Source organism: Daphnia pulicaria, chromosome 1 (genome assembly GCF_021234035.1).
Source record: "Daphnia pulicaria isolate SC F1-1A chromosome 1, SC_F0-13Bv2, whole genome shotgun sequence".
NCBI lineage: Eukaryota > Metazoa > Arthropoda > Branchiopoda > Diplostraca > Daphniidae > Daphnia > Daphnia pulicaria.
Window position 1 is genome coordinate 28,561,981 of NC_060913.1, and position 143,152 is coordinate 28,705,132.

At 39.1% G+C, this 143,152-nt stretch overlaps 9 protein-coding genes and 3 long non-coding RNA genes across 16 annotated transcripts; 7 read left to right on the forward strand and 5 right to left on the reverse strand.

The window, feature by feature from the left end:
• Positions 1 to 9,385: 9,385 nt before the first annotated feature.
• Positions 9,386 to 14,754, reverse strand: LOC124321212. Its single transcript, XR_006914188.1, has 3 exons — positions 14,583 to 14,754; positions 11,874 to 12,366; positions 9,386 to 9,472 (listed from the first exon to the last, which is right to left on the reverse strand). It is a non-coding gene; the product is annotated as an uncharacterized LOC124321212 (long non-coding RNA).
• A 9,970-nt stretch (positions 14,755 to 24,724) lies between these two features.
• Positions 24,725 to 25,942, reverse strand: LOC124329854. Its single transcript, XR_006916830.1, has 5 exons — positions 25,887 to 25,942; positions 25,635 to 25,824; positions 25,447 to 25,562; positions 25,269 to 25,375; positions 24,725 to 25,202 (listed from the first exon to the last, which is right to left on the reverse strand). It is a non-coding gene; the product is annotated as an uncharacterized LOC124329854 (long non-coding RNA).
• Positions 25,943 to 32,705: 6,763 nt separating this feature from the next.
• On the reverse strand, positions 32,706 to 33,516 carry LOC124338219. Its single transcript, XR_006917696.1, has 3 exons — positions 33,250 to 33,516; positions 32,938 to 33,190; positions 32,706 to 32,862 (listed from the first exon to the last, which is right to left on the reverse strand). It is a non-coding gene; the product is annotated as an uncharacterized LOC124338219 (long non-coding RNA).
• An 18,402-nt stretch (positions 33,517 to 51,918) lies between these two features.
• On the forward strand, positions 51,919 to 62,321 carry LOC124320186 (coronin-7-like). The gene is made up of 24 exons (XM_046782868.1): positions 51,919 to 52,035; positions 56,864 to 56,879; positions 57,105 to 57,277; positions 57,335 to 57,483; positions 57,563 to 57,752; positions 57,848 to 58,059; positions 58,163 to 58,245; positions 58,354 to 58,473; positions 58,552 to 58,687; positions 58,806 to 58,952; positions 59,056 to 59,181; positions 59,246 to 59,452; positions 59,526 to 59,706; positions 59,784 to 59,897; positions 59,968 to 60,138; positions 60,204 to 60,451; positions 60,521 to 60,711; positions 60,780 to 60,918; positions 60,978 to 61,067; positions 61,139 to 61,255; positions 61,320 to 61,455; positions 61,553 to 61,707; positions 61,860 to 61,943; positions 62,008 to 62,321. Exons 3-24 carry the CDS (start codon positions 57,118 to 57,120, stop codon positions 62,014 to 62,016), a joined length of 3,165 nt encoding a protein of 1,054 aa, XP_046638824.1. The 5' UTR covers positions 51,919 to 52,035; positions 56,864 to 56,879; positions 57,105 to 57,117; the 3' UTR covers positions 62,017 to 62,321.
• LOC124320187 lies at positions 52,908 to 56,854 on the reverse strand. The gene is made up of 6 exons (XM_046782869.1): positions 56,666 to 56,854; positions 56,475 to 56,599; positions 56,236 to 56,411; positions 56,026 to 56,154; positions 53,850 to 54,012; positions 52,908 to 53,769 (listed from the first exon to the last, which is right to left on the reverse strand). Exons 3-6 carry the CDS (start codon positions 56,241 to 56,243, stop codon positions 53,488 to 53,490), a joined length of 582 nt encoding a protein of 193 aa, XP_046638825.1. The 5' UTR covers positions 56,244 to 56,411; positions 56,475 to 56,599; positions 56,666 to 56,854; the 3' UTR covers positions 52,908 to 53,487.
• Positions 62,322 to 62,487: 166 nt separating the features above from the next.
• Positions 62,488 to 64,506, reverse strand: LOC124320188 (ubiquitin-fold modifier 1). 2 transcript variants are annotated; one of them, XM_046782871.1, is made up of 5 exons: positions 64,400 to 64,506; positions 64,275 to 64,337; positions 62,771 to 62,901; positions 62,566 to 62,639; positions 62,488 to 62,531 (listed from the first exon to the last, which is right to left on the reverse strand). In XM_046782871.1, the coding sequence occupies exons 1-4, from the start codon at positions 64,402 to 64,404 to the stop codon at positions 62,569 to 62,571; spliced, it is 270 nt and encodes an 89-aa protein (XP_046638827.1). In that variant the 5' UTR covers positions 64,405 to 64,506; the 3' UTR covers positions 62,488 to 62,531; positions 62,566 to 62,568. The 2 variants fall into 2 exon arrangements, with proteins under 2 accessions (XP_046638827.1, XP_046638826.1); XM_046782870.1 differs by having other exon boundaries at positions 62,488 to 62,639.
• An 8,934-nt stretch (positions 64,507 to 73,440) lies between these two features.
• Positions 73,441 to 84,695, forward strand: LOC124320637 (LIM/homeobox protein lim-4-like). Its single transcript, XM_046783486.1, has 4 exons — positions 73,441 to 73,650; positions 82,134 to 82,612; positions 82,678 to 82,803; positions 83,716 to 84,695. The coding sequence occupies exons 2-4, from the start codon at positions 82,164 to 82,166 to the stop codon at positions 84,317 to 84,319; spliced, it is 1,179 nt and encodes a 392-aa protein (XP_046639442.1). The 5' UTR covers positions 73,441 to 73,650; positions 82,134 to 82,163; the 3' UTR covers positions 84,320 to 84,695.
• A 1,430-nt stretch (positions 84,696 to 86,125) lies between these two features.
• Positions 86,126 to 91,943, forward strand: LOC124320638 (LIM/homeobox protein Lhx3-like). Its single transcript, XM_046783487.1, has 6 exons — positions 86,126 to 86,483; positions 90,156 to 90,479; positions 90,542 to 90,666; positions 90,740 to 90,865; positions 90,944 to 91,097; positions 91,208 to 91,943. The coding sequence occupies exons 2-6, from the start codon at positions 90,216 to 90,218 to the stop codon at positions 91,505 to 91,507; spliced, it is 969 nt and encodes a 322-aa protein (XP_046639443.1). The 5' UTR covers positions 86,126 to 86,483; positions 90,156 to 90,215; the 3' UTR covers positions 91,508 to 91,943.
• Positions 91,944 to 92,095: 152 nt separating this feature from the next.
• Positions 92,096 to 94,991, forward strand: LOC124320635 (peptidyl-prolyl cis-trans isomerase FKBP4-like). 2 transcript variants are annotated; one of them, XM_046783484.1, is made up of 8 exons: positions 92,096 to 92,252; positions 92,411 to 92,706; positions 92,775 to 92,917; positions 92,979 to 93,099; positions 93,168 to 93,566; positions 93,637 to 93,806; positions 93,871 to 94,059; positions 94,574 to 94,991. In XM_046783484.1, exons 2-8 carry the CDS (start codon positions 92,430 to 92,432, stop codon positions 94,724 to 94,726), a joined length of 1,452 nt encoding a protein of 483 aa, XP_046639440.1. In that variant the 5' UTR covers positions 92,096 to 92,252; positions 92,411 to 92,429; the 3' UTR covers positions 94,727 to 94,991. The 2 variants fall into 2 exon arrangements, with proteins under 2 accessions (XP_046639440.1, XP_046639441.1); XM_046783485.1 differs by having other exon boundaries at positions 92,125 to 92,252; positions 92,334 to 92,706.
• Positions 94,992 to 131,430: 36,439 nt separating this feature from the next.
• On the forward strand, positions 131,431 to 133,836 carry LOC124328071 (L-threonine 3-dehydrogenase, mitochondrial-like). The gene is made up of 9 exons (XM_046786931.1): positions 131,431 to 131,676; positions 131,770 to 131,883; positions 131,951 to 132,100; positions 132,236 to 132,384; positions 132,482 to 132,596; positions 132,674 to 132,779; positions 132,852 to 132,959; positions 133,102 to 133,154; positions 133,242 to 133,836. Exons 1-9 carry the CDS (start codon positions 131,544 to 131,546, stop codon positions 133,367 to 133,369), a joined length of 1,056 nt encoding a protein of 351 aa, XP_046642887.1. The 5' UTR covers positions 131,431 to 131,543; the 3' UTR covers positions 133,370 to 133,836.
• Positions 133,837 to 134,092: 256 nt separating this feature from the next.
• LOC124320809 (putative inorganic phosphate cotransporter) lies at positions 134,093 to 137,278 on the forward strand. 2 transcript variants are annotated; one of them, XM_046783705.1, is made up of 13 exons: positions 134,093 to 134,231; positions 134,588 to 134,753; positions 134,865 to 134,934; positions 135,031 to 135,245; positions 135,330 to 135,569; positions 135,640 to 135,727; positions 135,807 to 136,033; positions 136,098 to 136,247; positions 136,325 to 136,457; positions 136,555 to 136,628; positions 136,688 to 136,735; positions 136,804 to 136,923; positions 137,005 to 137,278. In XM_046783705.1, exons 2-13 carry the CDS (start codon positions 134,601 to 134,603, stop codon positions 137,209 to 137,211), a joined length of 1,725 nt encoding a protein of 574 aa, XP_046639661.1. In that variant the 5' UTR covers positions 134,093 to 134,231; positions 134,588 to 134,600; the 3' UTR covers positions 137,212 to 137,278. The 2 variants fall into 2 exon arrangements, with proteins under 2 accessions (XP_046639661.1, XP_046639660.1); XM_046783704.1 differs by having other exon boundaries at positions 134,136 to 134,223.
• A 217-nt stretch (positions 137,279 to 137,495) lies between these two features.
• Positions 137,496 to 141,201, forward strand: LOC124326700. 2 transcript variants are annotated; one of them, XM_046785593.1, is made up of 7 exons: positions 137,496 to 137,549; positions 137,628 to 137,736; positions 137,801 to 138,033; positions 138,203 to 138,642; positions 138,705 to 138,993; positions 139,052 to 140,244; positions 140,307 to 141,201. In XM_046785593.1, exons 2-7 carry the CDS (start codon positions 137,660 to 137,662, stop codon positions 140,952 to 140,954), a joined length of 2,880 nt encoding a protein of 959 aa, XP_046641549.1. In that variant the 5' UTR covers positions 137,496 to 137,549; positions 137,628 to 137,659; the 3' UTR covers positions 140,955 to 141,201. The 2 variants fall into 2 exon arrangements, with proteins under 2 accessions (XP_046641549.1, XP_046641548.1); XM_046785592.1 differs by having other exon boundaries at positions 137,506 to 137,736.
• Positions 141,202 to 143,152: the final 1,951 nt, after the last annotated feature.

The window sequence follows — 143,152 nt, forward strand, 5'->3', positions numbered from 1 at the left end:
CGACCCCATCGGAACGTCAACGGATTTGGACCTTTAGCACTACCCATTAATTTTTCTTGGTTTGTTTCTGTTTGTTAAATGTGTTTTCGCCAACTTTTCCGTTAATTTTAGGTTAGTTTAAACTACTCCAACTTTCGTCTTTTTGTCTCCTGTTCCTTTTTACTCCTCCACTTTTTGTCACCTTTCCTTGTAGCCAGTAGTAAAAAAAAAAAAAAAAAAAAAAAAAATTGTTTTAATGTAATAAAAAAAATAGATTCATCTTGTCTGCACCTTTTTTTTAAGTTGGCTACCGCCCTAATTTCTCTCTTGCGATCTTCTTCGACTATCTACTATAAATATTGTTTTAAAATTTTTTCTTTCTTCACTTCGCTACCACCTATTTTATCCTGTTCATCATGGCCGGACGTGGTCGACTTCTTCTTGGACAGAACTTCGTCCAGGACAAAGTGGAACTCAATACGCCACCAGTAGTTGGCCGAGTAATTGAATGGCCTCTTCCTAGGACCGAATACCGAAGTTATCCGTCTGATGACTTACAAACTTCACCGTCTCCATCGAACGATCCGGAGCCGGAACCAGCGACATCGACTTCGTCCACTTCTCCTGACGACCAGAAAACACGGGGCGTTTAGCGGCCGTCTACAGCGCGCTTTTCTAAAGTTAAATACAACCGTGTTGTATTTTCGCCTCTCCACTATTCATCAGACGACGACGGTGAACCTTCCCCGGTTCCGATTTCGAAAAATAGGACCCGACATGTCATGGCAGTGGTCCCCTCCGTAAGACCGCGGGCTCCACGACCCGTTTCCACCGCCGTCCAGACGCCGGAGCAACAGCCTGCCGCACCTGCCGGCTCAGCAGCTCCCCAGACTAACACTCGCCCGACGCCCGAGAACAATCCGCCCCTTGCGCTGGACCAACTGAATTTACTCAAACAATTCATAATCGACCAGGAGGAACTGAAACAGCGGTATTTTTCCGCTGTTCGCAGCCTCAACCGTCGATATGGAGACGATCGTTGATTGCGAACTTATAATTTGAAAAAAAAAGAGGGAGATAAAACATAACAATAATCACCAGTAGCATTGACCATTTGCCTTTATGCAGATTTTTGCCATTTCTTATCTGTTTAGTGATTTTTGCCATTCTTATCTGTTTAGTTATTTTTGCCATTCTTATCTGTTTAGTGATTTTTGCCATTCTTGCCTGTTTAGTGATTCTTATATTTAGCAATGTTGTGCTTTTAATCTTACATGTAGTGATGTTGTGCTTTGCCAATGTTTAAAGATCACACCCCTTCCCAGTTTGGAACATCTCCAAGCGGGGGAGGAGTGTAATGTTAATTCACAGCATATGGCAAAGCCATTGACAAGTTCTCACACTTGTTGATGCGTTTACCATACGCATCTTCTTAATTACTTTAACAGGCATGGCTACCATCATACAAGCCATCGCCCGTCACCCCGTATATAAACCGAGCATTCGATCCATTTGAGGTCTCGCTTGTACGGTGCCTCGCTTGTACGGTGCCTCGCTTGTACGGTGTCTCGCTTGTACGGTCACTCGCTTGTGCTTGTAATCGTGTTACAGTTGTCTTGGTTGTTCCTGACTCTCAATACACCTTTAGCCGCGCCTCTCGTGTTTGACTCCTTTGACCCATCATCACAGATCAATCAAAGACGTTTACGGGGACATACCCTTGACAATTGCCATTAAGTACAACAACGAAAGAGCAGTGGACATGTTGTGGCATAGTGTTTACTTTGATGCATCAACAAAAGACAATCAACAGAATACGCTGATTCACATGGCCTGCCGCCACGAAAACATATCACTTTTAGAGATAATTTCCTCTCGCACAACAGACTTCAACGCGAGAAATATGTATGACGAAACACCTCTTCACATCGCATGCTCTGTCAACAATCTAACGGCAATAAAAATGCTAAAAGAAAAGTACGTGGACAGAAACGTCATAGATGTGAGAGGACAAACGCCGTTAATCATAACGGCAAGTTTTAATTACGCGGAAGCAGCAAATGAACTGTTCGACGACACAAACACGCCAGTCGAACCGATTTTTTTAAATGATGACATCAATTCAACTGATGTAATCATCGTAAATGGCGAACCTGTCAACATAAAAACCTGTATTCTTCTGGACGCCGCAGACGAAAAGGGAAACACGGCCTTGCACTACTGTTCCTTTTTTGGAAATAAAGAACTGGCAAGTTTTCTCATCCATAAAGGCGCAAGAATAACGGTACTGAACAACGAACAAGACTCCCCAGTGACCCTTCTAGCTAAACTGCCATCTGGATATAATTGCCCCATATACACAGAAGTATATGAACCCCAGCAGGAGATGCCGTGGAATGCACAAGAATTGGAAACTCAGCAATTATTTCCAGATGAAGGACAAGGTGACCTAGAAACTGACCTAATGTTTCTTTAAGATCAAATATCAAATGGTCAAAAGAATAAAAATAATGAAAATAAAAGTGAGTAAAAGAAAAAAAAAAGTAAAGTAAAGTTCAGTCTTGCGTCAACCCTCTTCTTTACAAAAACCAAAAATGTACGGTCGAGGACGCGGACACCAATTGTTAAACAGTGCAACAAATGGCGAAGTAAACAATTCATTAAGAAATGAAGGAGCAACAACAAGTGAAACAACCAGTGAAATTGTGACAATTCCATCAATGACTTGGCGACGTGAGCTCTCGCCAGCACGGCCTGTTTCAGAGGACGTGCAACGCCTCACGGGAATGAGTTTCCGACGAATGGAGGAAGCGATGGAAGAGCAAAGGAATGCTCGTCGCCATCAAAGGAATATCCCGGACACTCCAAGAAGCCCGTCTCCCGTGTCCATGGAAGAACAGGAGAATTACGTGAAGCCACCAAGAATCATTCCGATGGCCCCCGGAAGTCCCCCTCTGCCTGACCATCACGGACGTCATTTGCCTCCATCATACGATTCATTGTACGGACCGCCTACAACACGCCGCCTGCCCGACTTTCTGCAAGAGCATCAGCAGGTGCAACGCGAGTTGATGGAGTTAAACGAAAAATTCTTGGAGACGCAAGCGCGGTTGATGGTAGTATACCAACAAGACCGCCAGCGCATCCTCCGGCGTTTTTATTAAGATACTATGCTAATAATAATCAACTTTTTGTAGTCAAATGATAGGAAGCTGTAGACAATTTTGAAAAACAAAATTTTAGATACCGCCGGGCCGACGGTAAAAATATTCTTTATATTTTGTATTTTGCATTTTATATTTGGTATTAGTTATCAAATCCAATCTAAATTTGTATGAATAAAAATGTATACTACTAATCCATACCTGCATTCCCGTGCCTTTGTTCATAACCTCTGTTGATTAGACACGGGGGCGTGTCTTTTCAAAGGAAGAAGGTATGTAATGCGCAGCCGAGACTGACCAGAAGAGTGCATATCGTTTACTATATGTATCGTCTGTAACCCCGCCCCCTTCATGTGCTTCTTCTATTAATAGCCATAATCGTTTCTCACACCCGCTTGAATAACCCCATATGAATCATGATCGTTTTGTCCCGCCATTTTGGAATTACACCATTCCAATATGGCCGCGCGGGAAGAACTATATAAACTCCCGTCGCACCCTCCAACAGTTAGACTAGTCCTCTCCCTCCTCAACTGCTTGTGGCTCCAGTTGTAAGTCGATCTCTATTATACTCCGCTTGTATTCTGTGCAGTGTTAAAACAATAAACTTAGTTCGGCCTAATAATCCGAGTCATTCTTCGAAGTAAGCGCGCCTTTTTCAAGCCCCTGAAAAGCGCCTTACAGCTGCATCGATCATTGATGCACACGTCGCTGCATGCCTTGCTCACCACCCAAAAACTGGGATTGCCCGCCATCAGATCTGGAAGAAGAACAAGCGAGCCCGCACGTCGCGGATACAGATTTCGATTGGAGTACTATCGGCAGACCCTCAACAGCAGCAGCCGGTAAAAAAAAAAATATATTTCTTAACCCCCCCTTCCTCCCCCCCATAGCTTATATCGGCCAAATTTCGCGTCACGTTTTTTATTATATGTGTGTATGTGCAATCCACATGAAGCATATGTGTTTACAATGTCGCGTTTTTTCCATCTCTCTTTTCTTCCTTTCCCTTTTCCTCCCCTGCGCCTTTCATCTCAACGCCCTTCCCCCTCACACCTCTCCTTTTACCCCTCTTTGAAAATCCCTAACTTTCCGAGTTAGTTCTCCAGTAGAAAAAAATACAAAAATGAAATAAAATCAGGCATTTTTCTTTAATGGCAATCTCTTAAAATTAAACTGAATAATAAAATAAATAACCGAAAAGAAAATAGAGTAAAAAAGTAACAATGGGAAAAAATGGAAATAATAGAATAAGAAATAAATAAAAATAACAGAATGGGATTCTCCAACAGCTGGAAAATGGGAAATCCCCAAAACATGGAATTCCTCTTTCCTATAAAAAAATACAGGCCAGTTACCGATTTCCGTGCCCCTCCAAACACCGTGCCCTCAGGAACTTGTCGCCACCCACCTTAAATGACCTCTTCTTTTTTCTTCCAGCCCTCTTCTATCCCAGTATTCATTTAAAAGCCATTCAATTTTCTTTTCTCTCGCTCCACGTTCTAAACCCAAGTTAAGATTTTTTCTCCACACGACGGATAATAATTTAATTTTCTTTCTCCCAAATATCAAGCAAATTGGAGTGCCCTGGAATGACATAAATTTGAATATACAGATACATAATAGCACAAAAATCAACGTTCGCTTCCTTATCTTTCCTTTCTTGAGTAAACCAAGTTTAAGTGCTGATTACAACTCCGTTCAACATTTAGAAAATTCAATAAACTTGATTTACGTTTGATAAACTTTTTGAAACGAGTTTGAAGTTTGCTTGAACCTAAAATTTTAATAGCAAAAATTTTAGGGGAAAGCAAGTAGTCCTGGTTTCAGAATATAAGTTTACTAAACACTAAAAAATCAAATCACTCAACTTCAAATCGATACAATCTAAACATGTCTAAACAGAAGTATCGAGGAAATTATAAACAATGAAATGCGTACTATCTGATGTCAACGAAAGCTCAACACGAAATGCCCCAAAAGAAAAATCTTAGATGTTTTAAGAACTGCAAGAAAGGGGCGTTTCAACTCAGCAGAAACGAATGAAATGTAGGCCTAGAATTGTCGAGTTGCTATTGGTAGGAGAATTATCGTATAAATGCTTTGTGGGCGGGGAATGGTCCTATGCCTACCCGCTGTGCTGAAAATTTTGGCCTTTAATGGCCAACATATACTCGTGAATGTCGTGATGTACCCGAACAAAAAAAAAACAGATGCTGGCAGCATGATGGCGTACATATAAAGAAAATATAATAAAATGCTTTATGCTTTATGCTGACACGTAGGGGAATAGTCTGAACCGCTCATTCGTAAAAAGCATAAAAACTATTTTTTAAATATGTTTGTGTTTATGTTTGCTAATAAAGTCAGATGTTTGACAACTATTATTGCACGTTATAGTATAGTAGCCCTCTGAATTGAAATGAATGATAAAAATCGCTACGTTATAATTCTTGTTGATACGCGAGTCGCGCGTGAGCATTTTCTCCTTATATAGACACGCGGCATGCTGTTATAATTCTCACTTCTAAAGAGTTGCAGTCGCTGTCGTTTTTTAGAGCAGAACATTTTCGTTGCGTAAATGTCGGAAATCGAAAATGGGCTCTTTTTCAAAATACGAAAACAATGAGCGAAAATCAATGAAACTGTTGGTGCACAGGTGCGCGCGTTTATATCGTCTTTTTTTTTAATGTTCTTTCAATTGCCTCGGTATCTGGGCTTTCCTCTTTTATAAATATATATATATGTGAAAGAATGTTTTTTTGTTCCATATTAGTCTATACTCTTTCCCCATGACACCTCACAAGAAACTGTATAATATAAAAGAGCTTTCCAGCACGTCAATAGAAATAGAAAGGCCAGTGTGTGAATACCAATCCACAGCCTTATTTGTTGTTTTCGGTTGGCGATATTTATACTATAGAAGTTAAAAAAGTTGTGCGCAAGTGTTTTCTTTCCTGGGGTTTTACCTCTTGGGACAGCAGCAAAAAAAATCTTTAAAAAAACTCTACATGAATTAAATTCCCATAAGTGCAAAACTCCCTGCTGCAGAATATACCCGCCCTTTGACATTTACCTATAGGCCTACACTCTAAAAACATGTGCAACGTTCTGTCTTTAGTATATCAAGTTCCCAGCAGGGGCAAACGAACTGAGGAAACCAGAATCTTGCATGGGCTGAGCGAGAGGAAAGAAAAATGCAAAGCGTTTTCTGGAGCGAAAAGGAAATAATTTCATTCATCATTTCATGAAACGTTAATTATAGCCACCAATATCTCAAACAATGTCATCGGCTTGTTAGCTCAGTTGGTTAGAGCGCCGTGCTAATAACGCGGAGGTCATGAGTTCGATCCTCTTACGAGCCAAACATTTTGCGATTATTATTATAAAGAAAACGTTTTACTATCTTAAATATTTCCCCCTAGGTAAACGTTATAGTTTTCGTATATTTACGACATTCAATAATTTGGTTCCTATAGTTAATATATAAGATAGAAAAGCAAGCTTATCAGCTCGCCGCGAAGGGATAGTCGTAAGCCAGTTGAAAACTGTCTTAAATGACAAATTCAGGGCCTTTTGTTAAGTCGGACATATTCAAAATTCACAATTTTCTTCACAGACTTTTTGGTCTTAAAACGGGATTTTTTCGTCACAGTTCAATATCCTTGCAAGTCATTTACGTTTAGTTTGCTCAATTCATATTTTCCTATTTTAACAAATAAAGTTCAATAATAAAATTTTTAAATAACCATCTTTTAGTTTAAAAACTGCAAAACTTAAATACAAATCTGGTTATTGCGTCATGGTTGGGTCATCAAAGATTGCGCAATCACGGCGATGCTATGGACATTCGGTGGGGATTTATTTGGGCGGCATATATTCGTAATATTATTTTACTCATGTTTAACCATACATTACGAATATATTTCAATAAAAAATATTCGACGAAAACACGTTTAGTAAATCGCAAGCTTACACATGTAGTGGAAACTGAAATTTAAACCTAAGGTGAAAAAGTTATAGTCGCCACCGCCAGATGTCACTAGTCGTTAAACAATTATTTTAACAGTTTTTCATTAATTACGGGAGAACTAATTAAGTAAATACAATTATTTTTGTTCTGGTCGCGCCGCATATTTTTTGTGTAATTTTTAAGACCAAAAAGTCTGAAATCTGTCGTGAAACACCCGAGTTATGGAGCGGGACATACATACATACATACATACATACAAAGTGACATGGCTTTTTTTTTTCTGCGTATGCGATTAAGATAGAAAAGCAAGCTTATCAGCTCGCCGCGAAGGGATAGTCGTAAGCCAGTTGAAAACTGTCTTAAATGACAAATTCAGGACCTATGATTAAGTCGGACTTATTCACAATTCACACTTTCCTTCACAGACTTTCTGGTCTTAAAACGGGATTTTTCCGTCACAGTTCAATATCCTTGCAAGTTATTTAAGTTTAGTTTGCTCAACTCATATTTTCCTATTTTTACAAATAAAGTTCAATAATTGAATTTAAAAATAACCATCTTTTAGTTTAAAAACTGCAAAACTTAAATACAAATCTGGTTATTGCGTCATGGTTGGGTCATCAAAGATTGCGCCATCACGGCGATGCTATGGTCATCTGGTGGGGATTTATTTGGGCGGCATCTATTCGTAATATTATTTTACTCATATGTTTAACCATACATTACGAATATATTTCAATAAAAAATATTCGACGAAAAGGATTAATTTTAAACTTAACACGTTTAGTAAATGACAAGCTTACACATGTAGTGCAAACTGAAATTTAAACCTAAGGTGAAAATTTGTAGTCGCAACCGCCAGATGTCACTAGTCGTTTTGCAATTATTTTAGCAGTTTTTCATTAATTACGGGAAAACTAATTAAGTAAATGAAATTATTTTTGTTCTGGTCGCAACGCATATTTTTTGTGTAATTTTTAAGACCAAAAAGTCTGAAATCTGTCGTGAAACACCCGAGTTATGGAGCGGGACATACATACATACATACAAAGTGACATGGTTTTTATTTTTCTGCGTATGCGATTATTAGCTTCGCCCTTCGGGCTCGCAATAATTCCTAGTACTGTATTAAATCGTTATTTCAATGGTTAAAATTGTGCAATGGTCTAAAATCTAAATATATGTATAGCTATATTATTTGCAATGCAACCGATTTGAATTTCCTGTTATTCCAAGTGCTGTTCATATGTGACTTGTTAGCTTCCGAATAAGTAAAAACACAAGGCATAAATGCAACATTTTATTGATCCAACGTATGCTCGCGCATGCTGCTTCAATTTGAACTGCAAATTTCAGATGTTTTGTTTTATTTTATTGGGGACAGAAAATGGTAGGCTATAAGAAATCTCAAGGATAAAGGCATAATATTTAATATTTATCTACAATATTTAACACGGTGCTTCGACCATCTGTATAATTAACGGCAATATAGTATAACTATTTTTGGCATAAATATAACACATTTTCTGCTGTATGATGATGATGGTGCCGTTATCGTCTATCAACGTTGATATAAAATTTTTCACGATTGACGGAGATCGCTGCTTCAATTTCCTCTTTCTTTTTTAAGTTTTTGGGGTGGACAACCGAGTAGGTTATAATGCCTCAAATATTGTATAAGCTGGCACGATTTAACTATTTTCATCTTGCTTCGGGTATATAGGCCTATAGCGCGCTGGAACAGCATCCAATGGTGTTTCTCTTTGCCATCAGTTGGCTGGCATATCTATAGAGGTTAAATACATGCCTGCGCGCATCACATTGCAAGACAGTAAGACTTTAAAAAAAAGGGGGGGGGGGAGAATTCAAATATTTTTACCACATCAATAGGCTATCTTCAATAATTCAAGCGTAATACATAATTTGATGAAAAATTGCTCACGTACTCACGACTGAGAGAATGACTGGAAATAGACGAACGGTGGGAACCAGCATGCATGCTGCGGAAACTTTGTTCAAGACAGCCCTTTTTTAAAAAAATTCAATGAAATATAGCCCATAGTTTTCTGCCAGCATCTGGTTTTTAACTTCAAAAATTGGAAGCATCTGGTTTTAACTTCAAAAATTGGAAGTTAAAACCAGATGCTAGTTTAAAACCAGATGCTAGGTTTCAGGTTAACCTAAAGTAAAAATAATAAAAAAAACAATGTTATTTGAGAATCTCGGAAACGGCTGTTGCTGGATGGTCACCGAACTAGTAGGCCTAATAATTTTAAATAGTATAGAATAGGCTTTCTCGGAGGAGGCAGCGCACCAGCAGCAGCATAAGTCATTGTGGGCAGCAACGCGACGATCCCTTTTGTCGTATACAGCAATTACAGCGAATTACAGCATCGACAAGGGAATAAATAAAACGCCACCAGTTGTACAATGCAAAATATAATAACTAATCTAATAATTGAGAAAAGAAAACTAATTTGAAAGCACGACTTACCGGGCCAACATGGCCATCAACCATCTAAGCTTCATAGTCCAACATCATCAGACTATTATATATTGTCGTCGAACGAATAATTTAAAAGGCTATAATATATAAGTAATGTCTTTTTGGCTGTGTATATCGCCACCAATTATTCGAGCCGGCTGTCCTTTATTCTTGCTGCTGTTGTTACCGATTTAATAGCCATCGTTGGCAAAAATTGAATTGAATTCATTTTAAAACTCTTTCTGCGTGACTTCACTGCCCGATAACGAATGCATGGACTTCTTTGAAAAAATACGGAATCAAATTTTAAAGGGTAGCGCAGTTTTAACTTTGTAGCCTATATATACTCTCCTTTCCCTATAGATATAACCTCCTGTTTGAAAATAAGTCGATGAGACAGGCAATGTGAAGTTCAACTCGGGGCGACTCGGGGTTTCAGTTTTTAGAGGGTGGGAGCTGCTGTAGGCTATATAGGCTAGATGTGACATGGACCCTATTAGGCTACATTTTTAAAACAACCTTGCCGAAAAAAAAGTTTCCCATATACTACATGGAATGTTTTACTTGGATATTTTATCGCGTAAGAAGTAAGAAAATGAATCCGTGATGTCCGCTTTTGGCGCTTTCCAATCGCAGATCATTGTTTTAACAATGACTTGCTCGTAGGCTATACGTTACAAGTGCGCTGTAGGCAATACGTCGCCCCGCGGTCGCTCCCACCCTCCTGGGGCGTGACAAGGAAAAAGACTATAGGACATGCGACAAAACCGCATAGATAACAGTTTAATGTTTCGCGTAAAGAGTAAACCACGAGTAAAAAGAGAAATGATTAATGAGCGTGAATCTGTGTTGCGCAAATCAAATTTCAAATTTGACGTTGTAGAGCAGCGGGATAGGACAAAATGTTTCAACGCAGTTGAAAGATTGCTGAAATATCAGCCACGATAATCTCGTCGAAAGTTCCATAACCTGTCGTGTTAATCTATGAAGAATGATTCTTCTAGGTCAATGGGGAAATGACGAGTTGATCAATCAGTCAACATGATTGAAGTCTGCGTCTCCAAACGTTACGACTTTGGCAGACCATACACTACCGATCCCCTTATACAAATAACAGAAATAATAATATTCATCCGAAAGCTCTTTTTGTCCCGTCATGCTATATCCCGTCGTGCTATATAAGGAATTATTCACTGTGGTTTTCGTCATATGCAGGCATAATCGATATAGAAGCTCCTCAGAGAAGCAATATCATCATGTTTCGTGATGTTTTCCCAGCAGCATTCGTGCTACGACCTCAATTTGTTTTCGTTTTCACATACACCACGGCTGGTTTACATCATCATGCTATAACTTTCACGATATGCTATAAGCGTGCTTCTTTTGTTTCCTGAAAACAAAACCTTTTCGTTGCTTCCCGCGGATATTTTCACAATCGCATTAAAATCGACACGCCGGCAGCGCTTGTCTTTGGCTAATTTGATGGGGGCATTTACTGTCTTAATTAAGGTAGCCTATGATTCTTCTAAGTCAATGGGGAAATGACGAGCTGATCCAACAGTTAATATAATTGAAGTCTGCGTCACCAAACGTTACGACTTTGGCAGACCATACAGCACTAGGCCTATACCGATCCCCTTGTAAATAACAGGAAATAAAAATCATCCACAGCTCTTTGTATGACGTGAAAAAAGGCAAGCTTTAAATAAGGTATTATATAGGCCTACTAGTCTTCGTCACAAGCATGTGCTGTCATCAATAGAAGCTCCTCAGAGCATAATATCATCATGCTTCGTGTGTTCCCAGCAGCAGCATTCGTGCTATGACCTCCATTAGTTTTTTTGTTCCCAGTATACACCACGGCTGGTTTTCATCATGCTATAACTTTCACGATGCTATAGCGTGCTTCTTTTTGTCTACATTTCTCCTGAAAACATACCTTTTTCGTTGCTTCCCAATCCGCATTAAAATCGACACGCCGGAAGCGCTTGTCTTTGGCTAATTTTGATGTGGGCATGGGGGGCATTTACTGTCTTAGCTGTCGGATAGATATCTACTTTCTCTTCTGATTTTTCTGATAGAAATGGCAATTTCACATTTGGAAAATAATAACGTTATCGTGATGTGAAATTCGACTGTAAAGCATATAGGCCTACACTAAGTGGCAAGTGCCCACCGTTTAGGTTATAATTGCAAAAGATTGTCACTGTTTAGAAAATCTGTCAGGCTGGAAGCGAGCTCAGTTCAATAAACTTCATCTATTAAATTATACCTATTGTTAACCAGCAGCTGCTGATGGAGCTGCTGGCTCGAAAGATGAGATGTAGGACTCAGAATAACCCGGTGCGGAGTAAGCTGGGGCATCGAATGAAGGAGCTTTATATCCAGCATCAGCATGGATGGTTGTATTCCCAGTATATAGTGCTCACCATATCGAAAGTATATAGGCGTCATTCCACTTGACCTGATTTACTCAAATAGGCTACGGATATTTATTACTGCGGGAAATGGAATTGAATAATAGATGACATATGACCTTGATGCGTAAACGGCTATCCTTGGACTGCTCGAACTATTAGTCGCGGTATGTGTTGAGCATTTCCACGCGTGGAAATCCCGATTGTATCCGAATTCGTATTCGTATTATTGGCTGGGGACATTGGCGTACTGGAAGTAGGCTAACCGTCGTACTTCTTCTCGTAAGCAGCAGGTGGCGCATATTCTCCTTCCGCAATAGGCCTAACAACGGAACGGCTACAACGACACTAAAAAACCAAAATCTAAATTTTCATTTGGTTTTCAGAATAAATAATCAGCGAAAAATTCAGCTCAATTAAACCTATAAAAAAATTAGTTAAGCTCAAAACAAAAGAAGTCTTCGTGTTGGAGGATGCAAAATTGCGAATAGGCCTATCATCCTCAAAAGCGGGGCCATATTATATATAAGGCTATATCTCCGAGCCTTTCAGCAGACAACCCAGCACATTATTCGGTCATGTATATACAATAATTGTATATTCTTTTGCCGTTTCCCTTTTGCTGTTTTTGTATTTGGTTTTGAGGCCAAAACTGCTTTTACATGTAATAAAGGACCACAACCGTGAGCTTAAGTTATTAATAGCAATGCTCATATTAGGCTATTTAATTTTGGTGGATTGGATTGAATGACGGGACTATATAGGCTACATATCTTGCAATTATATTAGTTATTAGGCTAATAAAAGAAGGACGTACAGTAACAAATTCCTCGGTCTTATTGGCTTCGAAAGGAATATAGAAATTTTCAACACAAGATTGGCCCCTCCAGTTCCCCCACGGAAAGAAAATTCGGACAAAGATCTTGTATTGCTTGCAAGATAAAAAATTAATATAATAAATAACAAATCATGTATAACGCAAAATACTTTCTGCTGTTGGCATAAAATAATTGAACGTTGTAAATACAATATTTGAATTTGAGGCAACAGCGATACATCATCGCTACCGTTCAAGAATTATTCAGTGGAACCTGCTGGGGCGAATGCTGCGATGTAAGAATTACGTTTCCGCGAAGAGATGGCGGGAGCATGGTACGATCGAGCCTACTGCTACTCAACAAACGAGACGAAACACAGGAATATTGACGGACCTCGCTAATGAAAGTTGTTCCAATCAGCCGGATGGTGATCCAACTTCGGACTCCAGCTTATAGCAGGTAGGCCTAGGCCTAATTAATAAGTTATAGGCTACTGGACTCATCTAATATAATATATATGCAGTATTATTCCGACTCTGATGACATACAAAGGAAGCATGAACTGTGATTATATACTTAGCGCTAATCTATGCAAGGGTCAACGACTTAAATCTAAACAAAATAATTGTATATTATTTAAAGAAATTTTGTTTGTGTTTGTTGTGTTGGCCTATTGGCTGTAGCCTATAGCCTAGGCTACAGCCAATTTGTCACTTCCGCGCAAGTATAATAATGGAATGATTCATTTGATTGCTTGCTTTTTTATTTAATGCCATGATTGCTTCATGGGTCATTAGGGCCTATTACGTCATCATTAGTGTGAATCGGACAACCTGTAACGCGCGGGGTGCACCGGTGGCGTTGATCGCGTTGATCAAATCAACAAAAAAGCGATTTAATAGTTATAACGTTGAATACGATTCCCAGTTTCCCACCATCGATAATCAGGATTTTTATTGAAATGACGCATTAAATTATTCGCGTACGTGCATTTAATTCGTATTGTAATAAAAATTGTTAACAAGGGCAATAGCCTATACAGATCGAAGCCTGCCGATTGTTATAGGCCTAATACCCATCATATGCTGCCAATTTAATGGGTTATCGTTTTGAATTAATAAATAACGGAATATTTCTATCTTCCGTGACGAGAGGGCAGAGCCATTCTGCGCCGCGGTCAGCATAAATAACACGGGGTTAGCAACAATTTACAATCCTCGTCTTGTTTAAGATAGCTGCCAAATTTTTATGTTATTTTTATACAAACAAAACAAAACAAAATTTAAATGAATTTAATTATTTATGTATCTTCTTTTTCGGTTATAAGAAACACGGTGAATTTGTCGCTACGACCTTAATTTGCCCAGATGCCGATCCTCGGTGCGTGCAGTAATGGGATAATTTTATTTAATGGCGCTAATTAAATGTGCTGATGCTTTTGCAGTCTTAAAAATAATAGACCCAAAGCTAAAAATAAGCACAATTATTATGCAAGCGTCAATGTAGGAAGCTAATAAATTGTGTATGAAATGTGTGATTAAAAGTATACATGCGTTATTATTCTTCGAGGGGCCGAAGCATGCAGTGGCAATATATGGCGAATAGGCCTATTGTTAATATTATAACCAAATCAATTCACGCAGCAATAGGCTACATATTAATTTGTATAATTAATCTATTAATTTTGACTGCCAATATTTTGATATGGAATGTTGCTGACGATCAGATAACAAAGGAGTCGCTTACCTCAACTATTTGGCAACAAATTAACATCACAATGCAGGAAAAAAAAATCGCTGGCTGATGGCCGGAAAAAAAAACAGCCAAAACACACGCTTGATGAATTAATATTTCTTCAATTGAGAGAGACGATCGAGCACAATATCCTGACTATGTCTCCTGGATTCAAAGTGCGAAACCAAACTATGTAGGCCGGAGAATCCCAAGGTTTCGTAAGAAAGAGTAGCCCTTAATATACCAGCTTATACAAAAAAGTAGAGGGCTCTAGAGGCTAAAAAAATTCGAGATTTTCCTGAGAGCCTATTGAGGGAAGGCCTACTTAGAAGTCGACCTTGTGATGGACATTGAATGTAATACAGTAATAGCTACAAAGCTGCTACAAAATATGGCAGGGATAAAGGTGACTTTTTTCTAAGAAAACAACTTTTCCCAAAGGAGAACCAATGATTTCCTGGAACAAAATCGTTTTCTTTTTTGTAGATACAAAATAGACACACCATATTAGTCAGCATATACCATCTGTTGGGCTATTATATAAGGTGCTCTCTTGGCTATTTTGCCTTTAGTCGCTTGGTGCACACTGCAACGCAAACATCAGTTCCACATAAATTTTGCACCGAGAAATTCTTTGTTTAATTATTCGACGATAGGCTATCAACAATTAATCTTGCTGTAACGTTTTTACAAAACAATTTCAATACAAGATTTAATCAGTTCGTCTTAAATTTGACGGACTAATTAAATTTTGTTTTGTGCTGAGATTGTTCTGTCAAACGTTTGACTGGTTGGCAGATAATGTTTCATTCGAAATCTGCGACGATTGCTATTAGCAATCACCTTCATTATCATTCAAATAGAATAGCTTGGGAGGGAAAAAATAAGTATTTTTATTCAACACGATTTTTTCGCGCGTCTCACGGAACATTAAAGGAACCGTAGAAATAAACATGAATTAATAAACAGAAAACTATAGTTTTGCTTTTCACTCTTAAAAAGATTTCCGGGTAGCGGCGGGTGATCTGTTGGAGTTTGCGGAAACTCTACGTTCTTTCAGCTGATGATTGTGGGATCGTGTGGTCTACAATGTCTGTCACGCCACATGGCTGTGTATAATTCAATATCATATAGCGTCGTCTATATCTTGTCTTGTCGTCTTGGATTTAAGATTTATTGCGAATTGTTTTTTCGATAGGCCTGAACACAAAAGAGAACGTTCAATTACCCTGCATCTCCACCAACTGTCACGGTTGGTTTGTGAAGAATAGAAGTTTAGCAATAGTTACATTTAGACACCGCGGGGCACGCAAGCATGCAAGAAAGTTTTGTTATAAACTTTTAATTTTTTTTTTCAAAAAAGCGGCTCTGACGACAAAGCGATGGCAAAGAAAGCTTTTTTATTAGCTTTCAATTTTTATTTTTCAAATACGCCTAACACTTTAATGGACTATCGTTCCAAAACAAAGAAAAGAAAAACAAGCTTATTTTTACAAATTAGCGATCCTCTTCGACACTGGGAAGGACAGGCAAACTGAACTGAACTCAGAACTTAAACTAAAATATTGCCGGTTCACTCACATCTCCACTCGGAGCGTGAGTGGAGTGACCAGAATCCAATCCTCTCAAGGTCTCCACCAAAAGGTTTCTGGGTTAACTTCCACAGAAGCCCGCGACACAAGAACGGACCAGAAGCACTGGCCTTGCCACTCGCTCACGAAGGGGAGAGAGATCACCATGGATCTGAGCTCTTCCGAGCTGATATACTAAGGGACCAAGCCTTTTTTCGGTTAATGCTTAGAACCAGACCAGACGGGGTGGATTCTCTGTAATACGCCGATTACAAGGGGAAGGGGAAGAGAATACCACTTAATTCTACAGACTATTTGTATTATACTTGGCACGGAAGTACAAGCGTGTTGACAAGGGGAGCAACGGCGTAAGAGAGCGAGAGGCACAAGTACACGTGGTTTATATATTGGGGGGAAGTGTAGGAAGATGAGCCGCTCTGCAGCCGGCGTGTAAGTCGCTTCGGGACGGCGTGACTAGCCGGAACGGGATGGAGTGGGCAGTCGGGACAGGTTGGCGCGGCAAGTCGTTCCGAGTCTGCAAGTGCTGACTGCGTTGAGGTTCTCCCGCGTGAAGTCGGGGGTGTAAGGTGGGGTTCCTTACGGAGATAATGATGAAGAAGATGTAGCGTGATAGAGCAACTTGTATTATACGTGTGAGTCCCAAGGGAGTACAACAGAGAGAGCGAGACATATTCAAGCGTGCAGGTTATATAGGGAAACGAATGAGGTTATAGAATGAGATGATCCCGCTGGATCGTGTTCTTGGTGGAGCTGGACCGGCAGGCTGGTGGAGCTGGACCAGCGGGCTGGTGGAACTGCAGCGTCGGCATGTTGATGTGACGTCACGGGGTGTGACGTGCTGTCGGTGTTGACGTCACGGCTGTGACGAAGACGGTGGGTGGTGGCCATCGCTGAAGGGGCGGGGCCAATAGGCTCCTTGGGGCAAGTCGGCTCTGCAGGGTGTGTTGCCTCTGAGGGGCAAGTTGGCTCGCGGGGCTAGTTGGCTCCGTTGGGCATTACATAGCCGCGTTCTTTGAAGGCGACTCCCGGAGTCGACTTAGAGCAAAATGGACGTTTCAAATATATGACTTCAAATAATTCCTGAAGGAAAGCAAATCCAACAGGTACAAAAATAAAAATCGGCTGTTTGGGAATAGAAAGTAGATTGACAAACGTGGCGCATTATAATAGTTTCGGGAAAAATTGAAACAACCTGAAGATGGTGTGGGGGAAGCATAAAAGAAACGAACATGGGGAAATTAAGAAAGTAAAAGAAAGTAAGAAATCTAAGGATGGCAACTATAAAAGAGGGTGGTGCCTGATAGCGAAGATGTTTTCCCTCCCCCTCTTTTTTAAAATTCACGGACCCCCGTGCATTGGGATTGCACATGTCCGTTCAGGCCGCACTTTGGACATGTCGGGCCGGCTATTGACCGTGTGGGCGGGCGGTATGGGTGGACTACCATAGTTTGTGGCCATGATATGGTCCACTCATCGAATGTTAATTTGAAGTCCACTATTTTCAAATAATTCACCCCAAGCATCATGCTGGTTTTAATGTTGGTGACCAATGCTTGGCATGTGTTGTTTCCGGCCGGTATGGTCACCATTCCATATACCGGGAATGTTGTATTGGTAATGTGGTCCCGATAGTACTGGGTATCTACCTGTGCTATCACCGCTTCGTTATTGGATGCCCAGGCTTGGGAGACGAGTGAAATGGGCAGGCCGGTTGCTAACACCAGCCTTTGGGTTGGTGACCTTTTTTCGTTTGGAGTGTCGAAGAGCGGATTCATCTGTTCGTCGCCCCCCAAGAAAAGTGTGCCGTGCAGTGCAATTATGGTATCCATCCCCAGGACTAATGCCCGGTTGGCAGTTACAGAGAATAAGAGTAGACAAGTGCGAAGATGAAGAGCCGATGTATTACAGGTCTGGTCGATCGGGCGGGAGTACAGAGAGAAAGATACACAGTGACAACTACAGATTATATAGGGAGTTGATCGAGGTCAAAAGTGATCCCGCTGGATCATCTTCGTGGTTGAGCTGGACCAGCGCCTTGGTTGAGCTGGACCAGCGGGCCGGTTGAGCTGGGCCGGTATTCTGATCTGACCCCCGAGTCAGCGTGCAGCGTCGGCGTTTCCGGTGGATGGCATTCCAGTGTGAGTCACGGGAGGTGACATGGGCTGCCGGTGTTGACGTCACGGCTATGACGTAGGCGGAGGTGGTGGCCATCTGTAATAACCGGTTGGCAGTTACAGAGAATAAAGCAGACAAGTGCAAAGATGAAGAGCCGATGTATTACAGGTCTGGTCGATCGGGCGGGAGTACAGAGAGAGAGAGACATTGTGACAACTACAGATTATATAGGGAGTTGATCGAGGCCAAAAGTGATCCCGCTGGATCATCTTCGTGGTTGAGCTGGACCAGCGCCTTGGTTGAGCTGGACCAGCGGGCCGGTTGAGCTGGGCCGGTATTCTGAGCTGACCGCCGAGTCAGCGTGCAGCGTCGGCGTTTCCGGTGGATGGCATTCCAGTGTGAGTCACGGGCGGTGACATGGGTTGCCGGTGTTGACGTCACGGCTGTGACGTAGGCGGAGGTGGTGGCCATCGCTGGAGGGGCGGGGCTAGTAGGCACCGCGGGGCAAGTCGGCTCCGCGGGGCATTACATAGCCGCCTTCTTTGAAGGCGACTCCCGGAGTCGGCTTAATTTGTAGGCATAAGAAGCAATACAAAGATTAAAGAAAACATAACATTTGAAGAGAAATGGGACGAGGAGGAGGGAAGAGAGAGAAAAAAAATAGGAAACGAGTGAAGAGAAACAAGATGAGAAGGAATATATGGGAAATATCGGCTAGGGCTGTTTGGAAAATATAAAGGGAATTGTCAAACGTGGCACATTATACATTTTCGGGGAAAATGGGAACAACCTGAATAAGGTGTAAGGGGGATCATAAAAATAAACGAACATTGGGGAATTAAGAAACTAAAAGAAAGTAGGAAATCTAGGGGTGGCACTATAAGGGGGGTTGGTGCCTGGTGGTGACGATGTTTTCCCTCCCCTTCCTTTTTTTAAAATTCACGGGCCCCCGTGCATTTGGATTGTACGTGGCCGTTTAGGCCGCACTTTGGGCACGTCGGGCCGGCTATTGAACGAGCGGGAGGGCGGTACGGGCGGACTATTTCCGTTTGTGGCCAGGAGATGGTTGATTCTGGGAATTGGACGTCTGTTCGTTCGAAATAATTGATTCCGAGCACTAGGCTCGTCCCGATATCGGCGATGAACGCCAGGAACGTAGGGTCGTCGTCGGCCTGTACGTCTACCATCCCATAAAGTTGCAGCGTAGTATTTGTTAAGGGGTCGTAAAAATTTTCCTGGTCGACTGGCGTCGCAACTGCTTCCTCTTCGGCTGCCCATTCGCGGGATACGAATGAAGAGCGAAGGCCGGTCGCCAGTACCGGTCTCGGATCTAGGTCGCTAGGCTCTGTGGTCCCGAACAGTGGATTATTTTGCTCGTTACCTTTAACTAGCAGGGCTCCATGTAACGCCAGAATCGTATCCATTCCTGCAAGGAGGGGGAAGCCTATCTCCTCGTCTTTAACTACATATGCCACGACCGTCTCCGATCGGTTGCTGCAGCTAATGTTGATCCGCGTTTCCCATAGGATTGGGAAATCACGTGACGTCACCGGGTCTACGAACGACGTGTCCGGACCGGACACTGCGCGGAGGACACATCCCAGGGCCGTGGCGATGGTTTGACGGACCAAAGTGATGGCCAAATTGGTGATAAAGTAAGCACGGATGTGCCTACCGTTTGCCAGTAATGTTTTGGCCACTTTTGAGTCCATTTCTGAGTGTTTGTTTGAAAAGTTGATGTTGGAGAATTGATAAATCAACACACACACACAAGGAAAAAAACGATGCCGTCGGGGGAAAGCGCGTGAGCACTGGGGCACTGTGGCACTGAACTTGTCACTCAAGTCGCCGACGGGAACGTTTGTCACTTACAAATCTTAATTTTCGCACTGGATTTGTCAAAAATCCTTGGCTTACTGAGGGTTGGAGGAAGGTGTGAAGAAGAGCACAGATGAGAGAGAGCGAGGGAGAGAAAAAACATGTAGATAGACACAAACTTAAACTATTTGGAGGGCAAAGAGATAGGAAGGCGAGAGAAAAAAATGAAAAGGTAAAAAAATGATTCAGAGTTGCAATTCTGGGAGGCAATACGATTTGCACAAAGCAAGTTCAGGAATGTCTTCCGCGAACTTTGGTTTTTAAAATACTTTGGGGTAAGTTGGGAATATGGCCTTGCGCCAGGTGTTGAGTCTTTAGAGACTGGGATCCCCCCCCCTTTGTTATTAAAAAAAAATGAAAAATAATAAAAACAAATGCCCCGTGCGTGTGAGCACTGACCTTTCCCTTTTTCCCGTCATCAAGCTCATTGCTACTTGAGTTTGTTTGTTATTTTTTCTTTTCCGTTGCTACGCTTCATCGCAGCCTTAACTGGAATTCCAATTTTTTGGTTGGTGCGAGTGTTTGCAGTGAAACCTCTGGTCAAGAGGACGAAGCTTGGCTGAATTGCAATCTTTTCGCGGAAATATCTATTTGCGCGTCGAATAAAGGTCGATAGAGTTCGTCCCGTAATTCCCCACTTTATTTTCTCCTTTCGTCGATGACTTGACAAACTTTCTGTAATGGCCAACAACTCGTGCCCAAAAAAAAAATTAATTTTAAACCCACCTCATCTGGGACCAGATGAGAAAAAAAAAACGTTTCAGAAAAAAATGGATCGTTTCCTTTTGCTATTGCCGTGATGGTGGAGACTCAACGATTACCATTTTACCCACCCCTGTTCTTCTGCCTTTTTGTTTTACCTTCAACCACAGCTATGGTGGTTGGATTTCCGTTTCGTATGTTGAAAAGGGGTCGCAATCCCAAGATTTTTCGCGAAGGAAAAAAAAATTAGAAAAACTCATGAATATCGGCTTGTTCTGTGTTTTTGATATTTTTTTCTCTTTTTCTTTCCTACAATGAATCGCTGCAGTGACCCTGTACCCAAGCAATTCAAGGTGCGAGCACCCGCTGGTCACACTTTCCAAGAGTCCCTAAACTGCCAGCGCCTTTCGTTGTTGGTGGAGCCGGTTGACCGATACACACAGTCTATCTATCCCACTGACGTTCGCTGACAGCCAATCTAGGTGAATGCCTAGGGAGGCAATAATTATCCCTTTTCATTTGCGAAATATCCCAATAATTTCACTTTATTCGTCCTGTCTCTGGCTTATGATACCATCCTGGCCGCTGTAATTGTTGACAGCGCCAGCCTAGCATCACAATGGGCAGAAACAGTACGCGAAGAAAAAGAAACTCTCGTTTTTCGTCATCTTCATTTCCCTCTTACTTATTTTGAAGAGTTTCCCCACCCCATAATACCCCACAAAAAAAATAACCGAGACGTGAGCCAACCATTGGATCGCGAATTTTGTTGTTTACGTTTTTCCATCCATTAATTCCATGACCAACTGGATCTAACACGGGATACTGACGTAACTCCCGTAAAAAAAATAGTAGGGGAAGGTTGTCTCATCCCCTTTTCCTTTTAACAAGCAATCCACCACTCAAGTGCACCAAATCCATGGACCCCCCTTATTTTTCCCATTCCGCTATGGGACCTAAAAATCTGAAATAATTCAGGGATATCCGATGTTTTACTCCGGATTCACCTGTTTTTGCAGAATTGAAATATTCCCTGCCGTTCGGGAGATATTTAATGTTAAGGTTTGACTTTTTTCAAATTTTAACAATTTTGGGGGGTCTTTGGCATCGCTTTTTGGGTAAATGCTAACCTTAAAAAACAAACAAATTCAAGCAAAAGTTTGCTCGGCCATCCCTTAACACCAGTCCAAAAGGAATTTACATTTCGGATTAGATTGGCCGAGTTATTCCCAATCTAGTAAAGTGTAATTTTGACCAGTTTCCCACCCAGACTAGTCGCCATTTTTTATGACTCTCCCTCGCGTTCCTAGCGGATGACAGACGAAGCATACGAGTTCTCTACACCTCGGGCTTCATATTGGTGGTCACTAGACTATATGAAAAGGCCTACAGTATGTCCTCCGGTCTAAAGTGAAGGCCAGGAAAGCGTAGCTTCGTCGGTCATCCGCTAGGAACGCGAGGGAGAGTCATAAAAAATGGCGACTAGTCTGGGTTGGAAACTGGTCAAAATTACACTTTACTAGATTGGGAATAACTCGGCCAATCTAATCCGAAATGTAAATTCCTTTTGGACTGGTGTTAAGGGATGGCCGAGCAAACTTTTGGTTGAATTTGTTTGTTTTTTAAGGTTAGCATTTACCCAAAAAGCGATGCCAAAGACCCCCCAAAATTGTTAAAATTTGAAAAAAGTCAAACCTTAACATTAAATATCTCCCGAACGGCAGGGAATATTTCAATTCTGCAAAAACAGGTGAATCCGGAGTAAACAATCGGATATCCCTGAATTATTTCAGATTTTTAGGTCCCATAGCGGAATGGGAAAAATAAGGGGGGTCCATGGATTTGGTGCACTTGAGTGGTGGATTGCTTGTTAATAATTCACATTTTTAACCCCCCCCCCACCCCTTTTTTTTAAATAGTGCGGCAAGGGCACATAGTTTTTCCTTCCCTTTCTGGCAACCCGTTGATTAACTCCCGGCATGCCTTCTTTACCGTTAACTTATTTTTTACTTTTTACTGGATGAATATCCTACTTCAATCCGTCTTGTTAATTTGCTATTGACGGGGGGTCTATCGACAACAGGATAACATGTACCAGACGTATTCTTAGGGTATACTTAATACATCCTCCAAGGGAAATAAAATGGTTGGGGTGGACTGGAGATATTTCAACTTTTATTTGCTACTGTGGGCAACTTTCCCTCCCGAAGCGTCCCTTACCCCATTTTTTTTCTTACCTCATGTCAACTCATGGAATTAAATCCGTAATTAACCTCTTTCCCTTGGATTTTTAGTGATACGTTTCTCCCGTAATAAACACACTCTAAATGCTGCAATTTTTTTTTTATGTTACGTCTCCCTATACCCAAAAAAATAAAATTCACAAAAACAAATTCGTACTGGGTACTTGATTTGGTAACAAATTGTGACGAACGGACTTTTCGTAATGAGAGAGAAGAGGGAGGAGAACAAAAAACATATAACTTCACAAATTTGTCGTGATTTAATCCGTCTGTCTGAACGACCATACTAAGGTCGGTGGGGCGTGTCTCTATTTCGGTTTTTCGTCATGATACTAGAAAAGCATTCTGGCGATTTTAACGTAAATGTGAATTACGTGTGAAAAATATAAAAGAAGGCATAAACATTGTCATGTCGTGTTTATTTTGCTATTTTTTATTGCTTTTACCCGTTTCGACAAACACCGATTCGCCTCTAACAAAAAAAAATTTTTTTTAGGCGGGAAATATAGAGAGAGCTTGTTTACTGTCAGCATTTTTGTTACTTCCCTTTGTATACCTTTTTAGTTCGTCCAGGACTAACATCGATTCGCCGCTTAATAGATGTGCGGTTGTGTGCTTTTTCCAACAGATTTTTTTTTTTTTTTTTTTAATGCTGGGGCAGGTCAATTCCCCCTTGTTTCCTGTCAGTAGCATTTCCGTATCTTTTCCGTGTTGCACTAAAAACATATTTTAGAAATCCCTCATTTTTTTTTCATTCTCTCCCTTGGGACTTTTTTTTTTCTTATCGCTATTCCGGCTAAAATGCGGGATCTGTTTCAGCGAGGAGAAAAAAAATTGGTCAACTATATGGTGAGGACTGGCATATTTGAGTCCGAATCAGTTGATTCGTCGGAATTATATTCAAGGGGGTCGTCATTCTCGTTATCCAATTCAACTGTTTCTGACGGTATGTTAAAATATATCGTTCTAGTTTGGACGGGAATTCGCTGGGCTCTCTATCTAATGCTATTTCTAAATTCCGGATACTCTCTTTAGTTTCCAGATCAGCAAATAAATCGCAGTATTGCGAAGCGTTTAACCCTGCCAAATCTACTTTTGAAAGCAAATCCGTCCCTGCGGCAAATTGCCATTCTAATTGGACCGCTGCGGCCTGTCGATTCCCTGACATAATTGCTATCATCAAGGGCGTCCACCCTCGGCAATCCTGTGCACTCTCGCCTTTTTTCTCCTACTTTCTTCCTATTTTTGGCTACTTTGTGGTAGCGAAATGAACATATCTACTTTTTGGTAGTCGTTGCTACCTTTTGGAAGCAACGTCTACCTTTTTGAAAAAGTAGTGAAAAAGTAGGGAAAAGTAGTGTATCTACTATTTGTCTACTTTTCGGAAAATTCCTAAAAAGTAGACAAATGGTAGGAGAATAACGACTACTTCTATCCTACCTTTAACACTACTTTATTACTACCATTAGGTAGGACTTCCTACTTTTATTTTAATAAATCGATACAAATAAATCGATTGATGAATCAATTATTTTAAAATATGTAAATAAAGAAATAGAAATTCTTCTCTTGTTTAAAAAAAGCAGACAAGCTTTTAATGTATTTCAATTGATAAATAGGAAACAAAACTTGGTTAGTTATAACACATAGGACGTCAAACAAATTGAGTGTAAGTAAAAGAACGAGTTAAATGTTAAAAACATAATACACTCACTCTGAAATGTTATCGCGAAAAGGTTTCTGTTGATAACATAGAAAGATAGCATAATACATATTATGCAGATCCCAATCCCGCTCTTAGCTGGACATGTAAGTCGTCAACACTAGGCCTTATCTTCCCTGGGTGAACATGAAAAATGAATGGGTCGAAAAAATAAAAAAAATGTTGATAAGAGAGACGGATATTGAATCCTAAACATGTGGAACGACGCATATAGAGTCTTGAAAGCGTCAGTGGAATTGTGCCCAGCTTCGATGACTTCTCCTTCGCAGACTACAGAAAAGCTTGCAGGGTTTTGAAGAGTACCCACACAGCAGATGAAAGGTGACTGATTGAGATGGGTCTTCTGTTCTTTGATGATTTGCAAAATATCATCGTTAGGCTGTTTGCAGAAAAACACTAATATTAAGAAATGAAGACGAAATGTATATAATACTAATGGTAATACCTTGATGAAACAAATGACGCGTTCGACTATTTCAACCTTAGAAATTATCCTAATTCTTTGTAAATTGGGAACTAATTTCAGCAACACAATTAACAGCTTCAGGCATTCTGTAATTAACATGTATAAAGTGTGGAATCGTAAATTATTTCTACCAATGAATATCATATTTTTTTATTACCATCTTCTGTTTCCGGAATAGAAATGTTTCCATTTTTGGCAGCACCTAATATTAAAGGTGCATAAGTCTCCAGGAAGTTATCTTCAAAACTGCTAGCTTTCACGTTGAGTCTGTAACTGAAAATATAAATGAAATGTTAGCATGTATGTTAATTATTTGGATTCATATAAATAACACAAATTACTTACACGGAGAGAGAAGTGAAGTAGAAGTAGTGTGCTGAAGTAGATGACAAGCCAAAAACTTTCTACGATACTCTGTAGTGAGCAATGTGATACAGCCTGTATTGCAAATAAAGTTGGAAACAGTTGGCAGTTGAGCGTTTGATCCTATTAATATATAGAGTGCACTTCATACAGTTCCTGTGCAGTGTGTGCTCTGTGAAATAAAGTAACAGAATAAGCCTTGGTATACAATTTAGACAAACTTCAATTTCTCACCTCATTGATTAATAAATTAGATCATAAACGTGAAGTACGACCGTAACCGAGAAATAGAGGCCATTAAAGTAAAATCCTGTCTATATGAATAGCAATTTTCTATCTAAAGTTTGACGAGCCTCGAGCCTCGAGAGAGTGATGCTCGTTTAAGTATTGTCAATCAGACGACGCTTTCAATCAAATGAGGCATAGGCAATTTTCCATTGATTTATCCATAAACACAACACCAATGTTTTTACTTGTAAAAAAATCATTTTGGTAGTCGGTGAAATAGGACTGAAACGAAATAGGACTGGTAGAAATAGGACTACGATTTAGGACTAGTCAAATTAGGATTGGTCGAAATAGGACTACTTTTTGCATTGGCATGATAGAACGGATTGCTAACCATTATATCATCGTTGACGTCTTAGCAATAGGGAAAAGATGGTGCCGTATGGTATGGCCCAGGTAAATCCCCCTTTTTCTTACCCCTCTCCCATGGGTACGTGCAATCCCCCCCCCCCCGTCCAACCCCCTTCTGGCCGGCTTGGGCTGCGCGTCAGTCCCGTAAAACTCGAAACTTTTAACACAATATCTTATTTCTAAATAAACCTTAAATTGAATTTCAAATTGATATTTCTAACAAATGGGCTTTATTAACATGATTGTATTTAACCTTTTCATAAAAAAAAAAGTTAAAAAAGTTTTGAAATATACAAGTTACAAATGAAAAACGAACTGGACTATTACTAACATAGTTTAATTGGCCTAATAGTATATGAACGGTGCCGGATCTACATTTCAATCGTCTTTTGGCAAATCCGAAAAGGATGCCAGATTTCTTATCTGTTGAAATAGGACAGGTAGAAATAGGACTAGTGGATGATAGAAATAGGACTGCTCGTAAGGAGAAATAGGACTGTCAATAATGAGTTGCAAAATGTAGTCCTATTTTGACCAGTCCTATTTCTACTTGGTCCTAAAATGTAGTCCTATTTCTACCAGTCCTATTTGGTTTAGTCCTAAATCACCGCCAATCATAATTTTATTTCACCAAGTCATGGTGTATTAGTATGGTGGGGGAACTTATGGTTGGAATCGGCTATCTCGAATGAAGCCAGTTCCCGGACAAGAGGCGGAGCTTAGTGCAAAAGTCGAAATTCTTAACAGCCAATTGCAGGGCTGGTCGCACTTCTTTGGTGCCCTCTATGAACCAAGATACTAATTTCTTTTGTAAATTCGTCTGAAAAATAGTATATATTTTTAAAATTTACCACATTTGACATTATCTGGGTGCCACAGTGGCTAAAGTCCCGGTCTGCGGCTCTAAAGGATTAAGGTTTGATTCGAATATTCGTAACTTATTTTGTTTTTCATATTTTTTTCTATTAATTTTAAAATAATTAAAGCTTGAAAAATAATACTTAATTGCTGTTTTTGACTCTATTTTTACGATTTTATAGCTTTATAAGTACACAAGCAATGTGCAATCGGACTTAGAAAATTTTCAGACCGTTTATAGCTCATAGTTCACCCAATTGTCCACCAGGCAGCGCTGATCAGGTGCGACCACTGGCTTCAGCCGAGATAGCCGATTCCAACCATAAGTTCCCCCACCATACTAATACACCATGACAAAGTTAATGACTATATCAAGAATTTCAAGACACGAACATTGTAACATTATTTAAAAAATATATGAATTCATGAAATCCTGTTGGCAAAAATCTTCATAATTAATCTTCATCTCACTTCATCTTAGAAATTTTTACAAGTCCAAGAAAAGTCCTACTATTGTCTACCATAATCGAATGCTACTATTTGCCTACCAAAAGGTAGGTGAATGGTAGATCATCTACTTTTCTCCTACTATTTCAAAGTAGAATTAAATCCCTACTTTTTTCCTACTTTTCCGCCTCTACCATAAAAAGTAGGAAGAAAGTAGGAGAAAAAAGGCGAGAGTGTGCTGTGACAGTCGCTCCCCTTTTACAAATTTCAAAATTAACGCTAGAATTTTTAGCTGCAGATGCCAAATGCAATGCGGTCTCACCGGCTACATTGCACATCGTCACTTCTGAGCATTGCTCCAAAATATGTTTAAGTATTACTATTGACGGACCGGCCAGAAGCAACAAGGTGTTGCCAGCCTTGTCTACGATGTGTGGGTCTGCGTTATGGCACCACAATATTTCCGTAGCCATTTCGTTACCAATGGCGATCGCGGCAGCCAGTGGGCCGCGGCCATCGTCATTCACAAAATGTATATGCGGTTTTTGGGCCAACAACTTTATCGTTGCGAGATTTTTAGATCTCACCGCGATATGTAAAGGCGTATTTCCGTATTTTTCTTTTCCCTCAGGTCTATACCCGAGTTGCAGGAAATACTGCACCATACGACTGCTGTCATATCTGACGGCAGCCATGAATGGGGTGTTCCCATCCTGGTCCAAAATATTCATATCAATTCTTAAAATATTTCAACATAATTGTCTCGCTAAATTTGGGGTATTGCTAATGGAAAGGAGATGCATAGCGGTTCTTCCAATGGCATTTGGTATATTGAAGTTCGCGTACGCGTGTGCGAGCGAGTCAATTGCCCTATCCGAAGAGTTAAGAACCGCGTAGTGCATCGCCGTGTTACCGTTTGCATCCTGAGCGTCGACATCGGCGCCTAAAGCAGTTAAAGACGTGATGGCACGGGTTGCGCTGTTTTGCGCCGCAACAATCAGCGGCGTCTCCATTCGATTGTTCCGGCAATTTACCCCGGGTCCCGGCGAAACGTTCGCCAATTCTCTATAGCAATTGTTTTTAGCGACACGGTGGAGCACACTATCGCCATTTGACGGCTCACAGTTAATACGAACGTCGTTGATTTTTCTTGAGTCACCCATGGCACAATTTTTGGTTGCACACTACACACGATGAAGTCTTGGAGCACACTGGCAAAGTCTGTCGAGAACTATCGAGCAGCTTTTCGTTAATTGTTTAATAGTCTGTTGAATAGGCAGATATGCGATATGCATTTCGAAATGTGTTTTGTTGAAGTGGGGTAGTATATTGCTGTGTTTCCGATTTTTATTTGTCTTGGGTGACTACTCCGTCAGCACATTATTTTGTCTCCGTCTGCGTTCTTGCACTCCCACAGCGAAATGGGTCAAAATTTCTTGTAGTCCTCCTATTCGTGATTTATACTTCCATAGAAGAAAAATCACACAGATGGCGAGAATGACAACTGAACTACTGTAATTAATGATGCTTTAATTTTCACTGCCCAACTGCTGAAGCTCCAGAAGCGCGATTCCTCTTTTTCGTTAACTAAAATCGCTGACAAGCTTCTTGTATTGGATTCGTGGATTTTATTTACGATTTCGTTGACAGCATTAATTTGTTCGTATTCCGGTCTCTCAAGAACATCGTTGGAATTTAACAAATACTGTGCCTCGTTATCTTCTAGCTCAGTAAACTTTTATGTAAGTTTAAGCGTCGAGAGATGAGCTGTTGGCTGTATTGCACTCCATATATACTGCCTTTCCATATATACAGCTTTCCATTTAAATTAATGCAATTATTAGCCCAAAAGCATTCTTCAAAAGCGTGTAAAGAAAAACCGTCTTTGTCTGTTGTATACTTTTTAAATTTAGGCTCCAGTCCGCACCTTGTTTCTTCCATTCCGACTGATATATTCTCGAGCTTACACTGTTGCACTAACCACAAATCATGAAGGAATAGTTTTATAAAAAAAGGGTTCATATAAACTCTTCCAGGAACTGTGAAACACTACTTCAATGAGTTTGAAGTTGCTATAATGATTATTTCACTTGTTAAAACCATTTATTTATTACAGAATGTGTAAATCGATGTAAAATACACCATTTCTAGTCTATCGAATAAAGAAAATCACAAAAAAATTCATAAAGAAATAGTTTTAGAAAAATGGTTGACAGAAAATCTTTCAGAAACTGGGAATCAACACTTTTATGAGTTTGAAGTTGCTATCACGGTCTAACAGGAGAGGTAGACTAACGCCATGGCAGCAGACTAATCAAGGGACTTAGAAGGTTCCTTAAAATGCCACTTGGATCGCGGGCGTAGCTTGGTACCAAGCTGTGTGTGTTGCACAGTCTCCCTCTCCCCCCTCCTTCTATGTATTCGGGGAATTCCACCCTAAGCCGCCAGCGGCAATTGGCGGCAATGGCAGCATTGAAGAGTTGGTACCAAGCTACGCCCACGATTCAAGCGGCATTTTAAGGAAGCTTCTAAGTCCCTTGATTATTCCGGCTGATCAGAGGGATAGGGCGTTAGTCTACCTCTCCTGTTAGACCGTGTTGCTATAATGATCATTTTAACGAATACAAAACATTTCTTTCTTACAGGATATATTAATGGATTTTTAATACACCATTTCAAGTCCTTTTAATCAATGAATTAATAATACACATCATGAAGGAATAGTTTTATAAAATAGGATTCATAGAAACTCTTCCAGGAACTGTGAAACACTACTTCAATGAGTTTTAAGTTGCTATAATGATTATTTCTTATGTTAAAATCATTTTTTTATTACAGAATATGTAAATCGAAATCCAATACACCATTTCTAGTCTATTGAATCTTTGGATAGTTTATTGAATTCATGGAGAAATAGTTTTAGAAAAATGGTATTTAGAAAATCTTCCAGGAACTGGAAAACAACACTTTTAGAGTTTGAAGTTGCTATAATGATCATTTCACGAATACAAAACATTTCTTTCTTACAGGATATGTAATTCGATGTCGTATACACTATTTCAAGTAAATTAAATCAATGAATTCATAATACAAATCATGTAGGAATAGTTTTATAAAAAAGGGATCATAAAAACTCTTTCAGGAACTGTGAAACACTACTTCAATGAGCTTGAAGCTGCTAAATTGATCATTTACCTTGTTCAAACCCTTTCTTTATTAAAGTATGTTAAAATCGATGTCCAATACACCATTTCAAGTCTATTGAATCAATAAATTCATAAAGCAATTCATGAAGAAATAGTTAAAATGATTCATATAAAATCTTCAAGAAACTGGGAAAAAAACTCTAATGAGTTTGAAGTTGCTATAATGATCATTTCACGAATACAAAACATTTCTTTCTTACAGGATATGTAATTCAATGTCTAATACACTATGTTAGGTAAATTAAATCAATGAATTCATAATAAAAACCATGAAGGAATAGTTTTATAAAAGAAAGGGTTCATAGAAACTCTTCCAGGAACTGTGAAACACTACTTCAATGAGTTTGAAGTTTCTATAATGATTATCCCTGAGGTATATTTATATACGAAGGTCCTTAACAATATAGGGTGTGGGGTATAGGGGGTAGGGTAGTAGTAGCTAGTAGCGAAAGTCAGAGTTTTTAATGTCCATTTTGTAATCCTTTATACGTTTCTTCCCTGAATGACCAATCGTCACCAAATTTTGTACATAATTCTGTCAAAATTTGATACATTGCGTAACGGGGTTTTCATTTGTTTTTATTACTGTTTTAGAAATTTAATTTGCGTATTTGTTACCTAGCTTGTTGCCGAATCCTAGTTAGTGAATTCGCTTTTTTTTGCGTAACCTTCCAACTGTCAGTGCACTCCCTACTAACACAGCGATGTACCATGGATATGACTGCAGCGTACTCCCAAGGATAAGGGAGATACAAACAGCATATCCATGGAATGCTTCATGTTGATCCTTATTTCCCCTTCCCCGCACGTACCATTTGTATGTCCCTTGAATATACCGGTTTGTGTATACAAAGTATCCTTAAGTAGCATCCATCTTTGGATATGATTTCTGTTAGAAAATAAAAGCTAAAAGTCTCATCCCAGATTTGAACTACTGACCTTCAATTCCGTAGCTCACCTCTCTGACCACTAGACCAACTATTCATACATTAAAGGAACAAATGTTTAGGAGTAATGGAAATTGAGATATTTTTTAGCTTTTTCGTCCACTGTGTACCTAATATGGTTATACTGTGATGCACATTCTGTGTATGTACCAAATGGTATATCAACAAAATCATACCCCCGGGTATATTACTTTGACGTACAATCAGTATAAGATAGAAAAGCAAGCTTATCAGCTCGCCGAATGGATAGTCGTAAGCCAGTTGAAAACTGTCTTAAATGACAAATTCGGAGCCTATTTTTATTTAAAAAAACTTTTTTCGCGAAATTTTGACTTGTCTGAGTCTGGTGGATGGTTGTTGCGTCATGGTTGCGGCATAGCGGCGATGCTATGGACATCTGGTGGTTGGTTATTGCATTGCTTTAGGGACAGCACTGGAAATTGCTGAAATAGTGAAGGTTTTGCCAGTACCAGCTGTGCCATTGACGATCAATAACAACTGTTTCCGAGATTGCAGAGCCTCAACAACCATATCGAACCACATTCGTTGAGAACGATTCAGTTGACTGGGACTGACAAAGGGTAAATCTGTAGAATCAGTGCCGAGATCTCTTCCGTTGGTTAGCACTGTTAAAACATTTCACGACTTTTTCGTGGTTGTAGCTCCCAAAAATTAATAGTGGGAGATTCGTGGTTGTTCAATACGAAAAAGTCGTATAATAAACCACAACGAAAAATTCGTGGTTGTTGGTACCAATTTTTTGGAGAATTTAACGTCAATTTATAGGATCTAAATTAAAGCTGTATGTACCCTTAATTATATGAATATAGCGAGAGTTGGCAAACAATAAATGAAATAGTTTCAAAATCGAGTTAATAACGTTTTATTTCAATACAACTTCGAAACCACAGTGTAGAATGACAAAAACACAATTAGTTACTAACAGTTAAGCACTTTAACACTTTGCAATAAGCTGGTCTTCGACTCACAGCATCAATTGTCTTCTTCGCCTTCACTGCATATTTAAGGATCAACGGTAGATAAGCCAACCAGTTCTCCACGAACTTTTGGCAGATTTCCGTGACGTCACCAGTCTCTCCTCTCTATAATACCCTACTGAGAATCGAAAGAAATTCAAAAATTAAATGAAGTACAGTGTTGTATATATTACAGCATAGGCCTACTCACGTTTGTTTACTAGTCTTTTTTGTCCTAACTTGAATTTGGACATTCTATCCACAACAAAACAAATCAGGGTGTGGTGAAGGTTTGTTCTTCAATAGAGTTGGAACCTTTCTGTAGATGGCTTACTCTCTTATCAATGGCAATTTGTATGTAGCAGAATTGAGTCGTACAAACTCTGTCCTGTGTTAACAGCAATGGGGAAAGCTTGATTAGATAGGCTGCCCATCACTGTCATCCGATTGTTGAGTTTCACCATCTAAATTACAATAAAATATCCTTAGTCAATTATCGATAAATGTTCTGTAGATGGCTTACTTCCTCATCAATGGCAATTTGTACATAGCAGAATTGAGTCATACAAACTCTGTCTTGTGTTAACGGGGAAAGTTTGATTAGAGACATGCTGCCCATCACTGTCATCCAACTGTAGGTACAGATTCACCATCTAAATTACAATAAACTATCATTAGTCAATTATCTTTAACAATAATTCGTTAAGTTTCTGAAAAAAATAGTTCAAACACACGAGACAAAGTCGGTTCAGTGCTTTTATGCTGCAGGACTTGACACATTTTCTCTAGATCATTTCTCTTATCTTTTTCTTCAACATGGTTTAGCAAGACTAACCCAGGTAACAATTTTCATGTCGTTTTGATGTGCTGTTGAAATACTTTTGACATCAACTTTTAGACAAAAAAAGAATGAAAAGAGTAATATCGTTTGGATATCAATGTTGTCGCGCCAACGAAGTTCGTTTGGACATGAAAAAATAACATCAATTTTGTCACATGAAAATGACGTTTGAATATTTTTTCTCCGTATGACATTGAAACCACGTCTAATTATGTTTATAACAAAGATATACAAAACACTGCCTTAAATGGATGTCAATTAAACCGCATGACATTGATATCAATAAAAATGCATGAATTAGATATCACTGTTAAAAAACTTAACAACTATAAACGCCCTAAATTCTCGCTAAACCAGATCTGGGGTTCCCAAACCCGAAAAATTTGTATCGTATCGCAATACGAAACGTTCGGGGTTGTATAGAAGACTAATAAAAGATACGACATGGGCCTGTATAGAACCTTCAACCTTTGACTTCCGAGCTCAGCTCGCTAACCACTTGACCAATTGACTTATTTAAATGTTATATATTTATGAATTACATTTGAACCTGTACGTAAGAACTTAGAAAGTTTTATAGTCTTTGTTAGTATAGAAAATAAGAGTTAGAGGGTAGCGGGCGTGTTGGTCGAAAAAACTAGTACTTAAACTTAATATTATACGATAGAATACTTACGTTTTCAGAAATCGATATAATTTTAATAAAAGGAAAGGGATGCATGCTTGAAAATATTTCAAGTTGGAAAATGTGATATGTATAAATGAAAATTGATCTACTTGACAAGTAGTTTGCAAATACTTTTGATTAATACACAATTTTGGTTCACTGCACGTCAGTTTCATGTGATCTATCCTTTCAATTTTATTTGGGCAGTTAAAAAAATATATGTTATTGGTAAAAGCAGTGGAAGATTAATGTGTGCGTTTCATATTTCAAAAAGGATGTTAAACAGCATTAATTTATTTATTAAGATGTCCATTTTCTATTTGAAAATGTATTATATAGAAAATAGTACATCATTTAAATGTCCGTTTCATAGCATAAATTGTAAAAGAAAAACGATGTGAACATAAATTTGTAAATTACGTGTCCATTTTTTATTCGAAAAATGATATAACGAAAAGCATGTCAATAGCAAGTATTTGGAATATGATGTCAATATTAATATATCAATTTCATGTCAATTTTGCATTTCAAGAATTTGTATCGGAAAACGTTACATCAATAACATGTCGTTATGATATTTTAAAAATGATATTGAATTTTACACTTAAAGTACGTGTCCATTTTTTATTCGAAAAATGATATTTAAAAAAGAATGTCAATAGCAAGTCATTTTCTTATTTGGAATATGATGTCAATATTAATATATCAATTTCATGTCAATTTTGCATTTCAAGAATTTGTATCGGAAAACGTTACATCAATAACATGTCGTTATGATATTTTAAAAATGATATCGAATTTTACACTTAAAGTACGTGTCCATTTTTTATTCGAAAAATGATATTTAAAAAAGAATGTCAATAGCAAGTCATTTTCTTATTTGAAATATGATGTCAATATTAATATATCAATTTCATGTCAATTTTTTATTTCAAAAAATTGTATCGGAAAACGTTACATCAATAACATGTCGTTATGATATTTTAAATATGATGTCAAATTTTACACATTATTTTCGCATGTTTTTAATTTACGTAAAATTACTGAATGTCAAATTCACGTGATTTGCATATACAAAAATTGATGTCAATTTTTGTACAGTAAATAATACATTAAAAAATATCAGAAAATAGATTAGAATTTTTCATTAACAAATGTAATGTCACATACATATCCATTTCGTATCATACATGGGATGTCAAATAATTTATAACAAATTCATGTCAAATTCATGTCAACTAATTGACAGGAACATCAAAATGACATGGGAATATCAAATAGACATCCCAATGACATCCAATGCTACCTGGGAATGTCATAAGACCTATTAATTGAACAATTGATTAATTCAACAAACACACTTTTTGTAGACTTGCAAAAATGTATTACTACCATAACGTAGATTAACCGCCATTCGAACACGAACAACTCGGAACTTTGTTTCTGGAAGAAGTAAGAACGATCACTAATTCAGCGTTGCCGTTGATTTACTTTTTGTGTTCAGTCTTAACCATGTATTTTTGGGGCTTACAACTACCAAAATTTTGGGTTTTTGTTGAGAACAGCGGACTTCGTGCCAATAACCACGAAAATTTAGGCTACATACGAAAATTTCGGGGGCGTTCCGTTTTTTTCGTGGTTGGCAACCCCGAAAATTTCCCAGGTAGCACACAGAGCTGTTACAGACTCATGTAACCGATCTGTTTCACATACTTGTGAAACAGGTCCGTATCAGGCTTGTTACTTCTCTGTTTTACAGGAAATTTGTCTGGAATTACTCTGTTTTACAGGATTTGGTAAAAGTTTGTTTCACAGATCTGAAACAGATCTGTTATATTTCTGTAATACATAAATCTGGTTTTTAACTGTACTACAGACCTGTTACAGATCTGTTTTTTACTTGAGAAAATTGTTTATGATTTAGCTCTGTTTCCCATGTTTGTCACTTGTCTGTTTTTACTCTGTAGAAAGACATTCTGTTTTTCTTCTGTATTACAGGTATGTCACATGCATGTTTTTACTCTGTATTACCGAGTACAATATGTTTCTGTTCTGTGTCTGTACTCCAGGTCTGGTACGGGTCTGTATTTCCCTTGTAAGACATAAGTCAGTAATCATCTGTTCTGAGTCTGTACCCCAGGTATGGTACAGGTCTGTATTTTCTATGTAAAACTGAGTTCAATGATTATCTGTTCTGTGTTTGTACCCGAGGTATGGTACAGGTCTGTATTTTCTATGTAAAACTTAGTTCAGTGATTATCTGTTCTGTGTTTGTGCCCCAGGTATGTACGAGTCTTTATTTCCCTTGTAACACCTATAAGTCAGTAATCATCGTATCTGTGTCTGTATCCCAAGTATGGTACATGTTTGGATCCCAATGGAAAACTGAATTAAACGTTTCTTATATGTGTAATATCACTGCAATACCATGCAGTAAGAAGTTACACTCTAATAGTCAATGCAGCTAATGGCTGTGAGTTTAGTTCAGTAGGCCTACTCGAACAACAACAATAGTTGTTTATCCACCGGACGGAGAAGTATTATTATACATAAATAGGTATAATAAAGACTTGTAATTGGTGTGGGGCCAATCTTGGTCTTGTTACTATCGGAAGAGACCAGTGGTAGTCATATGTAGCTATCAGTTTCGTGAGAGAGACATGTCAGACTGTTTCTTGAATGAACAAGTGTACAACTGTGAAATATAGATTATTATGAAATATATCTAGAAATTAATATCGAGTTATGATATAATGGTTAGCGTACTGGCTTGTGAACTCAAAGGTTGATGGTTCGATTCCAGAGGGAGGCAAATATTTTTTTTCTTGAAAATCTGTTTTTGGTCTGTAAATCGTGATCCCATTTTACAGATCTGTCGCAGACCTGTATGACAGTCTGTAAAAGTGGGCCACTCCAAAAAATTAGAAATTAGAAAATTAGTTCTCCGCTTTACTTAAGTAGTACTGCCTAGCTTCATCTCTAGTTTTGATTGGGCTTCGAATGAATTTGTAACATGACGTGGCATAGTGCACCCAAGATTTTGGACAAATTGCATCAGGATCATATGTTTCACTTTTGACATTAGTTTGTCCAAATAAACTGTTGGGCGACGTTAAAAGTTGTGCATTTGATTCCCAAACAAGGAATGTGAAGAGTAACAACGTGACAGGATTCATTGCAGCTATCACTATTTGAAAAAAAATTATGAATTAAAACGATGGCGTTGAATTCAATGAGATTAAATTACTTACCTTTAACCAGAGAAGTTCAAAAACGAAATAAAAAGTAAAGCGTTACTTTAAAAATTCATAGTGACAACTGCAAGTTGCCCAACAGGTAAACCAGGTAAACCAAACAACAAACTGCCAAAGCCAACACCCAAAGAAAAAGCTTCAGCAGGTGTAGGCGAAGAAGCACATTTCAATTTGGCAACCTCGCGTCTTACCAGCAGGTTGAATTGAAATAATTAATTTAATAATTAAATTTACATTCCGACCAAAAATTTTTGGTAAATATTTTTATATGCAATTTATATATGCAATTTTTGGCCGACCAAAAATTTTTTATATTTATGTTATTTCCTATAGATACGTGGAAAGAAGCAAAATTCATTGCAATTCACTGAATATTTTTCTTAATTTTTTAAAATTAGACTAGTAACTTGAGCCCGGTCGAGACCGGGGAACTTAGGTCTAGCTTAAAGTCGGAATCATTTTCTACTTTTTTTTAAAGCAAGGAGTTGCACGTAAACAGCGCCAGACGTAACCAAATGTAATCTTGTTTGGCAACGTCCGTTTCTTCATAGGTATTTCTTCATAGGTAGCTGCCTGGTGATAGCAATTCGTGTTATTTAACAAATGTAATATTATTGCGAGTAATTAATTTCCTATGATTATTTCCCAGGTTGTTAAGCAAAATGGGTAAAAAATAAGTTTTGATCATTTACTGTTAAATTCTCATGGGAAGTTGCCCATCTGCCCGTGCCAATGTTATAGTAGAAAATCTGCCCAGGCTTCCCAGACAAAACAATTTTTTTTTCTTGCGTAGTGACAGGCTCTTCTATTGTTGTAATTTCGATAATTATTCGTTTTCTGCCTGCCGATTGGGCGATTGGAATTCAATTGATTTTTTAATTAAATTCGATTAAATGTATATTTAAAAGTAATCTTTTTATAAGAAAGATATGTCCGTTTATCATCTGACCGCCAATTTTTCTCGTAGAACAATCTGCCCGTGCCAAGTCAACAGATTGTCATTTTCTACCTATATTATTAAATTTCGAATCTTTCCTGGGATAACTCGTCCATAGTTATTCTGCCCGTGGGTTCCTATTCGTTATTCTACCCGCCAATAAGTACATTTTCGCGTGAAAAAAAATTGCATTAATTGCTAAACTTTAAATAAGACGTGACTTGATCTGAGAGGAAATCTACGGGGGGATCGGGGCGAAAAACATAATTTTTCGAACAGAAATGCCGATTTGAATTTGGTGCTATTTGACGTAATCGATATTTGCCGCGTAGAAATCGATGCCCGTACTGCGTTGTGAGTGTGAGCCAGTACCCACCCTTCTTTTTGCAACGGCGCGGAAATTTACCCCATTGTCTTTCCCCCCTTTCCCCTTTGCAGTCACTCTCCTCTTTGACAATCAGCAAGGAGGGTGAAAACCTGCGGCGGTTTTCACCCCTCTTGATGGGCGACTGGACTGACCAATCACAGCGTGCTCTCATTGGGACATGAATAAGCTCCTCCCAAAAAAGCTTGTTCTTTTATTATATATGGACTAGTAACTTTATGCCCGTCCGGGGCCGGTCTTTAGTTGGGCTAGTGTAAATTAGCCCGTTATGCAAATTCCCTTGCCCGTGCCGTTCCCCCTTGCCCGTGGATCCCTTGCCCGCGAGCGATCGCCTTTGTTTGAGCTTTTAGGCGGTCTTTTGTTCAAGTCGCCGAGCGAGGTCAGTCGTAGCCCCGGGTGTTTTTGACCCTTTTCGCAGGTAGTCGCCCGTCAGCCAATCACAGCGTGCGCTCACACGGACTGACAAACACACAGACAGATACACAAACAAACTCCTCCCCCTTTTCCCCCATTCCGTTTTATAGACAAGGGACTAGTAACTTTATGCCCGTCCAGGGCCGGTCTTTAGTTGGGCTAGTGTAAAAGGCCCGTTATGCAAATTCCCTTGCCCGTGCCGTTTCCCCTTGCCCGTGGATCCCTTGCCCGCGAGCGATCGCCTTTGTTTGAGCTTTTAGGCGGTCTTTAGTATAGTCAAATTGGCGATTTGACCCCAAACAAATTATTACCTGAATTTTTGTTCGTGAGCACTGTGTGTACTATAAAAATGTAGTTATTTTTAAAATACTAGTTAAAACTATCGTGTAGAACATGTATAAATCGTGATTTGAAATTTTATTTCCCGTGTAAATATCCTTTTTTGTTGAAATAAACCATTTAAAAAAATATTAAATTTTAGAAAATCTTTCATTCTATAAGTACCCAACTTTTTGTGCAGTTATAACGATATTTAGTATTTAAAAAAAAATTAAACGTAAAACCCAATTTTTTTTCCCCGCGAAAAAGTGTTTCCGTATTTAACACAGCCGCTTATGGGAAAATGGGTTTTTTTAAAAACAGTATTTACATGACATCTTAGCACATAGAAATCCCCCCTTGGGTTAATTTTATAGCTAAAGAGTCATTCTATCTTATTCATTTATATTTATTCAAAAGGGGACATTCGTTTAGAAGTTATAACCGATATTCTAGGCCCTAATTTTGCATATTTTCCAAGTGTTTTGCATTAGTGAGTAACACACCCGCTTGGAGTGCAGCCCCTTCTAGCGGATAGCGGCTGTGCTAATCACCACCAAGCGGGTGTGTTACTCACTAATGCAAAACACTTGGAAAATATGCAAAATTAGGGCCTAGAATATCGGTTATAACTTCTAAACGAATGTCCCCTTTTGAAGAGATAGAAAAGCAAGCTTATCAGCTCGCCGCGAAGGGATAGTCGTAAGCCAGTTGAAAACTGTCTTAAATAACAAATTCAGGGCCTATTGTTTAGTCGGACTTATTCACAATTCACACTTTTCTTCACAGACTTGTTGAATGAAATTTGTAACCGTTTAAAAATTTGTAACCGTTGATGAAATGTGGCGACGGTTTTCCCGTCAGTTGAGGCAACAATAACCAAAAAATTCAACCGTTGCTCCAAAGAAACCAAATATTGGCTAATTAAATTCCACAAATTGATTGAAAAATTAGATTTTTCTCTTGATAATTAGTTATGTATAATCAATAGCAGCATTTATTTAAAACATAACAATTCAGAACTCTCGAATGTAAAGTTGATTTCACTTATTTTTTAAATTTTAATGGAGTGAAATTATTGCGAGCCCGAAGGGCGAAGCTAATAATCGCATACGCAGAAAAAAAAAAGCCATGTCACTTTGTCTGTATGTATGTATGTATGTCCCGCTCCATAGCTCGGGCGTTTTACGACAGATTTCGGACTTTTTGGTCTTAAAAAATAGACAAAAAATATGCGGCGCGACCAGAACAAAAATAATTTCATTTACTTAATTAGTTCTCCCGTAATTAATGAAAAACTGCTAAAATAATTGTTTAACGACTGGTGACATCTTGCGGTGGCGACTACAACTTTTTCACTGAATGACTGGTGACATCTTGCGGTGGTGACTACAACTTTTTCACATTAGGTTTAAATTCCACTTTCCATTCTTAACGTGCTTGTCATTTACTTAACGTGTTAAGTTTAAAATTAATTCTTTCTTGTCGAATATTTTTTATTGAAATATATTCGTTATGGATGGTTAAACATGATTAAAAACAACCAGATATCCATAGCATCGCCGTGATGACGCAATCATTGGTGTCCCAACCATGACGCAACAACCAGATTTGCATTTATGTTTTGTAGTTATTTGAATAAACGATGGTTATTTTTTTAATTCAATTATTGAACTTTATGTGTAAAAATAGGAACATTTGAGTTGAGCAAACTAAACGAAAATAACTTGCAAGGATATTGAACTGTGACAGAAAAATCTCAGAGGATTGCAGTTGCGAAAAAAGTGTTGATACGCTTACTGGCTTCCTAAAAGTGCACCTCTGTCGTGCAAATTTACCGCCGTAGGCTATGCCGAAAAACCCTCTATCCTGCAAATATATATCGCGGAAAACCATTTTTCTCTTGCAAAAAGATTGGTCAACCGAATCAGTTGTCGTTGTAGTGCTATGACTTTAGATTCGTGTGGCGAAGATGACTGGTTCAAGTCCGCCTCCCACTAACATCGTTTATCGTGAACATCGGCGTGATTGGGTTAGAGTATGTGTAGTCTAGGTTCAACTGACGCTCAACCATGTCACTTTGTCTATATGTATGTGTGTATGTCCCGCTCCATAGCTTGGGCGTTTTACGACAGATTTCGGACTTTTTGGTCTTAAAAATTAGACAAAAAATATGTTTTAAATTTTTCAATAAAAAACACGACACTGTCGCACAAAAATCACTTTCATTTGATAAAGGATCGAATAAGACGAAAAATAGATTTTTGGTTATAGGGCTGGCATGATAATAGAGAGGGCCATGGTTCAGGTCTCATTATAGATTTACTTTTTTAGAATAAAAATATTGTTTTGACCCATGCCCATTGTTAACCATTACTCAGACAAATCAAAATTTCGTGACAGAATTTTTTTTCACAAAAATTCATAGAAAAAAACATTGAATTTATAGAAAAATTAGGAAAAATTAGGAAGGCATTTCGCAAATAGTCCGACTTAACAATAGGCCCTGAATTTTTCATTTAAGACAGTTTTCAACTGGCTTATGACTATCCCTTCGCGGCGAGCTGATAAGCTTGCTTTTCTATCTTAAAAGAGGGACAAACGAGGAGGAGACAATCAGACAAAGCAAAACAGACAAAGATTAAAAATTACCAAATCATACAAAGTTACAGGATAGAAATTGAGTAAACCATGGCAATCTTTGAAGCAGCGAATCTGCTTCTGCTGGGTGGCCGGGGGGGGGGCTCTTCTTGTCCGAGAGAGGTACGTACGTACTCGGCGGTTGCGTCTCACTCTCTCTCGGGAATCGTATTGCCCTTCCTCGACCATCGCCTTGTCCACACCCAAAGACCGCACCAACGATTCCTACACGATCGCATCGCCCGATCCCATGAAGTTCGCATCGTCCATTCCCGTTACGATCGCGTCACCATTCTCTCACGCCAACGATCGCGCTTCCTGTTCTCTCGATGATTGTATCGTCTACCCTCCAGTGCTTTTACTTTTTTCTGGGATACTCCAGGACGTTGCCAGAAAACTTATTCTAAAACCTTGTTTTTTAAAATGCAAAAACACAAAAAAAACAATACCATTAAAAAAACGAAGAATTATATTTTAATTTTTTTAAATAAAAAAAGCCAACAGTAAACAATCAATTCTAATTTCTTAATTGTTTGTTTCTCAATCCGTCGCCAGCAGAGAAGCAATTGAAATAAAAAAAACTTAATATTGCAAGTTGTCAATGATTCAATGGACTAATGGAGATGAGCAGAGTGCCAGAGTCAGACGAATTATGAAATACTTAACTGCGGAATCTAGTGGTTGGCATATGCATAGCAAAATACAAACTGTCACCATTAGGAGCGTTGAAGCGGAATTTTTTCTAAATGGATTTAATGGAAAACGCTTAAAAATTTTTTAAACCATATTTTACATAAATGAGTCACAAAACCCTAAAACATGTAAAAACCCTAAAAGTGAAAGCACTGTTACTCTTTCGACGATCAAATCGTCTACTCTCTCGTTGATCTCTTCATCTGTTTTTGGTCTGTAAATCGTGATCCCATTTTACAGATCTGTCGCAGACCTGTATGACAGTCTGTAAAAGTGGGCCACTCCAAAAAATTTACAGACTCTCAAAAACAGATCTGTAACAGACCTGAAACAGAGTCTGTGTGCTACCTGGGTTAGTAACCGTTTTAACAGTGAGATGATTAACCACCCAAGCGCTTCCACAGGCCAATTCATGTGGAGTGTAATGAAGCTGAAGACTAGTCAGCCAAGGGAAAGAACGGTCAATAACAGGTAGATCAGAACGAACATCTTGTTCGCCAGCAGGTCGCATACCGACCGCTTGCTGCCATTCAAGTTGATTAAAGTTGTCGTTTTCAATGTTGTCTTCTTCCTGGAGGTCATCAGCTGCTTGATCTAATCGACTTTGTAATTCTTCGTCTAAGTTGAAATATTGACGCAGTTCCTGAGCTGCAGTCAATCGAAAGTCTTGCCATTGGCGTACGACAAGGTTGTCATCCAAAAGCATTGGAATAGATGATTCCGTCCATGGGAAAAACTTGATGAGCGAATATCGGCAGAACAGATGATAGGTAGCTGACGTAGGAGAATTTCGATGCACCGGGAATGTCAAAACAATTGTCAAGTCCGGATTGGGGTTATTTCTAAGATTCCCTTTGACGACAGTGAAGTGACGACAAAACTCGATAAAATTGGGTTGATCAAGATTCCAATTGGGGTAGGTGTTTTGTTCAATGTAGATATGACGTTTGGCAAAGTAGGTAAGCAGAGTTGGTCGAGTTTCCAACTCACCAGTCGTTGGATTTCTGTAGACTTCGTTAACAGTCAGGTCCAAAGAAACGTTGACGTAATTGAAGGATGATTCACAGTGGTGGCCGGAAAACAAACCGGTTTGTCGCTGAACACTTGCATTACTTTGTCGCCTATCAGTAGCTTCATCTTGGGTTTCATTGGATATAGTGGCGGCAAATCGAGCAGCGGAAGCAGCAAGTCTAGCAGCAGTTTGTTGAGGACACTCGGCTTCTCTAGCGAATGTATGCCTTGTCGCATCAGCAGCACGTCTAGCGGAAGCTTGAATTTCCGATTGGGCTTCTCTGTCGGATGCATGTCTCAGAGCATCTATAGCACGGCGATTGACGGTCTGTTGTTCAGACTCGGCTGATCGTGTTGCAGCATTTCTGACAGCATTTGCTTCAAGTCGAGCACAAAGCTGTACTTCAGACTCGGCTGATCGTGCTGAAGCATTCCTGACAGCATTTGCTTCAAGTCGAGCACACAGCTGTACTTCAGACTCGGCTGATCGTGCTGCAGCTGTCCTGACAGCATTTATTTCAAGTCGAGCACACCGCTGTACTTCAGACTCGGCTAATCGTGCTGCAGCATTCCTAACAGCATTTGCTTCAAGTCGAGCAAACCGCTGTACTTCAGATTCCGTTGCTCTACGTTTGGCTTTCCTAGCTGCAAGTTCATCCTTTCGTTTTCTTTTAGAAGACATTTTGACGTTCGATAATCTGGGAATAGATTTGACTCTTGCTTTTGGTGTGTTAAAGAAACAATCAGGCAGAAACAGTATTTTTGGGTGGTAAAAACAGTCTGACAGAAACGGTGTGTGTTTGGCACCCTTTAAAATCAATTCTTCCTTGTTTTTTTTTGTATGGTAAAAACAATCGAAATTCTGGGAATAGAAATCATCAAAGTGATGGAGCAATGTGATTTCTTGTTTTTTTGTGTGGTAAAAAACAATCAGGCAGAAACGGTATTTTTGTGTGGTAAAAACAGTCTGACAGAAACGGTGTGTGTTTGGCACCCTTTAAAATCACCTCGAGTCGAATCACCCTTATATAACCTCGTATCAACACTTTCTTTCGCAATTGCAATCCTGTGGGATTTTTCTGTCACAGTTCAATATCCTTGCAAGTTATTTTCGTTAAGTTTGCTCAACTCAAATGTTCCTATTTTTACACATAAAGTTCAATAATTGAATTTAAAAATAACCATCATTTAGTCAAATAACTACAAAACATAAATGCAAATCTGGTTGTTGCGTCATGGTTGGGAGTTGGGACACCCGCACCCACAAAGTTGTAGTCGCAACCGCCAGATGTCACTAGTCGTGAAGCAATTATTTTAGTTTTTCATTAATTACAGGAGAACTAATTGCGAGCCCGAAGGGCGAAGCTAATAATCGCATACGCAGAAAAAAAAAAGCCATGTCACTTTGTCATACATACATACATACATACATACATACATACATACAAAGTGACATGGCTTTTTTTTTTCTGCGTATGCGATTATTAGCATTCAATAAAAATTATTCGACGAGAAGGATGAATTTTTAACTTAACACTTTAAATAAATGACACTTACATATGTAGTGGAAAGTGAAATTTAAACCTAAGGTGAAAAGTTGTAGTCGCCACCGCCAGATGTCACTAGTCGTTAAGCAATTATTTTAACAGTTTTTCATTAATTACAGAAGAACTAATTAAGTAAATGAAATTATTTTTGTTCTGGTCGCACCGCATATTTTTTGTCTAATTTTTAAGACCAAAAAGTCTGAAATGTGTCGTAAAAAGCCCGAGCTATGGAGCGTTACATACATACATACATACATACATACATACAGACAAAGTGACATGGCTTTTTTTTTTCTGCGTATGCGATTATTAGCATGATTTAGCTCTGTTTCCCATGTTTGTCACTTGTCTGTTTTTACTCTGTAGAAAGACATTCTGTTTTTCTTCTGTATTACAGGTATGTCACATGCATGTTTTTACTCTGTATTACCGAGTACAATATGTTTCTGTTCTGTGTCTGTACTCCAGGTCTGGTACGGGTCTGTATTTCCCTTGTAAGACATAAGTCAGTAATCATCTGTTCTGAGTCTGTACCCCAGGTATGGTACAGGTCTGTATTTTCTATGTAAAACTGAGTTCAATGATTATCTGTTCTGTGTTTGTACCCGAGGTATGGTACAGGTCTGTATTTTCTATGTAAAACTTAGTTCAGTGATTATCTGTTCTGTGTTTGTGCCCCAGGTATGTACGAGTCTTTATTTCCCTTGTAACACCTATAAGTCAGTAATCATCGTATCTGTGTCTGTATCCCAAGTATGGTACATGTTTGGATCCCAATGGAAAACTGAATTAAACGTTTCTTATATGTGTAATATCACTGCAATACCATGCAGTAAGAAGTTACACTCTAATAGTCAATGCAGCTAATGGCTGTGAGTTTAGTTCAGTAGGCCTACTCGAACAACAACAATAGTTGTTTATCCACCGGACGGAGAAGTATTATTATACATAAATAGGTATAATAAAGACTTGTAATTGGTGTGGGGCCAATCTTGGTCTTGTTACTATCGGAAGAGACCAGTGGTAGTCATATGTAGCTATCAGTTTCGTGAGAGAGACATGTCAGACTGTTTCTTGAATGAACAAGTGTACAACTGTGAAATATAGATTATTATGAAATATATCTAGAAATTAATATCGAGTTATGATATAATGGTTAGCGTACTGGCTTGTGAACTCAAAGGTTGATGGTTCGATTCCAGAGGGAGGCAAATATTTTTTTTCTTGAAAATCTGTTTTTGGTCTGTAAATCGTGATCCCATTTTACAGATCTGTCGCAGACCTGTATGACAGTCTGTAAAAGTGGGCCACTCCAAAAAATTTACAGACTCTCAAAAACAGATCTGTAACAGACCTGAAACAGAGTCTGTGTGCTACCTGGGTTAGTAACCGTTTTAACAGTGAGATGATTAACCACCCAAGCGCTTCCACAGGCCAATTCATGTGGAGTGTAATGAAGCTGAAGACTAGTCAGCCAAGGGAAAGAACGGTCAATAACAGGTAGATCAGAACGAACATCTTGTTCGCCAGCAGGTCGCATACCGACCGCTTGCTGCCATTCAAGTTGATTAAAGTTGTCGTTTTCAATGTTGTCTTCTTCCTGGAGGTCATCAGCTGCTTGATCTAATCGACTTTGTAATTCTTCGTCTAAGTTGAAATATTGACGCAGTTCCTGAGCTGCAGTCAATCGAAAGTCTTGCCATTGGCGTACGACAAGGTTGTCATCCAAAAGCATTGGAATAGATGATTCCGTCCATGGGAAAAACTTGATGAGCGAATATCGGCAGAACAGATGATAGGTAGCTGACGTAGGAGAATTTCGATGCACCGGGAATGTCAAAACAATTGTCAAGTCCGGATTGGGGTTATTTCTAAGATTCCCTTTGACGACAGTGAAGTGACGACAAAACTCGATAAAATTGGGTTGATCAAGATTCCAATTGGGGTAGGTGTTTTGTTCAATGTAGATATGACGTTTGGCAAAGTAGGTAAGCAGAGTTGGTCGAGTTTCCAACTCACCAGTCGTTGGATTTCTGTAGACTTCGTTAACAGTCAGGTCCAAAGAAACGTTGACGTAATTGAAGGATGATTCACAGTGGTGGCCGGAAAACAAACCGGTTTGTCGCTGAACACTTGCATTACTTTGTCGCCTATCAGTAGCTTCATCTTGGGTTTCATTGGATATAGTGGCGGCAAATCGAGCAGCGGAAGCAGCAAGTCTAGCAGCAGTTTGTTGAGGACACTCGGCTTCTCTAGCGAATGTATGCCTTGTCGCATCAGCAGCACGTCTAGCGGAAGCTTGAATTTCCGATTGGGCTTCTCTGTCGGATGCATGTCTCAGAGCATCTATAGCACGGCGATTGACGGTCTGTTGTTCAGACTCGGCTGATCGTGTTGCAGCATTTCTGACAGCATTTGCTTCAAGTCGAGCACAAAGCTGTACTTCAGACTCGGCTGATCGTGCTGAAGCATTCCTGACAGCATTTGCTTCAAGTCGAGCACACAGCTGTACTTCAGACTCGGCTGATCGTGCTGCAGCTGTCCTGACAGCATTTATTTCAAGTCGAGCACACCGCTGTACTTCAGACTCGGCTAATCGTGCTGCAGCATTCCTAACAGCATTTGCTTCAAGTCGAGCAAACCGCTGTACTTCAGATTCCGTTGCTCTACGTTTGGCTTTCCTAGCTGCAAGTTCATCCTTTCGTTTTCTTTTAGAAGACATTTTGACGTTCGATAATCTGGGAATAGATTTGACTCTTGCTTTTGGTGTGTTAAAGAAACAATCAGGCAGAAACAGTATTTTTGGGTGGTAAAAACAGTCTGACAGAAACGGTGTGTGTTTGGCACCCTTTAAAATCAATTCTTCCTTGTTTTTTTTTGTATGGTAAAAACAATCGAAATTCTGGGAATAGAAATCATCAAAGTGATGGAGCAATGTGATTTCTTGTTTTTTTGTGTGGTAAAAAACAATCAGGCAGAAACGGTATTTTTGTGTGGTAAAAACAGTCTGACAGAAACGGTGTGTGTTTGGCACCCTTTAAAATCACCTCGAGTCGAATCACCCTTATATAACCTCGTATCAACACTTTCTTTCGCAATTGCAATCCTGTGGGATTTTTCTGTCACAGTTCAATATCCTTGCAAGTTATTTTCGTTAAGTTTGCTCAACTCAAATGTTCCTATTTTTACACATAAAGTTCAATAATTGAATTTAAAAATAACCATCATTTAGTCAAATAACTACAAAACATAAATGCAAATCTGGTTGTTGCGTCATGGTTGGGAGTTGGGACACCAATCATTGCGTCATCACGGCGATGCTATGGACATCTGGTGGTTTTTAATCATGTTTAACCATCCATAACGAATATATTTAAATAAAAAATATTCGACAAGAAAGAATTAATTTTAAACTTAACACGTTATTTTAAACTTAACACGTTAAGTAAATGGCAAGCACGTTAAGAATGGAAAGTGGAATTTAAACCTAAGGTGAAAAAGTTGTAGTCGCCACCGCAAGATGTCACCAGTCATTAAGTGAAAAAGTTGTAGTCGCCACCTCAAGATGTCACCAGTCGTTAAGCAATTATTTTAACACTTTTTCATTAATTACAGGAGAACTAATTAAGTAAATGGAATTATTTTTGTTCTGGTCGCACCGCATATTTTTTGTCTAATTTTTAAGACCAAAAAGTCCGAAATCTGTCGTGAAACACCCGAGTTATGGAGCGGGACATACATACATACAGACAGACAGACAAAGTGACATGGCTTTTTTTTCTGCGTATGCGATTATTAGCTTCGCCCTTCGGGCTCGCAATTAATGAATATACGCTGGTGGATCTACGATACATATTCTTTATTTTATCCCATCCTAGATCCGAATAAATTTATACCTACGCTATACTACCGCCCCCCAATTGCGACCTGGATCTATTCATCCCATATTTACCTACATCTTACATAAAGTGGATGGGCCGTGTTAGTAGGGGCTGAGTGCTCAGCAGTGTAAACAAAAAGAAAAAAAATGTTTTGATCTTCCCTAGCAAGACAAGTTTTCTGCTATGGGAGTGGAGAGTATGTCTTATTTGATTTGATTTGGTTTTTATATTCTTGTTCATTTTCGTCTTTATTCTTCTTTTTACTTTTTATTTTCCCACTATTACCTTTTTCACTCTTTTTTTTATTATTATCTCTTTTTGTTTACTGTTTTTTATCTTGATTTTAATAAATTTTTTTGTCCAAGTAAAATTTCTATGCCTCCTTTTTTTTAACAGTTAGTCATCAACCAAGAAGTTGAGGAACATTTTAAAAATGTTAGATTGTACTCATTTTGAAGCTCTGGGTCATCTCTCCCTTCTTCTTCTGTCCTCTCCTCGGTCATCAAGATCTTCTTGCGGTCGTGAAGAGTTACCACAGATCTTCCACTTCCATTTACCTCCCAAAGCTTATTAAGAGGAATTTTTCAAAAATTACAAACTTAGCTTTCTTTTCCGACTTGATCGAGATTCGAACCGCGGACCATGCGAATAGCAGCCTCGGTTGATGACCATTAAACCATCATTGCTATATTATTGGAAGGGAAAAAATGGGTATCATGGTAGCTCGCTATCTATCAGCCAAGACTCATGTAATTCAACATGTGACCGCATGATATAATTGTATTGTTACTATAGTAATAAGTGTTACTTTAACTTAATCTAAACGTGAAGTGCGACGTGGGGTGGCGGGGGAAAGCATCCGCCACACCTAAGTCGCACCACTCATAATATTGACAGATTATTAGTCAATTAGTTAAAAAGAATCAAATCACTTAAGAGAATAAAGGGAAACAGAATTTTCCAAACATAGTAGTATGTATACTATTTACTTTCTACTATTTAACCTTGATTTTCTGTCTTTTTAACGTTTAAAAAAATTCCCGAAGGACATTACCGAAGGAATCTTGTGAGTCGTTATAAGTGTTAAATAACCAGTTTTAATGAATTCCTAGTCATTATATTCCCCAAGAAACGCCAGTTATTTAAAAATAAGCGCCTTGGATACAGTATTGCCGGTATCCGAAACAGCGTTGCCAGTATCAAATAACGACTGACAGTTCGTGAAAAGCCGTTACACACCGACGTCTGTTGCCCCTAAGGGCTCAGATATCGACGTCTGTCTACCGGGATTATTAATCGACATAATGTTAGCTTGCTTCCTAGAAAAATTTGGGCTTGCTAAACAAAGTTACATTTTTTTACAGTTCCCGCCGACTTCGGGATCGCGTCATGCTTGAACGCCCCGGCCGCCAGTCGACAGACGTGGCTTTTCGTGTGTGTCATACCCCCCTAACCACATTTTAGCCTCAAACCTTTTGCTAAACAAAAATCATTTTTTGGTCACCCAGCTCCCAGACTATAAGTTTTAAAGTAAAAGACGTAAAAAACGTGGAAATTTTTTTATAATTTATTTCTAATTAGAAGTACTATATTTTTACGAAAATAACAAAATTTGAATTTAAACTTCGATTTTTTACAGAAATATTTCATATTTTCACGGTGGGTTTTGTATGTAACATCTTGAACACTACAATAATAAAGCTCATTTAAAAAATTTCATTTTACATTTTGTCCGAGGTTAAAAATTAATAACCCTCGAGTCTCGACTAGTATTGAGTATTCTATAGAGTTGGCTAACGTCCGAAGTTGCCAGTTCGATGAAATTGTGATACCTACTGGTTTGGTATCCAATCAATTTTAATCGATTTTAATCAAACCAGTAGGGATCACAATTTCATCGAACTGGCAACTTCGGACGTTAGCCAACTCTATAGGTCTGCTGTCTGCCCATGCCCACGCACGAAAAAATCAGAGTGATAGAGAGTATGGTGAAGCAACGCTGTAGGAATTCTCCATAAGGCTTCGTCCGAGCAGTCTCCCTTTTATGCGCTAGTGACTCCTTGCGGATTTTTCCACAAACATGTTTGAACTCGTTTTTTTGTCCTTGCCAAAGAAAACAAATTCAAATTTTGTTTTAAAAAATGTGAAAAAACTCGCATTTTTTACAGAATCTAGGCATTTCATCTATTTTGCTTTAAAAATATAGATTAAGCAAGGAAAATTTTTTTGATCCCAGGACAACTTTCTTGTGAATCAACCGCTCTACCTACTAGACTGATATTCGCTTATAGATTATCTAAAAATTGCTAATAATAACCCTTTTTTCGGAGCAAAGTAGTTCAGTGAGGCTACGCGTGGTGGCAGCCCTGCATATTGTCTGCAAATCACGTGATCTCGAACTTTGAGAAAATGCTGGAAAACATCTGACGAAGCCTTATGGAGAATTCCCACAGCGTCGCTTCACCATACTCTATCATCTATCACTCTGAAAAAATGAACCCAGAACAAGATAGGGTTATGCAACTCCGCACAACATGAAATGCAGAACCATCTGTAGCTATTGGTGCCAGCGCCCTCTCTTTTCGTTGTGTGACATCGCGGACAAACGACAAAGCCAGAGTCATATGGGAGGGCGTGGTTTCAGTCGGCTGCTTTCTTTTTTGTGTCTTGAGGTTATTTACATTGTAGATTTGACTGTCTTTCTCGTAGTCAAGTAGTCATATATCACCATTGTAGCTCTCAGCTTCACAGTCTCCACATACTACCCCAGCCCATACAAATGCTCAAAATGTTGGAAACTAGGGCACACAAAGAATCATTGCACCAGCAGCGACATCAAGTGCAGAAAATGTGGAGATGCTCATGATGAATCAATGCTCTGCTCCCAAAAATGCGTCAACTGCTCCAGCCCAGATCACCTCTCAGATTCCAAAACGTGCCCAGCCTTTTTGGACCTATCTGCTCTAATCAAATTTTCTATAGATAACGACATCTCAATCAAGGAGGCCCGCTCCCAGATAGGCAAAACGTACAGCGCCGTCACCTCTCGCCACCCTACATCACCCACACCCATGGAAATACCACAAGGGGAGCTCACCCGCCTGAAAACGGATATCCGCAACCTCCAAGAAGAGCTCACAGCCCTCAAACGTGACACCATAACCCCCATCGAGGAAAAAGTCAACAAAATTTCCGCCGACACCGACTACACCAACAAAAGACTGGACAAATTGGAAGAATCCATCACCGGCCGCTTCGACGAACTAGTGAACCTCATTACCACCAGGCTCCCGCCGATAACAGCACACCATCCAGCGGTCCCAGCAGACGACGTCATGGAGTCTACCCCAGCCAGCATCAAACGCGCAGCACAGCCCGTATCCCAAATCATAACCAGAAGAAACTACGCTTCTCCATCCCACTCCAGAACACCCACCACTGCCGACTCAGCCAAAAAGACAAAAACCAACAATGCCTAATATCACCTGTATCCAATGGAACTCACGTGGACTAACCAAGGCTCGCTTAGAGGAGTTCCGCAACTTCCTCTCTACATCCACCCCCTCAATAGTCCTTGTCTGCGAAACATTCTGGAATAACAATTTCTCTGTCAAATTTAGATCCTACAACGTAATCAACAAGAACAGAGCAGACAGACACGGCGGAGGTGTAGCCATCCTCATCAACAAGTCCATCCCCTTTACCAGCCTCAACATCACCAACTCGGATTCTATTGAAGCAGTCGGCATCTCCATCCATACCCACGACCTAGGCCCGATCGACATCATCTCAGCATACTGCCCAAAGGGCGACTGCACGAAAGAAGACTTCAGCAGACTAATTGAAAGAGACAACCACTTCCTCCTCGGCGGCGATTTCAATGCTCACCATGGAGAGTGGAGCCACCACTCTCCTCCGAACAAAAGTGGCAAGTCCATCTACAGCGCCCTCCTGGAATCACAGCAAGCCACACTCATCACTCCCCACTCCTTAGGTACATACATCCACCCATCAACAAACAGAACTTCCACAATCGACCTAATGTTCGCCACCGCAGACATCGCCTGTGACGCTTCCATCTCCTTAGGCCCATACCTGGGCAGCGATCACCTCCCCGTCATTACCACAACCCGACTTTCACCAAAAGACCCAATCATCCCCCCTCCGAAATGGCTAATAAACGACGACCACTGGCATGACTGGAACGCTACCATATCGGCCAACCTCAACAACAAGGGATTTGCAGATCTTGACAACCCACAAGAAGCCTACGACCTGTTCTACAACTCCGTGATAGAAACCAGTCACAGCTTCTTCAAAATGACCAAACCCACCCACCGCATCACCCCAGAAAAAATAAAACCATGGTGGTCCGAAGAGTGCCACGCGCATGTCAAAGAAGCACGAAGAGCCCTCGCAGAATGGAGATCCTCCCCCTTCTCCAAAGAAAAATTGCTAAACTGGCGGAAAAAAGAAGCAACAAAAAGAAGAGTCATCATTAATGCCAAAAAATCTGCCTGGGAGAAATTTATTACCAATCTCAACCCGAAGAAGGGACAAAAAGAGCTCTGGTCCTTCACCAAATCGATGACCGGAAGAGGCTTCAATGACTCCGCCGCTGGCCAAACCCTCATATCGAGCTCCAACGTCCCAGTCACCGATCCAAAAGAAAAGGCCGATCTTCTAATGGAAAGCATCCTAGGGGGAAGAAACATACACCAGATTAGCAACCAAGAGTTAAAGACATCTATCATGAACGCCATACAATCTACCGACAGTACTCAGCTCAACTCCCCCATTACCCCGACCGAAGTCAGCAGTGCCCTCAAAAACCTAAAAAGCAAAGCCATAGGACCAGACCTCATACACAATCAGATGCTCGCCAACCTGTCACCCGACAACAGAGAACACATGCGCCACCTCTTCAATATCCTCCTACTCAATGGATTCGCACCACAGGACTGGAGAGAAGCAATAATTGTCCCAATCCTAAAACCCAGCAAGCAACCGACTGACCCACTCTCCTATCGCCCCATCTCCCTCACATCCTGTCTCAGCAAGATAATGGAGCGAGTAATCAACACCCGACTTAATTGGCACCTGGAAACCAGAAACCTGCTCCAACCCAACCAATCCGGCTTCCGCCCAAATAGAAGCACCATAGACCACATCATCGCCCTCGAGAACGACGTATCTACGGGATTCGCCAGCAAACTACCCACTTATGCCATCTTCCTCGACATAGCAAAAGCTTTCGACCACACCTCAACAGATGGAGTCCTCTACAAACTGGGGAAGCTCGGCGTTAAAGGGAACCTACTACATTGGATCAAATCATTCCTGTCCAATAGAACTGCCAAAGTAAGAGTAGGTAACCAACTTTCTGAACCCCGTACCCTTTCAAAAGGAGTTCCACAAGGGGCAGTATTAAGCCCCGCCCTCTTCAACGTCATGATGAGCGACCTCCCAAAGCCACCCCCAGGAGTCAAGACTAAGACGTTTGCAGACGACGTAGCAGTCTACACGACGGCCAAAAATGCAGACAAAGCAGAGCAAATCCTCCAACCCTACCTCAACAGACTGTACAAATGGGGTAAGAAATGGGGTCTAGAATTCCAAGCAGAAAAATCCACCCTCCTCACATTCTCCCGCTCACGGAAAAATCCCCAAAACCCGCTCCTATTCATCCATGGCCGGCGCATTCCCCCGTCGGCAACCGCAAAGTTTCTCGGAGTCCACTTCGACAGAAAACTTTCATGGAAAACCCACATCAATGAAGTTGTATCCAGATGCCAGAAAAAGAAAAACCTATTCAACATCCTCATCCACCATAAACAAAGCCCCAGCATACACACACTCACTACCCTCTACAAAACAATCGTTAGAAGCCAAATTGACTACGGAATCCTAGCCTATGGCGGAGCCAGCAACTCCACCCTCTCAAAAATCGATGTAACAACACGCAGCATCCTCCGCCAAATCCTTGGCTCTACCAGATCCACCCCAACTGAAATCCTATACTCGGAACTCGGGCTCGAACCATCCAAAATCCGCATGCACTGGCTAGCAGCGCGGTACCTCATTAAGTTAAGTTACAAACCCACCCACTCGAACTATCAGCTGGCTCAACACCATTTCCTACACCCCGTAACTTGGCCACCACGCAGCGTCCCCAGCCTCACTACTCTGATTAAGGACTTAAAAACATTGAAACACTCAAACAGCCTATTCACTGTCAGCCCAAACTACGCAAACCAGCTCAAACCACCTCCGCCTTGGGCAGTCCCCCCCTACAAATCGCTCTGGTTCCCCATGAAAAAAGCTGAAGCATCCGCCAACCCTCAAAGAGCCCGTGCCACCTTCAACAACTTGACAGCAAATATCAGCCCAACCGCCATCTTAGGATACACCGACGGATCTGTCAACAACGACGCCACTTCCTGCGCTCTCACCTTCCCCTCCCTTCAAATTGAACAGGCATGGCACCTCTCGCAAGGCTCGAACATCCAGTCCGCTGAACTACATGGGGTCCAAAAGGCCCTAGAAGTATGCTACCATCTAGATTCCACCCCAGACGAACTCTACATCTTCTGTGATTCAAAAGCGGCCCTTCAAGCAATCGACGCCACCACCAAACTAACTCAAACCCCGATCCTCCTTGAAATCTGGAACCTCCTCTTGGCTCTAAAAGCATCCGGCACCCAGACATATCTCACTTGGATCCCAAGCCATATCGGGATCACTGGAAACGAGATGGCTGACAAACTGGCCAGTAACATGGACGAAATTCCCCTCTTCAATTCCATCCGGAATATTCTCACTCCCAACGAGGTCATCTCCCTGTACAAAAAGAAATGGTCAATATCGACTCTCAATTATCTAAAACTCTGTGGCAAACCAAGTGTAACCTCCAAAACAAACCTTGGCATCGTGGACTGGTTTCACCACCAGAACAGACTTATCAACACCACTTTACACCGTCTAAGATCAGGACACAATAGGCTAAATGCCTTCATCAACAGGTTGGATATGCACACTGACCCACTCTGTCGACATGGCTGTCCTGAACTTGAGAACTCTGACCATATCCTAACCTCCTGCATAAAACACGAATCAGAATACACCCCAATTAAAGAATACTTCAAATCAATCAACCTTACCTGGAGCAGCAGCAACCTACTCGGCTTTAACTCATCCCTGAGCAAACACACACAGATGGAAATAAGAAACATGCTGGTCCATTTCATCTTCGCAACAAAAATCCATCATATTACATGATCTTCACCTGTAAACAATTGCAAATCAATCCCACTGCCCAAATCTCAGTCAATCATACTTAATCTCATCTTACCTCACGAAAACAGTCCAAAAAATCACAATCAGCTCGCCAAAATCGCAACACTCATCAAAAGCCAAACACAACAAAAGCCCTGTATCAACCCTGGTGGTGATAATGGACGCCAGTCCAATGCTAGCGACCCCCGCGCCACCGCGCGGCTGCGTCCATAGCAACACCTATTATTAAAAAAAAAAAAAAAAAAGTAGTCATATATACTGGTGAGGAGGTGAGATTTCTTTTCAGTAATTTCCAGTCTCTTTTGCCAGCAGCGAGACGTTTAAATTCAAGTTTTACGCGGCATTCAGCCTGTCATCTTTTGTGTGTGTTTTGAATCGGTTTCACGTCAGTTGTGTAATGTGAAAATATACCGGCCATTGTGAAAGAGCTGCTCTACTACTTTTTTCAGTTTGAAATATTTTTTTGAGTAACGTCATCTGCTTTGTTCTCGTAGTGACAATTGAAAAATGTCGTGGAGATTTAAAGCTTCCAAATACAAGAATGCTGCCCCAAAGGTGCCCAAGCCTGATGAGTGGGTCAGAGACCTCAACATTGGTTCCTACCAGATCAATGGACAGGTTATCAAGGCCTCAGCATCATTCATGGCCTTCAACGCTGATGTAGCAGGTCAGTAATTCAGATCTTTTCAATCGATAACATCAGTGACTAATGATTTGTCTGCAGGGAGCAACTTGTATGTCATTCCACTCAACGACACAGGGAGAAAGCCCAAAAACTATCCACTCCTTCATGCTCATTCCGATTTAGTCACTGATTTGGATTTCTCTCCTTTCGACGATGGTTTGTTGGCTACAGGGTCCCAAGATTCCATGGTAACAAAACTTTCGTGCCAACTCTTTTGTTTGACAGTTATGAATGTCATTTCCCATTTCTTTCTAACGAAAAAAAAAGGTCAAATTGTGGAGCATTCCAGAGTGTGGATTGTCAGAGACTCTGACGACGCCCGAGTGTCAGCTGACTCGCGTCCATCAGCGTCGAATAGAAAACGTCTTGTTCCATCCCGTCGCTGATTTTCTGCTCTCCACTTCGTCGGGAAATGCCATGACCTTGTGGGACATTCACAAGCAACAAGAGCTCATGAGTATAAGTCCTGCCTTTGTCAAGTTTCACCCACTAAATTCTGCATTTAGTCTAATCCTTTTCATTCACGTGTCTACTTTTTTGTTTTTAACAAAGCTTTGAACAACGAAGAGGAAGTCTTTCAAAGTCTGTCGTGGAAGGCGGACGGCAGCGTGTTGGCGACCACTTCCAAAGATAAGAAAGTTCGTATTTGGGACCCTAGAGCTAATTCGGTTACCCATTCGGCCGATAGTCATTCCAGTAACCGCGAATCTGTAACCACCTGGCTCGGGGCTTCTAATCGTATTCTCACTTCCGGTTTCGATTCGGTAAAAGAAAACAACAAAATCAATTGATTGTTTGTTTATTTTTTAAAGAAATGTGGTTCTACATACTAAATTTTTTATTATTCTTTTTAAATCGAATTAACAGAGCCGTCAACGTCAAGTCTTTGTTCGTGATGTGCGCAACTTTTCTCAAGTGGAATTCTCTCTAGTCTTTGATAGCTCAACTGGGTGGGTACATTTGCCTAATGACATTAGCCAATGGCCTTTGATTTGTGCCAAATTGGTAATCCCCCGGCTGTGAATGTCACATTAACTCCTCTTTTTCTATGTAACCAGGCTGTTACTCCCACTCTTTGATGCCGATACTCAAATGCTATTCCTGGCCGGCAAAGGCGACAACACGATCGGTTTCCACGAGGTGAACGAACGTGATCCCATCCTCACCGAAGGTTTGAGGTAATTTCAAAAAATTCCCATAGATATTATTTTATACGTTAAGTTTTATTCAATTGTTTTAATTGTCATACGACGCAGGCACACGGGTCAGCAAAGCAAAGGTGCTTGTCTAGTCCCTAAACGAGCGCTGCGAGTCATGGAAGGCGAAGCCAACCGCGTCCTGCAGCTGACAGCCAACGCTGTCGTTCCCATATCATATATTGTCCCACGAAAGGTATATATTCTAATAATAATATTATACAGTAGAAGCTAATAATAAATGCATCTCTCGCACTGGGCTCGTAAAAAAAACCTGTTTGGAATTTAACAACTTTTTATCGCCTCTCTCACAGTCGTACCGAGAATTTCACGCCGATCTGTTTCCAGAAACAGCTGGCTCGGAAGCTCCCATCTACGCTAGTCAATGGATGACTGGAACCAACGCCACGGTCGAGAAAATTCTCCTGGATCCAAGCCGTTGGCAAGGGAAAAATCTCCACGTAAAAAATCAAAATTGCCCACCTTTTTTATATTTTCAAACACGGAAAAAATTAATTTTCCTCCTTTTTCTCATTTTATTTACTTAATTTCGTGGGAGTGCAGATCATCCGAGGTCCTTTGAGCGAGCGCAAAGAGGAAGTCAAAGTGGTCAAGACAGTGCCTACACCCAAACCGCGAAAAACCGTGTCCGACGAGAGCAGTTTAACATCCAACAACATCATGGCCAAAGTATTTTTCCCAATATCTACAATTTCCGACATTTTTACCAACATTTGACCATTGAATTTGTCAGCCTTTCGTGGCCCCCAAACCGACGCCGAGATTCAACGAGGGGACGACAGAGAATCAAAGCAGCCCTCGACCCGTGGCCGTCAGACGCTCGTCTTCGCTGCGCACCGGCCCGTCTGCCACGGTCGAGGAGAAGGAAAACAACACCAACGGCAACCTGACGGACATGAGTGCCAAAAGGCGAAGTGATAGCGACCGCACAGTCAACCAGGTAACCCATTTGAAGCTTCACAATTTGTCATGTTTTTGGCATTGAAATAAAATTTTTACCTGTGACTTTCCAGGCCAAGAATGGAGAAGAGGATGACGTGTTCAAGGTTCCGACGACAGCTCAACGCCGGCAGATGTTCCAGGACCGCATCAATTCCGTTCAGGAGACGTCGTCCGGCACTAGCGTCGTGGACAGCAGCTCGTCCAACACCGTCGCCGCTTCGCCGCTCCCCAAACGAGCCACTCGCATTTTCGGTTTGACCATTTTTTCTCATTTTTCTATTTGATATCATCTCGTCGTCATGGCAAAATTCGTTTTCTTTTATAATTAGGTCGAGTGGCCAAATTCCGGCACCTCCACGGCACGGTCATGCCGCGCAATACTCACCTGGAAAACTTCCGCGGCCTTGACAACGCTCTGCCCACCGAGTGCAACGGCTTCCACGGTATTTCTCTAGTGGGAAGAAGTTAATCAACAACCGAAAGTTGACACCTTTTATTTTCATTTCATTTCAGGTAATCCGGAACGTGTGGCCGTTCCGCTCAACGGTCCAGGCGGTCGCATCGCTATTTTGGAACTGAAGAAAGGCGGTCGCCTACCCGACGGCCCCCTGGCAGCCTTTTTCAATACGTGCAAAGTGCTGGATTTTGCCTGGGATCCTTTCAACAACCGTCGCCTGGCCGTCGGTATGGCAACTGATCGTTTATTTCTTTTATAATCGTCATTTTTTAATTGATTTTTAATGGCACAGCTTGCGACGACGGACGGATTCGCCTTTGGGAAGTGAATGGTGACGGAGACGCCGGAATTCTGATGGAATCGTCCAACGAGCCGGCCAAAATGCTGGAAGTGGCCCAGAACACGGACCGGATTACCATCGTCGTTTTCCATCCGCTGGCCAACGACGTGATGGCTTCCGTTTCTGCCGACTACGTCATCCGCGTCTGGGACATTCAGACCGGATCCGTCACTATCCAACTGGATCCCCATCCCGACCAGGTAACTGACCACCACCAACGACAACTTATATAATAAAATTGAGATTCAAATTTCCTTTTTATTTCTAAGGTTTTCGGAGTGGCGTGGAGTCCGTGCGGATCGTATATCGCCTCGGTGTGCAAGGATGGCAAGGTGCGCATATTCGAGCCCCGTGCCGGCCGGACGGCCATTCGTCAAGGTGCCGGACCCAATGGCGTCAAAGGCGCTCGTGTTACCTGGGCCCTGGACGGCAAATTTCTCTTGGTCTCCGGTTTTGACAAGTAAAACTAAAAAATTGCAAAACTTTTTAAAATTCATTTTGTTAACTTTTTTTCTGGGGGGTTGGCAGGTCGTCGCAGCGACTTTTGTACGTTTTCCGCTCGACGGATCTAAGCGCTTCGCTGAATACGCTCAACCTGGACGTCTCGCCCACTCTACTCATTCCGTATTACGACGAGGACAGCGCCACACTCTTCCTGACCGGAAAGGTAAACCAAACATCAATGAAATCATTTTCCAATTTTATTTTCATTTTATCTCTGCGCAGGGAGACACCACAATTCATTGTCACGAAGTGTCGGAAGATCATCCGCACCTTTTCCCGCTGAGCCACCACAAATGTTCGACAGCCCTTCAGGTAAAAGTTTTAAAAAATTTCATTTCAAAATCCAATTTTTAAAAACTTTTGAATTAAAATTGAACAAAAAGGGATTGGCTTTGATGCCAAAACACGTCTGTCAAGTGAAAGATGTCGAATTTGCCCGTTTCAGCACGTTGACATCCAATTCGATCGAGCCTCTGTCTTTCACAGTTCCCCGTGTCAAGGTGAATTCGCCCTCCAACTTATCTGAAAAGTTCAAATCATTCTTTCTATTTCTTTTATTTGCAGAACGATTATTTCCAGGATGATTTGTTTCCGCCCACCAAAGTGCTGTGGGAGCCGACGATGACGGCCAGCCAGTGGTTTGGCGGCGCCAACCTTCCACCAAAGCGGATGGATCTCAAGCCAAACGACATGGAAACGCGTAAGTCATTCGATTTCGCCCATCAAATCAGCTCGCGAGACGCCAAGCGCCGACATAATAAATACCCATTTGTATGCCTCCCTTGGTCGTTTTGCAGTTTCCAGTTTGAAGGCTCAGTCGACGACGCCATCAGCCACGACGGCTCCTCCCATCGTCGAGCCGATCGTATCGGTGACCAACGGCGGCGGAGGCATCGGCGGCGGCTTCTTATCCGCTGTCAGCGCGCGCAAAGAGCGTGAAAAAGGAGCCCAGGTATAATGCTCCCTCCGGACGGAAATCCCCATTTTTATTTCCCACCCTAAAGCCTCTTTTTATCTGATGGTGGAAGGGAAAATGGCAAATCCTTAAACGAATGGGGATGAATTGTAATCTTCTTTTATTTGGTTTCCCCTCTGACCCGACAGCTGGAAGCGGCCATCAGTTCTCAACTGGAGGTGAATCTGACGCTAGAGCAGGACGAAATGGTCGGAGTCGACGAATCGGAATGGGTAAGGATCAACTCGTCAACTCCCATTTCATCTTTTTCATTATTTTCTCTCCATTTTTCAATAGGATAATTAACGAACCATTCCAACAGCTGGATGGCTTGCGGGGATCAACCGGAAATAAAAAAGGAAAAAAACAATTGAATGGCTTCTCTTCTTCTTCTTCTTAGACTTTCAGCGTCATAATCATATCCAATGGAAACGTAAAATTAATTAAAAATCATAATAATAATTTTCCCATTTTTTTCTTTTTCTTTTGTGTCCCTAAACCCAAAACTCTTTAATTTGTTTTCTCGACGTCTTTATTTTCGTCTTTAATCAGTTTTTGAGTGTTTGTGATCGTTGCTCTCCCCTTATCAGATAAATTGAGCTTTCTTCGTGCGTCGATTACGTCATAGCTTGTTTTCCTCCCCCCCATCTCGTCTGTATCCGTGCCAATGTCTTTTTCTCAATATTTTGCCTCTTTTTCTTCTAAACTTTCGAAACAACAAAAAAGGGCGCAAAAATTAAAAAAATAAAACTAAAAAAGAATTACATCATTGGAAAAACAATTTGATAAACTTTTATTTCAGATTTTTTCTTTTAGTTTAATTTTTTTTCTTTTAGTTTAATTTTTTTTTTTAAGTTTTTAGATGCGATTACCGACGCGGTCGCGAGGGATCAGCCTCAATTCCGAACCGTGTTTGAGGAAGACATTACCTTTAAATGGGGGGTACCAGTTCAATCGGTTCAAATGTTATTTCCAAAAGGCCATAAAATAAAATAAAAAGAAATAAAAAGGTTAAAAGGCTATCGGCGTAAATTGTTATGTTTTCACACACGAAACTGACCGGCAGTTTGTTGTGGATTGATGCCAATTCCGTCGTCGGTGATGATGGCCGACGTGGCCGGATCGACTTTGAATTCCTCGGCCGAGAATTTGAGCACGGCCGTGAAAGGCGTGGCTTCCGGAACGCTCAGCCTAAAGAAATAAAATAAAATAAATTCATCCGGTTAATAAACAACAAAACCAAAAAAAATTTTAAATTTTAATAGCTGATGTATTCAAACTATTATTCTTGACTTTAATGACCATTAGTTACAAAAAGGGAATAGAAAAAAGTTTTGGTTGTACAAAGGAGCGAACGACGGAATGGCTCGGAGGTCGGTGAATATTCGTTATTTTTAATTGGGGGTTTTGATCGATAATCGCTGTTCCACTTCCATCCAGATGGAGCAGAGGCCGGCCAACTGTTTCTGACGATCGAGGAACTGGCGAGCTTCCGAGGTCACGTGATCCTCATTAAACCCAATGCAAAGAGGAGGAGGAGTGCAGAGGCTTTGCATGTGACGGACCAATTGATCGAGCGAGAACCACAGACCCCGGAAGCGGCTGTCGCTGGAAGATTGGCCTACTCCGCCTTGGTTGTCGTCATCATCTCCGGGCCAACTCCAAACGTGGTCCTGGCTGTAATAGACGGGAATCAAATGGCTGGCCAGCAGGCCCAGTATGTCCAGCCAAGAGTGGAGGAAATCGGGGCTCATTTCGCACACCTTGCGGCTCAGCACTACCGGAACGGCCAACAGGGCGCTGATCGTGGCAGACGGCCGACCACCACCTACCACACCCGGGGCGCAATTTTCCAGCCAATTGCGGGCACGAGTTTCAATGGCTTGAATCATCAGCTGGCCCAGTCTGACCTCGGGCAGCGTCCGACCTTCGCAAGTCAAACTGAAAACTGTCAGCAGCAATTCCGTCGTCTGCACGGATTTCAGCAGCGGATCCAATTTGGCTTCCAGGGTGACAGGATTGAGATCTCGCAGCAAGTCCTCCTTCATGATCAGGGCCTTCATCACAGAAACGGTCTGGCTGTCCTTCCCCGATTGGATCAAGCTGATGGCACTCTCATACAGGGACTTCCTCTCTACGGCACTCGAGCAGATGGCCTGGAACTTCTCTGGAGGGAAGACATTGCTCATGGCCTTCATGACCCATAGCATTGACTCTTCCGTGATGTCTGGGTTGCGAAGGAACTCTTCCAGCAGCAGCAGAGGGGCTATCCTTAGGTTGGCACGTTGGAAGACAGAGTGCTTCCCCGTTGCTTCACCGATCCTGACCAGCTCCTCCTCCAGCTCTTGCATGTGACCCGATTTGGCCAGGGAATCGTCCATGTCCTGGCAGTACTTGGCCCAGTTGAATGCCTTCTCTGCGTTTTCCAAAGTCCATGACACACTGACGGCCGCTTGTGGCAGAATGTCCACAAGGAAAACCCGACAACGATCGACCATTTCGCCGACGGACGGCATATTGTTTCAAAACGAGAGCTAAACCAAAAGTTTTCGGTGGCAACTTACACTTTGAAAGGGAGCTTCGGATCGGACGTCAACGTGATCTTGAAAGTGACTTTACCGCTGCCGCTGCATAATAGAAAATGTTTCAAAAATTTGAAAAATAAAATTATAATTGCCATTATAATTACCTCATTTTGAGTATATATATTTATAAACAGAATAAAATGAGAAACTGTTCTTCGACACCAGTCGTCAACTTGACAGCTGTGATGGCGAGAAACAGGTTGTCAAAAGACGTTGCCATATTTCTATAATTCCAATTTTCCCCCAAATCTCTTTCAATTATTTCCAGAAAATCCCTTTCAAATATATCCAGTTAAATCTAAATGATTTCAACACGCAAAAAAAAACTATTGTTTCAATGTATTACGTTTATTTACTTGCAGCCTGGGGGGAAGACGAAGACAAACTCGGTTAAAAAATAAAACTGGGCATATAAAAGACAAATAATCAACTTTTTCGGTGCAAAAGATTCTAAATCTCAACTATATTTTTCCTCCAGAGAGAGAGAGAGTTGAGCCTTCCATAAATCTCGGAAAAACCCAGAAGAAAAAAGGTAAATAGTGCGAGAGCATTGGTATTAGATGTATAAGAAAAAAGGGTCGTTGTATTAAACTTTTGTGCCGCATATAGCACAGCTATAGCTGTGAATGTATAAAAGTGTGTGCTGTGATGTGTGTACAAAAGGAGCCCCGGCATGTCGTTGTAGATGTTGGCTCCTGTGTGCATGTGTGTGTGCTCTTAAACCAAGGATTTACGCGTCCGAGAGTGGCCCGTCTAAGTGCTGATGCATACATATAGAAAAGGCCTACAGCGGCAGCAGCAGCATTTTGGGGAAGAAAATAAAAAACTTTTTTTCTTTTTATAATTCCAACATGGAAAATATAAGAGGACATGCAAATCGGAACCCAAACAAAAAATAAAAAATATAAATTCCATTTTTGTGTTTTATTTTATTCCTTAGATATTTCTTCTATATTTTCCATCTTTCATGTCGACTTAATCCGCTCAAATGCAGTTTGTTACGTATATTTTCGGCTCTTTGTATATACATACATCTGTCGAGTGTTACGTATTACGGACTTCCGCTGCTGCTGGCCTTATTCTTTGTTTTTTGTTTCTTTCGATGGATAAAAGCTAAAAAGCTAAAACGAATATGTATATACAACAAAAAAGGATGTGCGCTGGGCCACCCTCCCAGCACCCGATTTCCTATAGTCGAGAAAAGACACTTTGCCACTTTGGATCAAGTCGAAAAAGAGACAAGAATAAGAATACATAAAAAAGGCGAGGGATGCTGTACACATAAGCTGAACAACGATGTTGTTTACGTTATTCATGTCGAGAAAAATATAGGCTAGATACATCCACCAGCACAGCCAGCATCAGCACTCTGCATGTAAATATAGGCCTACAAAATAGAAGTTAAATGTGTGGATGAAAGTTTGCTCTATTATATAGGCCCAGCACGACATTCGATTCTTTCCGGTGCTCGATATTATACACAATATATAACTTAGGCCTACTAACAGCAGCACATGTTCTTCGTGAGTATAATTTTAAGGGGGATTTATAGGTGTTGAGAGGTTTGGCGTGCGGATCAACACTCGATCCATCTCACTTATTTTTTGTTTTCAAATTTCCCGCGCTTTTATTTTCTTTGAAAAACTTTCGGATTTTCGTAACAGCATTTGATTTACTAAATGACATTTTTTTTTTCCTTTTTAAATGTCTATAGCGATATGATGAATTTATCGGCGTCCATGTTTTCGTGATGCCAAGCCTCCTGGTCGGATTACAGATTGTGTGAAATATAGACTTTTATTGCATGCTGGGCGCCGTAGTAGGCTATATATGTAGTAAGCACAACCGCAATCAATCCTCATACATTATATAGGGTGCAATACGTTGTGTGTGTGTGTGTGTGTTACGAGATCCACTCCACATTGTCTATAATCCCTTTTAATCATATACAACTCTGCTGCCGTATATACTAGACACACACAAAAGCAAAAAAGGGGGGGGGGGCAATAATCTATAAAACTATGAAGTCGGGAATATATATAGGCTATTATATAGCAGTATATAGAGACTACATGGTAACAAATGGAAGTAAATCATTACAAAAGCCCACAGCATATGACGTAGGGCCTATATAATATCTCATTACAGTTTATGGTAGGCTATATAATGGTTCCTATATGCTATGCTATTCAGATTGTAGCCTAATAATGAACTGAAAATAATTCAATGGCCATCAACATTTTTATTTTATTTTTTCATCAAAAGATTATGTCAAATACTAATAAAAGGATTATAACTACAATTTTATTTCGTCAAATCTTATAGCGTCAAATCCCCATGAAAGAAAAGTCGCTGCTGCTGCGAGCTGCTGCTGCACTCCGCTGACATTTGCGCTAATTATTTCATTAATATTTTATATTATAGCCTACATCAGAGTTGTAGCCTATATGCAATATAGGATTACGTATCTTGAATACGGAAAATTCTGCCGTGAGAATATGTCAGTTCACACATTGGATGGAATTTTATGTATAGAAAAGTTGATGGCTTATGTGCAACTCTAACAGCAGCCAACGCATCAAAAAGTCGAAAAAGTCAAACTTTTATAATATTCTTCCTATAATTCGCTTATAGTATACTCTTACTTTAGTATACTTTAGTTTTATATAATCTAAAGTCTTACGGAAAATGTTGGCCGGCAACAGCTATACAAGCGAACCCAATGCACTTGTTACATACAACATGTATAAATCGCATTATTTAAAAAGAAAAAGTATAAATCAACTTTCGCTTTCTGCTGCTGCTAGCTCCCAGCACATGCAGTTCGCCGCGTTCGCCATCAATAAATAGCTAGAGCCGGATTTGATCTCTTAAATCTTATATACAGAAAAGACTTAGAATGTTATAATTCCCTTTATACAGAAGATTGGCAGCAGCACCATCACAGCCAAAAGAAGAAGAAGAATAAAAGCGCGTGCAAAATATGTATAAAACTTTTGAAACAAACGAGAAAAACAAACTCACTTTCTATATCCTATATGGAATGTGTCAGCTTTTCAGCTTCTTATAAATATATTTTTTTGTTCCTTAAATTCTCTCTCGGCTGCTGCTATACTGCTGCAATATGTATACATATAAAGAATCATGCATCAGCAACACGATTTTTTTATTTTAGTTTTAGAAATAGCAACACGAAAATGTCCTTTTGCATCTAAACAGCAGCAGCTATATAGCAAGAGAGGAAAGAATGTAAAGCCATTCCCTGGAGATCAAAGAGCTCCCTTCAAGGTCTTATACAAATCTAAATGTAAAAATAAAAAATCCATCGAAGAAATAGAACAAAAAGTCAACTTTAGCCTAAACAGCATTATATAAGTATCAAGTCGATGAGCCCCCCAGCACCCAACAGAAAACAAAAAAATAGGCATAGCAAATTCCCGTGTCTCATCATATTTAAGAGTCTGACTGATGCTGGTATTATATTATTAGATCGTAATATAGACGAATACAGCAGCTTCCATCATCATCACATATTCAAGTGCTTACTGCTCCGCTCACAGCACACGCATCTAAACCGGGCCGGATTTATATAAAATATAAAAATAACCCAACATCAGCATATAGGAGAGTCCATAAATCGTATAGATGCGCAACACACAGCCATCATCCAGCCACTGAGATATATAGAGAGAGATGTTTGATAATTTACCATCCAATTTGGATGGAAATCCTTCAACCCTTTTCCCTTCTCTTTTTCCTCCCCCTTTTGGCTTTTCTTATATTCTCGACTGCGCTAAACGCACACATAGAGCAGAGAGATTTGCCCTGTATATGTGCACGCGCGTTCAACAGCCGAATCCAATCCCATCAACGTCTAGCTCTCTCCCCCGCTCGCGCACTTTTGCTTGGCTGCTGTGTGTATTTATTCCGAGAAGATGAGTTAAGTCTATGGAGAAACTTTTTCTATTTTTCAGAAAAGAAAAAAAGAGCCACATAGTTGAGGGGCAGCAGCAGCATTCATCAAATGACGCGGCGAAAAAGCTCGGCTCTCAGCACAGAGACAGCAGCACAGTACATATTTAGCCAATCAGTGACACACAGGAGAGCACAACAGCAGCAGCAGTATAGCCTATATAAAAAATTTTAAAAAAAGCTAAAGAAAAGAACGAATCCAATTAACTAATGCTGATGGCTTCCATATAATATAGCTGCTGCGCTGCTGCTGATGCTTTGCCTGGCTGCTGCAACTTCTTATTTAGATATAGAGTATTATATCATATAATCCCACAGCAGACTTTGTTTGCCGAAGATGCTATGTATTAGCTGGGGGAAAAAGAGGGAGAACTATCTATACGATGATGTTATACTCGTTATTGTAATATAGGCCCGTTGTTGTTTTTTTCCTATAAAATTGATGGATTTCTTAATGAAATGAACGTCGTCGGCAGTTTCCTTATTTAAGACTCAGCCAATGGCAGCCCGCAGCCTTACTATATAGATTCCTATACATATTTGAAAAGTGTGATCCTGTGCTGTTGTGATGTGGCTTATATTTCCCCTAATTTTATTTATTGATTCCTCTTTTGGCTGCTGCTGTGGAAATGAGACGACCATCAAAACAGCCAAAGTCAAGCAATTTATTCCGAGAGTGACTTGTGCTGAGAATTTATATAAAATGTCAAATAAATATCTATAGATAGGCCTATTGTTGAAATCCCGAATCCTATTATTTGTGTGTCTCTATATTTCCAATATTTTGATAAAGGGTTATTAGCATTTAGATGACGTCTCTCGGCATAGCACAGCTATTATACATAAATCGCGATTGGAAAACGGGACAAAAAAGGCAATATCTATAAAGAATATATGGGTGAAATATAAAACGCAATAGCTTTGTGCTGTGATGTTTTTATCGATGGTCTTATTATATATAGTATTATATGTATAGGCTATTACATGTCTATACATCGTTTATATACGTTTTTCGATTTGGTTACATGCTGGCGAAGATTTCGATTCTTCATCGTGAACTATAAGAATCCCGCAGCATCCGTTTTATACAGCAGCAAATCCTGTTTTTATAGAGCGCACAGCAAGCTTATTCGTGCTTTTATTTCTTTACATTTATATACAACTATTATTAGCCCATAAATGTTATACACGTACGGGCTTTTCATTGAACAAAAGTCGGATAATATCTTGTAGGCAACATTTTCAAAATTCAGGTGAACTGCTGCACGCCACATATAATAAATGCTATATAAGTAATATCAGATTGAACCCAGCAGAAAAAAAGTTAAATCATCATCACATTTTTATGCAATTCAAATCGTTGTTATTTCTTTTGGGGCTGACGCGCTTCATCTGCTGGCTGATATTCTTATACGTATTATAAAGGGATGTGATTTATCCTTGACCGCATACGCTCCCATCACATTTCACCATCGATTTTCGCCTGATCCCGCATCGTATTTATATGCAGAGTTGCCGTACTATATATATAAGAAGGATCTATAGGCCGATATATGATGATAGTGGCATTTGCGGAGTGTTGGCTGATGTGATCGATATCGTTATTCCTTTATATTAGCAATATATCCCATATAATATCGGCGGTCTCCATCATCATGTATAATATTGCCTTAGATATATATATAGACCAGTCGTTTTCTCATGCAGCTGGGCTCAATAGATGTAATAGAGAGAAGCCCGCCCGCAGTGTCTGGAGGAATTCGTTGACCCGTGTGATGAGCATCAGCGGCAGCAGCAGTGCAGCTATATAGCCCGTTTATATAATAGCCCCATCAGTGATGTGTGCGGGCATATATACTCCGGCATAGCAGCAGCAGGACCGACAACGATTGGGCGTGTCTTCTCTTCTCTTGCATGCGGCAGCAGATAGGGCTGCGTATAAAAGCCGTATATAGGCTACGTATACATTGGAGCATCATTACGGTTTTTGAATGGTTCAATAAGGATCTATTTTGAAGATGTGGGGAGGGGGAAGGAATAATTGTACGACATTTTATATGCTGATGCTTCGTCATTCTTCCTTTTTTGGGAATAGGTTGAAATTTTAGAACTATTTTATGTAGGCTACATTTATTCAATAGAGAATGAAATGATTTCAATATACGAGAAATCAGTTTGATGATGGCTTTGATGTGGAATGATTTCGTTTATGGTTCTATTTTTGGCTACAAAATGTCTATAATTGATTTATTTCGTGTCATTTGCGAAACTTTTGATGGAATAGAAGAACTCGAGCTGATTTTTATCACTATTATCGCCTATGTATATAATTCAGTCCTTTCAGAATTTTTTTGAATAGTGTTTTACTTTGAAAAACGCATGTGGCTCAAATAATAACCTGAAATACGTACGTACAATACAAAATAATTGAGGTAGGCCTATAAGTAAATAAGGAAAATACATTGATATTAATTTAAAAAAACAAAACACCCGCGGGAAAAATTGAATGATTTTTATTTAATATGATTCAATATTTTCAATTTAATAAAAATTTTTTATTAAACTAAAAAAATTTATTTGATTATGATTTGATTCATTATTAAGCTAGATAGAGCTAGGGAACGAATGGGGATTCGTTATGAACATCACCCTTCCCCACGATGAAATGAAACGTTTGAATTTGAAGAATTTCCTCGTGTGCATCAGGTTATATTGTCCATCCAAATATAAGCCAGCATTAGGGAAGGAAAAGAAATCCGAGACGAGATTTACCTGCAGGTTTGCGGAGGAGGTGGGTCCCTCGTCCCACCAAATTTTTTTGTCTTTCTTAGAAATTCTCATAAGTCATATAAGAAGTAGCAAGCAGGAAATTCTATTAGCTATACTGTATGTCGTATCATCCCAAATTTGTATAAGAGGAGGGTTTCATAAAACGCGAATGTTTCCTTGTTTTTTTTTCCTACTCAAGATTTTTCACGTTTTCGTTAAAATTATCGGGGATTTTAAATGATGTGACAACTGTACGAGGGTTAGCCATGGGAGAATTAATTGCTAAAATTAAAAAAAAACTGGTTTTCACTTTAAAATTAGATGGGGTTCTCTTAAAGCCAAAAATATGGAATTCTTAATCTGTGAAAGAGATAACGCAATAGCTCTTTATATTTCAAAGCTATAATCACATCATCTTCCCATAGCTTTACCTGTTTGCTAAACTTATATATGGTCCGCCAAAGGAGCCCTTTTTCCGTATTTTAAGGCTCCTATACAAACTGAAAGAGGTCGGCTTCAAAACTATAGACTATAGGCTACCCATAACAACAAACAAATAATGATTGAGATAACATATTCAGTTGCCAGTTCTTTGCAGAACATTGCCAAATAATTTGTTTTCTATATTTTTTCGCTTGACTAAATGATTAACGGCCAACGTAATACTACTAAAATCATCGCTGATAATGAGTGGACATTCTAAAATAATTCGCTTGATGACAAAATGAGATTAACGGCCAATGCAATACTACTAAAATCGCATCGCCTTAAAAAAATGAGTGGACATTCTATACAATCAAATAGCCAACCACGATTATTTCTGTTGACTAATAATATACGCACGACATATTGCGCTAAGTAATATCAAACACATAACACGCAGTTTTATACCCTATAAACGGAGCTGTTGTTGTCGTGGCTATAAATTATAATATTGTCACGTACAGTTTAGTACAGACGTCGAGCTTAGAGACAATTCTGGGAAATTACGATAAGGGGACGACTGACGACGATGACATAAGGTCACCTTGGTTTCCTCTACTTTAAAGACGACCCCCTGTAGACTTAAGGTAGACGAGTTTGGCCCTGACTGGTGTTTGGGTCTCCCGTTTTGACTGGTGTTGGGCACTGTCGTCGGTCTGTAGTGACGACAGTGCATGTGCTTTGGCGGAGGCTGGGCTCGTGCAATCGTGGAGCCAGCTCCGTGAAACTGCAGCACTGGTCGGCCACAGCAACGTGAAGCCCGCATTGACCTGCCCGTGACAATATATATTATTATACAGTCGCGGCTGAAAGTTTCTTTACGTGTAGCTCAAAAATACGCCTTTTTACTGTGTATTGGCGGATGGTGTTAGCCTATGGTAGAGGTTGAGTTACCTTATTTGCTCGTTTCTTTATTTTTTACCGCCCTTCTTTACTTAACTCTACCTCTTAACATTGATTACTAATTTACCCGCGATAACGCAAACTTTACGCAATCCTATAGCCTAATGCTAAAATGAAACTAATCAATGCAGAAATTGTCACAGTTACAAACTGATCAATCATCTGTCATTTTATCGTTTCATTTAAGAGCTATTGCTAGTTTATTGGGCATCGATGCAATTGCCTGATTATCGGCCATGGTTACCCATAGTTTAGAAAGCCGCGCCAACAAATCATTGTCGGAGGTGTAAGGGGGTAGGGGGTAAAACTTGAGAAAATCGAGCAAATAAGGTAACTCAACCTCTACCATAGGCTAATACCATCCGCCAATACACAGTAAAAAGGCGTATTTTTGAGCTACACGTAAAGAAACTTTCAGCCGCGACTGTATACTGGGGGGCTTATATTTGCAACCCGCGATGATACGCAACATGACGTCAGAGCTATCAAACTGAAACACTTGTTTGTCCTTCATCCTCTCTCCGCCTATTATATATGACTCTCCATGTCTACATCTACACATGTTTCAACTTTATGTATATAGCCTAAAAAGTCCTATACACATATACATATAATAAAAAGCTCCTTACACACAACACTGTATATCGCTGATTACACCATGCAGACATTCAACTGCATCATACAGCCCCGAGGCTTTCTATACACATTTTCCCTTTCTACTATATATATGATGCAGACGCAAATTGTCGACAGCACACAAGGCCCAATAATAAAGCATATACTACACAACAAAATAACAGTGATGTTTATAGATATAGAAGAGAGGGGAAAAAAGCGCTGCAATAACAAACAGCACAGGGGGAATAAAGTCGTTTTGTGGCTCCAAAGAAAGGACAAACTTTTGGCTATACACAAAAGCGCATGCGCGCTATACATAAAAGCTTGTATGTATACTGTATAATACCTTTACACACACGCCGAGCATTGCCTATGTAGAAACCCGCACGCCCCCGTTGGAATAGCTGCAGTCGTTCAAGTGCCGTCGACACTTGAACATCAGTTCCTCTTTGCGCTATTTTTCGCGTTGTTTTCAATTCGTTTTGACTTTTTAAACGTTTCTTCTTCTGTAACAGTTTTATAGCCACAGTTTGGACAGATCATTTATAAAGGCTGTATAGCATTTCAAGTGTCGTCTATATCCATTGGTCGCACAATCCCATCCAAAAAGGTAAGAAATCTGAGTGAAAAATTTCGTTTTATAATTCTATATCGAATGGAAATTGCACATTTCGTATTCTTTTATGTGTCCTACGTGTATAAGCGCCTTTTTTGATGGATGAACATAATAATGGTTTCGTCGGCATATATAATATGAGTTTTTTGTTATATTATTACATCCTATATGGGGAGAAACGACACAATAACACGCCATGAAAGAGAGAAAAAAAAGCAATCTGAACGTTCTTTTTTCACAGCACAGCAGAATGTTATTGCATGTGTAACATTATAGATGTACATGTACGACATTCTGTTGCGTATATAATAACAATTTCGTGATGTGCTGCCGTGTGTGCGGTGAAAAATGTCGGCTGTGCGCATAATGTGATGGTTATTGTCAGTTCTATTTATACGTGCGTCACACGTATAATGGCATACACAACATTCTTATATAGATACTATATATACTGATGGGGGCGGAGAGAATAACAGCAGCATGCCATTATTATTATAGTCATCCCTTTCTGCTATTATATATTACACAGCAGCAGAGAACCGCTATATATTGTTGTTGTGCTGCCGGAACGGTCGCTTGACGACGTCTATTATATGTGCAGCCTAACCTATTTCATGTGAAAATAGAAATATATATTCACGCCATCACCGGATATTCGTGTGTAAACTCTATATATCTACAGGCCCCTATAATATAAATGTGGATGAAAAGGCCTACATCAAATAAAGAATTTAGATTGGTGCTGCTGGTGGCCACTGTTATATCCTATAAATGTATATTCCACCTGTTCACGTCATTTTCTAAAAAAAGGCTATTTTTTGTTTAGTATGAAACAGCGTTTTATTGGAACCAGACACACCCGTATATATATGTATAGGATATCAACGAATTCACATTAAATAATTTGTTTTTGAAAAACGTAAAAGTTTAATATTAAATATTTTTATGCCCAGCACATATTCAACAGATATACAGGCTGTACCAGCCGGATGTATGATATTAGTCTAGATCTTTACCCATATAGCACTGTATAAATATAGACACGAATATTTGAAGGAGGAACTTCCTCGATGATTGAATAAAATATAAGAAGGAAATTTATTTATAAATATAAGAGCATCCATCAGTTTTAGCTTTTCCGATTGGCTCCATATATTTAGATCTATAATATGATGCCTTATATTTACAGCCAGAACCGGTATACGTCCTTATTTAGTATCTCATTCATTTCCTCACAACAAATTATAATATATAGTCAATAATATAGAACGAGCTCTTGATTATAGAGTGAAGAAGGATAATAATACGTAGCTATATAGTCTATGTATCAATTTGATTTCTATAATAATGTATTAACGTGATCCTTGCTGCTGCTCTCCCAAGCATCATCCCCCCTGCTCTCAATCAGCTTTCGTTTGTCCCTCCATCAATAATAGTAAAGCAGCTAGCAGCCAACACGCGCCTTATATATTATATTGTCACGGGCGGTTCAATGCGGGCTTCACGTTGCTGTGGCCGACCAGTGCTGCAGTTTCACGGAGCTGGCTCCACGATTGCACGAGCCCAGTCTCCGCCAAAGCACATGCACTGTCGTCACTACACACCGACGACAGTGCCCAACACCAGTAAAAAAGAGACCCACACACCAGACAGGGCCCAACTCGACTCCCTTAAGTCTACAGGGGGTCGTCTTTAAAATAGAGGGAACCAAGGTGACCTTATGTCATCGTCGTCAGTCGTCCCCTTATCGTAATTTCCCAGAATTGTCTGCTGATCGACGTCTGTGCTAAACCGTACGCGACAATATGTTTCTTGTCAGCCGTTTTCGGCCATCAAGCGCCACTGGTTTGATGTTCTGGCTATGATTTTCAGCACACACACACATCGCCCAACTCCCTACTTTGCTGCTCTATATATAGGGGGAGATGGATGAAGAGAGATAACTGCGCTGAGAAATGAATATAATGGCCTTTATACTTCCCCCTCTGTATATTTATTGGGATATATTTAGACCGCATTCGACCCCCCATTATACGTATATAAATCTCTTGAAATGATTGAGATTGACTTTCAGGCAGCAGTGCTGGGTCAGCCCCAAATAGTTAACCAATCAGCCGCCGAGAATCTAAATTGGATCGTCATTTTAAAATTGGCGCCAGATATTCCAATTAGGAGGACACAAGAGAGCCACGCATAATAATTTGATCGAGCTATATAATAGCTCCAGGATCGCATATATAATATATTATAAAATGTATAATAGAGACGAGCGAGACAGAAGAAGAAGAAGAGCTCATCCAATTTTTGTCGATTATACAAAACCGTGTGCTGCTGCTGCTGCGGCGAACGGAGCAGCAAAGAAGGGAAATATTATATGGCGAATATAAGACGGCCGGGCCGGAGAATATTATATGAAAGATGATGTCACATCAGCACAGCAGCAGCACGACGCCAGCGGCGGCAGCGGCGGGGGGGGCGATCAAATTAATTGGATGGCACAGCCATTGATCACGTTTGACAATGGCCTGGCCCATATCACTTTTTTTTTTCCTTCTTCTATTCTTTTTTTAATATTTTTATACATCAAGACCATCGTTGTATAGATATTGAGTGACGCAATAAAGGAAAAGTTCCCATTTAGCCGCGAAATTTGAAAATTCCCGCCATCACTATTTAAATATTTGATTTGTTCAAATCATTTGAGAAAAATTGACAGCGCAGCAAACTGTCAATATAACCCAATAATAAATTCTTCTGGGTTGAGAAACAGCTGGTCTTTTTTGTGATAGAAGAGATTCGTGATGTAATACATTAATCATTTCTTTTTGCGTGCTAGCTGCAGTGCCCCAGGGCCTCTTTCTATACAAACAAGAACAATCAAAAAGCGCGCCGATATATGAAATTGTTTGCGTGTCGTCGCCTGCTCGCCCAATATCACCCAATAATATCTGGGCGGTGTGTCTACATACAATATATTATGTAGACACTCTTTTAATATATATATCAGCACGTGTAATAGAATATATATCGGCTGTGATTTATTGTGTACAAGGGGGGAATGCTGCTGTTGTTGTGTAGAATATAATATTACATAACAAGCTCAGCAGACAAAATCAATCGCCTATATTATATTTGCCTGGATATATAATATAGCCAAAAATGATATAAGAACTATATGTGTGGCGCTGGCAACAAACGCCCATAAAATATAAACGATTCGACGAACCGTGTGTCAATTACATTTCCTCTGTGTTAACATTTCCGCTTGATTGCGCAATATTTGTTCCATTTTATGTCAAAAGAGATTCCAGGCAGCTCTCGGCTCTGCTGTTATGTTTGCGTTGAGATAAAACACAGCAGGGTATATAAAGTAATTTGCCCAGCAGCACGACACGACACGAATAAATGTGTCTAATTTATTATATAATAATATAATCTCTACCTCGCACAGCAGCCGCGCGGTATATAAAATAATAAAATGGCGATGTACAACTATACACAGCACAAGTGTTTCGACGCGATAATATATTTTTAGATATAATAATAAAAAATGTTCTGACCTTTTTTCCTCCCCGTGTTTTAAACTTCCCGCCTCACGCTCACTGCCCTTTGATAGCCTCTTATATATTTTTCCATGGGCTATAGGGCAGCACGTGCTTTGAATTAATCGACTGGATAATTTCCCATTATATCTAGGCCTATAGGGCGCGCAGCATTTTACAGCCAAGAATATATATTTCTTTCCATCATCGGGATATATATAATATCTAATATATTAGATATATTTTGGCTGTGTGGTTATTTCATCATCCACTTGGATGCGGATGACTTTTGGTGGCCTTCATCATCATCAAGAGCACATCACCCGCAGTCAAGGGTGGGGTGAATCTAATAGGTTAGGCTATATACCGTATAGCTATTATATGATATATAGAGCTGCTGCCGCAGGCGAGCAACTGTGTCATCTGGCCGCTGGCTGATAACGCCCAGCAGCAGCAGCAGCAATGGCCTATATAATATAATATACAAACAGCAGTAAAGCGATTAATTCGAGACTTAATTCACAGTCAGCAACAGCTTCTTCTCACTACAGACTTTGGATCATTTTATTTGTCAAAATTTTCGTTTAATGAATGATGAAATCACAAATTGCTGTCGTCACTGTGATGCAACAAGAATTAAATGGCAGCAGTTGATTTATAAACTTCTTTTTGTATAGGCCCAACTTATTTTAACCGCACACAAAAGTCAACAGAGCGCAAAGTAGCCTAGACATAAGAGCTATTATAATATGTCTAAGCTAAAAGGACAAGAGCAGGAGCCGCATGAAAACTTAATTAACTTTCTGTCCGTCTGCTGATGGGCTGTGCTGGACTCGCATATGTCCGAGTGCTGTGCTGCTGAGTCTATACACATCTCTCATCCTCCCCCCCCCCTTTTGTGTTGTTCTATTGCTTTGCTGCTGCTGTTGTCTTTATCCTATAATATATCTGTTCATCCTACATAGTATATATTCTATACGTATGGTGTCTATCTAACTAGAATGGCCAACATGTCTATAAAGGGCTTTACAGGGCATTGCCCGGGGGCTGTTTTCAACAGAGCGCATCCTTTAATATATATATTATATATATATAGTGTGTGCTGCTGCTGATGTGCTGTGCTGGCTCTGTTTAATTGGATATTAGATAGTTCATGCGCTGCTGGCCTCGCTCTCTCCGCAGCACTCAGCGATTGCATCACATCATCAAGGAGCAAGCTATTTAGTTCCCAGCACTATATAGACATTATTATTATTAGAAGGGCGTGGTGAATATGAATATTAGCATAGACAGCAGGAGCAGCAGCAGTCTGGTGGTGTGTATAATCATAATAATCGAGCCCAGCGCAGCAGCAATTGACGGCGTGTATTATTACGTCTGATTTTCAATTCACATATTAGAGTTTCTGTTTAGCCCGCGCCCATAACTATTTAGTTTCCTAATTAGCTCTCGTCGTCATTGTTACAGTCTGTAGAACTCCCCCCAGTACATACAAACCATTTGATACATCATCATCATTCGTTATATAATAGACCAAACAATTCTAATTTAATATCATTCTAATATACTATAGAGATTTTCATTCAAATTCAATAAAAGATCTTTTAAAAGTTACATTTTTGATTTTCTCTGTAGGCTATTATTACATTGGAACAAGTTTGATATCCGCTGATGTGTGTAATACCAGTCTGCTGACGCAATACATTCCTACATGCTGGGAAAACTGTTATTATGTATATCCTCCTTGTCCAGTCGAATTTCGTTCGCGTGATGATCTTTTATTGATATTTTTATTCTCTCTTTTTTCTATAAACTCTTTAAATGCAAATGTCAAACATTTGTCGGTCTTCAAAAGTTGATTCATCCTTTTTCTCCCCCAGCAGTTGTACAGTAGCTCTTGTGTATATATCTCTCTATACTTATTGTGCTGTCACATGTGAAAGGAAGTCTACAATACAGCACATCCAGCAGTGCTGCTGTATAATATAACAACAACAAGAAAAACGAAACTCAATATCCGACACGATTTCCGCAGCATGTGAATAATAATATTCCCACCCCTCTCTCTTATACAGTATAAACCATATATGCACGCTGTATATATTATCGCGTGTCTATTATAGGACGACTCACGCAATAGCCATTTTATATTTTTTTTCATATGATATAAAAACCGCGCGCAATTCAAAAAAAAGAGAGAAATGGAGTTGTATATTTTAGGCCTAAAATCAAATAGTTTCACGAGCTACCGCTCCATTTTATACGTTCAAATAAGTGCGGCAATTTGAACCTTTTTTTTTTCGCTTCCACACCGGCTTTAATTCTATATTCGTGGGACGCCATCTGCGAGCAAATCGCTCGCTGTCACGTGACGCCACAAGAAAAAACAAATTTTACAAATTAGCCTAAGGATTCGATTGTTTTTCCAAGACATTTCAATAATTGGTTGAATTGAGTTCATTAGAGAGCCACCATTTTAGGCTATATAGATTACTGACGCGCCACATGTGATGAGATTCTTTTACGATGATTCATCAATGCTGGCGTGTCGCAATGTGAGCGCAGCAGGAATGTAAGAAGAACCTTGGCCCTTGTTTAGTCGAATGAATATTATACAAAGTCCTGCTGAATCATGCTGTGAAATGTTTGATGAATGGACGACATTATTTGTCTACACAGATCACATTTATAAATTCCACTTGTTTACCTAAATCGACTGATGGCGAATATAACCACACAGCCAGCAGTACATAGGCTCTATTTATCCTATAGATATGGAAATGTAAATAAGAACAAGTCGCCAGCACTTGACATCAAGATAATCGAAGATTCCCACGCAGTCCATCAAAAAAACAGGAGAAGGGTCTAGCTACATATACTTGAGTTGAGAATATATATCATATCTCGTCGCTCTAGCGTTTTTGAGTGACACGGCCAAAATATTAGACTATAGCACAGCAGCCAGTCAACTAATGTGGGAGGGGGGATATAGAAAAGACAATATTTGTAAAAGGATATGGCCACTGCCAAAATGTCTAGAACATACACAAACAAATGTTTGAGACAATATCACCAAAAATAAAACAGATAAATATTTGTTGAAAAAGTTTTTTGATAGATTTTTATTATATGCAAGTTCGAAAGAAGATGATATGAGCTAAATATGTATAGGCTATTTTAATCCATCATATGAATTTTGGTAGATAGGTGAATTATGGAAAGGACCTTGTCTAGCCATTTTTAGTGTGCTGCTGTATGTGTGTACAGCTGCGGAATTTATACGGGGGAGTTAACATGAAATCAAATTGAAACCACATGTTTTGGCGACAGCTGCTATACATGTATAGCCTCTACGCAGCTCTCTACATATGTAGGGATGAAGTCTGTATGTATAACCTAGAAATGTATATAACATAAAAAGTGAATGTTATAATCTGCCAATATCCACCCAAATAAGTTTATCCCTTTTTAAAAATATAAATTTTTGCTGAAAATAGAAATAGAAAAGTCTCAAGTGGATGGATAATATACAAATATAGAGCGGCTGCTGTACACTTTTTTAGTTGGAAAAAAATGTTGAACTTGACGTGAATATCGGGTCAAGAATCTATGGGGTCAAGTGCTTCTCTATTTTTCCTTATCTCTTATTCCACACGGGCACTCTTTCCACTTTTGGTTTTGGAGAGATATAACTTCTTAAAAACAAAATAATTTGTCAAACGATTGGATATTAAATACCCCAGTTTTATACCTATAAATTCATTTCATTGTTTCTAGACAACCAGACGATAAATGTATAGTGGGTGGTTGCTGCTATTTCTATACACACACGGCACATGTAACGAAAAATCCAAAGTTACAAGTTATACTTTTATCTCTAATAAATAAATAGAAAAGAAGAATATCTAAAAGTGTGTGTATATATAAGAGGGGGGATCACAAGCAGAGAGAGAGAGACTAAAGTGCTGCTGCCGCATGAGAAAATAAGTGAGAAAAGCTTTCAATTTCCACTCTCTCTCTCTCTCTCTGCTGTCTTATGTATATAAATATAAACCAGCCCAGCACATATATATTGCATCACGCCAGAAACAGCCGGGAACAATTGAACGATATACTACAGCCATTATATTATAGACCTATATACATATCCTTTAAGTTAATTGAGACATTCTCCTCAATTTGTCACGGGCAGAGCTCTTTTTGTTATCCAATTGAATATATAATGCAATCTAATTTGCATCTAACTCAAAATAGACAAGTCAATCAAAAGAAATCCACTGCACGGGCTGACCGAATTATACTCCATCAGTCCCATTTTGTAAATCATTTATTTGGTGATATAATCGATACCGATGGACTTTGTACACATCTGAATCGAAATAGAGAATATATATACATATAAACAGCATCACACATATACAGTGTTGTCTATACAAATTTTCTAAAAAGGCTTGAGCACATCACACGCGCACACAGATGGATCTTATATGGGCAAGTCCTGGTGTCGAGCAAGTGCTCTTGGGAAATGTCAAAATAAATCCCATCCTTGTGTATTATATTATATAAAAAGAAAAGGACTTTCTTTTTTGTTATTCTGCGATTTGCTTTCGACACGACCGAGCACTCACTGCTCTTCACTATATACTCTCCGCTCTTATATATACAAGAGAGAGCCCCAGTGCACTCTTTTTATAGATATTCCCTCCATTTTCTCTGCGCAAGGGGGACACACACACACACACAGAGATGAGAGTGTGTGATGATACTCTCCAGCACTTTCATCCACTCTTCTTTTTTCTTCCTTTTCTTTTTTTCCTTTGAGATATATACTGCACAGTTGCACTTATATATTCGGTGGATATATGGCGGCTATTTTCGAATTTAAATTATTGGGTCGATTTTTAAAATTCCCGCCTTTTTTCTTTGAAATTGTAGATTTCTACTTTTGTGGATGAATTGATCAGAATGGAGGACGTTCATCATCCGCATCACCACCATCCGTACCAGCATCAGGACATGATGCGGTCGGGTTCGATGCACAACAACAACAAACTCCACAACAACAACAACATTCTCTCCTCTTCCATGGCATCCATGGCGTCGTTGGCGGCCTCTGTCGGCATGTCCGTTCCATCCAACCAACACCTTCCCATCTCTTCGTCTGGGCAGCAGCAGCAGCAGCAGCAGCAACAGATGATGTTGGGCGTCCAGCAGCAGCAACAGCAGCCGGTCATCAGTCACCTGTGCGCCGGCTGTGGGCAGCTCATCAAGGATCGCTACCTACTCCAGGCCCTGGACTCCTACTGGCACGAGGACTGTCTCAAGTGCAGCTGCTGCGGCTGCCGACTGGGCGAGGTCGGCTCCAATCTCTTCACAAAAGCCAATTTGATCCTCTGCAAAAGAGATTACCTCAGGTATGATTTATTATGAGGCCTAAAAAATTTTTATATTTATTCAAATTCAATTTAATTAAAATTAGGTTATTTGGAGCGACGGGCAATTGCGCCGCTTGTTGCAAAGCCATTCCGGCCTTTGAGATGGTCATGAGAGCCAAAAGCAACGTCTACCATCTCGATTGTTTCGCCTGCCAACAGTGCCACCAGAGGTACATCTAAAATAACATTTAAAATTTTCAAAAATTCGCGCCATTTTTTTCGCGCTTTTTTTCAAACGTAGTCTAAAAAAAAATGTGTTTCATTTCAAAATGAAATGGGTTATACCAATCAGATGTTCAGCTGGAAAAAAGATGATTAATTATCATCTGGTAGATAATATAACTGTATCAATATTAATTTCTGTAGTCTAGATCCGGGTCTCTCATTTACAAAGCCGCAGTTGTACAAATGTTCTATTACTCTGTATATAGACAGTAGGATAAATCCAAGGACTTTGAAACCCAATAGATATTATTATATATGCACAATAGGACTCACATGTGGGGGTTTTATTCTCCCAGCGGTTAACGACCCTGGACAAAACACCTTTTGCCATCAATAATTAGCTATTCCCCCATTTCTTAAACTAATAATAAATATAGCGTACGCAAAATGTAGGTACATATATAGCTATTATAATTGGCCGCCATTGAACACTTGTGGTCCAGGATGTTGAAACAAGTGTGCGGAGATATATATCTAACTATATACTATATAGATATATCATAAAGCGATGGGAATATAATACTACAAAATGAACAACGGCACCAGTTGGTGAAATAAAAAAACAGCTGGGCGGCAGGGTGATGAAAGTGCGTCATTGCCGTTCCCGAATGACGCACTTTCATTTCTACAGCTAGATATATATTGTATTAATTAAATAGATTCCACTGCTCTTTGTATATAATAGCCGTTAATCGACTGATCAGGTGGGTGGGCCATCAGCGCAACAGGTGGCAATCAATCGAATGATCTAACAATATTCTCAATGTATTGAAAAGATCTTTCTATACCTGTTAATGGTGGAATCAAATGAAATTTGGATTGAATAATTCAAAATGTATTTTTTAAAATCCAATTAGGTTTTGTGTGGGTGATCGGTTCTACCTGTGCGACAACCAAATCCTCTGCGAGTACGACTACGAGGAGCGGCTCATTTTCGCCAATTTGGCAACTTCTTCTTCGAATTCTTCGAATTCTTCAGGTTGCGTCAATCAACAACAACAACAACCGGCGACGGCCCAGCCATTCAACAACAGGACACCTCTCCTACCACCACCCACTCTCTCCACCTCCTCCTCCCCTTCGACGAGTCACCACCGGCAACCGGAAGAATCAACTTCCAACAACATCACGGCGCGAATTATCTGGAACAACCCGACCGGAACGTCCAGCAGCACCGCATCGAATGTTGTTGGGGAGGCCAACAACATTGGCGAACCTTCGTCCTCCACATCACCGGACACTTCAGCGGCAACTGCTGGGCACGCCGAAGAAGCTGCTGCTGGACTCTTGTCCGGCAATGTAAAACCGAAATTCCATCAGCCGGATTCTTCTCCGGGTGGTGGTGGTGGCGGGCAACAACAACAGCAACAACTACAACAACAACAACAAGTGGTCGAACATGACGCCTCGTCCAGCGGCTACGGTAGTCCCGACTCTGGCGGCCTCATCGACGAGGGTTAAATTTATAAAATTTAAAAAAATTCAAAAATTGGTTGGACGAAATAATTTTTCTAAATGAATTTCTAAATTATTTAAATTAAAAATCGAGTCAATTACGGGCGAGACATTCCGCACAAAAAAATTGTACATTTTCCGCATTTATTTAAAAAAGAAATGAATTCAAATCAATTGAATTTTGATATCAATGTGATCGATCTGTGGAAAAATTTGTTTTGAATAATCGTGGCCGTTATAATTATTTATTAAATAATTCAACGTTTTCTCATTTGGTTATATTATACACGGCGGGGAAAATTGTTTTGAGTGTTCTCATCTTTATTTTGTTGATTTAAAAAGGAGAAAGAAAAAGAAATAATAAAAAATTATCCCGTCGGTTTATATTTTATTAGCTGAATTTTATATTTTCAAAAAATAAACGGTCGACCAACCGCCCATATTATAATTTAAAGATAACCATCCGCGATTTCTATCAGAATGATGGACGGTATATATATCCAATCGATCCATCAGCCAGCCATCAGCCGGATTGAATTCATTATGCGGATATACACGACAAAAAGATATGGCCTATATAAATCAGGAACGTGCTGGGCTGCCCAGCAGCGCCAAACAACCGAACCGATTTGTATATTATATTGGGGGTGGCGGCGGTGGTGTCTTTTGTGGGCCTCCTGATTGCTTTTTCCATTGTGCCAGGTTTTGGGGTATATTGTTACGTCACTCTACATCATATCGATCCATATATAAATAACATATAGACGGGACGTCTTTATGAAATGGGCCGATGGAAACATGTCAAATTCATTACTCGCGACATTTGAAAATCGGATGGCTCCCGCCAAATTTCAAATTGATGGCCTGGGGGCCCGCCTTTTAGTCATTCCATCACAGTTGTCTATATTCACAGATCGATGGCAAATCTGATTAGCTCTATAGCTCTCAACGTGATAGAAAATGTATGTATTAATAGCTTGACATCAATAACTATAAATCAATTGAGATTAATGACTATAGACACAGCAGCACACAACGCTGATGGAATGCTACATTTTTGATTGGGTAAAATAACTGCGTCTTTATTAGATTTTCAACCGTGGATGATTTGATATTTATTGGGCACCATACATGGACAGATAATTAAAGGAAAAAAACTATTATTTTCATTTATTCATTTGCCATGGAGCTGCGAATAATTCATCATCCTGGCCAAATTGTAAGTTTCCTATTGGGCGCCCATTATAAGAATTGAGCTTCCAAATGGCCGACGAAACATATTCTATCCTGGATGGATAAATCATTCATCCCCTGTGCCACTGAGAACGAATGAGCCATTAACATATTGATGCGATGGAATATAAATATAAAAAGGATATCGTGTTATAATATTCATCAAAAACTAGGAATCTAGCTAAATATTATACAAGCCATGAATTCTTTTTATCTATTGGGTTAAATTGATAAAAATGCGATTAAATGGGACATCCACCACCGGGTGCGACGGGTATACACACAGGGAAATCAACAATTTTGTTACGTCTAGAAAAATTACAAAAATTATATCAAAATCCAAAGTTCAATGAGGTGTCAAAACAAAAATTCGAATGACCCACTTTTCCTTTTTTATTGAAAAATAAAAAAATTGATTCGCTGATGATGTCAAAATAAAAACAGTTATGTTACATCGGCGCATGCGCGGTTATTTTTGAAAAAAAAAAGTGCCTGGAGCGTCAACCATTTTGTAAGAAGAGGGCCACCCAGACCCACCACCACCACCCCCCCAAAAAATAAAAGAAAAAAGGAGAGAGGGGCAGATTCAGTTGCTACTTTGACTGCCGTCGAGAACGCACACGCCCTATTCTCTCTCCCGCAGCACCCTTAACGGTTAAACGTTTTAATTTAAAAAGGGGGGAGTATATATATATCTATTTCACCAAAGTGAATGTTATTTCAATCGAAATTTTTCGTTTAAAAATTGAAGAATTTAATTCGATTGTGCAACTTTGTGTGAAAAACAAATTGTCGTTCAATTTTTTGGTGTGTCGGATCAATTTTCGTGAAGTCTGCCCACGTTCTGGATGCTGGACAGGAATTAGAAGAGAGAAATAACATTGGAAAGTTGTTTATCTTCTTCTTCGACGTGTTTATTTTTTAATTTTAAAAAAAGGTACGTGCGAAATTAATTATTTATTTATTTATTTATTTGTCGGTTTCCAATTTCCCAGAGGCCTCCTTTTGAGTTATTCAGGGTCTTTTGCAATAAATCTACACGGGGTATATTCAGCAGCCCAACACTCTATAGGGCTGTTGCGGTGTGTGACGTAATTTAATTGGGGGGCGTGGCCACGATTGACGTGGAAAATGGAGGAATGAAAGTGGAGGGGTAGAAGAAAAAAAAACTGGATGGATGGATGGATGGAAGGGACGATGGCGGCACATGTATATAGCGCGAGGAAAGAAGAAAAAAAAATCTCATTATTTGATAAGATCAATTCGATCCGGCACCCTGCAACGCGGATATATATATTTTTATATTATATAGAATATATATAGAAAGAAGAAACTATTTGGTGTGATGTGGACCTCTCTTTTACATTATCTCTTTTCTTTTTATATTTATATAAAAATAGAAAGAAGATAAATGTCAAGGAAAATAACTTTTTTTGATTTCAAATTTCCCGCTTTCAATTTTTAAAAATTATTTTGTACAAAACGAGAATCTGTGCGGTCCCCCCCAACTTCTTCCCCTTTCATTTTTTTAAAACATGGCGTGGCCGATATGATAACGAACTAACAGCCGAGGGGGAAATATATTTCCATCTTTAAAAATATTTTTTATTTATTTTTTTCATGTCCAAGTTGACACATTTGAAAATGTGAACTAATTACATTAGCAGCTGCTCGACCGAGATAACCGCAGCACCAATTTTTGTTTTTTTTTTTCAAATTGGCGCCATTTATTTTATTTTCAAATTCTACAATTGAGGCCAAAGTGAATTTGATGCGTTGATGTAAAAATATTTTTGATTAAAGATGGGATTTATTTTTGCGCGTTATTTATTATTCATTTGACGTCGTGGGATATAATAATTCCAATGAATAAAGTTGGTAATTATCCTGGATCCATCGTGTTCGTCATCATCTGACGTCAGGTGAAAGAATAAAAACAAAAAATGAAATAAAATTACCTCCACTCACGCAACGCTTTGTGTTACAACCAGTGACGTCATCTCACCATACGGCACGTGCCTCTCTCCATTGTCAAAAAAATAAAATGTCGTTTTGTTATTCATATTATTTGAATAGAAACAAAATAATTATTTTTATTTTTTCGTGACAAAAAACCAAACAAAAATTGTCGTGTGGCTTTTTGTTTGTTTGGCAGCTGCTGCAGCTGCTGTCACGGGCACTCCTTATTTTCTTCTTTATTATGGAAGCTCATTAACGGGTTGTTTATATATTATGCCGAGCCCCATTTCCCCCCTTTTTCAATTAAATTATTTGCGCCGCGTGTAATTAAATTTCTATTATCCAAAAAGAGACTTTTTTGACCCACAAAGTCATCAACATCACACGCCCAAAGAGGATATAAACGCGTGAAAAAGAAAAGGAGAAAAATCACCGGGGAAAATCATAAAATAATTGGGGAGATGAAGATTGTATATATAAATCCCTCTCGGTGGGTGGGCCGCCACCGCCCCGTCTAAACAACAGAAAACTAATTAAAAGTTTTCGGTCTGTCTGTTTCTGTGTGTGTGTGGCGTTTATATAAATTCTCATCCGCTTCTCTTTGTATTGGCTTCTTCTTCTTCTCGCTCTATTTATGATTATCTACGCAATTACAGACGGTCTACCAATTTGTGCGCCCTTTTCCATATGTAAAAAAAACCCCAAAAAGTTTTTAATTGAAGCTCCGAAATGATTTATTTGGGCGTGGCTGACAAGAGGATCGCGCCCGGTGTCGGGAGTCCTGTAGCCATTGCAGCTTGTTAGTCCCGAGAGCGTTAATGATGAAATACGATAACGACCTGCATCCCCCCCTCCTATTTTCCACTTGAGTTCAAACCGCTTAAATCACACGGAATTTTATTTTATTTTATTTTGAGACTCGAATTCCTTTCGGGTAAGGAAAATTTAAAATTTCCACGTTTCAAATATTAATTACCTTTTCATTCCATTTTAACGTCGTCTGACATATAAAAATAATTAAAAAATTAGAAAAATTAAGGCCGTGTGATGACGTACATATTTTCTAGACGTCATAAAAAGCCCCTTGGCTGAGTGAATTCGAATTATTACAAATCATATAAAAATCCCCACATGTGATCCTTCCCCCGAAAAAAATTTCATTATTTTCCTATTTTAATTAAAAAAATAAAATTTTATTTTTTCAGGAGGGAAATTTCTTCGTTTATATACCCGTTAACCGTGGGTACGTAACTGTGAAAAAAGTCTAGAGAAAAAACACAGTAGTATAAGTATAGCGATGGGCTAATGAGCTCCTGTGCCATGCTATACCCCCGCTCGTTATACTATCAAATAGTTTAGACGGAAATAAAAAAAGTTTAAAGTGGTTAGAGAGAGCTATACCAGCAGAAAATCTTAGGGACGTGTGTAAATTGATTTGCTGCCTCGTCGGGCGTGTCAATTAGCGCGCCCGAGTCTAGCTCCTCTTGTCTAATTATCAAAGGATATCATGCCCAGCTAGTAGTAGAGAGAGATATTTATGTGTGTCGCTCCTGTGCGCTTATAACCAACCGACACCGAAATAGTTCTCTCTCTCTCGTCTATCCCTTTTTTCTTAATTAGCTTGTATAGCGATACTTTTTTTCTTCTTTCTTTAATTAGTTATATTGCCGGCTGATATTAGAAACTTTGTTGCACAGCTGCCTACGCATTTGATATATCTACAGAATTTAATTTTAAAAAATAAATAAAATTACAAGTATTTTTCATTTTGCTGACTGGATGCAATTTATTCTACCAATATATCACGTATATACATGGCCGAGGGGGGTAGAGGATTTGGTGTCACGACATGTCGAGAATCAAAAGGTAAAGGAACACATTTTGTTTTCCCCCAACCGCGGAGAGAGATTACGTGATGGCGCGTACGTGATGAAAAGAAAAGGAAAACATTTTGTCTATTTCCCCAACGGTTTTTATATTCGTCAAGTGTCTTTTGAAATTCCCGCCAATTTTCAGGAATTCAATGGAATTTTATTTTTCATTTCGACTTGGACAAAAATTCTAATTGGAGATGAACATCTTTTGAAACTCGCTTCATTAATATTTTGACTCGACTGCAATTCTGGAAGTTGAAATTGTTTTTCAAGTTTGTGCATCATTAAAAAAGAAATTGTACGCCAGGGATTTTTAATTTGAGAGTTAATTAAAGACGAAAGAGTTCAATCGAGTCGGGACTTTCTCATTATATTACATTGTGTGCACACAGCAACTTTTTTTAAAAATAAATATGAATAGATTGCAAGAAGAGACCAGCTCACCAGCTGTTCTTATATACAAATTTTCTTTTATATTTTTATTATCGGATTTCCCCATCCGCCCGTCCCGTGTATTTTTGTTTTGGCCACCAGACGGGCAAAACCGGCAAACACACTTGACCGTTTGTAAAAGGGGAGACGTGACTGGGTTGCAAGTCTTTCCTCCCTCTCTCCCTTTCTTAATGAGATGCCATCAAAAGATTATGTCGCGTAAAATTTAAAAAATAAAATTAAAAAATATTTTTTTGAAGAAATTCAAATTTCCCGCGGTCAGCGCGTGACTTATCGTTTTCCGTCGAATATCAATTTATTTTCATTTTCATTTTATTTTAAAGGTGCAGCAAACAAATTAATTCGTAAGATTAAAAAGAGAAAAAATAAATTTCCGGTCTCAGATGGCCACCGTGATGGATGACGGATGCGGTGGCACAGCAGCACAGCAGCAAATGCAAAACGGCGGTGCCACGATTCATCACCATCCGGCCAGCTCTTCTTCTTCGGCCAACAACATTCAAGCTTCGTCTAATAAAATGACGATAGCCAACAACAACAACAACAACAACCACCAGCAGCATCACGTTGGAATGCAATCCAATCACCAGCCGCCTTTCCTCTGCTCCGGATGCGCCACGCCCATCGTCGACCAGTACCTCTTAAAAGTGAAATCAATTAAAAATTATTATTATTATTTTTTAATATTTAATTTTAATTATTTTAAAAGGCTTTAGATTGCTTCTGGCACGAGGACTGTCTCAAGTGCGGATGTTGCGACTGCCGACTGGGCGAGGTCGGCTCCACCCTCTACACCAAAGCCAATTTGATTCTCTGCAAAAGAGATTACCTCAGGTATATAGGAGAGATTTGCTTTTGATTAATTCCACCCTTAGGCTAGTGGATTAAATTTGATTGCTTTTACCAGAATGTTTGGCACGTCGGGCAATTGCGCCGCTTGCTGCAAAGCCATTCCGGCCTTTGAGATGGTCATGAGAGCCAAAAGCAACGTCTACCATCTCGACTGTTTCGCCTGCCAGCAGTGCCACCAGAGGTTCATTTTATTCCTATTTAATGAAATAAAAAGGGAAATCAAATTTAATTAAGAAACCATTTTGAAATAAATTGGCAGGTTTTGCGTGGGCGACCGGTTTTACCTGAACGACAACAAGATCCTGTGCGAGTACGACTACGAGGAGCGATTGGTAATGGCGGCCAGCCTGCCGTCCAACAACAACAATGGCTCGACGCAGCACATTCAAAGGCGAGTGTCTGACATACATCAAGTAAGGCCACCTTCACCTCTGGCCTCAATCTTCTGACTCTAATATTCTTTGGAATTTCTTTGATTTCTTTTTTCCTGGGTTTTTGTCGTCTGCTGATGTCGCGATTGCAGTCAGGAGACGGTGCGATAGGCTACGACACCCAAGACGGCGGCAGTTTATTTCATCATCGTCATGAGCAGCAGCAGCAGCAAACTGGCTATGATCATCAGCAGCAACTGTCAGATGCTGCGTCCCAGTTTAGAGGTGCAGCATCGAACATGTACCAGCAGCAGCAGCAGCAGTATGCTCCCAATCGGCAGCTACATCACCTGGCCGGCAACAGCCAGCAACAGCACAAGCATGGTTCTCCCAGCGATGGATCCTCCAGTGGCTACGGGAGCCCAGACTCTGTCCTCCTGGATGAGCGATAGAAAGCCTCTCAAATGGTGTCTTAGAATGATATGTAGAGCTCGGGGGTTTGATGTTGTGTGGGTCTGGGCCAAGCAGCAGGCTATTCTCAGTACAAAGCAGTTTCGTCTAAAAAATAATAATAATGATTAAAGAAGCCTTGCATGACAAATGTCCCTTCTGGTCAAGCCCAATCAGATGTGGTGTAGACCCAACTTGTAAACTCTCGTAAACCCATTTATTTACTTGTCCTGCACCAAAATTCTTTAACCTAAATATGCTGTGATTCACACTTTGACATTGTAAAAGTTTTCTGTTATGTTCCTTTGTTCATGTGTACCTCTCCCAAATCTCTTGTTTCGCACCCGAGATTTTTAAATAAGATTTCGATTTGTCTATGAGAAATGAATAATGATGGCTAAAGATAAAATACACCAACAACCAAATTAGAATTTCAAATGAACTGGAATTTATGGGCACAAATAATTGAGTCTTTTGAATCAAGCATTAATTTTAAAAATAAGAGGAAATTAATAAAACAAACAAATCTTATTGTTGTTTATTTACATCGCATTTAAAGTAGAAGTGTGGATTTCGAACAGTAGATGGCAGTGTAACATGTTGGCGGCGCGGTAATCGAAGTTTTGCAGAACGTTCTCGGCTTTTAGCTGATTCCAGAAAATACCATACGATTCCTTCACGTTCATCACGCGTGTTTAAAATCAAACGTGCCGTCTCGTCTTCTCCAGCAGTGCGAATCTAGACATCGTAAGTTCCTGATTATTTATTAGCCCTAGCCATATTCCCAAAACAGTATTGCTTATATTTGTTCTCGTCTTTTTGGTTCAGATTCAATTCACCCTCTCGTTTTAAACACTGCAATCTATATTTAACTTTCTTGTTGGCTCTCGCCGCGTATGTTCCAGTACCTAGTCAGTCAACATCATGACAGCCAACGAACAAACCAGCATGGAAGTTGATCAACCCATTGTTCAAGATTCTTCGAAAACAGAGCCCTACACACCTGGCCCATCAGCCGTTGATCTCACTCCAGACAAGGATGGTGGTGTTTTGAAGGAAATCAAGCAGGCAGGCACTGGTGATGAAACTCCTCCTCTGGGCAGCTCAGTCTATGTTCACTACACAGGCACTTTGACGAATGGCAACAAATTTGATTCCAGTCGGGACAGAGGAGAGAAATTCAAATTCAACCTCGGCAAAGGTACTCTCAGTGGAATGTAATACATTTACAGGTGATTAGGATAAAAAAATTTGTGGAATTCTCTATAGGTAGTGTAATTAAGGCATGGGACCTTGGTGTTGCCACCATGAAGCGTGGTGAGGTGGCAGTCTTGTATTGTAAAGCCAATTATGCCTATGGTGAAAACGGAAGTCCACCTAAAATTCCCCCTAATGCCACATTAGTGTTTGAGGTACGTTTAGATCCATACTGTAAAATGTTATGTCAATTCTGCAATTACTATTTGTGTTTAGGTTGAGTTGTTTGATTGGAAGTTAGAAGATCTCACCAAAGCAAGTGATGGAGGGATTTTAAGACAAACCTTGAAAGTTGGTGGTGGTTATTCAAGTCCTAATGAAGAGGCACTTGTCGAAGGTATACTCCCTCAATTATTCAATGAGAAATTTAACAATAATTGCCTTTTTCTCCCTTCATCTTTGTAGTTTCACTGGTTGGTCGACACGGGGACACGGTATTTGATCAACGTGAGTTAAGCTTCAACCTTGGAGAAGGTTTAGAGCACAACATTCCCGACGGTGTTGAACAGGCTCTATTGAAATTCAAGAAGCAAGAGAGGAGCTTGCTTAAGTTGACACCTGCATACGGTTTCGGCACTGCAGGTAACGAGCAACTTGGCGTTCCACCCAACGCTAACCTCGAATACGAGGTTGAACTCAAGAGCTTTGAAAAGGCCAAAGAGAGTTGGAGCATGGACGCCGAAGAGAAGCTGGAACAGGCTAAACTCTGCAAGGAAAAAGGAACCAATCATTTCAAAACTGCCAAATACGCGCTGGCCAACAAACAGTACTCCAAGATTGTCACCCTCCTCGAGTTTGAAAAAAGTAAGTTTTGCTTTTCTCATCAATTCGATTTCATTTTGTAAAAAAATAAAACATTTCGTTTCTATTTCAGCTCTTAAAGACGAGAAAGCTACTGAGCGGGAACAGCTCATGCTGGCAGCATACCTCAATCAGGCCATGTGCTGTTTAAAGTTAAATGATTTCTGTGCAACTCGTGATCATTGCCACAAGGCGCTCGAGATGGACCCGAAAAATGAAAAGGGTTTATTCCGCATGGGCCAGGTAACGTGGAATTTGACAAGCAATTTTTTTTTTATTTTTTACTCACAGATTTGTCTCTCCATAGGCACTTTTGGGCATCCACGAGCCGGAGGAAGCCAAGAAACATTTCGAGGCGATTCTCCAATTTGATTCGAACAACAAGGCGGCCGCCAATCAAGTGGTGATCTGCAACGCCAAGATTCGCGAGCAACGCGAAAAGGACAAGAAATTGTACTCCAGCATTTTCAACAAGATGGCCGAAAACGATCGACAGGTAAGCGAAAAGAATGGAGGCAAATGGCTTTACGGTTGGTGGGACGAGTCGACGAAGGGTGTCCAGCTGGACGTTGATCTGGCTCAAATTGAACGAGATAAACAAGAAGCTGTGGAACAGTTGAAGGCCGATCGTAGGAAGAGCCAAGCAGATTTCTTCAAGCGTTACGGTGGCAGGAAACCCAACATCGTGTCAGTCAACGGGAAGCCGCTAAATTTGAATGAAGATGAGGGTGAAGAAGAAGATGACAAAAGCTCTTCCAACCACCAATATGCGGAGTCGACAGAAACACCAACAGAGTCATCACATGAGTCATCCAACGATCTTCGTAAATGTTTTGGCGACTCTTTTCTGCACGATTTCGATTGCGGAATGAAAACACCCACCCTCCCGTCGAATGCGAATTCTTTCTAACTTTACACGGAAGATTAATACTAACCGAATGAATTTGTCTGCCATTTTTGTGTTAAGGGCCGCAACTAACTGGGTTTTGTTTTATTTATTCTATTTGCAGAAAGCCTTGCGGAACAAGGCGATGGAAATGCCGGAACCGACGCAGTGGGACAATGAAGACTCGGAGAACACGACCGCCGTTGAATTGAAAGATCCTTTGGACTCTGTGCCATGTACAGAGTCGGAAGACTCCGAGGGGTCGGATGAAAACTAATCTTGATTATCGTCATTGTGATTCCCGACCCGTTTTTTGAAATTTAATTACCGAGAATTGATTGTGTTTTTCTCTCATGCCTGTTCTCTCTGTTGTTATAACACAACAACTTCAAACTATACAACTTCTAAACCAAAACAGTACTAAGGACATATTCAATTGATTGTGTAATTATCGACTGCCCTCAATCGTAAAACATATCTCATCTTAAAAAAATAAAAATGGTGAATTTGACGGGTAAATTTAATAAATAAAACTGAAGACTGCATCTTAGTTGACGAAACCAAATCCTCCCTCAGTGATAAAGAAAATGCTGTCTCGGTTGAAGCTGTTCTACCCATCTTCTTTGAGACCTCTGATATGCAAATTGATATCATGTCATATAGGAGACAAAGACATGACAACATTGGAAGTTAACATGGTCTATCAGTAGAAAATGAAGATAGAAAAATAGTTTAATTTTTTAATCTTATCCTCTGTTTGCTTCTACATATTTTTCCTTTCTGGATGGTTCCCAATGCCTTATTAATTATTTAAGTTGTGGGTATTTAGGTCAGCGACTCAGCGTCATCTGTCAAACTTCTAAAAGCAATCAAACGCACTCTGTCACTTGGTTTCTCTATTCTGACTTCACATCCCATAAAAATTACCAAGAGAAAAAGTCCTTCACTTTTATATTAATTATGACTTTCTAGAACATTGCGAACAGCATTAGCAATGAAGGTAGAAAATGTTTGACAACATTCACATGTAGTTAATAGACGCCGGAGATGCTTCGCTATCTTGGCATTCATGAGTTAGTCTCCTACCATAGCCTCAATTCCTCATTCTATAGTGGAAAGAAATAACAATGGCGCTGTTGCTCAACTTTCTCTGAACTTTCTATTTTATTCCCAATCTTGTTTTAATAAAACTTTCACCATGTAAAGATAATGCAGGGTTTCTGTAAGAATAGATTAATACAGTAATTAATGCGCGAAGTAAATAGAAACAATACAACTTGAATGGTTGATGCAAATATAAGTATTAAATACAAGAAGTTTATTAACTGCTATTGTGGCTTTACCCTTCTTTGAACTTTATTTTCCGTTATTTCCCCAGAATCGCTTGACCTCCCTTTTTGTATGCTACATTTATGACCTTCCTGGAACTTTCAATATTTTTGGTACACGTAGAATATCAATTCCCTTGGCGGAAATAAACTCAGTTGACCTGGTTGAATTCCTATAAATAGATGGTCAGTTTCCGATCGCAGGCAGTTGCATTTAAGGACGCGAGGGGACCAGTCGCATTTACAGAGCTTTGGAAAGTTACAAAAATTTTGCAAGGGCAAAAGTCATGCGACTTATCGACCAATGCGCACCGTAGCGGGGGTTGGCGGTACTTTACTGCCAGTTTTTTTTGACAGAGGTAAGGTTACGCGTTTGACGTTTTTGATTGGTTTGCTAGTCACTTGTCCCGGTAGACCTATCAAAAACGCCAAAACCCTGTCAAACAAAACTTACAGCAAAGTACCGCCAACCCTCGCTACGGTGCTCACTGGTTGATAGGTCGCACTACTTTTGCCTCTGCTGAATCATTGTAACTTTCCAAGGCTCTAAACAGAGACGAAAACAGTCGTTTCGTTATGCCTAGCTTATGCCAACGTTATAACAACGAACAACAAGCCGACACACAACTATATGGCATTGCATTCATCCTCAGCCATATCTTGTCACCCTTGATGCCTCTAGCTGTAATCGTGCGAAAGAACTCATCCGATTCTAACCCCTACCGGGTGAAAACAGTAGACATTAGTCGAACCTTTCAACTGGGAGAGTGTGAGGGGACGAGTTCTTTACACGGTTGTAGCGATGAGATATCGTGTGGTCGAGGAAATTCACAATCTAACGTCGGATAACTCCCGTGATGGAATTGGCTTGTCGACGTTGGAACGGCAGTTCCGCACCGAGAAAAACCCTCCTTCCCACAACATGATGGATGACGAAAGATTCTTGTGCAATGTTAGGTCCGACGCATTTGGGACACAACATTGATAACGATGTAAATTACTAAGCAGATAGGCCGAGTGGCTTCTACACTCCACACAAACGCAAAACTTCTCTTGCATGAAACTGGCAAATACATTACAGATTAATAAAATGGAAACAAGAAAAAACCGAGAGAATGTAAGGTGGCATACCTTTACAGGAGAAGAAGCAACAAGCGGGGCTAGTTGAATGTTGTATTGTTACAGATAGATTACAGTAGTAACAGCAAGAGGAGAGCGAAACGATAGCGACAGACAGGGTTTATATAGTCATCATCCAGAAGATCAAATGTCTCCCTCTTGATGCACATCAAGTTCAACGCTAACAAAAACGATTCCTCGGGTTCTCCTTCTGGGGCGTGTTCAATCTATAATTTAGCTGTTGTTCTTCCCTACGAACGGTTCTGGTTCATTGTCGGCCCTTCAGCCGCCGTCCAAGTTTTTTAAATCCAAGTATAGCGTAAAATTCCGCGTTTCACAGAAACTCTTTGTTTCGCTGGTTTCCAAACACCCAAAGTTCTAACTATCTTACTGAGGAACAAGCGAATTCTCAGGCGGAGTCCCAACTCTCCCCGAATATTCTTTGCTTGAGCTTGTAAATAAGTTGGATGGTTTGGCTATACTTTTCATTGTTGTAGGACACAGGATAGCAGATATCAGTACAAAAGAAAGACGAGCTATGCTCAAAAATTATTCTTTATCTGGACGAAGGCATCTTGTCTGAGGCAGACGAGCTTGAAAATGCCATCTGGGTCAAAGAGATTGGAACTTTCCGAATATCCAAAGGGGTGTTAAGAAGGGAATTCCACCCACCATCAAAGAAAAGGAGGAAATTTATCCAAGAGCAAACGGTAGTTCCATATTCGTTAAGAAAAAATGTAATTAAAGAATACCATGATTCTCTGTTAGCGGGACATTTGGCATTCTTACGAACTTATTTCCGAATAAGAGATAAGTTTTATTGGCCCGAAATGTTAATGGACGTAAAGAAATATTGCAAGTCGTGCGAAGTTTGTGCTTTGCAACGAAAAGTGGTTACCAGAGCCTATCTGCATCCACTGGAGATTGCGACTGCTCCATTTGAAGTAATCGGCATGGATTTTCTAGGGCAAATCAAACCTTGAATGGAAAGAAATATGTACTCGTCATGACTGACGCTTTTTCAAAATGGACGTAAGTCGTTGCATTGCCCAATCACAAGGCTGAAACGACTTGCCGCGCCCTAATGGAAAAGATAATCTTGTACCATGGCCCACCCAAAATTATCATTACTGATAAGGGCTCTAATTTTACATCCCGCTTGTTTAATAATCTATGTAAAGAATTAAAAACTAAACATAAAACCACCACTGCGTATCATCCGCAATCGAATGGAATGACGGAACGCTTTAATAAAACCTTAGTTGGAATGATTAGAAAATATCTAGTGTAACGGTTCCTTAACCGTGCACATAGCAACAGCCGAGACACTCCTTATTAGGCAGTAGCAGGCAAGCAACACGCCAGATGCACGTGAACGATCCAGATCTGGATTGTCTGGAAACTGACCTACAGTCTGCGCCCACAAGGCACAGCCACGTCAGCATCCTCACTAGTATATAAGCGGAGTCTACCTGAGACTCCGCAGGACTTTACAACCCCGACTTCCGTGCTGATGGTTATTTTGTCTTTCCGGCAACGCCATAAGAGCACAACGACGCACCCATCTCCAGTCGGCCTCCGTCAATTCATCCGGATCCTCCACCACATCGTCGGATGGATCGTAGTGCTGAATAGCACTATAACGACGTCGTACAGATGTTCGCCTGAAATGCCGCCTTCCACACCGACGACGACCGTTCACAGCTCGCACTTCAGGAAGCCACGCCCCTCGCAGCCCCTCCGGATAAAAAACATCAACTCCGGACTCCATCCACCACAAAATCCGAGATTGTATAACAGTATAGTTGTCTCGATACTTTCTAAAACCATTTTGCCCCCTTTCAATGAAAAACAATGATTTAAAATGTATACGTGGAATCGTTAAAAAATAGTGTACTAACCATAAGCGTTTTTCCTTATTAGTTTCCGCTGTCCATCCCGGATAGACAGCATCCCACTTGATTAAAACATTTTCTGTCTGGTCGTAATAACCATCTTTAAATAGAAAATAAGTCTCGGCCCTTAAAGGTAGCCAAATACTTTTTTTCGTGCACTGTGTGACACATTGCAGACCTCGGTTTACTTCTTCGGGATTGACAATGATCGTAATACGATCAATATTGAGAGGAAGCAATTCGTACCTGCGACCAGCCATAGTAACAAACCGTAGAATACTAACTATATACCCTACTTTTTCAAAAAAGGGAGGAAGCGACATTGTCCCCGACCTACAGTAAGCTTTTCATTCTTGACCTTCGGTGACAGTCACTGGGCAAATCAAAAACCAAATATAAAATAGAAATCTTTCCTTTCCACTAACATATTCATTTCCTTCAAAAAAGGGAGGAATGTAACGGTTCCTTAACCGTGCACATAGCAACAGCCGAGACACTCTCCTTATTAGGCGGTAGCAGGCAAGCTACACGCCAGATGCACGTGAACCATCCATATCTGGATTGTCTGGAAACTGACCTACAGTCTGTGCCCACAAGGCACAGCCACGTCAGCATCCTCACTAGTATATAAGCGGAGTCTACCTGAGACTCCACAGGACTTTACAACCCGACTTTTACTGTATGTAACATTCACATCTGTGTCTCATTGAATACAAGCTGTTCCCTCTAACTCTGAGTACGTGTCTTATTTGCCTGTAACATCACGGTTACACTATCCGACGGCTTTGGGAACTGGGAAGAAGTTTTGGGCCCAATTGCCTCGGCCTATAGGAATTCGGTACACTCTTCAACGATTGAGAGCCCTTATTTCCAACAGAAGACTCAATACGACAAGAGAGCTATAGAAACGAAATTTGAATTAGGAGACAGAGTTCTTTGGGACGTTAGAGTCACTAAAACAGGAACGAGTAAAAAACTTAATCCTAGATATCAAGGGCCATATCGAATTTCCAAAGTGAATTCACACAGCACAGTGGAAATTCGCTCCTACAAGGGCGGGAAAACCGAGCTGACACACGTCAATCGGCTTAAGGCGTTGACGGAATGCATGGTCTGACGAGACGAAGAGTGTGTCGATTTTGATGACTTACGAGAAATTGAATTAAGAGTAACAAGACCGGGAGAAGAAGGATCGGATGAAGAAGAAACGGACGAAGAAGAATCAGAAAAAGAAGATGAAGAAGAAGATGGAGACGAAGAAATTGGAAATAACGACGAAATCAGTAATCAAGATATAACGAAGAAGTAACGGACTTGGAAAAAATGGAACAGAGCGATGTAAGAGGTCAAGAACCAGAAACTTTCGTAGATGGCAATACTTCGTAGAAAGAGAAAGGCCAAATCAAGATCAGGTAAGGCAAAAAGTAATAAAAACCGCGGAAGTAGAAACCCAACCGTTTGTTGCCTAAAGCCCCCGCTTTCTATCGTGCATTCGAGTCGCCACCAATGAGGTGTAAAGGTCGACCCAAAGGAATCATTGCGTCACTGATACGAAGAACTTAAATACTATTAAGGCGACTTTACTCACAATGTCAAAGTAAAAGTGTGTAAGACCAACGGGAATATTTAAAGGTTAAACTATGTATTGGTAACGGACAGATAATACAATACGGTGAACTAATAATATTAAATATTAAGACGAGAAATAGACGAGACAATACTACTTGTACGTGTGTGTGGTAGTGGGCTGAGCGGTTATGCTTAAAAGGAGAGTGCGGCTGGAGCACAATTGTAGTGGGAATGCCGTAAGAGAATGCAGTCGGAGAAGTGCAGTCCAGAATAATATATACAGACTGTTTTTATACTATTTTTGGTTGCGCGGATAGCATAGAGATAGCATCTCTCCGAAAACGATTGTTGGCGAATGAAACAAACGAAACGATGCAGAGAAAATGAAATGGTTGGGGACGAATATCAATTCTCATTCACGTCAACTCCAAACGGAGAAGGCGTTTGGATGCAAAAAGTATCTTTCGCAACCGAAAATTGTATGGTACAAAAGATATCATTAAAAAAAGATTGTGCGACTTGCCCCACTACCTCTCCATTTGGAATTTTGAAAAAAACCAAAAGAAACTTGTGTGTACCATCAAGACTCAGTCATTGTATGGATACAACCAAAAAAAGATCTAGAAAAGGAATGTAAAATAAAAATAAAAATAAAAAGCACAGGCACGATCACAAAAATAGATGACAGCACATACAAATTAGTAGATGCTCCAGGACAATTAGACTACATTTACACAGCGGAAACGCAAAACATTTGTGACTTTACCCTCCACAAACTGAAAAACGTTGATGGCGCATATCTCCAAGTACAAAACAAAAATTGGTCCCACATTTTTAACGTAGAAACAAAATATTGCTTGAACCCACAAATTAGAACCCCATCAAATTGCAATGACTTACCAGGAGGAGAATTTAAAATCGTAGATAACAAGCTAAATTTAATGCCCAAAAATAACTCGGAAAAAAAGATATGCATCGCAATGTCCCCATTATTTCATCATATGGAAGAATGTAATAATTTTTACTCGCTAAAATGGGACCCAGACTCAATAGAAATCACTGGAAACACAAGATGCCTACATATGAATGATAAATCAAGTGTGTCTATGAACATTTGCTCCGGAGAAAATAACCAGAATTGGATATTCGGAATGCCAGAAATGAATATAAAAGAAAATGTAGACACAAAAGAATCTCTTCTGCTTCAACACCACCAATATGTAGAAGACCAATCGGTGACAAACGAGAATATTATTGAAAACGAATTAAAACGCATCTACTTTAATAATCTACAAATGGCACGCCAAGCGACATCTCTTATATAAGAATCAAGTGGATTACTAGCAGCAACAGCTAATAACCTACCGATGTGCCAGCGTTTAAAACCTATGGGCGAATCTTTTCTCGTGCAAAAGTGCATTGCAATAAATATCACCATCGGAACTAAACAAGCAGCATGTGGATACGAACCATTTTACGACAATCAAACAATCAGAAGAGACGGATTCTCGATACACCCATTCTCCGAATGTTTCTGGGAAGATGGAATTGTCAACTTTAATGGAAAAACATTTATGTGGAAGAAAGAATTAAATGACTGGGCGTATGTACAACCAAACATTCACCAATCAACTCTCTGACTAACAGCAAAGTTCAACGAATTAAACGACAATGAAGCAAATTATCAGTTAAATCATCACGAATTTTACCAAAAACAAGAATACGAAAAAATTAATTCAATCAACGATTTGATCACCCGACTTCAAGTTACCGATGCCAGTCCATCCGTAACGATGAGCCAAGAGGCAGAATCTAAATTCGGAAAATTTGAATTATGGCACCGTATCCGAAAAGGACTGATAGCAGTCATTTCGATTATGTTCTTTATTATCCTCTGCATGCTAACAGCAATTGTTTTTATAAGAGTACGAACCCTAAGATCAAAACAACGTTTCGAACACTACGCAGAACAATTGCAGGGGAACAGAAAACTAATACGTGCAGAAACCCTGGAATGAAAACGCGCAGAGACCAACAACGACGAAAGTCTCGTTTAAACATCATAAAAAAAGAAGATAACCAACGGCAGCGTACAGAAGATCGACGAAAATGCCGCCTTTCACACATACGACGATCACTAAGTCTTCTATGGGAAAATTTCACTACACACACCTCAGGAAGCCGCGCCCATCACAGCCCTTTCAGATAGAAAACATCGACGCCGGAATCCATCTACCACAAAATGCGGGATTGTACTACAGTATAGTTACCTCGATACTTCCAAAAACCCTTCTGTCCCCTTTAAAGAAAAACAATGATTTACAATTTATACATGTAATCATTTAAAAATATTGTACTAACCATAAGCGAATTTCCCTCCTTTTCTCCGCTGTCCATTCCAGATAGACAAAATCCCACTTAATTAGCAAGTGGTCTGTCTGGTCAAAGTAGCCGTCTTTGAACAGGAAATAAGCATCGGCCCCCAAAGGTAGCCGAATATTTGTTTTCGAATGTTCTTTTACACATTGCAGACCTCGGTCTATTCCTTCGGGATTAACATTGATAAAAATACGATCAAAAACGAAAGAAAGCAATGCGTATCTGTGACCAGCCATAGCGACAAACCGTAGAAAACTAAACCTATACCCAACTTTTTCAAAAAAGGGAGGAAGCGACCAGTGTTGCAAGCGGTACTTTGAAAAAAAGACACGCGGTGGTGGTACTGCGGTAATTTTTTTCAAAAAGTGCGGAAGGGATAATGGTAGCGGTAAAAGTATCGCGGTAATACCACGGTACTGGTAATTTGCGTTACTTTTGAAAAAAAAAAAAAAATGCCTGAATCATATTAAGCTCGGTCATGGACCCCGACCTTTTCATTTACGATCTTCGGTGACAGTCACAGGGAAAAACAAAAATCAAATATAAAATAGAAATATTTCTTTTCCCCTAACATATTCATTTCCTAAAAAAAGGGAGGAATGTAACGGTTCTCTAACGGTTCACATAGAAACAGCCGAGACACTCTCCTTATTAGGTAGTAGCTGGCAAGCTACACGCCAGATGCATGTGACCGATCCCTATCTGGATCGTCTGGAAACTGACCTCCAGTCTGTGCCAAACAGGCACAGCCACGTCAACATCCCACTAGTACTTAAGCCGAGTCTACCTGAGACTCCGCAGGACTGTATAATAAAACTGTTACTGTATGTAACACCTTCACCTATGTGCTATACAAATACAAGCTGTTCTCTCTAACTCTATGTACAAGTCATTTCTATCTGTAACGCAATGTTACAAAATTAATGAATCAAGTTAACAAGTTGCAAGCTCAGGCAGTGGTACCCAATCAAACAGTTTTTAAGCCCAGCCACCCCAAAATCAGCATAATCAACACCGCCACAATCACAGTAATCAGTTCGTGGAAAGAAATACACAAGGCCCACAGCCGCCACCCAAAAACGGTGGCCAGCTGAATAACCACACAAACAGATATCCAACTAGAGAAGCTAAATATTGTGCTTATTGCGTGAAACCCAATGCAAGTAACTCGGTAACGCACAATCCCGAAATGTGCTGATTTGTTCCACAAGGTACCACATCCTTCAAATGTAGACAAACCGGACATTCTGCACGTGACTGCCCGGAAATGCAGAATACCCCGAACGAAATATATAGACCCCCAGTAAAAAATACCGGGAGACAGCTTAACCCTTGGAACCGGGGAAACTAGAGACCACCAATTGTAACGTTGAGCAAAAAGGTGGGCATTGTCCGAAGTCCCGACAGACTGTTAATCAAGTAAAAGAAAGTAGAAAAAACGTGATTCGTCATATTCCCATTTTGCTGTTTGGTTAAAAGAGTTGCTGCAAGCCATTAATTTGTCTGGGGGTCACGCAATCCACGAATGGTTAGTTGTCCATTGTAATAGGCAAAGTTTTGGTGTGAAAATTCGTTGCGAGCGGTTATTGATTTACATAGTTTAAGAGAAAGCACTTGGGTATCGGTGACTGACAGGCAGTGTTCTTGTTTGGTTTTTGGAAGAATTGTTCCATACAATTGGGGTGTAATGCCGAAAAGGCGATGTATTTCATCTTCTTGATGTGTTGACGTTGATTCTTTGGGTGCTTTGGATTCAAGCAGGTTTTCGTTTTTGGTCACTTTCTCAAAAATGAAAAATTGATCACTGGAATCCGAGCAGTTGGCTAAAAAGACTCTTTCTGGTGCGGTTTTGTTTGCAGCGGTTGAGAGGCATAAGTTTCGGTCTTTCAGGATGATTTGAATTGGTGTTAAATCATGACGTCCGGGGTCATCGGTTATCATCCAAGTGTCGGTGTCGTACGTTGCTTCGTTGCGGTCGCCATTCCATGATTATGCAGCTATTTCATTGTCACTCCACGAGTGGATGCAATATGTGTCCGGTGAGAAGGATTAAACCGGATTCAAGGAATTGGAAATTCTGACAGCGCTCAATTGTTGAGAGATATCCGTCTGAAGTTTCTATGTTGTCTTCAGTGGCGCAGGAGAGAATTTTTACGTTGATGTAGATATCCAATTTGGGATAGCTCAAGCAATATTTGGTGTGATTGGCGAGTCGAATGATTCCAGTAGGTACGTCATTCATTGATCTTTTTCCGCGTACTTTTGGGTTAACTAGCTGGACGAAGGTGTCTGGGACACCTATAACAGTTAATAAAGTATCATTGGTACATAACATCGTTTTATTGTTGTTGAAAATTAGCTCTAATTGTGCAGAGTAATCTTCTAATTTGGACTGGCTGAATCTTCTTGTTAAATTTCCTTGACTCGAATGAATTGTTTTATATGCGCACTCTGGTTCTTGGGTAGCATCTGGACGACGCCAAACCAAACCTAACGAAATCGAACGAAACCACGAACCAAGCGAAACCAGAACGAAACCAGAACGAAACCAGAACGAAACCAGCCAAACCAGACCAGACCAGGAAGCGTTCCTAAGGGGGAATCGATTGTACAATTGTCACACTCAGATTCGAGAGCAACTTCTTCAATTTTACAGTTAATTATAGAACCTTCAACTGTTCACAACCATGAAGAATGTAAATATGGGTGTCTAAACGTGAATTAAGGCGGTCCTTTTTGGTTCATGGTGTTGTCACCACATTTCCTCAGCTCTTTCAGTACGTGGCATGGCTCAACGGTTGCTGTTATTGGTCATTTGATTCTGTCCAGTGGAGCCAACCAAAAAAATTCGGTGTACAGCGTACGATGGAAGGTCCAAACGCTACATTGATAACTCGGCAATCGTTTAACTTCAGGTAGGTGGGATAAGAGGGTATACACGACAGCTTTTTTGGGTGGATGGATCGTCCATTCCGAGGAGGCAGTCCTCGTCGCAAAAAATCGAGGAATCCGTTCATCTTCGCCTGGCTACAGTCGCATACCGTGAAGTTCATCGCCACTGTCGTATGTAAACAGGTAAAGATTACTATTTAAAATATATCATCGGTCTGTTTATTCGACGGCCCCGGATGGATTGCTGTCGCTTCCTTGGCCACGTCAGCTCCGTTCCGTAGTGAACGCTTTGGCTCTGGTTCTTCTCCTTTTTCTTGGTTGAGCGGAAGTGGTGGTTAAAGTCGACGTTGTATTGGATCAGCGTCTAGTATTTGGTTGAGTAAATCACTAGCTGTGTTCCAATTTTCTATTGTTATGGCATGGTCCGATTGATCACGGAGTCGATTGGTGTTGTTTTCCCGTGTTCTGGGGTCTTGGCGGCTTAGGATTGCTTCGTGACACTCACCCGGTTGGATGATGATTTCCGCAGCCATCTCGTATTTCTCGTAAAACTCAAGGATTGACGGTTTTCGGCAGACCTCGTCCGACAATAGGGTACACGCACGGATAATCATGACTTAATGTTTTTAACCCATTTAATGTAATTTTTCATGTGGAATCTTTTTGCGAGAGGTTTGTTACCTCTAAAAATTTACTTCCTGACATATTTAAGTGTAAAGTTGTATTACCAAATCTCTTTCCCAAATTTGGCCGTTCAGTTATCTTTGGTAGGAGGAGCCTAACTAAAGCCAGAACAAATGCAGACGACTTTTCTGTTCTAATGTGTGAGACATTTTCTATTTCTTAAGTTTGTTTAGAATGTCCCATAAATTAATTGATGGGTATGAAAAGGCATATAACGGCATACAACATTCCACTTGTTGATGTTGTGATGATGGGATTGTTTATCGTAAAAGACGACAATTTCATTTCCCCTGAAATATCAAAAGTAAAAGCAATAAGAAATGGAAGAGAATCGTATGGCGAATCCGCCATAGGATATGTGCAAGTCAAGAGATCTGGAAACCATTATAGTCTGATGTATGCAATAGCACCAGAACACAAAGTAACTAGGTAAAACAGAGAATTCCGGAACAGCGATACGACTTATGGCGTTTGTGTGTAAACCCAAAATGCGAATTTCAGAAAAATTGCGAATGCCACGGACATTTTTTCGAATTCCAGGCAGAAATATTTAAAAACAACTAATTATATAAATCGATACAGTTTTTAATTCTTAGAAACATTGTTTAAGACATGTAGTACAGTGCAATAAAGGTATTTTGAGTTATTTTGATTTAAAAAATCAAAACATTGAGCTGTCAAAAACTGTCTTCGTCTGCCCAGACTTTTCAACATGTTGGGATCAAAATGACTTAACAACCTAAAATAAATATTTTGCAAATCACTTTCGTTTACTATATTTCACTAGAACAAATAGGTCTAGAATTCTAAAACAAAAAACGAAATTGAAATCTATTGGGATTCTGAAGAAATTAAAATTTAAAGTCGGCCATAAGTGACGCGAATGTCCGAAAACCACAAAAATTTTAAAAATTTCTTATAATTTCTAAGTTAAGCTTTTTCAAGAAAAAATTGTATCAAAGAATGTAGCATAACGTCCTCTTTATGTCTAGCTGCATAATGATTACATGTCGTTAATATATTTGGTCTAATTAATGACGGTTCTTTCCCCTTTAAGCCCTGATGCGAAATCTGGACAGTAGACCACAGCAGACGAAAAAAATATGTAAAAGATTCGATCCTCTGTCACTCAAATATATTTTTTTAATAATGCAAAAACTATGCAAAAAAACTTAAAAACATTGCACATCAATCGATTGTCCTCACAATTCTGCGTCGATTGATGTAAACCCATATGAAAACAAATAAAATAAAAAATTTAAAAAATTTTCTGTCCAGAATTTGCGTCAGCTGTCCGACATTCCCATTTTTACCCGTTTTTCTATTTTCATTTACACTTAAAAAAAAATTCTTTAAAATAACGACAAAAACTTATATAATATTGTAGAAATTGCAATACTCTATCGATTGATGAATTAGTTAAGGGGTATTCCCAGTTTTAACCTTAGAAATTCCTTACTCCGTCAATTTTTTTACTAACTGACACAGAGCCAAAATTTTCAGCCGTAAGCAAAATTGAGAAATTTCAATTCATGATTTCTCAATTAATACAGTGTTTTTAAGATACCCTTTGGCTCGATTACGTATTCACTGCTATATGTAGAAATTTATTCATTAGTTTTCGTTAAAATTTCGTCGTTTTGTTATTATTGTAAATTGAAAAAATTGGCTTTTTCGTCCAGAATTCGCGAATCCAAGATGCTGTCCGGAATTGATTTTGTTCTTGGTTTGGTTCATCGTAGAACAGAGGAGCCAACACCCACAGAACCACAATGTTACTGGAAAAATGCAAGTTATCTAAAGTTGGGTCGTAGGAAAAATTCATATTGGCCAGTCAGTTGACAACCCCAAGAAAGAAAAATGTAGTCGGCAGAAAATGTACACCAAATGGAAGCTTTTTAAAAAAGGGTATTGAGCACATCGATCTGAAACTTAGTAAAAACCCTACTTTTCATTCAAGATTCCTGAAATTGCTTGTCATTTTTTAGACAGCGGAAAATTTGACAAACTTGATCTACATTGTCTTTCAATTGACATCCAAGAACAAAAATCCTCCTTCTACATCAATAACAGAGTTCATATCTTTTTTTCAGAGACGATGAAGGAAGAACTATGTAGAGAAGCTGAAGATGCTACGAAAAACCAATATAAAAATCCACTATGGAATAGACTTAGGTATTTATTGGACGTAACGTTGTTCAATTTAACATGTAATTGTAAAACAGTTTGAATTCAAAGGTTCTCTCGTATCACAGCATCCGTGTTAGACTAAGCTGATAAATGCAGGACAGTAAATGGGTCTCTAGTAAATTTAATACAATGTGCAAAATTGAAGGAAACTACTTCCATGTCTCGAGGGAAAAGATTAGAATCTCAGTTTGGATTAAATATTGGAAATCTTGTTAATATTTGCCATAAAATAATTTTTCTTAGATTTTGACAGTTCTTGAAGAAAGATATTCCATTCCATTTCAACAATGTGGTTTAATTTTAAACCCAAAGTTCCCAGTATTCAGAGCATCTCCAGATGCAATTTCTCAAGAGCATGTGGTTGAGATCAAATGTCCAATTAATGCAAAATCTCAATTAAATTACTTAAATTCAAGAGGAGATATCACTTCACACTGTGAAGCTCAGGTTTAGTTACAAATGCTGCTTTCTGTAAGAAGAAAAGGTTTATTTTGTGTTGCGTCTCCCGATTTTGAGAAGTCGAAGAGTATAACAGTTGTAAAAGTGATATTTAATTCTGTATTTATAAGACTTCTTATGAAAACTGATCTTTCTCTTTGAGAAAATGTATTGGTACACAGCTATTACGTAACGACTGATTGTATTTCGAGATATATCACAACAATCATTACACAAGGGAATTAATGGCTACTTGTGACGTTGCGCCGGAGGGAATCTCTGATCAGCTGATGTTCTCTCAGCTGTTTTTCACATCTCGACTCTCGCCGTTGGTGTCGCCAAAGTTGCCCCAATGTTTGTTATTTACTATACGGTCGTTGGGCATTGCTTTACGCCCTCGAACAAAGCGTTGTAGACGTGGTGGCGAGTCTGCAAGGAGAGCAAGATTGAAGAAGAAGTTCCTGCACTGCTCGCTGATTAACGGGAGATCCATTCTGAGCAATAAGTCCGTCATACAACACCACATCATCTTTCATGACCTTGACTTGCTGGCTATTACAGAGTCCTGGCTCCGTGAAGACGAGGGTGATGAGATCCTACGCGAATTATGTCCAGCTGGCTATGTATCACTTCAGAAGCCACGGGTCGGCAGACGTGGTGGAGGAGTTGCAATTATCTGTCGTGATTCCATTCGTATACGCCTGCTTCATCTCGACTATGCTGCTACCTCTTTTGAGTTCATGGCAGCATCACTGACAATCAACTCCACTTGCTTTGTCCTACTCATCATTTATCGCCCATCAATTATTCCAAAAACGTAAACAAAAATTACGCTTTCAGATGTCCTCTGGTTTTGCTCCGGAATGCGGTAGTATACTTATTCCGAAAATGATGCGAAAATTCATGTTCAATTCATCATGAGCCCGGAAGGATTGACCTCGAGACAAGTTGCTTAAACATGTTTTCAGAACCTTACGTTACAGTTAACTATGTAGCGGGAAGCCATGCGTAACGTCTTTGTGGAAGCGATTGCGTGTGGTGAGAAATTTTCTATTGCCTGGGAGGTGAGAAATTTTCCATCTTCTTCCTGAGAAAAATGGAATCATTCCTAAATATCATGGGCAAGAAAACGATTTGAAAAAACACACGCGGATATTTCTTTTCAGTTTGATTTTTTTAGCTTTCCTTTTGTTTTTATTTTTACAAAGAGTAATCAAGAAATTTTTAGCGCGTAGCGCATCAGCGCATCAGTTGTTCCAATTGAACATTGTCCGAGGGGGAAAAGTACATAAAAGGTGGAGAAATTAAAGAAAATAAGCGACGAATCTCACTTTTCTTCTTCTTTCTCCTTTAGAAGGTCAGCAGGAACACCCAGACGGACCACGGCCCATTACACATCGGGATTGAACGGTCCGTTTATCCATGCTTGCTTTAGCTTGCGCTCCTCTCTGTCGCTATCTTGGTTGAGTAGAAGTGGTGATGGGAGTGGTGTTGGAGTTTGACGATGGAGTGGTTCGACATCCAGAATTTAGCCAAACAGCTCACGGGCTGTGTTAAAGTTCTCTCAGATGATTGCACTGTCCAATCTGTGACGTAGACGGGTAGTGTGATTTTACTGTGATTGGGAGTCTTGGCGGGCCATCCTTGTGGCTTTCGCCAGATTCGATGACGATGCCAACCGCCATTAGATATTTTTTGTAGAACTACCGGACGTGTAGCAGATGCAGGCAGTCTTCGTCTGACAGCTCCAGTGGAATAAAGACGTATCCCTTATTGAGAAGTGTACATAGCCATGACAATTCATCTCGTAATTCTCGGTAGCAGGTAACGTTGACGCTTTCTTTTTTTTAAAGAAGAAGCTCAAATTTGGTAAGGCCGGCGTCTCTGCGAGCCGTCATCTCGGTGGCGTATAAGTTCTACAAGACGATGGGGATGATCCCTGAGAAGTCGACTTCTTGCTTCTACTCCTCTGCGTTGATGACGTTTTCCTTTTCTGCTGGTACAGTTGTTGCAGATAAAATTTGTTTTTTTCTTAATCTTTGTCTCCCTCTTCAATGAAAGGACAACGAATAAAACTGACTGCAGATAGCTCTATCGCCCATCTGCCCAGCCTACTTATCTCATCTTTGTGTGACTCTAGCCAATGGAGGTGTCTATCATCACTGATTATTAAAAAATTTTCGTCTTCTAAATAATAACGATATCTTTTTAATTTATCCACAAAAGCAACGACTTCTCGATCGATAGCTAAATTGCTCAGCTCAGCTGAATTCAAGTGTCTACTTGAATATGCAATTCCACTTCTTCTTCATCTTGTATCTGGCTTATTACGGATCCAACTACATAGTTACTACCATCAGTAAAACTGATAAATTTCTTTTTTAACTGGGAAGGAAACAATAGGCGGCGTAATGAGAAATTCGCACAGTGTTCCAAAAGCTTTCTGTTCTTTATTTACCATGCGTGTGGCAGCATGAGTTATAAAGGATGGCTTTTGCTTGTGAGAAAGGGAGCGAAAAAATGCCCAAGGGTATAACTGGCCTTGGAGTTGAAACAGCAAGAGTAACGAAGGGGAAGAGGTTATACCTCGAGGGCATAACCTTGGACAGCAAAAGAAGAGACAAAAAAAGTGGACACAATAAGAGGGAAAGAGGTTATCCCTTCTAGGCAAAATCTTGGCCAGAGCAAAGATAGTGGGAAGAACAAAAAAAGGGAAGAGGTTATCCCCTCTAGGCATAACCTTGGACAGAGAAAGGATAGAGGGGAGACGAAAAAAGGGGGAAGAGGTTATCTTTTCTAGGCACAACAATGATTGAGCAAGGATAGAGGAAAGAACACAAAAAAGGAAGAGGTTATCCCCTCTAGGCACAACTAAACAAAGGACAACGTCTTTGGGCTCCAGCATCGATTGTGCAAAGTCAATACCATTCGACCAACAATAGTATTCCATACTTGGATGGGTAGTTTATGTCAAATACATAATGCGCATTCAACAAATATAGAACAGACTGCCACATGCTTTAATTTGCATTCATGGGTTGGGTGATGCATGACACACCTTCTACATCGTAGTTTTCCCTTAATTAAATTTTTCTTCTTTTCTTTTAGCTTGTCAATCATCAGCTTTTGGGATTGCTGATTTGATTTCCTTCTTTTCTCACCACGACCATTCTTTTTTGTCAAAGGGTGAATAACAGCATCCTTGTCAAGAATTTCCAAAAAAGCATCATTGACGAAAGGTTCAAAAAAAAGACTCTGTATAGGAATTACAAGACATTAGTGCTGTTAAATTTTTTTGTAGCAGCTGTAGAAAGAATAGTCACCGCTTTGTTTCTCAAAAACAGAAAAAAAATTCATATTGCTCGGGTAGTGAGTTTTGTTCTGGTAGACCATCTTCACCTGTACACCAGGAGAACGTGCTGTCTCTGGCTACCTCAAGCAGATCATCATAAATACCAGCTGTAAGAAAAGATAAGAATAAACTTCCATTGAAATGTAAATGAATATGAAACAAAAAATTACTTACGATTTTTCGATTTGCCACACTTCCTACAAACCGTTCGTCTGGCAAAATTAACAAAAGAGTACCTAAAATTCAACTGAAAAAAACATTAATACATAATTTCAACACTCTAATATCCAGTTCCTACCTAGGTCTTGTACAGATCCAATCATCGGTAAAAACTTGGTCCATTTTTAAATTCAGTTTTTTTAATTATAACGCGCGGACGCCGATTAATCGAATACGGCCAATTATGGCACTATGCCAAAGCCCAAAACTGAGTTGTTATTAGTTTTAGTTGCTAATAAAATGAATTAGCTTCTAGCACGTAGGAAACGTCTAATCAGACTATCAGAAAAAGATGAAAGATGGTGGCATTTATCTGCAGTCCAACGCTTAGTCTGCTAGCTGACAGAGACAGCATTGTTATTGTTACTTTGAATGCGTCTTCAAGTTTCCTGCGGCATTGGAAATAGTTATTGGACTATAACCAATCCAAAACCATTGCTGATCGAATTTGGCTTTACTAACGAATCAATTTCCAAAGCGTCCTGGTCTCCTTGATATCAAAATTCATTTTTGAATCCATTTTAGATTCTATCGGAATATGGTGGTTGTCGCGGCCATCATCGGCCGGCGAAGCATTTGTCGACATTCAAAATGAGCCATCTTTCGTTTGATGTTTCTTGCTTTATGTAGATAAAACAGCCATCACATTTACTTGTATTACGCAGAGCTGCTCCTTGATGATTAAGGAATGAATTGCCATGTTTCCGGTTGGATACAGAGGTTGGGCACTTCTCATCTATCCCGTCACCTTCACAAACCTGTAAAGTTGGTTCATTTAGAAAATTTATTGACATCAGAGATACATTTTATGTCACCTTAACCCCATTAAAAGGAGCTCTTGATATCAAGTATTTCCTGTCTCCAATATGAAAATATTTTTCTTAGGAAAGCTTGATCCCTTGGACAAATGAATGTAATTTCAAAGGAACTCCAAAGTTGTTACTGTAGACTGCTTCAAAGTTGAGGCATCGTTTATATTACATAAAACAGCTTTTAGGTGTCGTGAAAAAATCCAAGAAGTACTGTTCCCTTTTCTCAAAACTGCACCACTTTTTAAGGATCCTTCAGTAGGATTTTCAGTTTGCTGTAGATGTCTTCTCCTTTTTTGTTCTCTTTCTTGGCTCCTTACAGATATCAAAAGGCTTGAGTCTATTAAGAAAATCATATTTAGTAACTATCACAATCATTGAAGTAAAAAATAATTACTTTATCAAACAAGCTGAAACTTTAAGAGGTTCAAGAATTTTAGGTGGATCTTGGGTGCCAATCTCAACACCAATATCCGTGATAATCCAGGTTCTAGTCAGTATGAACAGCTCACTAGTATGTTTTTTTGTTTTCAGGAACAAGTGGCAAAAGCCTGACTTAAAAGGAATTTTACTAGTTGCTCCATCCGGGATAGCTTGTGACGAAAGGCAAAAAAAATTAGCCTCTTGCTCAGCGTCTCTTTTATTTAAAAAAAAACATGTTCATCCAGTCTTCATGATCATCGTAGAGCCATAGTCCGGTCAGAATAGCCAAAAAGGGAAGGATGACCTCAAACAAATTGCTATTTTTTTTTCGTTAGCTTTATTTTGACTAACCTTGTCAGGGTTCTCCCAAAACCCTCCCTGAAAATTTTAATATTTAATAACAATTCAATTTTAAAATTAGTGTATTTTTATAATAATATGTCATTTTAAGTTTTTAAAAACAAAATAATTGAACTTTTGAAAGATGAGGTTTGCTTATTACTCATTTTTTAATATGTTTACATATTTTTATTTCCGCGAGTTGTAAAATGATGGAAATGCATGAAAAAATACCCCCACCTCCCTTTTTTAACCCGATTTCTGCGTCAGTGTTTTACACGGAGCTTATATGAAAATAACCACAATAAAAATTGTTTTCGCTAATGAACTATAATCCCCCCTCCTCCGTTAAAGTATTATTTTCATCAGTTGATTTTGTTTAACAATTCTAGGTAGCGATCCCACTCGAATCAATTCGAGGTATTTCACGCAATCTGAGTTGAATAATTTTTTTCAAAATACAATTCGAGTTGAATTTGAATTGATTTGAATTGACAAAAACTCAATTTGAATCAATTCGAATGGAATTCGAATCGATTCGAATGAAATCAAGAAAAATTTAAAAAAAATTGTTTTTGTTTATTAGGCAAGAAATATTACACTAAAACATCCATAATTTCAACTGTTTTAAATAATTGCAGTAGAATATCACTTAAATCGACTGGATTTAGTGATAATTCAATAATAATAGAATAGTTGTCCATTTGAAAGTACCCAAACAATATCCATCCCCTTCGTTTATCGAAACGAAGAGGTGGCACATCTAGCGGTCGAAATTGAAACTAAAAATATTCCATCTTTGCAAAAAAATTTTCAAATTTGACACGAATTGACCCAAATATTCGTGAATATTCACAATGAATATTCATGAATCGGGAAATGAATATTCAGGTAAATTTTCATGAATATTTACCCAAAAATAACACAATTCAAATGAATATGAATTTTGATTTTTCCAATTCGAGTTGAACTGAATATTCGAAAAATCTCAAAAAACGCAATTCAAGTTGAATCGATTCGAATCAATTCGAATCGATTCGAATCAAATGCAATTCGGGTGGGATCGCTAATTCTAGGGAAGGATTTTGAGGATGGGGAATTGTTAAAAAATATAAAAGTAAATAATAACCCCATTTTTCCTAAAATTTCAATCCTACTCGTGTTTCATTCACACCCGCATTAAACGACGTAGAGCTTCGTTTTTTTTTCTGTTTCAAATGAATTAGTATTCTGCTACAGATTGTTATGCTATATTTTCAAATGTAACACAAACAATATTATTCATATCTATGATTATGTAAGCAAATGCAGTATTGATCTGTTCATAAAAAAAACACAAACAAACTTGACCAAACATGATCATTGTGATAATAATTATGTGCATTCAACAAGGAGCTCTTTAATTGAGAGTTGTATCTTTTTTAGTTTTAAAATTAACACGAAAAGTTACAAGGAAATTATTTATGGTGTTACAAAAAAAAGGTATTCAAGAAACCATGGTAAAAATTTGCAATGAGAGAAATAATGCATGGGCCATGGAAGTCTTCGGATGAAACATCCAAGACTGTGCTGCTGCAGGACAACATTATCACATCGTTTGCAATGAAAATTTCCCTTCAAGAAAAAAAACAATTTTTTGATTTCTGTTTAAAAAAATTAGGAATCAAACGTAAAAGTAATGGGGTTGTTACAGATGAAGAAAAATCGTTGTTTCATCAAACAATTAAAACTTAAGAAGATATTGAATATGAAGTTTTCACAATTAGTGGATTTTGTAAAAAAAAATGCTACCATTTTGTGGTGAAGCATACCCAACAGTTAAAAAAAAACAGTTACTTGAACATTACGGAAATGAAATAGAAATAGCTGAGAGATTAGGCGAGGAAGATTTCATTATTTTTCAAATTCTACCTGACATTGTACACAAATTCCGTAGTCAACAATCAAGTTCGGATAATGAAGAAGAGAAAATCAGAATCATTTTAATGACAGCCAAATTAATCTACATCAACATTAAAAGTGTGAAATTCAACTAAGAAATTTATGAAATTTTCTCCGATCCAAGTTTCCACGAAGAAACGTTGGGGTTTGGGCCAGTTTCCTTGCAAGTATTATTTTCAAAAATCATTCCAAGTGAAGAATTGGAATAAAATATCTCCAAATACGCAAGCAATAATGCAACAGGCTTTTCCTCGAAATCTGCAATGTCCGTTACAGGTAATGTCCGTTACGGTATTACTTAAAAGCTTACCTTCTAAAATAATTTTCTTGTTTAATGCAGCTTGGACTTGCAATTCAATTGTATCACTTATACTCTTCAAAAAATCTTTTAAACATTCTTCGTGAACATAGGTTTTGTGCTGATTACAAAGAGGTTATTAAATTTGAAAGATGTGCAGCAATAACCACCAACAAAGATTTGTTTATTCCTCCGCGTTCATTGCAGTGTGTCGAATGATTTAGTTTTTAAGTTGAATTCTTATTCACATGCATGCATGGGGGCGTTATTTAAAAAAAAATTCGCAGGAATTCTTTGTTCTTTACGTTTCAACCACAATTCTGCAGTGAATTTGAAACTAAAGGGAAGAGTTAGAAAATGTAAAATGTACTTCTGAGTTGGTTTATGGGAGGGTGAAGAGCTCGAGATTTGAAATGGAAATGGGATTTAGAACGGCAATGTGGTTTCAACTTATAACTTGTTCGTTTATTTTCTGCGTTATTCCATGCCACAAATATGAAAAAGCTTATTTGCTCTAATAATAAGAACATTATTTAACAACTCTTCTGACATTTGGGAACGTTGTGAAGACAGTATGAATTTTTATGATGAAAATAGTCGCTCAACGCTAACCTGAGTTGCAGGAATAGAAAGAACAATTTGTGACAATTGAAAGAGTACTGGATTGTAACTTTTTCTTCCCAACCAATATTGCAAAATATTAGTGTCTTCATCAATGCGGTTTTCTTTGCAGAAGGCGTCAATAATTTTTTCAATCATGTCGTCCTGGCGTTACCGTCGCCGAACACTATCTTTTGATTTCAATAAGCATTCTAAGTCGTCTGGTTCGGTGTCTGGTCTTCGTTATTGTCAAGAACCTTGCTTTTTTGTTGAGATATCCAGAGTTGCTTTAAATAATTTTTGCCATGCTTAACCTCACCAGCAGTTAGCAAAACATTGTATCTAAATTTAAGTTAAAATTTACAAATATTTTTGAAATGTTTTTTTGCTACTTATTAAAACTCGTACCGAGGATCAAGAAGAATCGCAAACACAAATGCTTCATTTGTCAATAACTTTTTTTCGCTCTCTGTCATTGCATCAAGAAGTGCAACTGCAAAAGGAGTACCTATCTTCTTGGTCTTCAGCTTACAATTGATCACTGGCTATAAAAATCGCCAAGGGTCAATTAAACCGACTGTAACATATTTGTAAAAATTTTTGAGGGAGTCAAAGCTTCGGCCAATTGTAAAATATCCGACCAATCTTCTTCTGTCAATTTAAGTTCAGCATACGAGCCAGAGTGGTGGTCACAGAAATCTCTCAGTTTTAAAAGCGCATCTAACATGTCGTATAGAGAGCACCATCTGGAAAAATTTAATTGAATAAATTAGATGAAGCTTACAAATATTCAGAATAACATCGATTACCCAGTCGGGCAATCAAGTTTGGGTATACTTATAAGGTCTATCAAAAGAAGACGAAGATTTGTGGTTCGGAGCTTGACACACACTCTTCTTGCAATATTAATAGTTTCTGTCAGCAGTGATTTTTTAAAGCATCTTCGACTGCAAGCTGCAACGTGTGTGTGGCACATCTGATGCCAATTATGACTTTTCCAACTTCATTAAAACATTGGGATTTAAACAAGTGAAGAATGCCATCTTCTTCGTCCTCGACATAATCTAAATATTTTTTGCATCAAGTATAAGCGTGTCAAACAAGGGAATTCTTTAATAAAACACTCTTCTATATTACCATCATTGTTAGTGCTGGATCTCCGTTCTTCAGAAAATAATTTGACGGCCAATAACATATTGGAACCAATGTCCGTCGTAATAGTGTACACTTGCGATAGTGAAATTTCGTACTCCACGAGAGTTTTAAGAATCATTTTTTTAGAGTCGGACCCGTTTGTCTATTGTTTAGTTCTTAAGTTGACAATGAACGGAGAATAATTTTACCATCATGGACATACTGCGCATTAATTCCCAAAATTGACCGTGAAAGACGCTTAGTACAATCAACCTTTAAGCAAATCAAACGATTTTTCATCTCATCTTTCAATTTGTCACGGATTTTCTGAGCAGCAAGATTGATTTTCGGAACTATGTTTTCAGCACTTATAGTCAAAGACCCACCGAGTCCCTCAAGAAGTGGATCTAAAATCATGCTGAAACCTTTATCGTTTAAAATCTTTAATGGGCGCCCACTTTCTGTAACCAAACTAACACAACCATCAATAATTTGTTTCTCGTCCATTTTAACTGTCACGGAATGATCAATTTTCCTTTTTTTTTCAGGTGGCCTAGATGAAGCAGCTTTCTGACGCAAGAAAGCGATACTTTTCTTTTCTTTCACCAACAAATCATATTCTTCTTTGTGAAATCGTTTAACATGAACAGTTAGGTTCCTCACATGACCACCCCTGAAATTTGTTGCTTTATTTAGGCAAGATCCAAGAAGACACTTAACTCTTCATAATGTTCGCAGACATGTTGAGGTAGATTTACATTTCAATGCTCTTTTACTTTCTACAATTGTACGTACAAATAATAATTTTTATTTTCAAAGTCTTTCCACAAAGTAAGATTGCCCGACTTCAATTCAAAAATTTAAGAACACAAAACTCAGAGTTTGGTAAATAAACGTCGCGATTCAGGGAAAGATGTGTTTGGTGCTCAGACAGCAATTGACAAACATTTGGTTAACACAAAAGAGCCACCGACCTCTAAGCCCATTGTTACTCAAGCCGACTTGGACGACAGAATCATGGTAATAATCATTCTCTCATGATTTAAAGTTAACCTCAAAGAAAGTAATCGTAATTTTATTCTTAGGATTTTATTGTAAGCGACATAAATGCTTTAAGAAGAGTTGAGAAAGAAGGTTTTCTCGGGCTCATGGGAGGCCTTGTTGGAGAGTTGAAAGTAAAAAAGAGACATTCTTTACCAAATAACTAAAGCAAAACTTTTAAAATTCGAAAACTGCACTCTGCTTGGCCCTGGAAAACGCAACTGATGTGTGTACAACCGCTGGCATGTGGACACATCATCGTAGAAGCTACTTAGGGATGGCAGTCCACTGGAAAGGGGACGATTTAAAGGGACGTAGTGCTTGCCTAGCAATTCGCTGAGTAAAAGACAGACACACCTTCGACCTGATTGCAAAAGTAATCAATGATGTTCACAAAGAATTCATTGATATTATTGACAAGGTCAAAGTAATGATAACTGACAGTGACTCTAACTTCCTCAAAGCTTTTAAAGTATTCGGAGGGAATGAACTGACTGAGGATCAAGACGATTTGCAAAATTATGACGACGGAGATTGTGAGAATGACGATGACGTTGTCTACATAGACTTAGATCAAATCTTTCAAGAACATGCACTAGAACAAATAATAGTGGAAAATGAAGATGAAGATTCTGAAATGGAAAATGAATGCCGAGAACGAATTTAATTGCCTTATCAAGTGTCCATGTCATCTCCTGAATCTAATAGCAACTACAGCTATTTCAAAAATAACGAATGTGACCTTCAACAAACTGAAAAAAACAAGTTGAAAGAAAATTGCAGAACATTTGGAATAAGCGATCTCGAAGTTCCTTGGCCTCTGATACCATCAAAGAAAAACTAGGCTCGCTTTTCATCTTGTAAAATCAAACTAGATGGAATGCTTTCTACGACGCCATGAACTGTGTACACAAATTTTCTAATACTAAAAGTACGTAGCTAGGAAAAAAATTTCGTCACTTTGGATTGATTCCCTTACCGCAGTCAGAAAAGGAATTTATTGGAGAATACGTTCGTATAATATTTAGTGGTAACGTCAAAACAGACAAAACTACACGGTAGGCAAGGAAAAAATTGTTGAAAAAATTAATGAAAATAAGAATCAAGGCGTATTCAGACCCATCCTCATCGATATATTGATTCAGAATAGAATTTGTCTAAGCACTGTTTCCATGCAACTTTGACTGCATTCATTTATGGCGCATTTGGCGGCAAACAAAAATAACAATGCGCTAAGAAAAACCCAGATGACACAAAAAAAATGCGCTGCAATGCAAATGCATGACTTAAAAACACGCTGCGATATTCGACAGACTGTTCCGTTGTTCAGTACGTAGGTGGCCATAACTTGCGCATACGGAAGCGGACGGAAACGGTACATTTCATGGAATGGGCATAATAGCGTCCAATAACACCATCACCACCAAAAAAGTATTATACGTTATTCAACGGAGAAAAGTATGTTATAACCTGTTTTTTTTAGTAGGAACAAATTTGATTATCATGTATTTCTCGAATTTTTTATGTGATTGATAATGAAATACTAAACAGTGGTCAGATAATAATTCATGACCACGAAATAGATCACAAAATATTAACTTCAATAACTTACAGTAAGCTGCAAACAGTTATTCCACAGGATCCAAGTAAACATCTTGATTTGCAGTGGTTGTCATCTCTTTTGTTTAGACAACTCAGACTGGATGGCAGAGATTCAAGCAATACGCTTTTTCATATACGAAAAATCCCAAACAATCGAAAGTGGTGTTCTTACCCATGATAGATTTATGCGCTAGTGATGATTCGTGTGTATTCTCAACTTTACTCTTTTTGGCAGAACAAGCTATCTTATGTATGAATTCAGTTCTGTCGTTAAATTTGATCAACCTTTATACTGGAAGAGGACATTGCTAATGACATTGCTTATTCCGATTCCTCAAAACCAAGAAAATTTTATTAAAACTCGGTGGTTTCCACACCATAATGAATTTTGCTGGCTGCATCGGTCAAATTACGGAAGGACTCGGCCTAGAGCAATTACTAAATCTAGTCAATGCAACCAATACTGTTCCTTACATGCTTTATTGTAAGTTATTTCTAGAGCAACAAGGGCCCATTTCTTGGTGGAAAGTGCTTTAATTGTCACAATTATGAATAATGATATTCCATTTGAGTAGAGACCCTACCCTAAAGCTGGGTCGAGGAAAGTTAGCAGACAATTAAACGGCCGAAAACGAAGCACTGCCATTCTAACAGATACACCTATAAAGGATCAACTTGAAAAGGAGAAAATTGCCACTAATGCAAAAAAATAAGCTCGATGACGTCTCCATTCCAAACCTGCCAATGGGTAACTCTATCGAGCCTGATTCAGTGGGTACAACACAAACAAATCCGAATATTGGTAAAACTATTTGTTTTCTTATTTTTTTTCAATTCGAAACATCTGTCAATATATTTATATATTTGTATATTTTATGTAGTTGAGTTACTAGAAGAAATTCCACTACCAGGAGAGTTCATGACAAGACAATGTATGGAGACAACACTTCCTCGTTATTTGTCGTGGACAATTAACGAATCATTGGGAATAGTATATTGCCAAAGTTACACTAACTTAAACCAAACTTGCTTCATCAAGACGGTCCGATTTGACACGACCGATAAAGTATCATTTCTCTTGAACGGCAAAAAATTCCACCACAAGGAATGATCGGACATTTCAATAGCTTTCAAGTCTTAAATGCAACAATCAGTGCATTTGATGGCAAAAGTATTTGCCAAGGTGTCATTGTAGGAAATGGAAGTCTCAACGGTATTTTCATCAACTCTGCATCTACGAAAGAAGTCATTCGTTCAAAGAAATGCTTGCGTCTTTGTTCAACGAAAAAGTCTAGCTGTACTCACTGTACGTCTCAGGCGTCTTATATCCGTCAGCTATTGAAAAACAAATCCGACCAGAAATTGACAGGAAAAATTAAAAGAAAAACAAGAATGCAAACAATAGAACGTGGAAATCGTCGAGTGATGCAACGTAACAAGGTATTTTTCAGTTTTTTTCAAAAACAAACAATCAGTAGTAATACAAAATTTTTATATTTTCATTCTTAGCAATTATTAAATGTTGTCAAGACGATTGGGCAAGAAAAGGAAGAGCTAAGGATTCGTGCCAAAAAGGAAATTTTAGAAACTCATTTAAAGACACTTCCACCTCAGGTAATTTTAACAGAAATGTAGCTCTTACATGGGAAAAAGACAGGATGGAGTTTTATCAATTTTATCAATATCATGTTTAACTTAATTCTACATAAAGAAAAAAATTGGAAGGAGTTTGTTCCATTGTGTAATCCATTAATTTTTTAATGTCCATTTTAAAAGAAGTATTTTTTTTGCTACCTAACTGATAACTGAACGTGTTTTCACTGATATGTGTTGCAACGGTGTATTTTTTTTTAGTTAGGGTAACCAAATTTCTCAGCAGTAAATTTTCTTTGTGAAGCTTGGTAATCTTTTTCTCCTCGTGCAAAAGGATAGGTAGCCATAAGTTCACACTAGTACCGTAAAGACCCTTTTTTATCAAAAATGGTCTTTTTTGTTGTAAAAATTGTGGAAGATGACGAAATAGTTGTAGTGCCAGTGCATTGGTTCATGTTTAGCGAAAATAAATGTGCTTTGCCGATTAAAGACGCTGCACAACGTGCCGAGAGGGAGAAAGTCTTCAACCTGAGATGGCCACGCTATGACGCCAAAGTAATTTCTTCACATGGTACGTTATAGTGTCTATTATTTGATATTTTCTTCACCAGTTACTCATTATTAATAATTATTATAATTCTTACTCTTATTATGCTCTATAAATGTAGATTCCTGCAAAGATGCGGTTAGCCGCTCAGAATCAATACTTAATGGTAGCGCTGATACGGAGGTCTCCGATTCCGTCAAAACATTTCAGGCACAGGAAAAGTCAAAAACTAGACCGAGACGAGCTACTGTTAAGAAGGCAATCGTGGAAGATCCGTTATACACCGGAAGCGACGAGGATCGGCTCAATCATATTGCTGACAAGGATGGTGTTGAGGCGCTGCAATGTGGCTGCCTCCATCGCCTTCAACTTCAAAGCGTGCTGTTCAGCCAGTGTCGTTCAGTATAAGCCTAAGCTACATATTATATCTTATATATCTTACATATCATGCTATATATTTTGCCTGCTATCTTATTAATTTTGTATTATTTGATTATCCAGTAAATCCTGTCTCCTCAACGAAAAATCGTGTGGATCCTGCCGAAGTGAATAGGGGCAATTCACCGCAGTCTGATGAGTCAATAATAAGGAGCAGTGCAGTGCTGCCGGAGCCCCGGACAGAAGAGGTCTCGCTGGATGCAAGCAGCGGAAAGAGAAAAGAAAGAGGAGAAAAAAATGACAGTACCGACATTGAGGAAGACAGCTCCGAAGAAAAAGAAGACTCCTGCATTGAACCAAGCTCAAAAACCAGGAAAATTATCGACGACAATACTTTTAAAAACGAAAGTGCTGACAAAATTGTCCAGTAAGTGCTCTAATCGTTTTCTAATTGTCGACTAATTACGAATTCTTTTGATTAACATTCTTCGTTTTGCTCCGTTAGATTTATTTGCTTTAACAAAAGATATGGGCCGAGATATCCAAGACATTAAATCTGATAACCGGGATATGCGGAGTCAATTAAAAAAGATCTTTGAAGCTTAAGTAGATGTTTCAGACAAGTCACACCCTGTCTTCACACTCAGCCAAAAATACTCCTTTCCACTGAAGAATTTGGAGGATTTCAAAAAGTTTGATGATTCGCTTGTGGATAGTGATGTTAGTAAAGATCAGGTGGGTCTAAAATATATTATTTCCTTTTTTTAATATACGTTTTCTAAATTCAAACTTTTTTTTTCAGTTCCGCGTAATCCGATCATTGGAAGGCAATGATCTAGGTGCAGTTTTAAGAACGGCGTGGCGTTACTTCATGACTGACGAACTACTGAGTCAGTTAACATGGAAAGGGCAGCATAAATCGACTAGCAAAAAACCGAAGGACATGCCAGGATTGGAAAGCTACCGACTCCCTTCGGTTATTTACAGTAAATATTTATTTATGATGTATTTCATGATCCATTAATCATACTTTGCCGTAACTTATGTTATTTACTATTTTTCAGATGCTATTAAAGAAGAAGGAGGACTTTATTCCATCGTATCTTTGACTGAGCTCAACAAACTCAGCGCGAAATTTGTAACGAAGGTTGGTACCCGCTTGGCGGCTAAGAAGAAAAAAGTTGTTGATTAAGATTTCTTAATTGTTGTAACCACTCTGACAAAAATAATACATGATATGTATCATCAATCACATGTGTGCATATTATTTTTAGTTGAGGTTATTATAATTTATATTTGTATAGACACCAAACGTAAAGCCATCTTTTAGATAACTATATGTTATATTAGAGCCATCTTTTAAATAACTTTATGTTATATAAACTAGATAACCTAAGATATATAATTTATGTAACTAATATAACTTAAAAGTAACATTTTGCTAAAATTTTTACATTACAGCTATCATTTTTAATACTTAAATATGGATATCGGCCAAAAATTAGCTGGAAAAGATGTACTTTTTTACATCTTTTTTATGTAGTTTGTCCGGACATTTTGGAGCACAATAGACTGACTTTAAGATATAAGCAAGTCATCTAAAATATAGACTTTTGTTTTACAACTTTACATCTTTTTTACAAAAAAAAGATATCTTGGTGCCGTGTGGGAAATCCAGCACTAGTGACAAAAAGTGCCCAAAAGTCGCAGTAGAGTAAATAAAGAAATCCAAGACCCAACAATTCAAGTGCCAAATCAACCCAGAGCTCTTCCAGTGCACGAAAAGGATTAACTGAAGACGGTCCGTTCTGTATTATGTGCCAAGAGTATTTTACGGAAAGTAGGCCAGGTAAAAAGTGGGTGCAATGTGTCAAATGCAGATCATTGGCTCATGAAAATTGTGCGACAAAGAGTAGGCGATTTTTATGTGTTGATTGTTCATGGTAATGTTAATAAGTGGTCATTTTTCTTTTTAATTTTTAAATGTGCCGTGTATCGTTCATATTTCTATCAAGAATGTATATTTGAATCGTAACGTTCTTTATTTATTTATAAGTTTAATTGACTAACCATCCCTTGAACTGTTCTCCGTAGAAGGAGCGATGTGCCCCTTCAACGGGGCATCTTCTCTTTTAATTTTTATGTTTTCACATTTACTTTTCGGTTTAAAAAACGGGAGTTTCTGTACATTAAAAATCGCCTTCTTGTTTTTTTTCACAATGTTGGATGTCAAATTTTATAACCTACATATTTTAATGTTTGTAAAATGTTATTCTTCAAATAAATGCAATAAACTGCTGAAAATTATATAAAAGAATAAATTCTAAAATTGTTTTCTTCATGAACTTTTGAAATAAAATAAACATAAAGCTAGAAATTATTCATTCTGAATTGAAAACATTGCTTCTCATCCCTTCAAATCAAATTTTGTAAGGAAAAAATTAATGAGTTAACAGAGGCTCAATTAAAACAAAAAACAAAATCTCAATTAATTGATGGTTTTTTAGCTTTTAAAAGAAAAGTTAACAAAGAAACCAATGTAAGATCTAAAATTTTGCTATCCCATACCCAAAAATTTAAATTTACAAAATTTTATTCGCTTACAGGATTTGAAAGCTCAGATTACTGAACTCGAAAATGGATCTAAACAACAACAGGTATATAATCTCTTAAATATAACAAATAACATTGAAATCTATTTACGATTAAAAATATATGAAACAATAGAAGCTTTGGATTCTACAATCAAAACTTTAGAAAAAGGTGATATCGGCTAAAATTTTCACAATGCAAACATTACTATCATATTTGAAATATTTAGAACTGGATCAAATTAAAATTACTCATAACACAAATCTGGTAAACAAATATTGAGATACTATACATATCAAATAATATTTACAACAAATTTCATTTTTAGAAAAGTATCGAAGAACTAAAATATTCCATTGCCATTCAAGAAAAAGTCATCAGTGACAATGCAGTAGGATTTTTCACATCCAGTAGATGCTCATCTCCATCGCCCCCATTCGAATTTGTTCAACCGGTATAAATAACCAAATAAAATGTTGATACATATAAAATGACTAGATACAACTTAAAACAAAACATAATCCCATTAAATTTCAGGATACTAATGATAAAATGAATTGTACTGAAGAATCTACTGGCAATGATAAATAGACTTTAACCAAAATATGTTGCTGGAGAAAGTGCAATGATAATTGTATACTCTGGACTACCTATAGTGAGAATTTGGATAGCCAACGATATCAGAAATTGAAAACAAAAGTTCTTAATGTTTCCTTGACAACATATGTGAATCCTGAAGGTCTTGTTCCAACATCAGCTGCTCTGAAATTTCACAGTAGAAGGACATATTTGCAAGTATAGTTACCTAAAAAATATCGATGTCAATTACTGTTATTATAGATACAAACTTGTCAATGTAGAAACCATTATAAAGAAGCTGAGTGTGGTGGATCTTATATGATCGACATTCTGTGCAAAAACAAAATTACCCAGAAAGATAACCTCTCTGGAAAAAAGGGAAAAACCAACCAGAAAAACAACTTTACTTAAAAAACACACCAACACCAATACCAAATACCAGAAAAAACGAAAAATGAAACCAACTGGAAACGTGAAGCTGAAAACCGTCTACATATCTACCACTTTTCACTTCTCTAATGAGTTTATCAAAGATTATAAGATTTATAACACCTTTTCAGTACGTCGCTCTCTTTAAAAATGGGTAAAATTTAAATGGGTAAATTTTTTTGTTCTGTTTTTCACCTATAAATCTCTGTTAAACTCTCTCATAACAAAGAGTATGGTAGGTGAGCGCCTGCGTTTGAGCATTTAGAGGAATATTTCTATACTAAAACAACGTCATCTCGTTTTCACGTCGTGTCAGGCCCCTCAGCACCAGTCATCATCAATAAGTACTGCGGAAGTAGAATTAATTAAGCCCATTTTCCCAAGCATCATCAATAAATACTTCGGAAGAAAAAACCATATTAAATGATTTTAAGTATCTGCAAATTTGAATTTTTAACATTTTGTACGCAAAAACTATTGCTTTATGAAGCAAGTGCTTAGTTTTTGAAAAAAATACTATCGGACTATCAAGATTAGCGACCGATACCATTGACATCGAGGACATAACTGAAGATGCTTTTTACTCTTTTAGACTATAATAGGAATTATTGCGATTGCAAAAAAGATGAGTATTTTGGAACTGGCAACGCTGGAAAAGTCTCCAGTATTTTTTCAATAATGTATTTTTTTAAAACTATCTCGGTTTTCGAGGCGAACCTTGCCATGGATTACTCTATCTTAAGTACTGGACTCCAGTCCAATCTCGTCGTGCTAAATTCTGTCGGGTAGGTTTTTTTACAGCAAATTTAAGGAAAAATACAATTGAAAATAAATTTCAAAGGTAATTTTAACTACGTCAACTATTTATAATGACACTTAGGAAAAAAGATTTTTAATTTTCAGAGAAGGGGAAGAAAGCCGACTTGACTCATATGCCGTAATTTTCATCTGTCCACCAAACACCCGAGGTTCTTACTGAAAACTTTGTTTACTAGTGCATGCAGGTCTACACGTGATGTTTGTTGCTGATATCGGATGCTCAACAGCTGATATCAAATCTTGTTACTTGCAGACACCAACTGGCAAGAGCTTAGGCTGTTTGGTGAGTAGATGTCATAAGAGTCAAGTCAATTTTATTCCCCTTCTCCAGCCTTATCCTGCAAGTAAAATACTTAAATATATTTTAAATCTTAATTTCAAGTACTGAAAATCAGGCTTGTGAGTATCGCTAGCGCTTCCGATAGCGATATTAGCGGCGATAAACTTAAATGTAGCGCTAAAAAATCGCCGGTTAATTCTAAATTAGGCTATCGGAAACACTAGCGTTGATATCGCCGCTAGTTTTTGCGATAGCGATAAAATCAGAAAAGTTTTTGTCATTTCATTGTAAGAAATTGTCTAAATTTAGAGTTTCACCATCAAATTGCAGAATTAAATTATTGATTTTTGTTATTTTATTGAAGACAGACTTTCGTTTTGAATTCCTTAAGTTTTGTGATGTAATCGAAAGATTCTCACAACAAAGTTTGTTTAATTTTTTTTTGCCAAGCTAATATAACTTTTTCAAGCACACGAATTTTTTTCAATATCGCTTTAAATATCGCTATCGCTATCGGCGGTATTTTCTCGCGATAGTATCGGTAGCGGTATCGGCGATACAGGGTAAACTAAGTAGCGCTATCGCAACCGGCGATATTGCGGAGACTATCGATTTACAACCCTGGTGAAAATCAGTGAAGCTGGAATAGCGCCACCCACATCAAGTCAAGCTTGAATCGGACAACATTAAACGCTCTACTCGATAACTATAAAACAGTAAAAATAATTTACCCCACTTGTGCCCACGAATAAGTGGAAAATTTTAGGTCCCCTCTAATTTAGTGGGGTACCCCACTATTTGTTGTAGTGATATACTTAAAACTTATGAGTGAACTAAAATGTGGGTGTACCTATATCCACTAAGGGGTTTAGTGGGTTAAGTGTACTGTCCAAACCCACACTAAAAAGTGAGCTGAAAATTTTACCAATCCATAAATGGATACCCAAGAAAGTGTAGCTAAAATCTGAAAAAAAAATTGGTACAATTAAGTATCGAACTTGGCTCTCCCGTATTATAATCGGAGTTTCTTCTGATGGGCTATTCTTCTAAAGACATCTTTGACACTTATTAATACAAAACCAATCTGGTTAATTTTTAATTAATTTTTGTTTATGACTGTTTCTTTTTGTTCGTCTCCTGTAGCAGACGTTTCTAGACGTTTCTATACAGAATCGACCACGCTACGAACGAAATTTTTCTGCTATAGGAGACAACAAAAAAACCAGTCACAAACAAAAATTAATTAAAAATTAACCAGATTGAATTGGGGATAGAAATAAAAATTAGGTAATAGAGAAATGAATAAAGTATTCACTGTTAAGAAGAAAAGGGGGGAAATCATAGTTATAGGTAAGAAAATAATTTTTTTGCCGATGAGAAGTTGGTTTTTCCATAAGACGCTGTAGGCGACACAAACTTACTTGGACACAAATGAGATTTTCGCATTTGCGGAGAATGCACAACGCAGGATGTCCAACTACTCCATTCAAAATTCGTTGCAATAATTGTCTCTCAAAAAATTTGAAAAAAAAATAAACATACATGTTATAGAGCTAACGAAGCTTTTTATTTTGCACCCTTTTGCGGGGTGCTTTATTTGTTCCCTATTTTGAGAGCGGCAAAGTAGCCACTTTTTTTATGCTTCTACAGCGCGCTCCCAAACTTTAAGATCCATTTATTCTCCCCTCTCCTTAATTAAAAATATCTGAAAAAATTCAAACAAAATTTCAATGCTCTCCGTTAAAAACTCGATTTTTGGGAACGCGGCAAAAATCGGCTTTTTACATAAGCTTCTCTCGCGCGTTCCCAAACTTTGGGTAGCTACTGTATATATTTCACAGAATTAGCAAAATATATTTTCCAAACTTTTGAACCAATTAGACATCAACAACTTGACTTGGGGAGTTTGAATCCAACAAAAAATGTAAGAATAAACATAACATTCCGAAAAAAAAGTCTATGTCACGTAGTTTTATAAGGCGAATAAAAAAATTATTAAATTAAAAAAATAATCCTGGACGTCGAATGTCCAACTTTCAAACCAATAACAGCAGCCCAATTCGAATTTCCAATGAATAGCTGTATTTAAAACTTAAAATTTGAAAAACTAGCCTATAGCTATTCTGTAAAGTTTTACATAGAGAATTAAATAACCAAAATTAATAAAAATTAAAAAAAATGAATCCTGGATATTCATGTACAGTACAGTGCCCAATTTTGGAACAAACCGCTAGCATTCTCAGTCGATTTGCTAATAATCGATTCCAATCGATTATAATCGACTAATTAATCATTCGATTATAATCGACGGCAAAATTATCCAATTGACGCATAATCGATTAGCCCTTTTTCTAAATATTAATCAATTGATTGGAAGAAAAAATAATCGATTAATCGACCGATTTTCTTAAATGTTATTTTTCTTGTAAAAAATATGTTTTCCAATATTTTCTATTTAAAAAAGTTGAAAAACTACTTTCAGCATAATTAAGAACTAAGCTAAAGTATTATAGCATCACAAAGTTCTCGTAATAGTTACTACACAATGAATTCAAGAAATTGTTATCTCAATTTAATCGAGTTTAGTCGATTTTAATCGATTATAATCGAATTTAACACTTTTTTATTTTATTGATTTTAATTGATTTTAATCGACTATAATCGTCAAGAAAAATTAATCAATCGATTATAATCGATGGTAAGATATTCTAGTCGATTTGAAATCGATTAGGACTTTTTATATTACTAATCAATCGATTGGACCATTTTTCAATCGATTTTGGTCGGATGAGAACGCTACCAATCGCACTTGACTTGGATCATCAAGAGAAACTATACGCAGTATGGGCATAAACCCTTTATAATTGCGTCTAGATTAAAAACAGTACAAAAATGACTTCAACATATAGGGATATAAACTTCAAATTTCTCCCAGATTATAAAAAAGGGGATTACGCGATTTATATGATATGCAAGCAATAAAAAAAAATGCTAGTTATTATGAGATTGACTTCCCATTATCCAGATTCAAAAATAATTTTTTATCTAGACGAGTAGACGGAAAAGGTGAAAACTTCTAGACTTTCATATCCCTCTTCTTCACCTTATTGAAACTGTTACATGCGTCAATATTTGAGGTTATGTTTCTTTTATTTTATATCAGCTAATCCGACAAAAAAAATTTGAGAAAAACAAAATACCACCCCTGTGACCATGTATGACTAACTGACTGTGCGTTTAATTAATTCTTATCCATTAAAATTGATTTATTTGAACATGCGCAAAATGCTTACTAGGGCAGACGAGCCCCTAAATTTTCACCGCATGCATTGGAGACTAATTATAGACTCCCCAAGTGAGGGCGTGCTAGACATTGGTAAACCCAGTCGCGTGATCTCTTTTTTTTACTGGTGCGTACTGCCAAGATTATTTCGAGAACTGTAAGGAAGCCAACTGCAACACCAACTACATTACTCTATACAACATGTAGACGGCCCAGGTTAAAGCTAAATGGGTGGGAGTGTACAGGGGTATCTGAACGTGCACCTCTAGCTAGTCAGTTGGGTCTGATTTCTCAGACGATAAACAGAGGCTGAAATTGTGCCGAAGAGATCACGGCAGTGTCATGGCTCTCCAGAGACTAGGAATTCAACATTTGAGAATATTTTCTAATTTAATTAACCACCAAGCGCAACTAAATGTTCATCGAAATCAGTCTGTTTTGGCATCACCTGATAATCCTAGGATCCTGATCACTGGTAAGTAACTGACACATACATACGTTAAAGACTACGAGATAAAATACGATAAGAATATCGTTTTTACTGTGAAATTACTATTGAAAACTTCAGGTGGCTTGGGCCAGCTTGGAACTGGATTAGCCAAAATTCTGCGCCAAAAATATGGCAAAGATAATGTAATCATGTCCGACATTCTTAAACCATCAAAAGAAGTGGTTGAATCCGGTATACATAAGTTAACATCACAAACACTTCTCTGTACTTATATAACGAAATGGTTAATATTTTAAAGGACCATACATTTTTGCCGATATCTTGGACTTTAAATGCCTTCAAGAGATGGTTGTAAACAACCGCATTGACTGGATCATTCACTTTAGCGCCTTGTTGAGTGCTGTTGGGGAGCAGAACGTTCCGTTGGCCATTCGAGTCAACATCGAAGGTATTGTAGACTTATGGTTTGAACTATTTATAGCTTATACCTATCGACCTATTCCTATATAGCAACTAGGTCAAACCATCTTTTTCTTCGCGCAACGCGACGCGATCTTTATTTATTTTTATTCTTTTTTGGCAGGGTTGCATAATGTGATGGAATTGGCCAAACAATATCGCCTTCGGATATTTGTGCCTTCTACCATTGGAGCTTTTGGTCCCGAGTCACCACGCAATCCGACGCCGAATTTGTGCATACAAAGGCCCAAAACTATTTACGGCGTTTCAAAAGTATGATCCTATAAGGTCCCTTTAAGTAACAGTATGTTGCCAAAACGTTATTCAAAAAGTAATTGACGTTCAAAAATTTACCTTATCTAATTCACAGGTTCACGGAGAATTATTGGGAGAGTACTATTACCATAAATTTGGACTCGATTTCAGGTGTCTCCGATTCCCCGGTGTCATCTCCAGCGACACCAACCCAGGCGGAGGAACTACTGGTATATATTAAATTGATAATTACGGTGAAATGTCGATGATTTTGTCACCTCTATTCTTAACTTGTATTACTCTACAGACTACGCTGTTCAGATTTTCCACGATGCCCTGAAAACCCGCCAATTTAAGTGCTACCTTAAACCAGATACTCGCCTTCCAATGATGTACATCACCGACGCATTGAGGTTATTTTATACAACATAAATTATTTATTAATAACACTGAATCTTAAATAAATAAAACTCGTAATATTTTAGATCACTATGTGAATTTATGGCCTTACCTCCTGAGGCATTGAAGCAGCGAACATACAACGTAACAGCAATGAGTTTTACCCCAGAAGAAATTGTAAAGAGCGTTCAAAGGTAAGCGTTGACGCGCACATTTATTTAATATACAAACAATAAATTATTATTATTATTATTCGCTAGTGTATATCGTACATATTAGCAGCAATAAGATCAATTTTAATAAATAATTTTATTTATTAATTGTCCTTCCATGAAGACACGTTCCGGACCTTCAAGTCTCATATGCACCTGATTCGCGCCAACAAATTGGTAAGCAACAGATAAAACCCTACATTGTTTTAGAAAAAAAAAAATATTTGATTAATGTCTATATTCTTTTTGCTCTTTGAAATACAGCCGACTCCTGGCCGCAAGTGTTTGATGACTCGGAAGCCAGAGCGGAATGGAACTGGAAGCCACAGTATGACATCGATGGAATGGTCGACATCATGGTAGAAGCGCTCCGACCCAAATACAAGAACTAATTTTCTTAATGGAAATCATGTCAAGCGAATTAATTTTCAAATTGCGAAACGCGCAGTGTAAAAAAGTTGAGATCTTCAACTTATTGATTTACTGAGATAATAGTAGCTCTCTGACAGAGAACGATCGAGATGAAACCAGCATTTAGACACTATATCGATTCATAAATCCTGTGTACACGAAACAATTTTGTTGTGCACACGTCTGATATTATAGACTACCCCATTCATGGAACCTGCATGAACTCTTATATTGAGAGAGGTACATGTTGTAATGTGAATAACATTATTATCCATAGAAAAAACAATCCTCTAGGCTAAAAGGGCAGTTGGGAAGAATTTGTTCCATTGATGTTTCCTTCTAGTCGATAAAATACCGTGCCGCTCATGATTCTAAAATATGCGTCATTCATGTTAGTGCAATCACTGCTGCAGTATAAAAAAATAAAAATATATTTAATCAAACGATCTTAAATTTTTTAATTATTTTTAGAAGCCACACATTTTTTTTATGACAGCCGTATACTATGACAGTGTACGTGGTGTTGGATTTTTTTATTATATTTTTTTTAAATTAATCATAACTCTCATTATATTCAGTAATCCCAGATGCAAGATTTTTATTTGGTCAACAAACCAACGTATGTTACACTGTCAGACATCATAAGATAAGCTCGCAAACTAGGCGGTGATTTTTTACGATAACGATTTGTAATTTATCCCTGATCCGTATATTATTTCTCCACACAACTCAAAATCAAGTCGATGAAAGGCAGATCTTTTATAGTGTTGCTAGATGTCAACCTGTCAAAGTGTCCGTCTTAGTAAGAAAACAATTAAGACCTGTTTAATTGCAGGTAAAAGGGTAAGTCTAATAACAACTGAATTCTTGTTTTTTTAATTGTTTTATTTGCATTTTTACGCAAAAAAATTATCTCATTAAACTCAAATTTGCAATTTTTTTTGTCCTATTTTATTAAATATCGATACATTTTATTTTTAAACACAAACTATCAGTTATCGTTAATGCTACTAAATCGTATTTCAAATTAATGATCATGAGTTTATGTTTGTACGACAAATAATTTTATTGCAGTCTATAAAAATGACCATGGACTGGCGTAGACTGTACACGTGACACCTTATAATCCTCTTATCATAGATGTAAATGGATTTACCCTGCTGATAGAAGGAATTTGTTTTTATCTGTCCCAATACTAGTCACAACAATAACATGACAGACACGCCAAGTAAAGTCAACGAGGATGAAAATGAGAGCAAACAACCGCTGCCGTCAGACGCAATCTTCGTCATTGCCACTAATGACCACCAGCAACCCTTAGATAAGGCCACAAAGAGCGTCCAGGAAGGCGTCATTGAGTCCACGGTATAAAAGGGGAAAATAAAATTTTGCGCAATCGCCAACATTCGCAATATACCTTAAGCATATCAGTCTATTAGAAATAAATTTGATTGCTATTCCAAATTTTATACGTAGGTTCAAGACGTCATACAGCATGGCCACTCGCTTGAAAATGTTGATAGCCAGATAGTCGACAAACCCAAAGGTCAGCCATATAATTCAAGTCTATTTCTAAATATAGGCTCCAATGCATACTTTATTTAATGCTGTAATAGTTTATTTGAATCTACTTATCACTCAGATTTTTTTGGATCTCGCCATGTTTTCGCTTTTATGGGTTTTCTTGGTTTGGCATCGGTTTACATGATGCGAATCAATTTGTCAGTGGCCATCGTCGACATGGTAAGAACTCCGCCCGTCGACAACGCCACGTCCTTCTTCGGCAGAAGCGGAGGTACGAGCGCGAGTAACAGTACCGAACAGTGCCAGTACGACGAAGACTCCGGAAGCAGTGAAGTACGTATAATCGTATTATACTCAATCAATTCGATTAGTAATTAATATTTCTCATCAATTTATTTTGAACCAAATGTCCAACAGAGCAACGGCGAATTCGATTGGGATGGTGAAACCCAAGGGCTGATTCTGGGGGCATTTTTCTGGGGCTACATGGTGACGCAAATTCCTGGTGGAATATTGGCCGAGAAATACGGCGGCAAATACGTGTTGGGTCTTGGCATCCTACTAACCGATTTTTTCTCCGTGCTGACCCCGCTGGCTGCACGACAAGGTGGAGCCAATGCAGTTATAGTTATGCGAGTTTTAACAGGACTGGCTGAGGTATCATTAAAGTCACGCGAAATATTAAAATCAATACTTTTGACTCAACAACTGGCATGTTTGCTTCAAGGGAGTGTCGTTTCCTGCGGCCAACAGTATGATTTCCAAATGGGTTCCTACTTTTGAGAGGACGACTATTGGCGCCTTCGTTTTGGCAGGTAAATGCAAAAGGATGTGACGTAGGCTATTAGCGTAAATCGATGATTTTTAATCATTTTAATTTGTGGTCACAAATAGGAACTCAGTTCGGGACTGTGATTATTATGCCCTTATCGGGTTGGTTGTGTTCTCTCGAGTTTGACAATGGCTGGCCTTTGGCTTTTTACGTTCCCGGCATCATCGGAGTTATTTGGTTCACCCTCTGGGTTTTCTTGGTTTTCGATAGTCCGTCTGTCCATCCACGAATTGCCGAGGACGAGAAACGTTACATTCTCGCTTCTACGGGGATTAAGAAGCCAATTCCGGTCAGTTAATAAATTTTTTTAAAAATGAAATGATGTCCGGAATCTTAATTAAGTTAACTGTTAGATGTCAGAGACTCCCTGGAAAACCATTTTGACTTCTATACATCTGTGGGCTATTTTGGTGGCTCATTTGGGACACAGCTGGGGCCTTTCCATGTTGCTCACTGAATTGCCTACCTACATGAAGACAGTCTTGCATTTCGACTTGAAAGCCGTACGATAACATTTTAAACCATCCTGTTACAAAAAATGTAATTCATCGCAATTCAATGTTGCCAAATTTTTCAATAGAATGGAGCGCTATCGGCCCTTCCATATTTAGCCATGTGGATCTTTTCGATTGCCTTCAGTGTGACCGCTGACGCGATCAGGAAAAACAAGATATTAAACACCACCTACACTAGGAAGGTCTTCACTACCATCGGTAACATAATTATATTTCTAGCGTTTTGATTAACTTTACGTATCCAATTTATATTATTATTCCATCGCGAGCCGACTAATACGTCTTTTTATTACAGGACTCTTGTTACCCGCTTTCGGACTTATTGGAGTGAGCTATACAGGCTGCGACCGAGTCGCCACTATCACTTTGGTAACTTAAGTTAACAGCAATTTAAGTATCTAGGTAGTAATTTTTTTTTTCTTTTTCAGCTCACCGTGTCGTGCGGATTTAACGGAGCTATTTATTCCGGATTTTTGGTATAAGCTTCAATCTGCACATTAATCATGATTTTTTTTTTTCTAAAACGAATTACTAACGCTTGCAGGCTAATCACATCGATATTGCTTCCAATTTTGCCGGCACAATGATGGGCGTTACTAACTGCGTGGCAAGCATTTGTGGATTTCTGGCACCCTATATCGTCAATCTTATCGTGACTGAGTCGGTAATAGCTTCAACCTTCATAACCAATATGTTATTTAGAAATTTATTTTGAATATTAAACAATTTTTGGTGGCTCCTACAGGGATCGTTAGATCAATGGCAAACAGTGTTCTTCCTCTCGGCAGGTATTTACGCTGCTACGAATTTGTTCTACGTTGTCTTTAGCACTGGCGTAGAGCAGCCTTGGAATAAAATTAACCGTGACCCGATATTGGAACAAAGAAGAAATGAATCGATTTCCTCGATGACATCATCATCAAGCTCTGACCAATCTAGCAAATCGAAGTGATACCCGCGATTTCAACAAATTTCTTGATTCGCTTTTGACTCCATCACAACACTTACTTGAAAATGAAAAAAAAAATTTGAATAAACAAAAGTTTTGATGTTTTACCCAATGATCTTTATTTTCGTTTGGATTAATCCAATTCAAAGCCTTTTATTTCCGTATAGATTTTCATGTTATTCCGTTACTTTCATTTTCATTCCCACCTATTTTTGTTTTTCCCGCTTTGTTTAATTTAGCAACCAACGCGATTACTCGGCGCTAGATGGCGTCTGGAATCACGTGTGTTTTTGGCGCCCAAAAGAGTTAGGGAAGTCAGCAGAATTTTGTAAGGGATCCAGGTAGTTAAGAAAAATATTCCACTGGGTTTGATTAAAAATTGAAACCTCAAATGTTTTATTCGTTTTGTTTACCAACAGTTGAAAATCTTGTAAGAAAATCAGTTTCTAACATGAAGAGTAAAGAAGAGGAGTCGGTAATGAGAACCTTCATAGGACAAACTCGTGATTTAAGTGAATGTTCCAAATGGTATGTCACCACATAAGTTTTCTGTTTACATTTAAATTTAATAATGTTATTCTTATTATTCTAGCACCAGTTTGCTACTTGACCCAGTGGAAGCAAAATGTGGACATTACTTTTGTCGAGGCTGCATTACTGAGCTACCAAGAAAGTCAACTGGCGAACAAACCCTTTTGTGTGGCGTGTGTCAAACTATAGTCTGCAAAGATGACTTGAAAGAGCTAAATCCCAAGATGAGCAAAATTACCTCTTCCCTGCAGCATTTTTTACAAGATTTTTGTAGAGAGGGAGGATGGAAAATTGGTATAAACAAGTTCACTAGCCTTTAGATTGTTATTGTTATTGTCTGACTTCCAAATTGAATTCTTTGGTAAACCTTTAGCCAATAATTATATTTTATTGTGCCTTTGTTGTAGCGAAAATTATAAAGAAGTTTAAGCACTTACAATTATCCTTGTGTTTTGTTTTCCAGATACTTTGTTGAGTAGTTCTGCAAATGGTCAACGAATTTCAAGATCACTACCCTTAAATTTAGAAGGAAAGGAGAAATCTGTAGTATCAAGGACAACAGCAGCTGATATTGAAGAAGGCAGTGGTTCTGTTATTATTTGCAGTTCATCTTCCTCTGAACTGGCTCATCAGAGTACACTTGAACCAGAACACAAAGTACAACAATGGCTGATGACCAGCAATCCCAATGTAGATCCACTTGCTGTCCCCAGTGAGGATGATGGTGAAAATCCAAGCATTAAAAGCTCCAGGACACTTTCCAAAGCACTTTCATTTGAATCTAAAACTACGGCTCAACTAGTTTTTACGCCCGTGGATATTTCGTCTAGTACTGGCAAAGAATCGTCGTATGATATCGTTTCAGCTCCCAGTCCACCACCTTCCAGGGAAATACCACAACAGGTAATAATAGCAATACATTATTTTTTTGGTTTTTTAATATTATATTTAAAATTATTCATCAGATGAAACGAGGACGAGGTGGACGTGGTCGGGGAAGAGGTCGCACAAGAAAGAATGCCCTACCGATTAGTTCTGGTGAACCTCCAGCCAAGAAACGCGGCCGGTCGGCCGGTAACACACCAGAAACTAAACCAACGACATCTACAACACCCAAAGGAGAGCCGGATTCCTCACCAGAAATAGGCAACACAACTGCATCTAAAGTGCCGTCAATCGCAACCACCATCACTCCTTTGACGCGTTCGTCAAAGCCCCCCATTGAAATTCCTAGCAGAATCGAACGATCAAAAGGTACAAATCAATTTATATTAAAATGATCATCGATTTTCTTACGTGCTATTATTCATAGATTCCCGGAACGAAAACAGTAGTCACATTGGGGAGGAAGAAAGGAATATTTCTATAAGTATTGGAAATTCTTGCGCCCTACCAACCAATGAAGCTCCGGAAAAATCTTCAGACACTTCTGCTCGACTAGTTGACGTCTGCGAACCCTATCTGAACTGTGTTTCAGATGTTCGATGCATTACACCACGACCATTTGAATCAGTTCTGGCGGACAGATCAAACATTCATGTATTGCAACCAGTATCAGCCCCAAGTCTTCAACTTGACAAGCCCGTCAGTGTTCCTTCGACAGCTTATCACACGACACCGGTTTCTCGGCCCAGAGTTCGAAATTCCTTGGGATCTGCTATACATGATCTTCAAACATCTGATAGGGATTTTCGACGACACTCCATTTCAGAAGAGCTGCGATCTGGCACTGGAAGGCGCAACGTGAATTTTTTCCATAAAGGTCGGATCGTTCCGGGGAAACCCATCAGTTCATTCAAGAAACAACAAATCGTTTTCACTCGATTGGGGAAATTGGGTCCTTTTCTTGACCTTCCCCCGGCATGCCCTCCGGTTTCGGTGCATCCGCCCGTTCACGCTAAAAAATGTTTTGAAGATAAAGAAACTCAAACCTTTCCACCATCCCCTCTGTCCTTTTCTTTAGTTTCCACCCAGACGGAACCAGTTGAAGCATCAATGACCCCAAACAAGGAATCGAACACAGACCATCCGTTAATGAATAACCAGACATTAATAGTTCCGGACAAAGCCCCTTCTATCGACAGTGTACTGAAATCACTCAACGCGCAATTACGGGATGAAAACATTTTGGTGGGAGAACCGGATGAATACAGCGAAGATTTGTTCATGTCTGCTGAGCCATTCAAACGAGCCAGAGTTTTGTCTTCGAGTGACAGTGATGACGACAAGATGGAAACCAAGAGGAAGAAGCCCTGCCCTTCCGTGAAATCCGTCGATACAGACGGTCTGATTTCGTCGATGTCTCATTCTGCGGGTGGAGCGACTACTGCGAACGTACCCCAGCGACTATCCCCACAACAAGCAAGTGCGGATTTAGCTAGCAAAACTGTTGTGATGGAGAGCGATCCGGAAGAGGATGACGTTCTGGTAGCGACCCCTCCACAACCACCTACTCCAAAGCCTGTACCATGCAAAAAAAAAGTTCTTACGTGTTCCGGGCTTCCGGTAATGTTAAATTTTAGTCCACAAAATTACATATGTATTCTAATTTTTTTTCCGCAATACAGCGTCCGCAGGTGAAGATGGTAGAAGATTGGGCTCGGCGCGTAGGGGCTGAAATTTCCTTGACGTACAGTTCGGCCGTGACTCACATCATCGTTCAGGTGGACGAAGAAAACTGTGCTCAGCGCACCCTGAAGTTTTTGTACGGAGTCGCCAGCGGCAAGTGGATCGTCGGAATCGATTGGATTCATCAGTGCATTCGCGAAACCAGATTGATCGACGAAGAACCTTTCGAAGCGCTGGACATGGATGGCGAGGACGGCCCTCGCCGAGCCAGACAGACAAGTCAGAGGAGCAAGCTGTTTGAAGCTTTCGAATTCTGCTGCCAAGAGCCCTTTACCGACGTGTCTGTTGAGCAGTTGAATGAGTTGTTGATGTTATGCGGGGCCGTAACAGCGAACAGTCCCGCGGAGCTGACCAAAAACCGGCGTCACTCGTTGATCATCGTTCAAACCGACGACGACGTCAGCCCCGCAGTTCAGCGTAAGGCGGCCAGCTGGTTCGAGCGCCTCCAAGTCCTCAGCGTTTCCCGCGAATGGGTCCTAGATTGCCTGGCGTCGTATCAACTCCTTCCGGTGCGCAGTCAACTCATTGGAAAGCATTCCGAGTCTATGCTTAGAATGATGGCATTTGATTCACATCTTTTGGCCTAGAGACCAACTCTGTGCACCGTTTTATTTTTGTTTATTGTTGCAATGGGTTTCAAGTTTATGGAGTGATACATTTTTCTGTTCGCGTGGTAGATTGATAAACAACTTTGAACGTTTTCCATTACTTTTTTTTTTTTTTTTTTTCACTTTGCCAACTGTTTTGTTTAATATACACGCCAATTTCCCTATAGTTCTTTGTATTTTGCCGATCCTGTTTTACAGTAAATGTCGGCTCTTCTTTTCATGCTCATCGATTCTGTTATTTATTTATTTTTAAAGAGAATGTATTATGAATGCAGCAGCTTGCTAATGATTGGATTTTCGCACCCGTTGTTGGACTTCATTGGTAAGGAAAGGGGTTCGGTTGACAACTCGACAGGCCGTTCGAAATAGTCGGTTCTCATGCGTGACCGAATGCATGTCATCTGACGACGTTTTAACCGATTTAGCTCAATATTGCTCTATGTAGAATCTAGACATTATAAAGTGATATATTTCTCCAGGTGTATGACCATTGATTTGTTCAATCTCAATATGCTTTTCTTGAACGGGATACTCAAACAAAGGTTGATCTTTAAGTGTTCGTATGGTTCCACGTACATTCCGTAAACTACAAATTATTTAACTTGAGTGTAAAGAAAACAATTGGTGCAATAGATTGTGATAGCGTCAAGAAAAGTATTTCGAACCTGGAAATCATGACATTTAATAGTAATAAGTTACAGGATCGCCCTATCCCTTTCGACGTTCAGGCCCGATAAAAGTGGGCCTAAAAGACGCGGGCCTGAATGACCGGGCCTGAACGTCGTACACCCCTATTGCTGTGGCACTGACCTAGTGTGACGTTTTTTTCCGAGGTTCGGCGTTTTAAAAAATGAACCGTCCCGTTTGACCAATGGGTCAGGTAAAAAAAGCTAGGTCGCGTTATGTCCCGGTAAAAAATCGGATTGAGGATGTTTTTTTTTTTTTTTTTAAATGTGGCGATGATTTTTTTCCTTTTGATGTCGATTTTTAAAACAATGAATTGTCCCCGCTTGACGCATGAGTAAACCATGTTGGGTAATTTCCCGGGTCAAAAATCGGACACGTTGAGGGTACTTTTTATTATTTTTATCGATGAATTTTTCCATTTTGAGTCGTCTTTTGAGCTGTTTAGCTACGTTTTAATTACGAGCCACCTTATTTTACTACTAGATGACGCCACACCTCGGGTTGGCCAGCGAACCCCGTAAATGTCCCTAAACCCTAGGGTGTCCCATTTTTATCGAATTTTTGAATTTCATCTTGTCCAACGAGATCGGGGTGTGTTATGACCTTAAAAAAAGCTAATTTTTTTTTTCTTAAAAAAAATTAAATTTAGGGGTACTACAAAAATGATTTTTTTGTACCGTTTTTTGCACTATTTAATTTATCAAAATTTAACGAATTATCATTACACTTCGTTCTTTAGACAGGGAAATGATGATTATAAGAAGAGCTTATGTTCAAAATTTGAAAAAAATCAGAGCTCATTGAAGGGTCCCCGTGACTGAAAAACCTAACTCGATGACACCATACGCTCGTATACGGGAAAACCTAAAAAAATGTTTATTCGTTTTTCCAACTGAAAAACCCGGGAAATTAACTTTTATACATGATGAAATAGTTAACATTATTCATAAAATTAAAGTTCACGTTTTGAAATTACTCAAAAAAGTTGCTAAGTACCATATTTCCAGTTTTATGATTTTACCTCTTTTACATTGTTGCCAATGAAAAATGCCCTTCGAAGAAATTTGTTTCCAAATAGCGATCCAAACATTTTTGAATAATTAATTTAAATAACCGTCATTTTTAATTTTCTTAAGTTGCTTTTTTCCATCACTAGAATGCGCTGATGTCCATTCAGGGAATTCTTTAATAGGAACTTCCCGGTCCTCATCCGCTTCTTTCTCCAGGTTATCTTCGGAATCGTCGTCCAGGCGTAGTCGGTGGTTTTCTCGAAATCTCGTCATGATGTTAGCACGTCGAATGATAAAGTTCGCTTCTTGAAGAGCGAAAAACCTTTCAAATCTGTTTCCGACACCTCCATCGCCGGAATCATCTGCATCCAAAAAAGGCGCCATTTGGTCAGGCTGATCTACAACACGAGCAGAGCCAGGCTGCTGATCCACAACACGAGCTGGAACGGGTGGCTGATGCGGATGGCTGATGTATTTCCT

Coding starts and splice junctions, on each gene's coding strand:
- LOC124320187 (XM_046782869.1), bottom strand. Junction 54,013..56,025: donor TGGCTTGGGATCCAAGTGAG/ATATGTCTGGGT, acceptor TCTTCCCCCTAG/GATGCTTTCCATTAGAAGAT. Junction 53,770..53,849: donor CCTTCTTCGGGTTGAGATTG/GTAATAAATTTC, acceptor CCGCCAGTTTAG/CAATTTTTCTTTGGAGAAGG.
- LOC124320186 (XM_046782868.1), top strand. CDS start 57,118: ATGTCGTGGAGATTTAAAGCTTCCAAATACAAGAATGCTGCCCCAAAG. Junction 58,953..59,055: donor GGCAAGGGAAAAATCTCCAC/GTAAAAAATCAA, acceptor GTGGGAGTGCAG/ATCATCCGAGGTCCTTTGAG. Junction 61,068..61,138: donor AATGTTCGACAGCCCTTCAG/GTAAAAGTTTTA, acceptor TTGAACAAAAAG/GGATTGGCTTTGATGCCAAA.
- LOC124320188 (XM_046782871.1), bottom strand. Junction 62,902..64,274: donor CCGAAGCTCCCTTTCAAAGT/GTAAGTTGCCAC, acceptor TTATTTCTTTAG/GCTGAGCGTTCCGGAAGCCA. Junction 62,640..62,770: donor CAATCCACAACAAACTGCCG/GTCAGTTTCGTG, acceptor CCCCATTTAAAG/GTAATGTCTTCCTCAAACAC.
- LOC124320637 (XM_046783486.1), top strand. CDS start 82,164: ATGGAGGACGTTCATCATCCGCATCACCACCATCCGTACCAGCATCAG. Junction 82,613..82,677: donor TGCAAAAGAGATTACCTCAG/GTATGATTTATT, acceptor AATTAAAATTAG/GTTATTTGGAGCGACGGGCA. Junction 82,804..83,715: donor TGCCAACAGTGCCACCAGAG/GTACATCTAAAA, acceptor AAATCCAATTAG/GTTTTGTGTGGGTGATCGGT.
- LOC124320638 (XM_046783487.1), top strand. CDS start 90,216: ATGGCCACCGTGATGGATGACGGATGCGGTGGCACAGCAGCACAGCAG. Junction 90,480..90,541: donor TCGACCAGTACCTCTTAAAA/GTGAAATCAATT, acceptor TTATTTTAAAAG/GCTTTAGATTGCTTCTGGCA. Junction 91,098..91,207: donor GAGTGTCTGACATACATCAA/GTAAGGCCACCT, acceptor TCGCGATTGCAG/TCAGGAGACGGTGCGATAGG.
- LOC124320635 (XM_046783484.1), top strand. CDS start 92,430: ATGACAGCCAACGAACAAACCAGCATGGAAGTTGATCAACCCATTGTT. Junction 92,918..92,978: donor ATGCCACATTAGTGTTTGAG/GTACGTTTAGAT, acceptor ATTTGTGTTTAG/GTTGAGTTGTTTGATTGGAA. Junction 93,100..93,167: donor TGAAGAGGCACTTGTCGAAG/GTATACTCCCTC, acceptor TCATCTTTGTAG/TTTCACTGGTTGGTCGACAC.
- LOC124328071 (XM_046786931.1), top strand. CDS start 131,544: ATGGCTCTCCAGAGACTAGGAATTCAACATTTGAGAATATTTTCTAAT. Junction 132,780..132,851: donor TACATCACCGACGCATTGAG/GTTATTTTATAC, acceptor GTAATATTTTAG/ATCACTATGTGAATTTATGG. Junction 132,960..133,101: donor ATTGTAAAGAGCGTTCAAAG/GTAAGCGTTGAC, acceptor CCTTCCATGAAG/ACACGTTCCGGACCTTCAAG.
- LOC124320809 (XM_046783705.1), top strand. CDS start 134,601: ATGACAGACACGCCAAGTAAAGTCAACGAGGATGAAAATGAGAGCAAA. Junction 135,246..135,329: donor AAGACTCCGGAAGCAGTGAA/GTACGTATAATC, acceptor AATGTCCAACAG/AGCAACGGCGAATTCGATTG. Junction 135,570..135,639: donor TTTTAACAGGACTGGCTGAG/GTATCATTAAAG, acceptor GTTTGCTTCAAG/GGAGTGTCGTTTCCTGCGGC.
- LOC124326700 (XM_046785592.1), top strand. CDS start 137,600: ATGTTTTATTCGTTTTGTTTACCAACAGTTGAAAATCTTGTAAGAAAA. Junction 137,737..137,800: donor TTAAGTGAATGTTCCAAATG/GTATGTCACCAC, acceptor TTATTATTCTAG/CACCAGTTTGCTACTTGACC. Junction 138,643..138,704: donor CCAGGGAAATACCACAACAG/GTAATAATAGCA, acceptor ATTATTCATCAG/ATGAAACGAGGACGAGGTGG.